The sequence below is a fragment of the Phaseolus vulgaris genome, chromosome 5 (assembly GCF_051622355.1).
Source record: "Phaseolus vulgaris cultivar YP4 chromosome 5, ASM5162235v1, whole genome shotgun sequence".
Lineage (NCBI taxonomy): Eukaryota > Viridiplantae > Streptophyta > Magnoliopsida > Fabales > Fabaceae > Phaseolus > Phaseolus vulgaris.
The window spans coordinates 25,333,576-25,477,754 of NC_143502.1; positions in this window are offsets into that span (position 1 = coordinate 25,333,576).

Sequence of the window (144,179 nt, forward strand, 5' to 3'; positions counted from 1 at the left end):
ACGCCCAGAATAAGCGTGTACCCAGTTGCTAGGGAAAGATCGTTACAGATTTACCAAGTCGAAATAGGAGAAACTTGGATCACACCCTACCAACGTTATTTGGCTGATGGGATACTCCCGCTAGAGCCTACAGAGGCTAGAAAAATAAAGAAAAATTCGAGCAAGTACACCTCGATCGATGGAAGTTATTCAAGCATGGCCCTATCCTGGTGTGCGTAAGTGGTGAGCAGTGCACGTGCATTATGGCAGAAGTGCATGAGGGGATATGCGGTAGCCACATCGACGGCCGATCTCTCTCGTCGAAGGCCATTCGTGCAGGATATTACTGGCCAACCATGAGGGAAGACTGCACGGGTATGCACAGCGGTGCAAGCAGTGCCAACAACACACTGACTGGCACAAAGCGCCTCCAGAAGAGCTGAGGTTGATCTATAGCCCATGGCCATTTCATACTTGAGGGATCGAAATTCTGGGACCTTTTCCTTTAGTAGTGCGGCAGATGAAGTACCTTGTGGTTGCCATAGAATACTTCACAAAGTGGATAGAGGCTGAGCGAGTAGCACAGATCACAACCCACAAGATCCACCACTTTGTGTGGAAAAACATAGTGTGCCGCTTTGGAATCCCAAAGAGGTTGGTGTCTGACAATGGTACCCAGTTTGCAAGCCAACAATTGGGCAATTTATGTACAGAGCTGGGAATAAAGCAGGTGTTTGCATCGGTTGAACAGCCCCAGACGAACGGGTAGGTCGAGTCTGCCAACCGAGTTCTGCTCAGAGGTCTGAAGAGAAGGCTAGACAAAGCCAAAGGGACCTGGGCAGAAGAAGTTCCTAGAATTGTGTGGGCTTACCACACTACTCTCCAGTCCACAACCACAGAAACACCCTTCAACTTGGTGTACGGTTCAGACGCAATGATTCCAATAGAAATCCAGGAGAACTCGCCACGTTTTCAGAACTTTGTGGTCGAAGAGTCCAATTAAGAGACAAAGGTGAACCTGGACCTACCGGACGAAGTAAGAGAGGAAGCAAGGATTATGGCTGAAGCCCTGAAGAGGAGGGTGGAGTACAAGTACAACTCCAAGCTGAGACCTCAACAGTTTCAGGTCGCCGACCTGGTGATGCGAAAGGCCCATATGTACCAGCTAGAAAACAAGTTGTCCCCAAAGTGGACTGGTCCTTTCAGAGTGATAGAGGCCCTTGGGAATGAAGCATACAAGCTCGAGACATTAGAAGGTGGTGCGATCCCTCGTACTTGGAACGTGACCAACCTTATGTTTTATTTCAGTTAAAATGTTTTGCATTGTACACAGTTTAAGGGGATACTTTTTTTTCCCTTATAAGGGTTTTTTAACGAGGTCACCCAATAAAATTTCAGTTATTCAGTTAAGAAATATGTTGTGCAGTGCAGTTAATGAACCTCTCCCTTGAAGTGATACACCAAGATCGGAGGTAGTATGATTCCTCTGTGAGCCTTGCTCTTGCGTGAGTTCACCAAGGCTGAGAATAGTATGGTTCAACCGTTAAAGACCTGTCCCTTGACTTTTTAAAGCAAGGTTGCGGTCAGTTATTTAGACCTGTCCCTTGACTTTTTATAGCAAGGTAGCGGTCTGTTATTAAGGACTTGTCCCTTAACTTCGTACAACAAGGATGAGGTCAGTAAGAACCGTTCACTTGGATTAGAAACACCAAGGTTGGGAATAGTATGGTTCCTCAGTGAGCCTCCCTCTTACGTGGGAACACCAAGGTCGAACAACATGGTTCAACAGGTACATCCTCCCTGGCCCATGGGTGAGGACAAGGTTAGTTAAGAACCGTTCACTTGGGTTAGAAACATCAAGACTGGGAATAGTATGGTTCCTCAGTGAGCCTCCCCTTGCGTGGGAACGCCAAGGTCGAACAGTATGGTTGAACAGATGAATTCGCTCTTGCCCTCACGAAGCAAGGTCGAGAACGGTACGGTTCACTTGTGTTACTAACAAAGCACGCCCGACAACCTAAAGAGGGTAGAGGCGAGATCAACAAGGTGACCTCTCCCTTACCTTACAAGACGAAGATCCAAAACAACAAGAGAAGTTTTCCTTATCCTCGTACAACAAAGATTAAGCCCGTCAAGGGTTTGCGTGCATGTCAACAGAACCTTGAAAGGCTGAAAGAGGTTAAGGTAGATGAAGTTAAGCGTGCTACCTAAGAGGCGAACCTATGTCGAAGACGCTGTTATTCGAAGTTAATGCAAGTAAAAGCAGCTAAATGATCAAGACAAAGAGATCAAAGAAATGACGGATGTTCATATATATATATATACAAGGTACGACTCATCAAGAAGATTAAAATTACAAAGATGGCTACTCTCTAGGCACAAGATGCCCATCAACGACCCATTTCGACTCTGTGAAAGGGGAAAGATCCACCTCAGGATGCACGCAGGAAAACTAAGCCTTGCCATCTTGGAATCCCTCGCCATAAGCATCAGTGGCGGCGTTGTTGGGTTCCTCTTCCGTCTTCTTGAAGAGCTTGACCTTCTCAGCAAGCTCCCCCTCCACTTGGCCCAATTGAACCTCACGCTGAGTGGCCCTCTCCTCCAGCTTGGCCATTTTTGCATGCATATCCTTGGCCTTCTCCTTCAGGTCGACGACCTCATTGCGGAGAGGTAAGATCTTTGCCTCAAGTTGAAGGGCCTCTTGAGACTTCTAAAAAAGAAGCCTCTTGACCTCTTTCTCGAATTGGCCGAGGCTCGCCAGCTCCTGATAAATGGTCGTTTCACGCTTGGAGAAGGCCTTGGCTTGGAGAGTTAACTCTTCCCTCAGCTTTGCTATCTCAGCCTACGAGTCTTGCGTGACTTGCGCCTTACTCAGAGCGAGGCTGGATGCGATAAGGAAGTCCCCAAGGCTTTGGGCCACGCGGTCTTGAAAGAAGTTCCCTTCGAGGCTCTCCACCACCTCTTTATCTTGAAAGCGTCTAAGGGCTTGTTGGAGGATGGCGGGAAGCTCAGCAGCGGGAGGTGCCTCACGATCTTTAGGAGTGCTATCCCCCCGCCTTCATGCACAACAAGGTCGCGAGGGGAATAAGCACTTGGAGAGTTGTCGCGGAAGGATGGCGCATGGCCATCGGAAGCAGAGTGTGCTAACGCCGCGACGTCGCCCAACCTTTGCCTTCTGAAGACATGGCCACCACCACCCCTTTTAGCCTATTGCCATCAGGGGCTGGTTCAGATGTGTTTGGGGCAAAGGTGGCAGGAGGAGGAAGATTTGTAGGGGTTGAAGTGCTCACACCGGCAGCAGTAGCCCTGCGCTTGGCGAGCAGATCAGCCAACTTCTTCTTTTTTCTCCACGTTAAAAGTTGGCACACTTCTCGCTCTTGAGGAGGAAGGTCCTCAAGGCACCTAGGCTTATGAAGATTGGACTCCTCCGCCCAATAGAGGGGAGACCTTGAAGAAGTACTTTTTGAAACCTTTGTAGGATTGCTTGAATAAAATCAAGAACACTCTCCCCGCAACCCCATTGAAACTGACCCACAACTTCTGGTCCAGGCTCTTTGCCTCGAAAAACAAGAGAAACACGTCCACTGATGGCGTATGGCCAAGGTAGTAGCAAAGGATCGCGAAAGCCTTCACGAACGCCCAACTGTTAGGGTGCAGTTGAGCGGGGGCGACATTCACCTAAGTAAGAAGGGCTCGCTCGAATGGGGTGAAGGGTAATCGTAGTCTGAGTCTTCGAAAAACCGTGGAGTAGATGAAACAGAAGGGACCCTCCGGGTCTGAAGACTCATTAGAACACACCGGTTTACCCTAAACCCTAAACCCTACAGGGCACCATCCTCACGAATTTGTTGTGATCTTTGCCAAAGACACGCGATTTATGGCAGGTATGTTTCTTCCTATAAGTAGCTATACTTGCAAAGGAAGTAAAGTTGGAGGTCTCCTTTAAAAGGGCGTCAGGTGCCCAATGATATAGGGACTTATAATTAGAGGCAGAAGGAGGTGGGTTCGGTGTCGAGGGTGGAGCAGGGGTTGGAGATGAAGTTGAGTTAGAATTTGAAGTGGAAGTCGGAGAGGGTTTCCGTTGAGTCATCTTAAATAAGAAAGCTAAACAAGAGAAGAAAAAAATGAAACTTTAGGGGAAGAAGATGGCGTGACTCGACAAAACCAGAAGAACAGAAACTCAAAGCACAGGAAACGTAAATTGCAAAAACCCTAAATTGCAGAAACATAAACAATCCCAGAACAGTTATAACATGTTATGAGCAGCGTAATCATAAAACAAGGGCAATCAATGAGTAAAGATCATACCTTTGAAAGATTTAGGTTCGAAGTTCTGAGTTTTGGGAAGAAGAAGAGAGAGCGTTTTGAAAAAATGCTTGAGAAATGTTTTGCTAAGTGAAAGTAATGAAGCAGTGAGGAGAGCGTAAGGGTTTAAGGGTTTGAACAATATACGAAGGAGCGCAAGCGGCAACAAGAGATAGTCATTGATCTTGCCACGTGTATGTTGATCTAGAAATTCTGGTGAGACGTCACTTCGATGTACTGTTCATGTTTCGTCACCCAAGGCAGGGCGATCACCTAGTCTCTTCCCTGAAACAAGTTACAGCTCGAGACTGGGGGGCTTGTGTCTCGACCAGTCCTCGGTCATCAACCCCACCTCAGACATCGCACACCGGTGCCTGATAGTGGAAGTGGGCCACGTAAGGTGAGCCCCAGATGCACCTATCAGGGGATTGGTCAGTCTTCGGACATCGGTACCAGAGACCTCGACGTCAGAAGGAGAGATTGGACCTCGCCAACAGAGGGAGAGATCGGACATCGATGGCCTAAACATTTATATTGGGCCACATATGGTGGGTCCCAAAATTACAGCGTTACGAGTTGAAAATGTCAGATAAGGGAAAAGCCTAAGTCACGAGGGATCCATGCACGTGGTGTGAATAGTGCATTCAGGCGCGGCACGAGTAAATAATCCTTGGAGGCGCTAAGGCCCATTAGGGTTAGGGTTTCCAGGGGAAGCTACATGCATGGCACGTGAATACTTAGGGCACCCGCAGAACAGATGGCGCCAGAGATTAGGTGCACAAGTTGGTACCCAGGCGGCCACTCTGTTAGTCGTTGCACTCTAGTTAAGGGAAGTTCCATGTGCCAGATTACGCTGATATTATGTAATAGCGACGCAGGGACATTCTCCAAGGAACCCTAGACACGGGTAAGGAAACAAAGGTAAACCCTAGTTTCAACCTATATAAAGCGTGTTAAGAACCCTAACAAGGTACACAGTTTCTAAGACTGAAACTACTTAATACACTTTTTGTTTCTTTGCCCTTATACTGACTTGAGCCTCAGAGTGCAAACGGCCATCAAGGCGCCCTTTGTCTTTGCAGGTGAGAGATTCTTTGATCAAGGAAGTACGATTCTCAGGCGGAGATAGGAGGGTCGAAGGCTGCCATTCAAGTCAACCGGCGAAGTGAGTCAATCGACAAGAACATAAGGAATTGATGATGAACACGGAAATTAAGAACAACAGAAAAATTAAAATGAAGAGAAGGCACACTTAGCTCTTGAAGAACCATGGCTCATGATACCAAATGATGGATTTGTGCCTTCATGGCTGAATTCTTTGATTGAATTTTGGAGAGGATTGGCTTGAAGCTTCAATGGAGAAGGCGTGCAAGGAGGCTCACATGAAACTTGGGGTTTCCTTGGAGGTGCATGCTAAGTATGGAGAGCGATAGGTGAGGCCTAATCACTTGACCTAGGTGGAGAGTTGGAGACTAAAGTGTCTATCCTAAAGAGGCAAGACAAGAGTGAGAATTGGCTCAATATTTTGGAAGCAATTTTACTCATTCATTAATCTTGAAAATACATGAACCAAGCACCTCCTTATATAGGATTAGAGGGCTGGATTTGAACAAGGAAAATGGTGGGAATTTTGAATGCAAATGGTTTGAATTTTGGAGCCTTTTTGGTGCTCACATGGGAAGTGTGACTAGGTGTGATCCATGTGCTCCAAATAGGTCTAAATGACCGACCATGGTTAAATTAGGTGTTTCTAGAAACCCTAATTTAACCTAGGTTGGTTTTTAGATGCCTAAATTCAACCTAATTACAATTAGAAAAAATATTACAAGTAAAATTCCTATTCTACTTTTGACAAGTAAATAAATTCTACTCTACACTAGATTTATGGCATCTTTGAACATTGTACCGTCCCATACCCGGGCGTTGACGAAGTCAAGGTCAAAGTCAGCGTCAAGGTCAAAGTCAGCGTTGTTCCGTCCGGTTGACCGGGACGTCTTCGTGCGCGACCTCAACCGTCAACTAGGGACTCCTTCCCACTGATTGCCCGTGGATTCCTGCAAAAAAGAGGACAAAGAGGCGCCCTAGCGGCCGTTTGCACTCCGACGCTCAAGTCAGCCAGCAAGAAACACCAAAATTGTTCACCTCCGTCTCTGAGCACCGCGTATGGCACTCTGAAGGTGGTAAGAAATAACTGTGTACTGTGTATCTGTGTTCTCTCTCTCAGGCAAAAATATTCCCCAGTCCCTTGTTCGTAACTAATGAAGCACGAGCAAGCAACTAGAGAGCTCTGGTAAATTTGCAGAAAGTTCGAACCCTCTTTCCAACATTCTCTGCGCTATTTAAACTACCCAAGCATTTAAAGCGCCTTAAAGCGCCTTTAATTACAAACGTAACGCACTCAATCAGCGTATTTAATTTAGAAAACGTAGCGCATTTAAGACGTTGAAACGCTTGGGAGCCATTATAGTACCTGAATGCTCGAAAAAGGGAAACTGTATTGAATGACTTTAATTACCTGGCACCTGACTAAAGGGTGTTTCCATTCTGACATGGCTGTTTGTACATGTGGAGGGACTCACGACGCCGTGACCCCATCTGGGGGCGTTTCTGCCCATCTGGGGACGTTTCTACGCGTGAGTCCTCCTGCTTGGGAGTGCTATTGCGCTAGGGGTGACTTTTTGGGCGCCAACTCATGCCCCCAATTATCTAGTCACTTACTTTGAGAGCGTATCTGCCTTCCTCTCGTACCCTGCACCCGGTTGCCCTGGGCGTGACCTTCCTCTTGAGTCGTATCTGTCCCACAGGCGTCTCTGGGGTGGCAGGAGCACTTCACGAGTCAAGCTGCCCTGCACTGGTACTATTACTATGGCCTTGAAGCCACCTTTTCCTTCTCTTTACTACTGCCCCGGGTTATCGGGACCTGAGGCCTTCCCACGGCGTCGCTCCCTCCATGGTCTTTCCTACCCATGGGTATCGGGGAACACTGTTTGATCTGGCGACGCCCTGGTTGGGCGATGCCTTTACCTAGGCGACGCCTTGCCTTGGCGACGCTTCCTCTTGGCGTCTCTCCACCTAGGCGACGCCTTTCGTTGACTTTGACTCTCCAGCCGTTGACTTTGACTTTGACTTAGTCAACGCCCCGGATACGGGACGGTACAAGCGTCGAGGTCAAAGTCAACGTAAGGCGTCGCCCAGGTGGGGTGACGCCAAGCGCAGGCGTCGCCAAGAGGAAGCGTCACCAAGAGGAAGCATAGCAAGATAAGGTGTCGCCTAGCAGGGTGTCGCCAAGGTGGAATGACACAAAAGCAAGGTGACCACAACGCCACTCCCCGACACCCATGGGTAGGAAAGACCATGGAGGGGGCGACGCCGTGGGAAGGCCTCAGACCCCTGATAACCAGGGAATAGTGATAAAGAGAAGGAAAAGGTGGCTTCGAGGCCATAGTAATAGCACCAGTGTAGGGCAGCCTGACTCGTGAAGTACCCCTGCCGCCCCAGAGACGCCTTTGGGACAGATACGACTCAAGGGGAGGGTCACGCCCAGGGTAGCCAGGCGCAGGGTACGAGAGCAAGGCAGATACGCTCTCAAAGTGAGTGACTAGATGATTGGGGGCATGAGTTGGCACCCAAAAAAGTCACCCCTTGCGCAGTAGCACTCCCAAGCAGGAGGACCCACACGTAGAAACGTCCCCAGATGGGCAGAAACGTCCCCAGATGGGGTCATGGCGCTGTGAGGCCCTCCACGTGTACGACAGCCAGGTCAGAATAGAAACACCATCTAGTCAGGTACCAGGTAATTAAAGTCATTTGATACAGTTTTCCGTTTCTAGCGTTTAAGGTACTATAAATGCTCCCGAACGTTTCGAACGTCTTAAATGCGCTGAGCGTTGTTATAATTAAATGCGCTTTAAGGCGCTTTGAATGTGTGAAGAGCTTAAATAGCACTTTGAATGTTGGGAACGGGGTTCGAACTTTTGGCAAATTTCCCAGAAACTCTCTAGTTGCTTGCTCGAGCCTTGAGGTTACGCACAAGGGACTAGGGAGAGATTTTTGCTAGAAGGAGAAATATACACTAGACACAGTTTCCTTTTTACCACCTTCAGAGTGCCATTCGCGGTGCTCCGATACGGAGGTGCATAGTTTTTGGTGTTTCTTGCTTGCTGACTTGAGCGTTGGAGTGCAAACGGCCGTTAGGGCGCCCTTTTGTCCTTCTTTGCAGGAATTCACAGGCAACCAGTGGGAAGGAGTCCCTAGCTGAAGGTTGAGGTCGCGCACGAAGACGTCCCAGGTCAACCGGACGGAACATTTGGCGCCAACCGTGGGGCAGATATAAAACATCAGTCCCATCACAAGTTTGAGGAGATTTTTCGAGTTACAATAACGTTGGAAGAGGTTTGAGAAAACAGTGACGAATGGCCATCACGAGACGAGGTACTGCACGCGCTACGAGTGAGGAGATGTCCATGCAGCGAGTCATGGAGATAATGCGCGGGCTGCAAGACGACATGGCAGAATCGAAGTTCGAACAGGAGCGCATGCAGGTGGATCTCAAAGCCTCGCATGCGAGGAACGAAGAGCTTCGTCGTGTGAATGAAGAGCTGTGCCAGGGTTTGAGGAACAACCCGGGGCAACGCGAACCAGATGAGATGGAACATCTCACCCCGCCGAGGGAGTTTTCCACTCCCTTCTCGCAGGAAATCTTCGACGCAGCGATCCCCAACACGTTCGCGGGGCCTAAGGCGATTTTCACCGGAATGGAGGATCCTGAGGCGCACCTCACTGCATTCCACACGCAGATGGTGTTAGTAGGAGGTTTAGACGCTGCAAGATGCAAGTTCTTCATGAGCACTTTAACTGGGATGGCGATGGATTTGTTTATTAGCCTTCCTAACGCATATCACCTCCTTCCAGTAGTTGTCACAACTGTTCAGAGAGCAATACCTGGCGAACAGGGCCCCGCCGCCAGTTTCCTATGACATATTTGACTTGAAGCAATACCAAGGGGAGAGTTTGAAGGAATACATCAACTGCTTTGGGGCCCAAGTGGTGAAAACCGGTACCTCGGAAGAGCCCATGATTGTGTATGCCTTCAGAAAGGGCGTGAGTCCCGACCCCTTTTGCGAGTCTATTATACGCAATCGCCCAAGGACTTTCGCCGAAATACAGCGTCTTGCCCTCACGCCCAAGGGTATAGACGCGGAGTCAGCCCGTCAGGGTCAACGAGACCACGATGGGAAGAAAAAAACCAGAGGGGAGACGCCTCTACGAGACCAGAAAACCCCAGCCCCGGCCCCGGGGCCCAGTAGGAGGCGATCGTCCTGTCAGGGAGAGGGCTAGACCGGCGAGGTACAACTTCGCGGTGGAGTTGAAGGACCTGATAGTCGTGCCTAATATAGCCGAGAGGTTGAGGCGACCGCCGAAGATTGACAAGGTATTGGGGCCACGAAAGGACTCTTGGTGTGAGTTCCACGAAGCTTTTGGTCACCACATCGACAACTGCCTGTCGTTGGGGTATCAGCTAGACGAGCTTGTGAGAAGCGGTTTTCTGAAGGATTATGTTGCAGAACCCGCCGAGACACCCACCCTGCCGGCGCCCACAGAAGAATAGGCGCACGAGATGCCCGTGCTCGGCGAGGTCCATACCATCGCCGGAGGTTTTTCTCGTGGCGGACCCACCGCCTCCCAGCGGAAGAAATACGTGAGGGGGGTCAACTCAATTGAAGAGAGAATCTCGGGTGAGCCATAAGAGTCGGACCTTGTGTTCACGAGAAGGGATCTCCGAGACGTTGTACCCCACGACAACGACCCCGTAGTCATCTCAGTCGTCATAGCGGGCCGTAAGGTACACAGGGTCCTTGTCGACCAAGGGAGCTCCGCAGACGTCATGTTTTTGTCGACGTTCAACAAGCTGCGTTTGTCCCCTGACCTTCTGAGGCCCTACACAGGCTGTCTATATGGGTTCGCAGACAACCAAGTGGAAGTCTGAGGCTACTTGGAGCTGAGGACGACATTCACAGATGGAGAAGCCTCACGCACCGAAAGCATACGATACTTGGTCGTAAACGCCAATTCCTCCTACAACATCTTGTTGGGGAGACCGGCGTTGAATAGGCTCAACGCGGTATCCTCCACGCGTCATATGAAGATGAAGCTGCCGGATCTCAGCGGCAAGGTAATAGTTATCAAGTCGGATCAGGAGGAAGCGCGGAAGTGTTATGAAAACAGCCTAAAATCGAGAAAAAGCGTGTTCATGGTGTTTGAGAGTCCGCCAAGTGTCGACGTGACAATGATAGAGGCGACGCCCTCCGGGTCAACGCCTGTTGAGGTCACGCCCGAAGCAGACACACCCATGGAGGAGGGTCCCGACCGCACGGTGCCAACGGAAGAGGCGACGCCCATTCAAGATAACAGTAGGGACCAACAAGCGACTAACGTGGTGGATAGGAACGTTGGCGGCAAGATGTTTAAACTAGGGCGTCTACTGAGCCAAGAAGAGCAGGAGGCGGTGGCAGAGGTGATCTCACGCCATTTAGACGCCTTTGCGTGGTCTGCCTCGGACATGCCCGGCATCGACCCTGACTTCTTATGTCATCACCTCAACATGGACACCACGGTTCGCCCCGTGCGCCAAAGGAGGAGAAAATTCAATGAAGAGAGGCAGCTGGTGGTACGCGAAGAAATGCAGAAGCTGCTGAGGGCTGGCCACATCAGGGAAATCCAATACCCCGAGTGGCTAGCCAACGTCGTCCTGGTAAAGAAGGCGAATGGGAAGTGGAGGATTTGCGTGGACTTCACTGACCTAAACAAGGCGTGCCCGAAGGACTCGTACCCACTGCCCAGCATTGACGCGTTGGTAGATAGCGCCTCCGGCTGCAAGGTGCTAAGTTTCCTGGATGCGTTCTCGGGGTACAACCAGATTAAAACGCACCCGAGAGATGAAAGCAAAAACGCATTCATGACGGAAACTAGCAGTTACTGTTACAAGGTGATGCCTTTCGTCTTGAAGAATGCGGGTGCCACCTACCAAAGGCTGATGGACAAGGTCCTGGCCCCCATGCTAGGGAGGAATGTGTATGCCTACGTAGATGACATGGTGGTGGCGTCGCAGGATAGGGCACAACACACGGCAGACCTGGAGGAGTTGTTCGTCACAATATCCAAGTACCGCCTCAAGTTAAACCCTAAAAAGTGTGTTTTCGGGGTAGAGGCCGGTAAGTTCTTGGGTTTTATGCTCACAGAGAGGGGGATAGAAGCGAACCCCAACAAATGCGCAGCGATTATCGCCATGCAAAGCCTGACATCGGTAAAGGAAGTGCAACAGCTGACAGGGCGGATGGCGGCACTCTCAAGGTTCGTTTCCGTCGGGGGAGAGAAGAGGCAACCAATTTTCCAGTGCCTCAAGAGAAACAGTCGCTTTGCATGGACTGACGAATGCAAAGCGGCTTTCATTAAGTTAAAGGAGTACCTGGCGACGCCATCGGTCCTCTGCAAACCGGTAGCAGGAGTGCCCCTCCGGCTATATTTTACGGTGACGGAGCGGGCTATCAGCTCTGTGTTAGTCCAGGAGCAGGACCAGAGTCAAAAGTGTTGAAGATGGTTGCTGCTCCTTCAAAGATTGTGTTTGATGAAGACTTCTATGTACATTACATTTGTATTTTGCTTTGCTTTAAGCATGTCTTAGGTAGTGCTTAGAGGTTGTCTAAGAGTAGGGCTTTTTGCTGAGTAACTCACCTCATAACCACTGGCCATGTGATAAGAACAAGCATAAGTTTTCTTAAACTGTTTTTCACATGTTTTACACAAAAACACGTTTACTGCATAAAAATAAATCTGTTCTTTTCTAAATAAGCAGATTCATTTTTTTCACTGATGCCTTGGCTAAGTCTTATAAAAATTAGATTTTGTGCATCAGGCATTTTGACTAAGTCTTATTCTTTTCAAAACGACTGAGTTTCAAATGGTTAAACTTTCTCTGTTTTCGTTTTGAAAAATAAATCTGTTCATCTGTAAATGAATAGATTCTTTTTGCCTCTGGTGCCATGTCAAGCTTAAACGTTTTTCAGTTTTATCTTAGCACCAGAATGGTTGACTAACTCTCCTCACTTAACAAATTCTCTAACTGCTTTTGAAAATAAATCTGTTCATTTTATTTTCAATCTGTTCATTTTATAACAGCTTTAACTGTTTTTCAAAAATCTGTTATAAGTTGGCTTTCTATAAAATGCAAACTTGTTTCTGAGATTAACATCAATTCATACATTTGCAAAAACAAGTTTTGACAGCAGAGAGTTAAGTGTTTACAAAGGATTAGCATTTGTTCTTCAAAGATTTCAAAAATCACAAAGTGCTTGTTCTTGCTTTGGTTCCAAAAGCTTGGTGTGAGGTGCAGCTACTGTTCTAGCAATCTTGCCTACTGGTTTAAGGCAGATCTTTGTATCCTCAATCAGGTGTAGTCGTTTCACTTCTCATTTCTTGTAATAGTTTGGTTGAACACTCTTCTTGATAGGTTTTCTTGGAGAGTGTGTGTGTGGGAGCTGAAATAGGTTTTTTCAGCAAGAGTACCTAAGTTCTTGTAGGTTTCAAGAACAGTGGGAATTGTACTTGATTGTACTGTGTTTTAGTGATTTCCACTTGGTTTTGGTGAAGACTGGATGTAGCTCAGTTGAGTGAACCAGTATAACTGCTTGTGTTCATTCTCTCTCACTCTCTGCAATTTCGTTTCTGCATAATTGTTAAAACAACAAAGAAATAAATCTGTTCAATTGAAAATAAATCTGTTCTTTCTGGGCACTGTGCATACTGTTCTTAATTTCTGAAAAAGTTGTTTGAATCTGATAAGAACATATAAAATCTGCTAAAAGCCACTGGAACAGATTGACTGTGATAGGTTGGTCAAGAAATTGTCAAAGCTATTAATTGAACCTTAAACAATTGCTTAAAGTTGAAGCTTGTTGTTCTGTGATTCATTGTTCTTAATTTCTGGAAAATTGTCTGGTTTCAATAAGAACACTGATAATCTGTTAAAGGCTAATAAAACAGGTTGTGTGTGATAGGTTGTCTCACTAATTGTCAAGCCCTTAACTGAACCTAAATAACACGAATTGGAATTAAGGTTTGTTTTTTGTGTTACACTGTTTTTCAATCTGATATCTGTGTGTGTGCATCTGGAAATTCTATCTGCATAATCTTGTGATTAACCTTGCTGAAATAAAAGCTTTTCAAACAAAAACAGTGCTGAAATAAATCTGTTCATTTTCACATAAATCGATTTATTTTCTGTAACTGTTTTAAACACTGTTTCTGCGAGAAAGTTTTAAAAGGTCAATTCACCCCCCCTCTTGAACTTTGGCACTATTAAACCCAACAATTGGTATCAAGAGCTAGGACTTGTATGTTAATCAAGTTTGTTTGTAATAATGTGTGAGTTTAATGTGCTTTTTGCTGAGGGTTCTGCTGTTAATAGACCACCTATGTTCAATGGAATGAATTATGCATTTTGGAAAGTTAGAATGAGAATTTTCATGGAATCCATTGATGCATTAATTTGGGAAGCTGTGGTCAATGGACCTTATGTGCCAATGCAGGTTGTCAAGGATGAACAAGTGGTAAAGCCAAGATCAGAATGGAATGAGACCGAAAGGAGGAAGGCTCAACATGATCTTGTGGCCAAGAACATCATAACCTCTGCATTGACAATGGATGAGTTCTTCCGGATATCTCAATGTAAGTCAGCTAAGGAGATGTGGGAAGTCTTAGAAGTGACTCATGAGGGTACTGAAGATGTGAAGAGGTCAAGGAAACATGCTCTCATCCAAGAATATGAGTTGTTCAGAATGCAACCCGAGGAGAGCATTGCTGATGTGCAGAAAAGATTCACCCATATTGTGAATCACCTCACTGGTTTGGGAAAAGAATTTGACAGAGAGGAACTCAACATAAAGATATTGAAGTGCCTCGATAGAAGCTGGCAACCAAAGGTGACAGCTATCTCTGAAAGTCGTGATCTGTCAAAGTTGGGAACTGCTGCACTGTTTGGAAAGCTGATGGAGCATGAGCTAGAGCTTAAAAGACTCAAAGAGCAGGAAACAACAGAGAGAAAACCCAAAGGTCTTGCACTGAAAGCAACTGAATTGGATGAGATCAAGGAGGAAAAAGAAGATGCTGAAGATGATGACACAATCAGCCTTCTTACAAAAAGATTCAGCAAATTCCTGAGGAAGAAAAGCAAAAATAGGAACCAGCAGAAAAGAAGGTATCCTAAACCCAATGATTCAAATTCCTCTAAATATACTTGCTTTGGATGTGGCAAAACAGGGCATATCAAAACAGATTGTCCAGACAATCAAACAAGGGACAAATCTGCCAGCAAGAAATTTGAAAGGAACAAAGGAAGAAGAGCCTACATCTCATGGGAGGAAAATGAAGCATCCTCAACCAGCAGTTCTTCAACAGAAGATGAGGAGAACAATTTGTGCTTCATGATGAAGGATGAGGAGTCAAGCTCTGAATCAGTAAGTAATTTTTCTGCTGATTCTGATAACTATGATGATTTGCTTGCTGCCTTCAAGGAAACACATGATGAAGCCAATAGGCTAGCTGTAATATGTAATAAGCTGCAAAAGGTAAATAATGTGTTGGCACCTAAAGTAAAAACACTTGAGGAAGAATTGCATAAGGCCAAAACAGATTTGGTAAGCCTTGAACTGACTTGCTTGCATGCCTCTATTAAAAACTGTGAAAACTGCAAAAGATTGGAAAAACAAGTGGAATATTTGCTGAAAACCCTTTCCAATTTCACCAAGGGAAGAGAAAACCTTGAGTCTCTCCTTGGATCACAAAATGCTGTTTTCAATAAGAATGGACTTGGTTATACCCCTGGAAATGTAACCAATGTCAAAAAGCTTTCAAGTTTTTTTTGTTCCAGCAAAATCAGTTTTTTCAGCTTTTAACAGTGGCAAAAAGGCATCTCATGTAACCTGTTTTTACTGCATGAAATCTGGTCATACATCTAGGTCTTGCATTGCTAGAAAGCATCTTGTTCCTAAGAACTTAGCAAAATGGCTACCAAAGAGAAGGTTTTAATCTGTGCTGGACCCTATACTGAAAAGGGTACCATTTGTATATTTTTTATTCTGTTTTGCAGATTGGCAGCAAGAAAAACCAGTGGTACTTGGACAGTGGCTGTTCCAAGCATATGACTGGAGATCTTAAAAAGTTCACCAGTTTAAAGCTCAAAGCAGAAGGACATGTAACCTATGGTGATAATAACCGAGGGAGGATTTTGGGCAGAGGAACTGTTGGAACAGGGAACTCAACAACCATTGAGAATGTGCTGTATGTAGAAGGACTTAAGCATAGTCTTCTCAGCATAAGTCAGCTTTGTGACAATGGATACAAAGTGAATTTTGAGTCAAAAGGCTGCAGAATATCAAGTAATTCATCTAGTAAGGTACTGTTTACTGGTAAGAGAGTGAATAACATATATCTGCTGAATATCATGGAAACTAAGTCCTCAAATGAGTGTTTGCTATCCAGAAGTGATGAGTCTTGGTTGTGGCACAGGAGGTTGGCTCACATACACACAAATCACTTGAATAAATTGAAATCTAAAGATTTAGTTTCTGGTTTACCTAACATTAAATTTCAGGACAACAGGCTTTGTGATGCTTGTGTGAAAGGTAAACAAATCAAATCCTCTTTCAAGTTAAAGGATATTGTCTCTACAAAAAATCCATTAGATGTGTTACATATGGACTTATTTGGTCCATCTAGAGTTGCTAGCTTGGCTGGAAATTTGTATGCTTTAGTTGTTGTGGATGATTACTCTAGATTTACATGGACTTTATTTCTTGCACATAAACATGATGCTTACACTGCCTTTAAGAAATTAGCAAAAATTCTGCAAAATGAAAATGGTTGCTGCATAAAATCAGTTCGAAGTGATCATGGGGGAGAGTTTCAAAATGCTAAGTTTGAGAGGTTCTGTGAGAAGCATGGGATAGCACACACCTTTTCAGCCCCTAGGACACCCCAACAAAATGGTGTAGTTGAAAGGAAAAATAGATCACTAGAAGAACTAGCTAGAACTATGTTAAATGAATCTAAGCTTCCTAAGTATTTTTGAGCTGATGCAGTTTATACTGCAGCTTATGTGTTAAATAGGACCTTAATAAGACCAATTCTTAAGAAAACCCCATATGAACTGTATAAGGGCAGAAAACCTAGTGTAAGCCACCTTAGAGTATTTGGGTGTAAATGCTTTGTATTGAATAATGGCAAAGAAAATCTTGGTAAGTTTGATGCTAAATCTGATGAAGGTGTGCACATTGGTTATGCTTTGAATGGTCATGCATATAGAGTCTTCAATAAAAGGTTGCTTATAGTAGAAGAATCAATGCATGTTGTTTTTGATGAAACTGATCATAGCCTATCTAAAACTGCTGATGACCCTGACAGTAATGAATTTAAATCTGTTTTAAATCAAAATGAATCGATTCATTTTGATACTGCTGATACACATGCTATACAAGAATCTACTGCAGCTGCAGGTTTGCCAAAAGAGTGGAAAACCCCAAGAGACTTAACCCTTGATAATGTCATTGGGAACATTGAGAAAGGAGTGTCAACTAGAAAATCCTTGAACAATTTCTGTGAAGCAATGGCTTTTGTATCTCAAGTTGAACCCAAGAATCTGAACGAAGCTCTCAAGGACAGCAACTGGATTTTAGCTATGCAAGAGTAACTGAATCAATTTGCTCTTAATGAGGTTTGGACTCTTATTCCTAGAATACCTGAGATGAATGTTATTGGAACAAAATGGGTATTTAGAAACAAGATGGATGAGCATGGAGTGATCACCAGAAACAAGGCTAGGCTTGTAGCTAAAGGGTACAATCAAGAAGAAGGAATAGACTATGATGAGACCTATGCACCAGTGGCTCGGTTAGAAGCTGTTAGACTGTTGCTTGCCTTCTCCTGCATCAAAGGGTTCAAGCTATTTCAAATGGATGTGAAAAGTGCCTTTCTAAATGGCTATATAAATGAAGAGGTATTAGTTTCACAACCACCAGGTTTTGAAGATCATCAACATCCAGAATATGTGTTCAAACTCCAAAAGGCTCTCTATGGACTCAAGCAAGCTCCTAGGCAATGGTATGAGAGGCTAAGTGATTTCCTCACCTCACAAGGATATGACAGAGGCACATCAGATCAGACCTTGTTCATTAAGAAGAAAGGAGATGACTCAATTCTAGTCCATGTATATGTGGATGACATCATTTTTGGATCAAATAATGGAGAATTGTGTGAAGACTTCGTGAAAGTCATGAAGAGTGAGTTTGAAATGTCAATGAAGGGTGAGTTGAACTATTTTCTAGGCTTGCAGGTCAAACAACTCAAGGATGGCATTTTCCTAAGTCAAGCTAAGTATTGCAAGGATCTGCTGAAGAAATTTGAAATGGACAAGTGTAAACCAATCAGCACACCCTTCTCAACAAGCTGTCATTTGGATCATGATGAAGCTGGAATTTCTGTTGATGAAACCAAATACAGAGGACTCATAGGATCACTACTGTATCTCACTGCCAGCAGGCCAGATATAATGTTTGCAGTGTGCATGTGTGCAAGGTTTCAATCTGCTCCTAAAGAATCACACTACAATGCTATCAAAAGGATTTTGAAGTATTTGCAAGGAACTAAAGAAGTTGGCTTGTGGTATCTAGGTAATATTTCATTAAGCTTAACTGGTTATTCTGATTCAGATTTTGCAGGTTGCAAAATTGACAGGAAGAGCACAAGTGGAACCTGTCATTTGCTTGGATCAAGCTTGATCTCATGGCAATGCAAAAAGCAGGCTTGTGTAGCTCTTTCCACTGCTGAAGCAGAATACATTGCAGCAGGGAGTTGTTGTGCTCAAACTATATGGCTAAGACAACAATTGAATGATTTTGGTATCTTACTTAACCATATACCTCTGCTGTGTGATAATACAAGTGCAATCAACTTAACCAAAAATCCTGTCATGCATTCAAGAACCAAACACATTGAAATTAGGCATCATTTTCTAAGGGAACACATATCTAATGGAACATGTGATATTAAGTTCATTGGTACTGATTTACAGCTTGCTGATTTGTTCACAAAACCATTAGCCAAAGATAGGTTTAATTTTCTGCTTAATGAATTGGGTATTATAAATGTCAATTGTGCCTAGCAGTGAAAAATTAAATATGTTTATTCGTAATTGAATGTGTTTATTTTCTGCACTGATATGCATTGATGACTAGGAAAGAGAAATTTTGATCTTTGACTGCTTGACTGACCTAGTAGGCATTAACCTCTGTACCTTTGACGGTTTTGGTCATGGTTATGTAACCGATTTGATGGTTTGGGTGCTCAATAAAGGCATGAGTATATGCATCGTGACCCTAAATATTTGTTGCACATTTTCAAAGATTCTCTGCACAAATTCAGAGCATAAAATCTTCATGCATATCCACTCATAACTGCCATATCAACACATTCATTTCTATATAAATCTGTGTGAATACTTGCTACCCACATTGGCTATTCGTTTTCTGTTCTCACCATTTGAAACCAAGAAAAGAATTCAGGTTCAACCATGGCTTCTTCTTCCAAGAAACAGAAAAATAAGGGGAAGCAAACCACCTTTCAAGGTGTGTTAGAAGGATGGTTCGCTGGAAATGAAGAAGGCATCAATGCCTACATTCATGAGACAAGCATGAACCAGATCAACATACCCAAAGTGCTGGATTTCAACTGGCTGAAATCTGAAAAACTGGTAGAAACAAGGGCTGTGTTGAAGCACCAGAAACTGAAAAAGATGTTGGAATTAACGGGTAATGTATATCCTGACTTGGTTAAGGTGTTTTACACTAACCTCACATTGGATGGAAAGAATGTTGTCTCTTATGTGAAAGGGACCAAGATGAAGATCACAAGTGAGGTGTGGAATTCTGTGGCTGGAATAAAATATGCTGGATTGAAAGTAGGAAAGGGAAACACCAGTGGAATCCAAGAATTCAACAAGCTGCAATATTATAAGAGTTGCATGAGGAATCCTACAGAGAGTATAAACAGGTTCCATGCAGGGCATTTGAACCTCACTCCACGCCTAGTTGCATACATCATAGCATGGCAACTGATTCCTAGAGGGACAAACCATGCTGTCTTACATGAAGAGGATCTCATTCTCCTATATTGCATCATGAACCAGATTAAGGTAAACTGGGTGTTCATTGTCAATGAACACATGCTCAAGTCAAAAAGGTTGGTTGATTACAGATTTCCCTATGCTATTCTTGTTTCCAAATTAATTGACTACTTTGGTGTTGATGTTACAAATGAGAGAAACGACCCTATCAAAGTTGTAAGTGAGATTGATAATTCAACTCTCACCAAAATGGGTTTTCACAAAATTGAGGACAAGTGGGTGGTTCTCAAGGAAAAGGACCCTCAAGCAGAACATGAGGATGAGGATGAAGCTGTTCCTATGGATGATGACTCACCTGCTACCCAATCTGAACATGAAGAAGTTGCTGCAAATGCCATTGTTGCCTATCAAGCTCCAGAATACCGAGGAGAACCAATGTCTATGTTTGAGAGGCAAGTGCTGTATCGTCTTGATGTAATGTCAGCAGAACAAAGGGCATACTTTGAGACTACTCATGCAAGGTTTCAACACCTTGATGATCAGATTGAAGGGGTTCAGGCACAGCTTGCAGAGCTTTACTACAAGGATCAGTAGTTTTCGATTTTTAATGCTTTCTTTATCAGTTTTCAAGTTTCTGTAATGCTGAACAATTTGGTTTTCATTTTCTGGACTATTATGATTATGGTTTCTGCTTTATATCCCTTTATTCCCTATTCTTATATGCTGTTTGATGAATCCAAATGGGGAGAAATATGGCTCACCATGCTAGGTGAAGCTAGCTGAAACAGGGAGTTAATTCTGCACCTTAAAACCATGTCTCATGCTATGCAATACTGCTATTTTTTTTTTAAATCTGGTGCAGTGCAGGTGCTTAAAGCAACAAAGCTATAAGGTTAGCTATGGGGATTTGTCTCCATCAAACAGGGGGAGATTGTTGAAGATGGTTGCTGCTCCTTCAAAGATTGTGTTTGATGAAGACTTCTATGTACATTACATTTGTATTTTGCTTTGCTTTAAGTATGTCTTAGGTAGTGCGTAGAGGTTGTCTAAGAGTAGGGCTTTTTGCTGAGTAACTCACCTCATAACCACTGGCCATGTGCTAAGAACAAGCATAAGTTTTCTTAAACTGTTTTTCACATGTTTTACACAAAAACACATTTACTGCATAAAAATAAATCTGTTCTTTTCTAAATAAACAGATTCATTTTTTTCACTGATGCCTTGGCTAAGTCTTATAAAAATTAGATTTTGTGCATCAAGCATTTTGACTAAGTCTTCTTCTTTTCAAAACGACTGAGTTTCAAATGGTTAAACTTTCTCTGTTTTCGTTTTGAAAAATAAATCTGTTCATCTGTAAATGAATAGATTCTTTTTGCCTCTGGTGCCATGTCAAGCTTAAACGTTTTTCAGTTTTATCTTAGCACCAGAATGGTTGACTAAGTCTCCTCACTTAACAAATTCTCTAACTGCTTTTGAAAATAAATCTGTTCATTTTATTTTCAATCTGTTCATTTTATAACAGCTTTAACTGTTTTTCAAAAATCTGTTATAAGTTGGTTTTCTATAAAATGCAAACTTGTTTCTGAGATTAACATCAATTCATACATTTGCAAAAACAAGTTGATCCTGCCTGTTAACCAGAATGCTGGAAACTGCCTCGTCAAAGGATCGACGAGTGCACCGCTTCAAACCTCCGTCCTTCTTTGAGATCCACCTCAAGAACCTGCAAAAGAACAGAGCGGCGCCGCTGCGGCCGATCGCACTCCAACGCCCAAGTCAGTGACTGAACCACCAAATACTAAGAGCAAGAACACTCAAGAAATCTCAAGGAACCATGTAATGTTCTCTCTCACAGTAAGCTCTAGAACTCGCGAGCGTAAAGAGTGTAATCTGAACGTGCGTACCTCAGAAAGTTCGTTGAGAACTCTTATATACCTGGTAACTTTCTCTCTTTTGGCAGTTACAGACCTGGACACGTGGCTTGCATCCAGTCGTACACGTGCCATCATCTGGAGCCTCCTTGACTTGGGCGCTGCTTTTGAATCATGGTACTGCCCAGTGCATAGCTAACTTGGGAGCGCGATCTCTACTGGAATTGGCGAATTAGGGTGCTCTCGTACACCTTCCCTGTGGTCTCGCCGGCCGCCTTCATAATCTGCATCACCTTCATATTCGGCGATGTGCTTGCTCTGGCGATCTCCAATCACTTGGTCGCCTGAGTTTATAATCTGGCGACTTCATCTTCAACTGGGCAATCGCCTGGTATGCTGGAGATCGGAGCACGCCAACTTAATAACTGGCGATTACACGAACCCCCCGACTTCCTTCACTTCTGCGAATCTGGCGCCTTGTCAACACGCCTACACTGTAGCTTGGTGCCACGTCATCACTTCCGACTACCAGGACGGTACACAAGCCCCCCAGTCTTAAGCGAAGACTTGTCCAGCGAAAAGACTGAAAGAGTCATGTTAACACCGATCTACGTGGACTGACGCGGAATTCCAAGCTGTTCTACTCTCTGCTTCTCTGACGCTCCACCAAACCCCTCACCCATCGCTCGACACGTGGCTTCATCAACGGTTACCTTCAGTCACCGTTTGCGCTTCCCAAACCCGCTTCGAAAAACCCTTAAACCCATTTTTCGCTCCACTGTTCCATCACTTTCCTTTGTATTCTCAAACGCTCTAACTTTCTTCTGCAAAAAAGCTCTCAGCGTTCTTCAACATTCTGAATCACCAGCATCCTTCATCGTCTTCCTGATCATCAAAAGGTACCTCCTTTCCTTCTTCTGCTGGTTTTTCCTGCATTTTAACCGATTCGCATCATCCTGTAACTGTCTGGTGCATACGTTGTGGGTTGTTTTTCCATTTCTCCTTTCTCATAACTTAGGGCTTCGTCAATCGTTGCAACGAACCTTCGTTTGTTCGTTTTTCACCCTTCTCCCATGATCGAGTCAGCCCCTGCGAACCCTGATCATTTTTCCTTTTCTTCTTCCTTTGCAGCTTCGACAATGACTCGCTCAAAGATCACCCCGAGTCCTCCTCCTTCATCGCGAAACCCCTCTTCTCAAGCATTCAACCAACCGCGAGCACGCGGTGCTTCGTCTTCCCAGGCTGAGAGGCCTGCACCTTCCCGCCCCATCCCGGCCCAGGTTACTCCGCCTGTCACCGGAGGAGCCCCCATTCCCCCACCAGACTTCAAAAACCTGTATCCCTGGGCCAACTCGACCCTCTTGAGGGAAACGTCCTCTGTGAACACTGCTGGGGCAGTTTTGCGGTTGACTAAGGGGGATGAACCTCATCAATCATTCCACAAGGAGCACGATGAGAAGATGACAGTGCTACCTTGCCCCTCCGATTTGCCAGTTTGCGCCGACGACAAGGCGAGCAACGATGGGCCCTTCTGCTTTGTCTACACAACTCTATTCAAGAAGGTGAAACTCAGGTTTCCCTTTACTCGCTTTGAGAGGGAGCTTCTCACGGAGCTCAACATCGCCACCGCCCAGCTTCATCCCAACAGCTGGGCGTTTGTGCGAGCGTTCCAAGTGATGTGCGACCATCTGGGGTTGCCAGCATCTGTAGATGTATTTTTATTTCTCTTCGAAGCCAAGCACCCGGGAGACCACCTATGGGTAAGCTTGAATGGGATTGCTGGGAGATCAATCCTCTCCATCTTCCAGCAATCCTATAAAGACTGGAAGGGCAAATTTGTCCAGATACGCCCCAACGAGAAAGACGCGTCGCTGCTCGACGGTTTCCCCCTGTACTGGGTAAACAAGGGGAACAAAGAGTCCAAGAGCTGCTTCAGGAGACCCAGAAGTCCTGATAGCATGGGTGCGTTGGACAGAGATCTCTGCCTCTTTTGGAAGAGTGTGGCGGATGCCAACATCACCTTCCTCACCACCACCCTGATCTGCTTCGAATTCTTCGAGGACCAGCTCGAAATTCGAATAGGTTAGAACATTTAAGCCTTTGTTTTGACACCACTTCTGTTAACTGTTTCTGGGCGTCTTGTGCGTTACGCGCAAGACTTTGGTTTTATTTTTCTGCACTCTTTATCTGCTTTGCTGTTGCATACTGCCTTATGCATTGATTTTCTCTCTGAACTAACTCATGCATTTTTGCTATATGCAGATAATATGTTGGGCCAGGGCAAACTCGCTGAATTGAGGGCGCTCGCCCGAACCCACGGGTTGGCAACGGGCTCTCAAACAGTGCCAAACTCGGTGGTGGAGATCGCCGCCGCACAGGGTCGATCGCCACCTAAGGGCCCAGCTCCCTCCGATGTCCAACCCGCCGCCCAACGCAAAAAACTTGTCCTCAAAAGGCCCAAGAGGAAAGCTCCCCAAGTAGTCCACGAGGAGGAGGAAGAGGATGACGAGGTCACCAAAGATGGCCTTGTTACGAAGAGGAAGAGGGTGGCACCTTCTTCACCACCTGCCCCACCCCCTCTTCCAACCTCAACACCTCCATCCACGCCTGCTCCACCTCCAACTCTGCCATCTCCACCAGCTCCTGCCTCACCAGTCCAAGCAATCCCACTTGCAACTGCGCCACCTGCGGGTGAGGCTCCCGAGCCAAATTTCATGGAGGACCCCCCGAGCGCCTCCACGCCATATGTATCAGCTGGAGGGGGTCCTCCTTCAAATGCCTCAGCCGCAGATGTTGCTCCAATCGAGGATGAGGTTGCCCATACCTCTCCGATTCTGATCACCGAATCCCCGACGTCGCCACCACGAGCAGAAGCGCCTACTGAAGAACCAACTAAAGAAGGTGGCGACGAAAACCAACAACAGGCCCACCCAGCGCCTCTACAAGCAGCGAACCTCCCTCTTGAGGTCACGAGGATGTGGGAGCCTTTATCTGCCAAGCTGAAGACGATAGCAGAAGACATCCCTGCCATCATAACCAGAGCTGTGGAGAGCTCCACTAGGAAGCTCCAGGACGACCTCTTCAACCTTAGAACTGAGAATAACACCATGAGGGTTGAGGTGGAGAAGTTGTCCTTCAATCTGACACTCGCGGAGATTGAACACTCCCGAGTAGAAGACGCAATGAGCACCGAGCTCAGGATGGCGCGCAAGGAGGCCACTGAACTCCCCCATAAGGTGCAACAACTGGCTCAAGAAAAGATCGAACTAGAGAGCAAGATTGTGCCTTATCGCGTCAGGGTGGCTGACCTGGAGGCTCTCATAAAAACTGACGCCGCCAAGGTGAAGAAACTGGAGCAAAGGTCAGCCGACCGGGAGATCTTCCTTGGCAAGGTAGAGAAGGCGAGGGATGACGCCATGGCTGAGCTCGACGAAGCCAACAAAGAAAAAGGGGAGCTTGCTGCTGAACTGGGCAAGGTGCAAGCAGAATCCAAGAAGGTTACTGAAGACCTTCTCCAGGCTCAAGAAATCAACGAAAAACTCAAGAAGCAAGTTGAAGAGCTGGAGCAGCAGAATAAGGGGCTGAAAGAACAAACTGAAGAACTCAAGACTCAGATTGAAGAGCTTAAGAAGCAAATTGAAGATCTTAATCTGAGTTCTGCCCAAATTCTCGCTGCTGGATTCGAGGCTGCACGAGAGCAGTTCGCCTGCTTGTTCCCCGATCTGGATCTCAGCATGGTGTCTCTTAATAATGAGGTGGTGGATGGAAAAGTGGTTCCCGCCGAAGACTGATTAACTTACTCCATCCGCTGCCTTTATACTTTCCTTTTGTGTATAACTTGTAATAAACTTTATATCTTCCCGCACATATGTTCTGAACTGATATTTACTTTTAATGACAAAAGTCTGTGTATTTCCTCTTATGACTTCTTCAACTGCTTTAACTTTCCTTGCACAGTTTGCTTCAAGAAATTAACTTAGCGATTTTGTAAGCGCGAGCATATACTTAACTGCTTAGAACCACTTCGACTTCAAACAACAATCACTTTAATAACTCGTAATCTTAAGGCAATCAACCTTAGCGTAAAATTACTCTTCAAGCAACGAACTTTAACTCAACTACTGGCTCAAAACATTGCTTCACCCGATCTGCTTCACCAAAACGGGTCTTTAACTCTCTCGCCACCGTTTGAACCTTTCCTGGTCGCCAAAGACTCTTGGCGATATCAGCTTCTTTCCGGCTTCACACCTTGGCTATTGTTCTTTTATCTGGGGGTAAAGGCGCCTTTCGGATCCTCCTCTACCTTCCTGAACTTCAGAACAAAAGACCGGGTGGCTAGGCGCTCTCTTCGAACCTACCTTAGCCACCTTCCAAACTTCGTCCACCCTTAGCACCATACCTGAACTCGTTCGAGACGAGAAGGATTTTATCTTGCCTGAACTCGCTCATAGGCGAGAAGGTCTTTTAACTCGCCTGAACTCGCTCATAGGCAAGAAGGTCTTTTACTTGCCTCTACATTGCCCCAGGGGTTACATCTTCTCGCCCCCAGAAACACTGAGGACTTTTCACTGGTGCCTCTACATTGCTCCAGGGGTTACATCTTCTCGCCCCCAGAAACACTGAGGACTTTTCGCTCTTCCTCGCCTGCGCTCGCTCGACGGCGAGGAGGTCTTTATCTTGCCTCGGAACGCGCGAGGGCGTTGAGGTCTTTTAACTGGTGCCTCCGATCGCCGAAAAACGATGAGGACTTAAGACTTTTAACTGATGCCTCCGATCGCCGAAAAACGATGAGGACTTAAAACTTTTAACTGATGCCTCCAATCGCCGAAAAACGATGAGGACTTAAAACTTTTTAGAAAGCATGCAATATATCTTTATCTTGCCTTAAGTCACATATAAGTGACAAGGTCTTTCTTCAAAACTTTTTGAAAACAACAGGCACGCAATCTAAAACAACTTGTACTTTGAAAACTTCTCTTTATTGGGTGGCCTCATTAAAAACCCTCCTTAGGGAAAAAAGAGTGCCCCCTTCAAACTGTTTTAACAGAGACATTGTAATGTAACTTTGTGTTTATCTTTACTTACAAAGTTCTCAACTGTAATACAACTTCAGGTGCGTGGCGTTCCAGGTGCGAGGAATCGCCCCTCCTTCCATTGTCTCCAAGCGGTAGGCGCCATTCCCGAGCGCCTCGGTTATTCTGAATGGTCCAGTCCATTTGGGCGACAGTTTATTCTCCATCTCGTACTGGTGGGCTTTCCTCATCACCAGGTCGCCTTCTCTAAACTGTCTCGGCATCACCTTCGAGTTATATCTTCGTTCAATCCTTCTCTTCACCGCTTCAGCCTTCAATCTCGCCTCTTCCCTGACCTCATCCAGTAGATCCAGGTTCAGCCTTCTCTCCTCATTCGAGTCTTCCTCTACGAAGTTCTGGAATCTCGACGAGCTTTCCTGGATCTCTACTGGAATCATGGCATCACACCCATAGACCAAGTTGAACGGGGTCTCATGGGTTCCTGACTGCTCGGTGGTGTGGTACGCCCAGACTATACGGGGTACCTCCTCAGCCCAGCTTCCTTTGGCTTTCTCTAGCCTTCTCTTCAAACCTCTCAGCAACACCCGATTAGCTGACTCCACCTGCCCATTTGTCTGAGGGTGCTCGACGGATGCAAACACTTGTTGAATTCCCACCCCTTCGCAAAGCTTCTTCAACAGGTGGCTTGCAAACTGAGTCCCATTGTCCGATACGAGACGCTTAGGCACCCCAAACCGGCACACAATGTTCTTCCACACGAAACCTTCGATCTTGTGTGCGGTGATCTGGGCCACTGGTTCTGCTTCGATCCACTTGGTGAAATACTCGATCGCCACCACCAAGTACTTCATCTGCCTGATCGCCAGCGGGAATGGTCCCAGGATGTCGATTACCCAAGTATGAAACGGCCAAGGGCTGTAGATCGACTTCAACTCCTCGGGAGGCGCCTTGTGCCAATCGGCGTGCTGTTGGCATTGTTTGCAACACTGGGCATACTTCTTGCAGTCTTCTCTCATCGATGGCCAGTAGTAACCTGCACGGAGAGTCCTCGCGGCCAGAGCTCGACCCCCGACGTGGCTTCCGCAAATACCTTCGTGGAGCTCTGCCATGATTCTCGTGCACTTCTCGCCATGTACGCATTCCAGGAGTGGGTGAGTGAACCCAAACCTGTACAGATCGCCATCAATCAATGTGTATTTGCTAGAACTTTTCTTTACCTTCCTAGCCTCTGTCGGATCCAGTGGGAGAAGGCCATCTGCCAGGCATCGCTTGTACTGTGTTATCCAGGTGTCTGGCTCATGGATAGCGCAAACCTGCGTCATGTTCACCTTCTTTCCTCGACATGCTCTAATTCTCGGCGATCTCAAAGTTTCTTGCGTCAGCGACTTATGAGTTCTCGCTGCCTTCTCCGTCGACTTGCTTATCTGAAGAACCAGGTGATCTGCCACGAATGCTCTTGGCGTCCTCAGAATTTCTTGAATCACCGTCCTCTGCCTACCCCCCTTGCCTGAACTGGCGAGCTTAGCTAGCAAGTCAGCTCGGGCATTCTGTTCTATGGGTACGTGCACTACTTCGAAGGAGGCAAAGGAACTTTTCAATTCCTGCACATACTCTAGGTAAGCCGCCATTTGTGGATCTTTAGCCTGGAACTCGCCCGTTACTTGCCCTGTGACTAGCAGCGAGTCACTCTTAGCCATTAGCACCCTGGCTCCCATCTCTTTGGCCAGCAAAATCCCGGCGATCAGCGCCTCATACTCTGCTTGATTGTTACTGGCTTTGAAGGCAAATCTCAAAGATTGTTCGATCAGCACGCCGTTGGGTCCTTCCAAAATGACTCCAGCACCGCTACCCTGCTGGTTCGACGATCCATCCACCGAGAGTACCCAACGGAAATCGTCCCCTTCCACTCGTGCTGCCTTAGATGAGAGATCGACCACGAAATCTGCAAAGATTTGCCCCTTGATCGGGCCTCGGGGCTCATATTTAATATCAAACTCTGACAATTCTACTGCCCACTTCACCATCCTTCCCGCAACGTCAGGCTTCTTCAAGACCTTCTGGATGGGCAGGTCTGTCATCACCAGGATGGTGAAGCTATGAAAATAGTGGCGCAATCTCCTCGCCGATAATACCACAGCTAGCGCAGCCTTTTCCAGGGCCTGATATCTCGTTTCGGGGCCCTGCAACACCTTACTAACAAAATAAATAGGCTTCTGAGCCTGATCTTGATCCTGGGCAAGCACCGCACTCACCGCCCTCTCAGTCATAGCAAAATACAACCTGAGAGGGGTTCCCACCAGCGGTTTGCAGAAAACCGGCGGGCTCGCCAGATATTCCTTTAGCTTGACGAAGGCTTCCTCGCACTCCTTCGTCCAAACAAACTTGTTATTGCGTCTCAAACATTGAAAATAGGGATGGCCCTTTTCTCCGCTAGCTGACACGAAGCGAGACAAGGCTGCCATCCGACCGGTTAGCTGTTGAACTTCCTTCACCGTAGCTGGGCTCCTCATCGCCAAGATGGCGGCACACTTATCAGGGTTTGCCTCTATGCCTCTCTCAGTCAAGAGGAAACCCAAAAACTTTCCAGCCTCCACGCCGAAAATGCATTTCTCTGGATTAAGCTTTAATCTGAACTTGGCGATCGTCGTGAACAATTCTTCCAAGTCTGCAACGTGCTTGCTTTTTTCCGGCGAGGTCACGACCATGTCATCGACGTACGCTTGCACGTTCCTTCCCAGCATCGGTGCAAGTACTCGATCCATCAGCCTCTGGTACGTGGCCCCCGCGTTCTTCAGTCCAAACGACATCACCTTATAGCAATAGCACGATCTCTCCGTCATGAAGGTTGTCTTCTCTTCATCCATGGGATGCATCTTGATCTGATTATATCCCGAGAAGGCATCCAGGAAGCTCAACAACTTACACCCTGCAGCACTATCTACCAGGGCGTCTATGCTTGGTAAAGGATACGAATCCTTTGGGCAAGCTTTGTTCAGGTCAGTGAAATCGACGCACATGCGCCATTTCCCGTTACTCTTCTTCACCAGCACGACATTTTCCAGCCATTCAGGGTACTGGACTTCCCTGATGTGGCCTGCAGCGAGGAGTTTCTGGGTTTCGTCCCTGATCGCCTGCCTCCTCTCCTCGTTGAACTTTCTTCTTCTTTGTCGTACTGGTCTCACCAAACTGTCCATCGCCAGATGATGGCACAAGAAGTCGGGATCGATCCCGGGCATGTCCGAAGCGGACCATGTAAACGCGTCCAGATGCCGCTCAATCACCTTGGCGATCTGGTCCTGGAGCTCAACCTCCAGGGATCTTCCCAGCTTGAAGATCTTTCCCCCGATTTCTCTCTCGAGCCACTGCTCGACGGGTTTTGGTCTGGTTTCTCTGGCGATCACCGCCCTGGCGATTCCCAGTTCTCTCGCTTCCTCAGGGTGATTCCTTGCCTCTTCCTCCTCTAGACCGGCACTCCCCTCCCCCAGCTCAACGTCCACCATCTCCACGTCCCTTCCGGCGGTCTCTTCCGTTACCGTCGATCTGGGCTTCACACCAGGAGGCGGGGTGGTCGTTACATAACTCACCGATCTCTTGTTTTTCAGGCTATTCTCATAGCACTTCTTTGCTTCCTTCTGATCGGACTTGATGGTGATAACCACCCCCTCCATGGACGGCAACTTCACCTTCATGTGCCGGGTCGACGGTATGGCACCTATCCTGTTGAGCGTGGGCCTTCCCAACAGGATGTTGTATGCTGAAGGAGCGTTTACAACGAGGTATCTGATTTTCTCCGTTCTTGAACCCGCCACGTCTGTAAACGTTGTCCTCAACTCTATGTACCCCCTGACCTCCACCTGGTCACCAGCGAACCCATACAAACACCCTCCATAGGGCCTCAGCTGGTCAAGGGGCAGCTCTAGCTGCGTGAAAGTCGGCCAAAACATCACATCTGCCGAGCTTCCTTGGTCCACCAGCACCCTGTGGACCTTTCTTCCCGCTGTTATCAACAAAATTACTATGGGATCGTTGTCATGAGGCACAACATCCCGGAGATCTTGCTTGGTGAATGTAATATCCACTTCCGGCGAGTGGTCTTCAAACATATCCACCGTCATCACAGACCTTGCGTACCTCTTCCTCTGTGATGCGGTGCATCCACCTCCTGAGAAACCCCCTGCAATGGTGTGGATTTCTCCATGCGTAGGCATCTCGTGCTGCTGAGCTTCAGCACCTGCTGGTTGGGAGCTCGACGCACCCCCCGTCCTTCTGTCCAGCAAATAGTCATTTAGGAACCCGCTCTTTACCAGATCGTCAAGCTGGTATCCTAATGCTAAGCACGAGTCCACTGTGTGGCCAAAGCCCTGGTGAAACTCACACCAGGCGTCTGGCTTTGGTCCCAGCACCCTGTCGCCCACCTTTTCTGGCGCCTTCAACCTAGCGGATATATTGGGAATAGCGATCAGATCCGCCAATCCCATGACAAACTTGTGCTTAGGCGGGCGATTGTATTCCCGGCGCGCTGGTTGCTGGCGTCCTTCGCCCTTGCCCTTGTTCTGCCTTGGATCATAGGGATGGCGAATCCTCTGATCCCTCCTGGCCGCCGCTGTCTCCAGCACTCTCTGTGGCTGGATCCTGGTCTGGGCGCGTGGCCTAGTGGGGGCCACGCTTCCTCTGTGATTCATTGTTCATTCTCTCTCACTCTCTGCAATTTCGTTTCTGCATAATTGTTAAAACAGCAAAGAAATAAATCTGTTCAATTGAAAATAAATTTGTTCTTTCTGGGCACTGTGCATACTGTTCTTAATTTCTGAAAAAGTTGTTTGAATCTGATAAGAACATATAAAATCTGCTAAAAGCCACTGGAACAGATTGACTGTGATAAGTTGCTCAAGAAATTGTCAAAGCTATTAATTGAACCTTAAACAATTGCTTAAAGTTGAAGCTTGCTGTTCTGTGATTCATTGTTCTTAATTTCTGGAAAATTGTCTGGTTTCAATAAGAACACTGATAATCTGTTAAAGGCTAATAAAACAGGTTGTGTGTGATAGGTTGTCTCACTAATTGTCAAGCCCTTAACTGAACCTAAATCACACGAATTGGAATTAAGGTTTGTTTTTTTGTGTTACACTGTTTTTCAATCTGATATCTGTGTGTGTGCATCTGAAAATTCTATCTGCATAATCTTGTGATTAACCTTGCTGAATTAAAAGCTTTTCAAACAAAAACAGTGCTGAAATAAATCTGTTCATTTTCACATAAATCGATTTATTTTCTGTAAAACTGTGTTAAACACTGTTTCTGCGAGAAAGTTTTAAAAGGTCAATTCACCCCCCCTCTTGAACTTTGGCATTATTAAACCCAACAAAAAGCCCATTTACTTTGTAAGCAAGGCCCTACAAGTCGCGGAGACGAGGTACCAGGCGTTGGAGAAGGCAGCGCTGGCGGTGGTGTTTTCCGCCAGGAGGCTTCGTCATTACTTCCACAACTTCACGGTGGTAGTGATGACGAACCTCCCTATACAGAAGGTACTGCAGAAGCCCGATGTAGCTAGAAGGATGGTGCGCTGGGCGGTGGAGCTTTCAGAATTTGACATCAAGTATGAGCCCAGAGGGTCCATCAAAGGGCAAGTATATGCAGATTTCGTGGCAGAACTCTCGCCCGGAGGCGAACAGGAGGTGGAGGCAGGCTCACAATGGTCACTCTCAGTGGATGGCTCTTCCAACCAGCAAGGAAGTGGTGCGGGAATAGTCTTGGACGGACCAGACGGTGTACTGATCGAGTAGGCCCTGCGCTTCACTTTCAAAGCCAGTAATAATCAGGCTGAGTATGAAGCCCTGATTGCAGGAATGCTTTTAGCCAAAGAAATGGGCGCGCGGAACCTATTAGTGAAGAGTGACTCCCAACTGGTTACGGGGCAAGTGTTGGGTGAGTTCCAGGCGAAAGACCCGCAGATGGCGGCATATTTAAGGTACGTCGAATTGCTAAAGGGAGCCTTTAGTGCTCTTGAGTTGGTGCATGTCCCAAGGGAGCAGAATGCCAAAGCTGACCTGCTCGCCAAGTTGGCCAGCTCAGGCAAGGGGGGCAGGCAGAGAACTATAATCCAAGAGACGCTTAAGGCTCCAAGGAAATTCATAGAGGATAATAGGGTGGATGTCCTCCATATAAGCACCGCGAGAGGAAGGCCAAGGAGTCATCATTCCTTGACTCAGGATACGTTGAAGGCGCCTCACATTAGCATATACACGGACACGCCCGACGGAGGGAGGCGGGTGCAGATACATGTTTTAGCCGAAGGAGACACCTGGATGAGGCCATACAGGCGGTACCTAGCGGATGGGGTTCTCCCAGTGGAGCCTGAAGAAGGTAAGAAGGTTAAGAGAAATGCTGCAAGGTACACCCTGGTAGACGGAGTGTTATTCAGGCACGATTTCACTCACACTATCTTAACATGTGTAAGCGGTGACGAGTGTATCAGAATAATGACGGAGCTCCACGAAGGCATTTGTGGGAGCCATGTAGGCAGAAGGTCCTTAGCTGCTAAGGTAGTGCGTGCAGGTTTTTATTGGCCAACAGTAAAGGAAGATTGCGTGCGACACGCCCAGCGTTGTAAGCAATGCCAAAAAAACGCAGACTAGCACAAGGCACCGCTAGAGGAGCTGCGATCCATATACAGCCCATGGCCTTTCCATACCTGGGGGATCGACATCCTAGGCCCGTTTCCGCTGGCGATAAGGCAGATGAAGTACTTGATCGTCGCCATCAAGTACTTCACCAAGTGGATAGAGGCGGAGCCCGTGGCCCAGATCACTGCGCACAAAGTCCAACACTTGTGTGCCGTTTCGGCGTACCTAGGCGGCTGATATCCGATAACGGAACCCAGTTCGCCAGTCAGCAGTTGAGAAACCTGTGTGCTGAGGTAGGCATCAAGCAGGTGTTTGCATCAGTTGAACACCCCCAGACTAATGGGCAGGTAGAGTCAGCAAACAGAGTTTTGCTGAGGGGGCTAAAGAGAAGGCTAGAAAAGGCCAAAGGAGCGTGGGCGAAGGAAGTGCCAAGGATCGTGTGGGCATACCACACCACGCCCCAATCTTCCACCATGGAGACGCCTTTCAGCTTAGTGTATGGGTCGGACGCGATGATCCCAGTTGAGATTGACGAAAGCTCACCACGTTTCCAAAATTTCGTGGCGGAAGAATCCAACGAAGAAAGGAGGGTGAACCTGGACCTACTGGACGAAGCCAGGGAGGAGGCCAGAATAAAGGCCGAAGCAGTAAAGAGAAGGGTAGAGCGACAGTATAGCTCTAAGGTAAAGCCACGACAGTTTCAGATTGGCGACCTAGTTATGAGGAAGGCTCATCCATACGAGCTGGAGAATAAGCTGTCTCCCAAGTGGACCGGACCCTTCAGAATTACCGAAGCTAAGGGCAACGTTTTGTACAACCTAGAGACATTGGAGGGGGTTCCCATCCCACGCAGTTGGAATGCAGCCAACTTAAAATTTTATTTTAGTTGACTTATGTAAGCAGCCATGTAACAATTTAGTTGAAGGGGACACTCTTTTTCCCTCTCGGGGTATTTTAACTAGGTCACCCAAATAAAAAAGGAAAAGAAGTTTGAGGAAAAACCTTTGTCTTGGTTTCAGTCTTTATCTTTTTCCCTTTCGAAGTGACGACAGGCATCGCCAAGCGTACGCGTCGCCAAGAAAGAAGGCGTCGCCAAGAGAAAGCGTCGCCAAGAAGCGCAGAGCGCCACCAAGAGAAGTGACAAAGGAAAAACGCGCAGTGCATGAAGCGTGTGCGAATGTAAAACAGTGTTAAAGAAATCAAGCATGGCACAGTGGAGTCAAATTTACATGTATGCTCGAAAGGAACGGGAGCAAGGTGAATAGGGCAGACATTACAGGTCTAGTGCTCATACAGAAAAAAGAAAAAAAAATACAAACGAACCACTCTTCAGTGGCCTTCAGACCTTGGCAGGGAGGACGACGCTTCAGTCTCAGCCCTCAACGCCTGGGTGAGCCGTGACCTCCGCTGGGGGTTTATCTTTGAACCTGCACCAAGGGAAACAAGAGCAGTAAGGGCACCATGAGTTAGACGACGTAGAGATCTAATGAAGGTAAAAAGCAGAAGTTTCTGAGATAGCCACTCGTACATATGTACTTCTTTAGGGTTCCGACGTTGAACTCCAAACTGATCAGGGTGGCGGAGTCAAAACCCCCCGCCTCAGCCAGAATCCGACACGCAACCTGGTCGTTCGGGCTTAGTTTCTTGAAGGGTTTGGACTTGAGGGCTCGTGCCTCCCTCACCCAGTACAGCGGGAACCCATCCAGGGCGGAAGGCACGATATCAGAACAACAGATCTTGAAAAACCTACCCTTCCACCCCGTGAAAGAGCTTTGGAAGGGAGTTAGGAGAACCCTACCAGGAACGTTGCTGAGGGTCACCCAGAGGTTGTTCCTTTGACGTTTCACCTCGAAAAAGTGAAGAAAGATATCAACCGAGGGCGCACACCCCAGGAACCCGAACAGTACGTCAAAGGCCTTAACAAAAGCCCAGCTGTTGGGGTACAGTTGGGCTGGCGCAGCGTTGATCTCCGTCAGAAGTTCCCTCTCGAACCTGGAGAAGGGCAGACGTACGCCAACGCTCTGGAACACCACCTGGTAGAAGGAAAAGAAAGGAATCCCGTCGTTGGCGCGTTCGTCCCCACACACCGGCTCCCCCAGGGTGCAAGGGAGCACGGTGATGTCATCGTCATGCCTCCTCGCGAAGGCACGGTGATTATAAGAGCACGACTCTCCTTTGTGTTTCCTTATGGCCAGGGTGGAAAGAAGGCACGAGCACTCGTCCAGAAGCTCGCTTGAAGCCTAGGGATACAGATCTTTATGGTTAACCCTGGGAGAAGGAATGTGCGCAGACATGACGGAACAGTGTCGGAAAGAGAGTTGGAGGGTCGAAAGACGATGGTTCGCTGGAGAGGCGGGGTAATACGTCGGTTAGAGAAGACACCAGAGTGACTCTTTGAGAGGAGGAAGATGGTGTAAGTATGTTGCGAAAGCACAGAGATGATGAAGGCAGTTTCAAGATTTTGAAGAATTAAATATTACGGTTAGAGCGCCAAACGACGCGAATGGGTAAACCATACAACTAAGCCACGTGGCAGAGAATGAGAGGATGGCCCTGGCACCACTGGTTAACACTCAGAAAACGTCGTATCGACTGAATGATCAGGGGTACGACACGTCGTCGAGAATGGGTCAGAGACTCAGGAGGTGTCAGAACCTAGTCAAGTGGGGGAACGTCCCATCAGCCATACGAAAAACGCCACGTGGACGGCACGGGCGAGACCTAGGGTCCCTCACCACCCCGGGTGACGACCTGAACCAAAGTCAGAGCCGACGTCGAAGTAAAGTCGACGGTTTAGTCGCCCCGAACGTCGCCAGTGGAAGGTGCAGAAGGCGTTGCCACCATGAGACATCGAGAGCGTCGCCAATACAAGAGGGCGTCGCCGAGAGAGGTGGCGTCGCCAAGAGAGAGGTGGCGTCGCCAAGAGAGAGGGCGTCACCAAGAGAAAGCGTAGCCAAAGTAGATGGTATTACCATTGTGAAATGCTTAAAGGCGTCGTCAATACAAGTATCAGCAGCTTCACCTCCCCGATACCCACAGGTAGGAAAGACTGTGGAGGGAGATGAAATCGAAGGAGTCAAAGCTAATCACTAGCGGCGTCACCTCCCCAATACCCGCAGGTAGGAAAGACTGCGGAGGGAGGCGAGATCGCCAAAGGCTGAGTGAATTGCTGGCAGGGTCGTTCCCCGATACCCATGGGGAGGAAGGACCGTGGAGGGAACGACCCCTGGAGGGCTTCGAGCTTTCCCAGTGACTGGCGCTTTTAGACACCCTGAGGACGATACGGCGCTACGGTAGCAGGCCTCTCCTCAGGCGTGGGCGCCGGGCACCGAGAATCAGGGGACAGGTCGCTTAGGTGTTTGAGGCACCCCATGGACGATACGGCGCCGTTAGGCAAGCCTCTCCGTGGGCGAGGGTATTGATGTGTGGCCTTATCCAGAACGTTTGAGGCCTGGAGTATGTCTCAACTCTGGCGTTACGGCAACGGCAAAGCCACGGACGCCTTCACGAGGCAAAGGCCTCGTAGATACGTAGGCGGAACAAGCTATGAAGGAACGCGATGGGGGGCAAAGCAATCGGAGCACGTGGAAACGAGAAAGGAAGGTAAAATCATACAAACAGGATTTGATAACGCAAAGGCCCGAATTTGTCATGCAAAATCCAAAGTTCCGACAAAAGTGCAAAGGAGTTACAAGTTTATCACAGAGTGGCAAAAATAACTATAAAGCTCGAAAGGTAAAGGTGGCGGGTGAGAGACGGCGATTCAGTCATCCAAGTCAAAGGGCACGACCTTCCCGTCGACGACATGGTGTGTGGGGTCGCAGTTTGAAATATTGATGCCAGGGTTCTCGCAGGACGCCTGAGTCAGAGCCTCTTGGAAGCCCTCTTCTAACGCGCCCGCCATCTCCCCAGTCAGTCCTTGGACCTCCCCTTCTAGTTCCACAACCCTAGAGTCCTTGGATGTCAACTGTTTCTCCAGGAATTCCTTCTCCACGCGGAGCTTGTTAGCCTCGGCTTGGAGAAGGCTCAAGGCTTCGACCTTCGCAGCCAAGGCGTCCTCTCTCTCGCTTAACTTCTGCCTCCAAGCAGCGTCCAGATCTTCAAACTTTTTCCGCTGTACTTCAGAGGCAAGAGCCGCCACTTGGAGGCCAAGGCCTTGGATTTGGTAGGAAGTGAGTTGGGCCAGCTGATCGACATGCGCCTGTTCAAGTTCGCGCGCGTACGCCTCGGCCCCCTCCCTGCCCTCGTGGGCCAGTTTTAGCAAGGTTTGGGAAGCTTCCTCCTTGAGCCCCCAGTTTTGTTTCTCCTCCTTCAACGCTCCCACTTCTTGTCTCAGTTTGCGGAGAGCCTCCCTCCCCTTGATAGCGCTTCGAGCCTGGGTGCGCCACTTGAGTGCCACCGCCAGGAATGCCCCCATATAATAAGGCATGCCTCCCACCTTGTGAGGATCAGTTGGCGACATTCCTTCAGTGAAACCCTACGTCAACTCCCTATGGATGGGGCGAGGAATTCGGGGCTTTCGAGAAGTCGAAGCTGGAACTGATGCAGGAGGGGCAGAGCCAGAGGCCTCAGCTGCGTCACGAAGCGGTAACGGCGAGGGCGGGGGAACTGAATCAATCCTTTCCTCTCGTTCCTCGTGGGCTGGTGGAGGTGGAGGTGATGTGGCACTTGGAGGATTGTCCCTGAGAGAACTCCCACCATCGGGAGACGCGACTGTCAAGACAGGGACGCCCGTAGCCCTATGTGAGTTTTAGGTGATCAAGTGGTTAGAGACCGCCGAAAGGGGCAGATCGCCAAAAGATCAGGAAGGTTTGCTTAAGGCTTTTAAGGGGTACAAGTACGAAGGACGAGGTTATCAGATGATCATTCCCTAGCCAGAGGTCGAGGCAAGGGAACGATTCCCCAGAACATGCACGATGTGCAAGTGAAGCAGATTGTGATAGCGGCAGGCGAGACCACAGAGAAGGTGTGCATGGTGACACCCCGTACTCGCCGCTTAAGGGGTCGCTGATGGCAAATTTCATGAAGGTCTTCTTGAATCATGTCAGAAAATGGTGCGGAAGCTCTGAAGGTGTGTGTGCAAGATCCTCCTAAGAGTGATGTTGATCTTGAAGGTGCATGATAGGTATGAACATAGGGAGGTTCGGCCAGCCCAAAGAAAAGGTGAAGGAGTGAAGTTTAGAGCCCAGAGTTCTAGGGAGAAGCAAAGCTTGTCACAAAATGGCAGCATAACTTTAATCACAATAAACTTGAAAATACAAGGTGTAGGCTCCTCCTTTTATAGGCTAAGGAGGACCATAATGCAACCCTAATGCTAGCCAAATGAAATGTAAATGTGAAGCACATGGGTGCACATGGCACATGGGTGCACAAATGAGCACATGGGGAGGGGTGTATCTAGTTTTTATGCTCACCCCCTCCATGGGCTTTCTAGACCGGCCTTGGTAAATTTAGAGGTTTTTTTAGAAACTCTTAGTTTACCTAGGTTGGTGTTTTAGGTGCCAAAATTAATTCTAAGAAAATTACAAATAAAGTTCCTATGCTAATTTTGACAAGAAATTAAAGTCTACTCTACACTAGAGTTTATGGCATTTGAACATGTAAAAGAACGTCTTCTTGGATCCTCTTGGCCATAACTCTATGGTTGGCCCAAATCTACCCTTTGGTGGGCTTGCATGTGGGCTTGTGCTTGGGCCTCTTCCATCATCCCCTCCCTCTTGAAAAGGATTTTTCCTCAAATCCATTGCTTCTTCTTCTTCATGGCTAGGGAAATGGATGTGGCTGGATGGTGTCCATCATCTCCTTCTCCTTGAGAAGATCTATCCTCAGATCTAGAGATTTGATCTCGGATAGCAGCCTCTTGCTTCTTCAACTATGCTTGCCCTCCCTGATCAAACGTCCACCTAGGGGAATTATCAAATAAAGCAAATGAGTTAGTTGAAGCAGTTATATACAAATCAATTTTATGAAGTTGCCATTTTTGTTTTTCTTTTGTTTTTGGCAACTTTTTACAATATTTCTCTTTTGATGGTTGCATGTGTTCTCTAATCCTCTCATGCTTTGTAAAATTTTCAATAGTGGTTACTTGTTCCTTAGGCATAATTCCTTTAGGAAGTGGTAACAACGCAAAAATTGTCTTTGTAGATGCCTATAGATGACTTGACCTTCACTTGGTGATATCTTGGCATGTATGTAAAATAATCTACTATATTTTTATCTATGCAAGCCTTTTTTAAGGATTCTTCTTTTTTTTCTATGCTTGCAAGTGTTCCTTTACAAAAGGTAAGGCTAGGTTGTTCAACAAGAGGTATATTTTCAAATGTATTTTCAACTTTTTTCTTCTTGTTGAATGACCTTGTGGGAAGGAACACTCTTCTCCCACGCCTTTTGTTTCCCAAGGGTTTTCTCTTGCTTTTCTATTTTTACATTTTCTTCACTCTCACTAGCTTCTTTTTCTTGGCTACTATTCTCATCTTTGTCCCTTAAGATCATAGATCTTTCATTGAAACATTGAGATGCTAATTTATCATTGCCAAGGTATTCTAAACATGGAATTTCTCTAGCTTGAGTGTGAGAGATATGCTTGGTTAGGTTTTCTTGTCTCTCTTTCCTAGCACTCCTAGGAAATTGTTGATCATATTCATTTTTCCTAAGACTTTCTTCCCCAAGATAATCATGATGTTTAGAGCTAGATGCATGAGAATGTAATTTTTTTGAAAATTGAGACTTCTCATTCTTTGCTTTAGTCAATACATTAAGTTTAGTCTCACTCTCCAATTGTCTATATGCAATTGATTGCTCAGTTTGTGAAACTTCTTTCAAAAGAGTTTTTAAAGATTTTAATTCACTTCCAATAGACTTTGTAGAATGAGAAGAAGAAGACATGACTAAAACTTTGTGTATACAAGTATTTTACCTTGAGAAAATTTAGGGAAGTCAAAGAAGGTAGTCTTTCAGGTAAGGGAGGTGAGTCACAGTGGACTACTTATGTACCAAGCCTTGCCTTAGCCAAAGACTATCCCTTAATGCTTCACACAAAACTTTCTCTTAGTAAATCACTTAAAACACAATTAAGTTGGAGAAATCAAAATTTTGATGCAAGAAAGCAATGCAACTAGCTAATTAACCAAGCAAGACATATTAACAAAGCTTATACAAGGCAACACAAATGAAAAGCGTAGCTAATTAAGCAAGGAAAGCAATTAAAGACAATTAACAATTTGCTAATTAAAAATTCTATACTAGTCGGCCCTAGATGAGGCTTCTTGGACACTTTGAGCCCTTGAAGACACACTCACTGTCTAAATCGTAATTAAGAGGTAATTAACACAAATTAAGTTGCAAGGAAATTAAGAAAACTCCCTTTGTTGATCCTCTTTTTGCTAAATGCACTTCCTTGTTGTCTTTGCTTGTTGGCCCTCCAAGTGTTTGTAGTGTTTTTCAAGAAAGCTTGTTTCGGCCTTGGCTTTGTTTCCCCTGAGAATGAAGGTTTTAATTCTCCAATTCCAGCACCTATCAAAAGACTAGACCTTACCCAAGTCAAGTTTCCATTCAATTAAGCACCAAAGGAGAAATAAATTCCAACACCAAATTAGAGGTCAAAGAACAAAAGCAAGAATCAATTTAATTGAATAAAACAGTACCACCAAAAGGAGTTAGATTATGACAGGTCCAAGAAATATTAAGCAAGCAAATAAAAGGTACCAAAATAAAGGTAGGCACACAAAAGAATCCTAAGAATGGCACTAGAATTAGATGACCAAATAAAAAACAGCACCACTGGAAAATGTTGTGGGCCAGAAACGTGTTTTTCCCCAATTTATGTTGAGCTGTGTTTTTAAGATATGATTCTTGTTGGGTCTATTAGTGTCTAAGTTCAAGAGGGGAGGGGTGAATTGAGCTTATAAAATTTTCGCAAGAACACACAATTTACAGTATATCAGAGACAAAAAGAACAGATTGTTTTTACATGAAACAGATTGATTCTTCAGAGCATTCTAGCACAATTTGAATTTGTTCAATATGAAATTATGATCAACAGAGGATTATAGCAGAGACAGATCAGCTGAAAATTATGAGGATGAAGGATACAACTATGCTTAGAAATCAAACAAATTTACTCAACACAAGGTTTTAATGAGAATGATTCTTCCTCAGATTTTAATGATTAGACTTTTTGTTCACAGATCACTTAAGCCATCAAATGCAACTGCCTTGTTTGTGATTAGAAAGCTTTAACAAATCAGGAAGAACAGTTCTTATTTAAACCCAGAATTAACAGATTCAATTTCAAAATAACAGATTTAGTTCTTGACAGAATTAAGCAAAACCAGAAATGAGTGCAGGGATGAGAAGACAAGGCACACAAGTTTTTATACTAGTTCACTCACACAGAGCTACATCCAGTCTCACCTTACCCCAAGGTGGAATTCACTAAAAACAGTACCAATTACTTACAAACACAGCAGTTCTTGAACACTACAAGAACAACACACACAATGCTGAAAAACCCTATTTCAGCATACCTTGCACTCCAAGAAACCCTATCAAGGAGTGACTAACACTTACACCTTTACAAAACAGAATAAAGGAAAGATTACACCTGAAAAGAAGATGCAAGAACTCAAAACCAGTAGTTCACTTTGCTGCAGAACTGCACCAGCACCTTCACCAAGATCAAAGGTTTCCTAGAACAAGAACATTTGAAAATCTCTTTGGAAAACCTTTTAAAAATCTTTCAATCCTTCTTCTCACATGGAAAATGTTTGATCTCTGTCAAAACCGTAATTGCTCAGCACACCCTCATGTGAGAGAGACTTTTCTTTATATAGAAAACAGTTTCTAACTTGGCGCGGGAGTCATCCTGGAAGGACCAAATGGGGTACTGATCGAGCAGTCCCTCCGCTTTGCCTTCAAAGCTAGCAACAATCAGGCGGAGTATGAGGCCCTGATCGCAGGAATGTTGCTAGCAAGAGAAATGGGAGCAAGAAATCTGCTGGCCAAGAGCGATTTGTTACTGGTCACCGGGCAGGTTACGGGGGAGTTCCAAGCAAAGGATCCCCAGATGGCAGCCTACCTGGAGTATGTGCAGCTCCTGAAGACGTCCTTCGCCGAGTTTGAGTTAGTAACGTGCCAAGAGAGCAGAATGCCCGAGCAGACCTGCTTGCCAAGCTGGCTTGCTCAGGCAAGGGGGGGAAGCAGAGGACTGTCATTCAGGAGACCCTGAAGGTGCCGCGCGCGTTCGTATCAGACAACCAGGTGCTTCATGTATACAAGTCAATGGAGCGTCTAACGATCGGTCATCGGTCGTTGACCCAAGAAACGCTAAGAGCACCGAGGGTGAGATCGTGACCCTCAAAGACCGATGAGCTGATGGAGGTCCGTGCGGAGAAGGAACCCGACACCTGGATGACGCCATACCAGCTATACTTAGAAGATGGTGTACTCCCGCTCGATCTGGCAGAGGCAAAAAGAATAAAGAGGGGTTCAAGTAAGTTTACTCTTATAGATGGAAGCCTATTTAGATTTGGATTTTCTCACCCTGTGCAGATCTGTGTAAACGGCGAGCAATGCACCAGGCTCATGTCTGAGTTGCACGAGGGGGTGTGCGGAAGCCACGTAGGTGGTCGCGCTTTGGCAAGTAGAGTACTCCGCGCGGGGTACTACTGGCCAAAGCTGAAGGAAGATTGCATAAGGTTTGCTCAGCGATGCAAACAGTGTCAACTGCATGCAGACTGGCACAAGGCACCCCCCGAGGAGTTGAGGTCCATCCATAGCCCGTGGCCATTCCATACATGGGGGATTGACATCTTAGGACCCTTTCCCTGGCGACAAGGCAGATGAAGTTCCTCATCGTGGCCATCGAGTATTTCACCAAGTGGGTGGAGGCAGAGCCAGTCGCACACATCACCGCACAGAAAGTTGAACACTTCGTCTGGAAGAACATTGTCTGCCGCTTCGGAATACCCAAGAGGCTGGTTTCCGACAATGGCACCTAGTTCACAAGTCATCAGCTGAGGAAGATGTGTGAAGAGTTAAAGATACAACAGGTCTTCGCATCAGTGGAGCACCCACAAACCAATGGGCAGGTGGAGTCAGCAAACCGAGTGCTGCTCAGGGGGCTGAAGCGAAGACTAGACAAGGCCAAAGAAGGCTGGGCAGAGGAGGTCCCCAGAATCGTATGGTCTTATCACACCACCCCACAGTCCAGCACCCATGAGACACCCTTCAGCCTTGTCTATGGGACAGACGCCATGATTCCTGTGGAAATACAGGAGAGCTCCCCCAGATTCTTGAACTTCGTTGCTGAAGAGTCCAATGAAGATCGTAAGGTGAATCTGGATCTGCTAGACGAAGTGCGGGAAGAGGCCAGAGTCAGTGCTGAAGCTGTGAAGAGAAGAGTAGAGCGGAGGCACAACTCTAAAGTGAGGCCTAGGCGCTTCCAGGAAGGTGATCTGGTGATGAGAAAGGCGCATCAGAATGACATGCAGAACAAGTTATCCCCAAAATGGACAGGCCCGTACAGAGTGGTGGAGACATTAGAGAACGGAGCCTATCGCCTAGAGACTTTGGAAGGAGGAGCAATCCCCAGAACGTGGAACGCCACCCATTTAAAATTTTATTTCAGTTAAAGTTGTACAGTAATGGCGTTCTCGCGCTAAAAGACACATGCTTTGTATGTGGTGGAAACAGTTGAACAGACAAGGGGGCACTCTTTTCCCTAAAGAGGGTTTTTAACGAGGCCACCCAATTAAAGAAAAATTTCCAGCATATCAAGTGTGCTCAAGTATTAAAGTTAAAATCCTCCTTGCCCCAGGTGCAAGTGCAGGTGATTGGTTAGGCCCTACTTACCCTAGGCGCAAGTACTGGCACCGATCTAAGTCTTCCTCACCCCAGGTGTGAGCGCAAGCAGTTAAAGGTTTGAAAAGCCAGGGGTGCTAGTAAGACCAAGGGAGGGAAAGGAAAGGTTTTGACAAAACGTCCTTACCCACTTGGCATACACCAATATTGGCCCAGTAAGACTCTTAGTCCGAAACCCTTCTCACCCCAGGAGTGAGGCAGGGAATGAGCGACTCAACCCGCCAAAGGGTGATGACCTTGGGGAAAGTAAGAGGGGTTAGCGAGAAACACTTTTCTTTCCCCAAGACGAGGCATCACCTTGAGCGATCGATGTCAAAGTCCTCCATGCACTAAGCGCTAGAGCGACAGAGAAAGCTAAGTAAAGACTAAAGAACGATCACTGATGGGTCGTCAGTAATTGGCTAGTGGTGCAAAGCAGCGCACGAGGACTGTTAAACACCAAGCTGAGGGAATAGCCAGTCGTGATCAAGTAGAAGCGAAAGAATAAGAGAAGCAGATCGCGCTAAGCCTAAGCTGGTTAACACTTAGTCGTGCGCAAAGTGAAAGACGAAGCTCAAGATCGCGCTAAGCCTAAGCTGGTTAACACTTAGTCGTGCGCAAAGTGAAAGACGAAGCTCAAGATCGCGCTAAGCCTAAGCTGGTTAACACTTAGTCGTGTGCGAAAGGAAAGGTAAAGCCCAAGATCGCGCTGAACCTAAGCTAGCTAACAGTTAGTCGCGCACATAAAGATAAGTGAAGTTCAAAGAAAATACAAGGGCAGAAACTGATGCAAGAAAAGAAGCATTGAGATATTACATTCATACCCAAGTCTTATACAATTCCAAAGTGCAAAGAAAAACTGTGCAGAAGCTAAATTTACAGAGAAAAGAAGGGTTTAAGGGGCAGGGGGAATGAGCTTTCCATCCACCACTTCATGGTAGATGCTGAACTGCGAGAGGTCCAGGTCTGGGAGAACGCATTTGATTTGCTCGAGTGGTAGCTCGAATCCGTCTGTAAGGGCATCAGCACCCACATTCATCAAATCAGCCTTCTCCACCTCCAGTTCTTGCTTTGAAGCCTCCGCAGCATCTCTCTCAGTGGTGACGGCAGCAAGGGAGGAGGCAGCTTCAGACAATTTGCCCACCACCTCCTCAAGTCTTTTCTCCCCAGCAGCTGCCTCTTTGGCGGACTCGAGCTCCCCCAGTAGCTGAGTGTTCTGTTGGCGCAGGGAGGAAGTCTCGGCCTTAAGCTCCACCACCTCGCAGTCCAAAGAGCTCACCATCTGCCCCATCAAGATCTCCGTCTTGATGGTCTCTTGGACCTGCGCTAGGTATTCCCTCCTAGCCTTCTCCACCATGCCTCGCATCAGTTCAACGGACCCTTGAGCGGCTTCGAAGTCACTTCGCAGCGACTCCTTGTCGTGCTCAAGCTCCTTCACCCTCTTCTCCAGGGCTATTTGTTTGCGATGCTGGGTGGAGAATTCTAGAGAGAGCACCACCTGCCTTGCCAGGTGCATGTCAACCTCATCACCATTCCACTCGACGAGCTCCCGGTTACTTATGAGCTGTCGAACCAGGGTGATGACCCTGCTGAAATTCTCGTGGGTGGCCCCAGAAGCGCTTGGGCGCGAGCTAGACCCACCACATTCAGCAGCGGTGTTAGGGATTGGCAGCAGTGGTGGTGGTGCACCCCCAGCTTGGGCAGAAGCGCCCCCAGCAGGATGAGCGGATGGACCAGGTGATTGGCCTGCTGGGGGGGAAGATGGCAGTTTGGTAGATGGAGGCAGCTGCTGGCCTGGAGAAGGAAGGTTGATGGGCTCTGAGGCAGTTTGAGCGCAGGGAGGAGGGGAAGACCCTTACTCTACTTCCACCACCTCAATCTCTCCAGGCTGGAAAGATGAGGCCCCCTCAACTGCTGCTCTCTTCCTCTGGCGGTGCACAAGAGGAGAGCCTGAGCTCTCCTCTTCAGTTGAAGCAGCAGCAGCAGCAGCAGTTGAAGTGGAAGCCTTCACCAGCCTTTTCCTTTTCTTCCCTTGCTCGGGGCCTTCAGCTGGCGCGACCGAGAGTGGAGGGGCTGCAATGGGCTCAGTTGTAGAAGAAGAGGAGCCAGTGCCCTTGGCTCCCCTACGTTTGGCAAGCTCCAGCAAGGCCAGCTTCCTGTCTTTCCCCGTCATTGAGTCTGCATAGACGAGAAAGGGAGGGGTTAGTTGACCAAGGTATGCAAGTAAGGTAAAAAACACATAAAACATGCATGAAAAGGTGCAGGCATCCTAAGAGAGGTGAAAGAAGAAGAGCTACCTATATATTTTTTCAGAGCCACCACATCAAACTCATGTTTGATGAGGAGTGCAGAGTTGTACTTGGCCCCCAGGAACAGCCCACATAGCTCGCGCTCGTAGGGGGCCATGGTTTCGAGATCCCGGGGTTTCTTGAACTCAACTCCAGGAACCCAGTAGAGGGGGTATCCCTCGAGCAGACTTGGACTTTGAGGGGTAGCAGATATCATGTAGAATCTGCCCTTCCAATCTTTGAAGGATTGCTGGTACAGGCCCAGGAGCACCCGTCCAGCAACCCCGTTCAGGCTGACCCAGGACCTGTCCCCAGGGTTCTTCGCTTCGAAGAAGTAGAGGAACACGTCCACAGAGGCGTTGAGCCCGAAATAGCTGTAGAGGATTTGAAATGCCCGGATGAAGGCCCAGGCATTTGGATGGAGTTGGCAGGGCGCGACGTTTAGCTCCATCATCAGCTCCTTTTCGAAGAAGGTGAAAGGGAGACGCAGCTTCAACCTCTTGAAGATAGCGGAGTAGACAAAGACGAAGGGCACCCCATTGGTGGCCCTGTCATCCGCGCAGATAGGCATCCCTCGAGGAGGGATGCGAATTTGAATGTTGAAGTCATTCTCCCTGTCGACGGAGCAGGAGGGCTCATCAGGATTGCGACTTAGCAGGGACTTGAGATGGCCCTCAGGCAGTAGAGTGGAGGTTTCAGCGAGCAATGCCAGGGGAGCCCATTCGTAGACCCTGGCATTGTCGTGGTAGGAGGTAGCCACAGGCGGTGGTGGAGCTGGCGCACTCGCGGAAGGCTGTGCACCAGAAGAAGAGGCAATGATGCGCGCAGTTTGTTTCAAGCGAGCCATCGTGAGATAGCTGCAAATGGAGGAAAAACGAAAAGGTCAGAATGAATGGGGGAAGAAGGAATGATGAATGTTTCGGTGAAAACAGAAAAGGGAAAGGAGAAGGAGATGCCCAGATGAAAAGAAGAAGAAGAAGAAGCAGAAGCCAGAGTAAGAGCATGAAAAAACCCGAGCGCGGGTTCGAGAGAGGGAAATAGGGGAGATGAATGCATGATAACTAAAATGATAAATGCAATCGGTAAAGATGACCGAAAGGGGGCCAGGAAGAAGAAAAACCATACCTTTGGATGATCGCAAGAGATTGGGAAGCAGAGAATTTGAAGAAAGATGGGTGCGCAGAGGAGAAGTTCGCAGAGAGTCTGGGAGTCGAATGAAGAAGATGAAGGAACAGTGAAAGGGCGCGCCAATTTGAATAAGAGAAGCGCTAGCGATGCACAACGCTGGCCGTTGATGGGGCCACGTGTCGCGAGATTAAGAGAGGGAGTCCAAACGTTAAAGAAGCAGACGTGAGGTGGCACGTGAGGCGGCCCCACTTGCCACGTGGACTGAGGGCACGACCACTTAGTCTCTTCGCTGAGAACGAGTTCTCGACTCGAGACTGGGGGGCTTGTGATCCGATCGGTCATCGGTAGTCGGTGACGTCAGCATCAGAGAACCACGTGGACCACTCGCAGGGTGACACGTGGACCAGGTGGCAAAGAGGTCAGGGGGACGATCGCCAAGAAAGGTGATCGGTGGTCAGTAACCAAGTGACCACCAACAGATCAGGCGGCAGAGAGGTCGGGGGGCAGATCATCCAGAACGGTGATCGGTGGTCAGTAGCCAAGTGGCCACCAACAGACCAGTTCTCAGACTAACGCCTGGAGGCAGAACGCGAGAAACAGATAAACACTGATCAGTCATCGGGGTAGTGTCATCGGGGTCTCGTGTTACACGCAGTTAAACTGGGAATGAGGTTCCCAGCGAGAGCGTTACGCATGGATCTCGCATGAGCACACCTCAGGGAATCATGCACGAGAGTGGCCTGAGGGAACTAGTAAACCAGTCAGTGGTTGATGGTTCCCTCAACCCATTACGTGCATGGCATCGTGAAGGGTAAGTTGTATACGCAGGGAGCAACGTTTGGTGAGTGTGCCTAGACCAGCCACACCCGACGTTCTCCCGAGAGTATGCGATCTGCCCAGATAAGAGAAACATCCTAAGTTACTCCGCAAGGGCGTAACTTAGGCACACAAAGAGAAGCGCTAGAGCCCTTCCAGTAAGTGACACGTGTGTGGTTAGATGTGAGTTGCAGGCCTCCACGTGTCATCATCTGAGAGGGGTGCGGTCCAGACAAAAGAGCACTCCGTACCACTAAAGGTACAGACAGGCGCAGCCAAGCGCAGAGATGCGCAGACATGCACAGACTCTCACGCTCCCCACTGCTGATTCTGAAGGTACGCTTTCTCTGAAAAGCATAACAGGGTTCTGACACATGCCAGAAAAGCATAATAGAATTCTGTTATGCCCAGAAGCAGGGAAAGAGAGATAAAAGAGAGAATCAGGGGAGAGTGAGGGAAAGAAGAAAAAAACAGAGTGCAAGAGTTCTCACACACACGCTACTAGTTTTCTAGTCTTTGGTGGTTCTGTGGACTAACTTGATCGTCGGAGTGCAAACGGCCGCTAAAGGCGCCGTCTGTGTGTTTTGCAGGTCACGTTTGGAGAAGCAAGAGAAGGTTCTGAGGGTGATTCTGCAGAAGACGCAGTCGTGTAGACAGGGCAGAGAGTGCTACGAAGCGATTCCTCCACGTTCGAGTTGCCGGCAGGATCATACAGCAAAAGGCAATCATACACAATTACAAGCCTAATTACAAATGGATCTAAAAACCTATTACAATCTTCAAAGCACTTAAGCCATTTTCTTCATTAAACCCACATCAAGCCTTGGTAGGGAAGAAGCTTCCTCCAGCTTCAAGAGCAGAACAAACAAATTTAGAATTGATGTACCTGCAGATTTAACATTTGAATCATATCAGCAACCTCTGTGAATATCAACTGTAGAACCTGTATTAGACTATTCTTCTCCCCCTTTGGATTCATCAAACAGAATGGGAGCACAAGATATCAAAGAAATCATAGCCATACATAACAGTTCAAATAAAACCAACATAAAGGTCCATTACAAACCACAAATCAACTAAAAACTAGTACAAAATAAAAACAATACAGATTAATCCCAAATTGTTCAACAACATATAAAAGATAAAGACTTAGAAATAGGATCACTTGTTGTTGTAATACAGCTCAGCTAGCTGCACTTGAACTCCTTCAAGTTGGTCATCCAAGTGTTGAAACCTGGCGTAAGTCATCTCATAGTGTGCCTTCTGCTCATCTGTGAGTGTGTCCAGCCTGCTTAGCACCTGTCTTTCAAACATAGACAGAGGTTCACCTCTGTACTCAGGTGCCTCATATGCAACCATTGCATTCTGACTCGTAGCAGCAACATCTTCATGTTCAGCAGAATGTACTGGTGATTCATCCATGTGTTGCACACCATCAGCATTTGCTTCTCCTTCATTTCCTTGAGGAGCAGCTTCTTGCTCAGCCCTCTGTCCAGTATTTCTTCTGAAAACCCAGCCATCTTCTTCCTTATAGAATCCCATTTTCATGAGTGTGGAGTTATCTATTTCACTTGCAGCTTTAATAGAGTCATTCCTTTCATCGGTAGTGTCCACTTTAAAATGATCAATTAGTTTTGACACAAATATTGCATAGGGAAGACGATAATCAGGAAGCCTTACAGATTTCATCATATGTTCAACCATAGTACTTACCCAATTTACCTTAAGCTGGTTCATGATGCAGTACAATAGTATCAAATCTTCCTCATGAAGTACAACATGATTACTTCCTCTAGGGGTGAGTTGCCAAGCAATTATATGAGCTAAGAGTCTAGGAATTAGAGTTAGACTACCTGCGTGATACCTAGCTACTGGTTCAGTAGGATTCCTTACACAACTTCTATAAAATTGCAACTTGTTGAACCCTTGAATTCCAGCAGTGTTCCCTTTGCTTACTTTCAGCCCTGAATATTTGATTCCACCCACACTGCTCCAGATTTCCCTAGTGATCTTCAGCTTTACTCCTTTCACATGGGAAACCAGATTTTTACCATCTTGTTCAAGGTTGCAGTAAAACACCTTCACAAGATCTGGATAAACATTTCCATTCATTTCCAGAAATCCTTTCAGCGTTTGATGCTTGAGCAAGTCTTTGGCCTCTATCAGATTCTCCTCTCTCAGCCATGAGAACTCAAGCAGCTTGGGTACATTGATTTGCTTTTTGCCAGTCTCATGTATGAACCTTGTCATTGCCTCTGAATCTCCAGCAAACCAGTTTTCCAGGATGCCTTGGCTGCTTTGAGATTGCTCCTTGGATTTCTTCTTTCTATGTGAAGAGGATGCCATGCTTAATTTGTTTTTCCCTGCATCAGTTTATTAACATGCAATTCTAGAAAAAAAACATTACAGATTATCACTCAAAACAGAAGCAAAAACCTGTGGTGAAGCAATGTGCACCTGGACAGCTTATAGTACAAGTGAGAAGGTGTGAGAGAAAAGCTAAATTGTGCTAGGTTTATATAGGATTATTAAACCAAATTTGAAAAACACAGATTTTAACTCAGGGCAATTTGATCAGATTTTGGAAATTATGAATTTTGAAGAAAAATCAAATCCCTCAGATATGCTACAGATTTTATTCCAATGGTGCAGCAGGTTCAGGTGTGGATTCACGTAAGAATATCTTGGAACCTGATTTTGGCACATCAAATCTGTTGCATCTACACAAAATCCAATTAGTTAGGATACCCACACATTAATTTGCATAGACCTGCTGGTCAATAACCGTAAAAGCAGTCAACAATAAAGTGGGAGAGAGAAAAGTAAATCTTTCTCTTTCCTAGTCACAACTGAAATTTCTGAAACAGGGAACAGAACATGTTAAAACATAAAACAACATATTGAAATTTTCACTGCAGAGGACAATTTAAGCTAATAATACCCAATTCATTTAGAAGAAAGTAAAACCTGTCTTTAGCAAGTGGTTTAGTGAATAGATCAGCTAGTTGAAATTCAGTACCAATGAATTGTATATCTCATGTTCCATTAGCTATATGTTCTCTTAGAAAGTGATGTCTAATTTCAATATGTTTAGTCCTTGAGTGCATGACAGGATTCTTAGACAGATTTATGGCACTAGTATTATCACAATTTATAGGGATCTTGTTTAACAAAATTCCAAAATCACTTAGCTGCTGCCTTAGCCATAAGGTTTGAGCACAACAACTTCCAGCAGCTATGTATTCTGCCTCTGCTGTAGAGAGAGCAACACAAACTTGCTTCTTGCAATGCCAAGATATTAGACTTGATCCCAGCATATGACAAGTCCCACTTGTGCTCTTCCTATCAACCTTGCAACCTGCAAAGTCAGAATCTGAAAAACCATTCAAATTTAAAGATACCTTGTTAGGATACCATAATCCAACATCCTTAGATCCTTGCAAATATTTCAGAATTCTCTTTGCTGCATTGTAGTGTGATTCCTTTGGATCAGATTGATATCTAGCACATAAACATACAGCAAACATAATGTCAGGCCTGCTGGCAGTTAGGTATAATAAGGAACCAATTAAACCCCTATACTTCATTTGATCCACTAATTTTCCTGCAGAATCTTTATCCAGCTGACAGCTTGTTGAAATAGGAGTGCTGATTGCTTTGCATTGATCCATATCAAACTTCTTAAGCAGTTCCTTGCAGTATTTTTCTTGGCTTATGAAAATTCCATCCTTGAGTTGCTTAACTTGTAGTCCAAGGAAGAAATTCATTTCCCCTAACATTGACATCTCAAACTCACTTTTCATGGTTTTCACAAAGTCTTCACACATCTCTTCATTTGTGGATCCAAAGATAATATCATCTACATAGACTTGCACAAGTATGATATCTTCTCTTTTCTTCTTTAGAACGAGAGTTTTATCAGAATTGCCACGACTATAACCTTGAGAGAGCAGAAATTCACTTAGCCTTTCATACCATTGCCTAGGTGCTTGCTTCAATACATATAAGGCTTTCTTAAGCATATACACATGTTCTGGATTTTTGTGATCTTCAAAGCCTGGAGGCTGAGATACAAACACCTCTTCATTGATGTAGCCATTTAGAAATGCACTCTTAACATCCATTTGAAATAGCTTGAAACCTTGTATGCTGGAAAATGCTAGAAGTAGTCTGACAGCTTCAAGACGTGCTACTGGAGCATAGGTTTCACCAAAATCAATACCTTCTTCTTGGTTATACCCTTTAGCAACAAGTCTTGCTTTATTTCTAGTGATAGCTCCATGTTCATCCATCTTGTTCCTGTACACCCACTTGGTTCCTATGATGTTCATCTCATGCTTTCTTGGAACCAAAGTCCACACTTCATTGTATTCAAACTGATTCAGCTCTTCCTGCATTGCTGTTATCCAATTGCTATCTTGCAGTGCTTCTTCCAGGCTTTTAGACTCAATCTGTGACACAAAAGCCACTGTTCTACATAAATTGTTGAGTGAATTCCTTGTTGAGACTCCTTTCTCAATTTTACCAATTACATTGTCAAGAGTGAGATCCCTTGGAGTCTTCCATTCTTTAGGTAGTCCTGCATTCACAGTAGATTCTTTGATAGAATCTGAATTAGTTGTATCAAGCTCACTAGATTGATTCTGTTGCACAATGGTTCTTAAATCATCCATACCAGGTTCGTCCAAAACAGATTTGGGCACAGAAAAATTTGTTTCATCAAATACAACATGTATAGATTCTTCAACTGCAAGCAATCTTTTGTTATACACTCTATAAGCATGACCATTTATAGCATATCCAATATGTATTCCTTCATCTGATTTAGGATCAAATTTCCCCAGATTATCCTTACCATTATTTAAGACAAAGCATTTGCAGCCAAACACCCTAAGATGACTAATGCTAGGCTTCCTACCTTTATACAATTCATAGGGAGTTTTCTTAAGAATTGGTCTAATCAATGTTCTGTTAAGCACATAAGAAGCAGTGTATACAGCATCAGCCCAAAAATATTTAGGTAAACCAGATTCATTTAGCATAGTCCTAGCTAACTCTTCTAGTGATCTATTCTTTCTTTCAACAACACCATTTTGTTGGGGTGTCCTAGGAGCAGAATAACTATGTATGATCCCATGTTTTTCACAATATTTATCAAACTTTGCATTTTGAAATTCTCCCCCATGATCACTACGAATCTGTTTTATCCTATTTTCATTTTCATTATGCAGAACCTTAGCTAGTTTCTTAAAGGCTTTATATGCATCATTTTTAGAAGCAAGAAACAAAGTCCATGTATATCTTGAAAAGTCATCAACAATCACCAAAGCATAGTAATTTCCAGCTAAGCTAGCAGTCCTAGATGGTCCAAACAAGTCCATATGCAGAACATCCAAAGCTTTATTTGAAGAAACCATATCTTTTGATTTAAAGGTAGTTCTAATCTGTTTTCCCTTTACACAAGCATCACACAATCTGTTATTTTGAAATTTTATATTTGGTAAACCAGAAACAAGTTCCTTAGATTTTAGCTTATTCAAGTGATTTGTGTGAATGTGAGCTAGTCTCCTATGCCACAGCCATGACTCATCATTTTTAGATAACAAACACTCATTTTCAGAACAACTCTTTATAGTGTCTAGGAGATAGATGTTGTTTACCCTTTTTCCAGTGAACAGCACCTTACCAGAATTTTCATTTGAAATTGTACAAGTGTTGGCTTCGAAATTGACCTTGTATCCCTTGTCACACAGCTGGATAATGCTTAGAAGACTATGTTTTAGCCCTTCAACATATAGGACATTCTCAATAGTAGTTGAGTCTTTAGTACCAACATCTCCTCTTCTAAGAATTTTTCCTCTATTATTATCTCCATATGTGACATGCCCTTCAGCTTTGAGTTTCAAATTTATGAACTGAGTCACATCACCAGTCATGTGTTTTGAGCAGCCACTGTCAAGGTACCACTGGTTTCTCCTGCTGTTTTTCTGCAACAAAACAGATTTAGCACTTATGGTACCCCTTTAGTCTAGGGTCCAGCATGATTAATACCTTTCCTTAGGAAGCCATTTGGCCAATCCTTTAGGAACAAGGTACCTCCTAGCTTTACAAGTTTTAGATACATGACCAGACTTCATACAATAAAAACATGTTGCAATATGCATTGTTTTTGAATAACTAAAAGAGGAAAAACCTGTTTTGGAAGGAACAAAGAAACTGGACAGCTTTTTCACATTACCTTTCATTCCAGGATTATATCCTAGACCATTTTTATTGAAAACAGAATTCTGTGAACCTAATAAGGTTTCAAGATTTTCTCTTCCTTTAGTGAAATTTGAAAGTGTCTTTAACAAATATTCAACCTGTTTTTTCAGCTTTTTACAATTATCACAAGTTTTAATTGATGCATGCAAACATGTCAATTCAAGACTAATCAATTCAGTTTTAGCTTTGTGCAGTTCTTCTTCAAGAGCTTTGACCTTAGGTTCAAGTACCCTATTTACTCTATTCAATCTGTTGCACATTATAGCCAACCTGTTTGCTTCATCATGCGTTTCCTTAAAAGCTATTAACAGCTGATCATAGTTTTCAGAATCAGTGGAGAAATTACTTACTGAGTCAGAGTTGGATCCCTCATCATTCACCATGAAGCAAAGATTTGCTTCTTCACTTTCAGTTGAGGAATTACTGGATGAGGATACATCATTTTCTTCCCATGAAATATATGCTCTTCTACCTTTGCCTTTTTCACTCCTCTTGTTTGCAGATTTTTCTTTATTTTGATTGTTTGGACAATCAGCTTTTATATGACCTGGTTTACCACATCCAAAGCACGTGTAATTGGAAGAATTTGAATCATTAGGTTGTTTGGAATACCTCTTTCTTTGTTGAGTTCTGTCACGGTTTTTCTTTCTAAGAAACCTGCTGAATTTTCTGGTGAGCAGACTCACGTTCTCATCATGATCAGAATCACCTTCTTCCTCACTTGTATCATGTTCCATGGTAGTTTTCAGAGCAATTCCTTTGGCCTTCTTCTCCCCTGTTTCTTGTTCTTTCAATCTTTTCATCTCAATTTCATGCTCTATCAGCTTTCCAAAAAGTGCAGCAGTGGACATCTTGGATAAATCTCTGGATTCTGAGATTGCTGTTACCTTAGGCTGCCAGCTCCTATCAAGACATTTTAATACCTTAATGTTAAGCTCTTCCTTGTCAAAGACTTTACCAAGGCCAGTGAGGTGATTTACAATGTGTGTAAATCGTTTCTGCACATCTGCAATACTTTCTTCAGATTGCATTCTGAACAGCTTGTACTCCTGAATTAGTGAGTGCTTCCTTGCCCGTTTCACATCATCAGTCCCTTCATGAGTCACCTCTAGTACATCCCACATCTCCTTTGCTGAGTTACATTGAGAGACTCTAAAGAAATCATCCATATTCAGTGCAGATGTGATGATATTCTTGGCCAAGGAGTCATATTGGGCCTTCTTCTTCTCGGTTTCACTCCATTCAGACCAAGGCTTCTCTATTGTTTCATCTTTGACAACCTGCATAGGTATGAAAGGTCCACTGACCACTGCATCCCAGATTCCCATGTCAATAGACTCCATAAAGATCTTCATCCTGATTTTCCAGAAAGAATAGTTAACACCACCAAACATAGGAGGTCTATTAATAGACGCACCTTCAGCAAAAGGCATTTTAAACTCAGACATCATGCATACACTTGAGCAAAATACAAGCCCTAGCTCTGATACCAATTGTTGGGACTATTAGTGTCTAAGTTCAAGAGGGAGGGGTGAATTGAGCTTATAAAATTTTCGCAAGAACACAATTTACAGTATATCAGAGACAAAAAGAACAAATTGTTTTTACATGAAACAGATTGATTCTTCAGAGCATTCTAGCACAATTTGAATTTGTTCAATATGAAATTGTGATCAACAAAGGATTATAGCAGAGACAGATCAGCTGAAAATTATAAGGATGAAGGATACAACTATGCTTAGAAATCAAACAAATTTACTCAACACAAGGTTTTAATGAGAATGATTCTTCCTCAGATTTTAATGATTAGATTATTTGTTCACAGATCACTTAAGCCATCAAATGCAACTGCCTTGTTTGTGATTAGAAAGCTTTAACAAATCAGGAAGAACAGTTCTTAATTAAACCCAAAATTAACAGATTCAATTTCAAAAGAACAAATTTAGTTCTTGACAGAATTAAGCAAAACCAAAAATGAGTGCAGGGATGAGAAGACAAGGCACACAAGTTTTTATATTGGTTCACTCATACAGAGCTACATCCAGTCTCACCTTACCCCAACGTGGAATTCACTAAAAACAGTACCAATTACTTACAAACACAGCAGTTCTTGAACACTACAAGAACAACACACACAATGCTGAAAAACCCTATTTCAGCATACCTTGCACTCCAAGAAACCCTATCAAGGAGTGACTAACACTTACACCTTTACAAAACAGAATAAAGGAAAGATTACACCTGAAAAGAAGATGCAAGAACTCAAAACCAGTAGTTCACTTTGCTGCAGAACTGCACCAGCACCTTCACCAAGATCAAAGGTTTCCTAGAACAAGCACATTTAAAAATCTCTTTGGAAAACCCTTCAAAAATCTTTCAATCCTTCTTCTCACATGGAAAATGTTTGATCTCTGTCAAAACCGTAATTGCTCAGCACACCCTCATGTGAGAGAGACTTTTCTTTATATAGAAAACAGTTTCTAACTTCTTTTCAAAAAACAGTTGAAAAGCAGTTATGAAAACAACATATTCATTTTTGAACTTAACAGATTTATTTTGTGAAAACCTTCAACTCAGCTAACTGAAATAACTGTCTGAGTTGTACCTTTGGTGCCCTAACTAACTTGTGAAAAACCTTTTAACTGACCAGAAGGGCAAACCGATTCTTTCACAGTGAAACAGATTAAATGAGAGCAAATAGGCCAGCTCAGCTTTAACTGAAATAACGACCTAAGCTTTGCCTGTGGTCCCCTAACAAAATTTTAGAAAAGCCTTTTAACAGAGAAGAAATAAACAGATTCTTTCTCCATAAAACAGATTTATTTGTGTACTGATTTAAAACTTTTAAAACCATTTTAAAAAGCTTTTCAAAAACCATTTAACCACATCATGTGCTTGATCTAGACTTGGTTAGGCATCTAGGATAGGTTATACAGCAAAAGGCAATCATACACAATTACAAGCCTAATTACAAATGAATCTAAAAACCTATTACAATCTTCAAAGCACTCAAGCCATTTTCTTCATCAAACACACATCAAGCCTTCATAGGGAAGAAGCTTCCTCCAGCTTCAACAATTCTGAAATTTGATATGCAAGATATTCAAGATCTTAGCTAAAATCTGGCTTTGGAATCACTCAAAACGCATGCACCAATTTGTTTTAATAAATTTTTCAATTTTGGTGTTCAGTTACGCCAGCTGTAGCGCCTCAGATTTGCACACTGATTTTAAAAGATTTATTATTTTTTTTCTGTTGATTCTTTTGGACTTATTCTTTTTTTGTCCTTTCTATAACACTTCAAACTTGCATATTCCAGAGAATCAAAATTGTCCTATGAGTGAAAATATTTTTCTGGAACAAAACAGCCAGCACAGAAAATGTGAAACAGGGGATTCTGGAATCTGGAAACAAAAACAGCAAGATACCAACATTTAAACACAATGGAATTTGTGAAATAGAATTTGTGTAGGATCTAAACACAAATAGGAACTCAAACTAAAATTAAAAAGGCACCAAAAGATCAAAGAACAGCAGATTCAAAGCAATTAAAGATACCCAAAATCAAGAAACAATCAAGCCAAATAAAGGACTGCTAAGAATTGTTGACATTGTGGATGAACATGACTTGACAAAACATATATGGATTCAGAAATTAAAGACTCAAAAGCATAATATGAACCAAAAATTAAAAGTGCAATAAAGACTCAAAAACCTAAAAGAAAACAGCAACTCAAAGGTGTATGGAATCCTATCACAATTTGCACAAGAAATTGTTCAAGATCAATTGAACAAAACTGCTTCGGTTGGATCTTCCAAATAGCACACCAAAACAAATAAAAATGCAAAAAACAGCAAGACAATTATGCAAATAAGATGAACAACATGAAATAAAGAAGAACTAGAAATGAAAAGATCAAAAGCAACTCATCTTGAAGAACCCAAGCTCATGATACCAAATGATGGCATTTTCATGAAGGTCTTCTTGAATCATGTAAGAAAATGGTGTGGAAGCTATGAAGGTGTGTGTGCAAGATCCTCCTAAGAGTGATGTTGATCTTGAAGGTGCATGATAGGTATGAACATAGGGAGGTTCGGCCAGCCCAAGGAAAGGTGAAGGATGTGAATTTTAGAGCCTAGAGTTCTAGGGAGAAGCAAAGCTTGGCACAAAATGGCAGCATAACTTTACTCACAATAAACTTGAAAATACAAGGTGTAGGCTCCTCCTTTTATAGGCTAAGGTGATGGAGATCAAGCTCAAGAGGACATGGAGGCCAATCAACAAGATCAAGAAGAGGTAGAGGCACAAATGGAGGACGCCCATGGAGGTCAAAGCCCACCTCAAAGGATTACAAGAAGCATGTTCAAAGCTTTAGGAGCTAGGGGACATTTATTTTCTCTTTTTGTAATTTCTTTAGTTGAAGGTGCTTAGAGGGAAACATTAGAAACCTCTTTTGTTATAGCATCTTTTAGGCTTTAGTTAGGAGCTTTAGGAGGGGGGGGGGGCATTAGTAGATAGGTGTAGAAGTAGAATAAGAGGTGCCAAAGTGAAGGAAGAAGTCACACCTTCCTCATGCATAGGTTTAGGCGCCGGTTTTGAAGAAGTTTAGGAGGTGTACCGTCCTGGTAGTCGGAAGTGATGACGTGGCACCAAGCTACAGTGTAGGCGTGTTGACAAGGCGCCAGATTCGCAGAAGTGAAGGAAGTCGGGGGGTTCGTGTAATCACCAGTTATTAAGTTGGCGTGCTCCGATCTCCAGCACACCAGGCGATCGCCCAGTTGAAGATAAAGTCGCCAGATGGTAAACTCAGGCGACCAAGTGATTGGAGATCGCCAGAGCAAGCACATCGCCGAAGATGAAGGTGATGCAGATTGTGAAGGCGGCCGGCGAGACCACAGGGAAGGTGTACGAGAGCACCCTAACTCGCCAATTCCAGTAGAGATCGCGCTCCCAGGTTAGCTATGCACTGGGCAGTACCGTGCATAAGTAACTTAGCCAAAAAGAGAGTCAGGAGCAGCGCCCAAGTCAAGGAGGCTCCAGATGATGGCACGTGTATGACTGGATGCGAGCCACGTGTCCAGGTCTGTAACTGCCAGGAGAGAGAAAGTGACCAGGTATATAAGAGTTCTCAACGAACTTTCTGAGGTACGCACGTTCAGAATATACTTTTTACGCTTGCGAGTTCTTAAGCATACTATGAGAGAGGACATTGCACGGTTCCTTGAGATTTCTTGAGTGTTCTTGCTCTTAGTATTTGGTGGTTCGGTCACTAACTTTGGCGTTGGAGTGCGATCGGCCGCAGCGGCGCCGCTCTGTTCTTTTGCAGGTTCTTGAGGTGGATCTTGAAGAAGGACGGAGGTTTGAAGCGGTGCACACGTCGATCCTTTGACGAGGCAGGTTCCAACGTTCTGGTCAACAGGCTGGATCATGAGGCCCCACCGTGGGGCCGTGTAAAACCTGTTCCCATCCACAGCGTGAGTTCTTGGAGGTTTTCGTGATTTTCTGTGTGGTTGTGTGCTGGTGCAACCGTAGTTTGCTGTTCGCTTGAGATTTGTTCGGTGTTTTCGCGTTTTTCGCCATTCGTTTGGGTTTTTTTTCGGTGAAGTGAGGTTTCCTGCTGTTTACGCGTGATTTGTTCGGTGGAGTTTGAGTTCCTTCGCTCGTTTGGTTATCCGTGGGAGAAGCGGTGGTTTCTGGTGGAGTTGCAGGTTTCTTTGGAGGTTCGCGGTGTTCTTGAGTTTCTTGCAGAGTTTCGCGCAGTTTTTTTCGATGAATCGCTGAAACGATCGTAGTTGAAGTAAGTGTTGTTCGCTGCATTCTGTGATTCGCTAAGTTTCATGAGAAAAATGAGAAGCAATTGTTCAAGTCCGGTTGCGCCCGTCGCTGCTGAAGGCGCTGCCACCATGACCATGGCACAGATGGCAGAGATGATGCGTTCGTTGCAGGCAACTGTGGAAGCCTCGCGCATAGAACAGGCGAGAATGCATGAGGACCTGGTCGCCTCTCGTGCCAGGAATGATGAGCTTAGCAACGTGACTGAGGAGCTGCGTCAGGCCCTTCAGGAGCAGCAAGGGCGTTCTACTACTGAAGAGGTTGCGCCGTCGTCGCCACCTCGTGTTTTTCCTATGCCTTTTGTTCAGGCGATCACTGACACGCCTATTCCTACGAGTGTGGTACCTGTCGAGGCTGTTTTCACCGGCGTGGAGGATCCTGAAGCTCATCTCACCACGTTCCATACGCAGATGATGCTGTCAGGGGGATCGGATGCCGTGTATTGCAAGATGTTCGTGAGCACGCTCCAGGGAATGGCGCTGGAATGGTTTGTGAGCCTGCCTAACGGTCACATAACCAGTTTTCAACCGTTCTCGAAGATTTTCGTCGAGCAGTACATTGTGAATAAGGCGCCGCCCAGGGTGTCTTATGATTTGTTTGATATAAGGCAATATCAGGGAGAGTCCCTCAGGGACTACCTAAATCGCTTTGGGGCGCAGATGGTCAGATCGCCGGCCAAGGATGAAGAAATGCTGGTCTATGCATTCAAGAAGGGCATGTTGCCGGGACCATTCTGCGAGGCGTTGATCAGGGCACACCCCGCCACGTTTGCTGAGGTTAGGCGACTTGCGGTGGCCCACATCGCCGACGAGAGCGAAGTCGCCGAGAAGAGAGGAAGCGTGGCTCCCGCTAGGCCACGCGCCCAGACCAGGATCCAGCCACAGAGGGTGCTGGAGACAGCGGCGGCCAAGAGGGATCAGAGGACTCGCCATCCTTATGATCCAAGGAAGAACAAGGGTAGGGGCCAAGGACGCCAGCAACCAGCACGCCAGGATTACAATCGCCCGCCTAAGCACAAGTTTGTCATGGGATTGGCGGATCTGATCGCCATTCCCAACATATCCGCTAGGTTGAAGGCGCCAGAAAAGGTGGGCGACAAGGTGCTGGGGCCAAAGCCAGATGCCTGGTGTGAGTTTCACCAGGGCTTTGGCCATACAGTGGACTCGTGCTTAGCATTAGGATACCAGCTCGACGATCTGGTAAAGAGCGGGTTCCTAAATGACTATTTGCTGGATAGAAGGACGGGGGGCGCGTCGAGCTCCCAACCAGCAGGTGCTGAAGCTCAGCAGCACGAGATGCCTACGCATGGAGAAATCCACACCATTGCAGGGGGTTTCTCAGGAGGTGGATGCACCGCGTCACAGAGGAAGAAGTACGGGAGGTCTGTGATGACGGTGGACATGTTTGAAGACCACTCGCCAGAAGTGGATATTACATTCACCAAGCAAGATCTCAGGGATGTTGTGCCTCGTGACAACGATCCCATAGTAATTTCGTTGATAACAACGGGAAGAAAGGTCCACAGGGTACTGGTGGACCAAGGAAGCTCGGCAGACGTGATGTTCTGGCCGACTTTCACGCAGTTGGAGCTGCCCCTTGACCAGCTGAGGCCCTATGGAGGGTGTTTGTATGGGTTCGCTGGTGACCAAGTGGAGGTCAGGGGGTACATAGAGTTGAGGACAACGTTTACAGACGTGGCGGGTTCGAGAATGGAGAAAATCAAATACCTCGTTGTGAACGCTCCTTCAGTATACAACATCCTGTTGGGAAGACCCACGCTCAACAGGATAGGTGCCATATCGTCGACCCGGCACGTGAAGGTGAAGTTGTCGTCCATGGAGGGGGTGGTTATCACCATCGAATCCGATCAGAAGGAAGCAAAGAAGTGCTATGAGAATAGCCTGAAAAACAAGAGATCGGTGAGTTATGTAACGACCACCCCGCCTCCTGGTGTGAAGCCCAGATCGACGGTAACAGAAGAGATCGCCGGAAGGGACGTGGAGATGGTGGACGCTGAGCTGGGGGAGGGGAACGCTGGTCTGGAGGAGGAAGAGGCGAGGAATCGCCCTGAGGAAGCGAGAGAGCTGGGAATCGCCAGGGCGGTGATCGCCAGAGAAACCAGACCAAAACCCGTCGAGCAGTGGCTCGAGAGAGAAATCGGGGGAAAGATCTTCAAGCTGGGAAGATCCTTGGAGGTTGAGCTCCAGGACCAGATCGCCAAGGTGATTGAGCGGCATCTGGACGCGTTTGCATGGTCCGCTTCGGACATGCCCGGGATCGACCCCGACTTCTTGTGCCATCATCTGGCGATGGACGACTTGGTAAGACCAGTGCGACAAAGAAGAAGAAAGTTCAACGAAGAGAGGAGGCAGGCGATCAGGGACGAAACACAGAAACTCCTCGCTGCAGGCCACATCAGGGAAGTCCAGTACCCTGAATGGCTGGCCAATGTTGTGCTGGTGAAGAAGAGTAACGGGAAATGGCGCATGTGCGTCGATTTCACTGACCTGAATAAGGCTTGCCCAAAGGATTCATATCCTTTACCGACCATAGACGCCCTGGTAGATAGTGCTGCAGGGTGTAAGTTGCTGAGTTTCCTAGATGCCTTCTCGGGGTATAATCAGATCAAGATGCATCCCATGGATGAAGAAAAGACAGCCTTCATGACGGAGAGATTGTGCTATTGCTATAAGGTGATGTCGTTTGGGCTGAAGAACGCGGGGGCCACGTACCAGAGGCTGATGGATCGAGTACTTGCACCGATGCTGGGAAGGAACGTGCAAGCGTACGTCGATGACATGGTCGTAACCTCGCCGAAAAAAAGCAAGCACGTTGCAGACTTGGAAGAATTGTTCACGACGATCACCAAGTTCAGACTAAAGCTTAATCCAGAGAAATGCATTTTCGGCGTGGAGGCTGGAAAGTTTTTGGGTTTCCTCTTAACTGAAAGAGGCATAGAGGCCAACCCTGATAAGTGTGCCGCCATCTTGGCGATGAGGAGCCCAGCTACGGTGAAGGAAGTTCAACAGCTAACAGGTCGGATGGCAGCCCTGTCTCGCTTCGTGTCAGCTAGCGGAGAAAAGGGCCTTCCCTATTTTCAGTGCTTGAGGCGCAATAACAAGTTTGCTTGGACGAAGGAGTGCGAGGAAGCCTTTGTCAAGCTGAAGGAATATCTGGCGAGCCCGCCGGTCTTGTGCAAACCACTGGTGGGAACCCCTCTCAGGTTGTATTTTGCTGTAATTGAGAGGGCGGTGAGTGCGGTGCTCGCCCAGGATCAAGATCAGGCCCAGAAGCCTATTTATTTTGTGAGTAAGGTGTTGCAGGGCCCCGAAACGAGATATCAGGCCCTGGAAAAGGCTGCGCTGGCTGTGGTATTTTCGGCGAGGAGGTTGTGCCACTATTTCCATAGCTTCACCATACTGGTGATGACTGACCTGCCCATCCAGAAGGTCTTGAAGAAGCCTGACGATGCAGGAAGGATGGTGAAGTGGGCAGTAGAATTGTCAGAGTTTGATATTAAGTATGAGCCCCGAGGCCCGATCAAGGGACAAATCTTTGCAGATTTTGTGGTCGAGCTCTCGTCTGAGGCGACACGAGTTGAAGGGGACGACTTCCGTTGGGTACTCTCGGTGGATGGATCGTCGAACCAGCAGGGTAGCGGTGTTGGTGTCATTCTGGAAGGACCCAACGGCGTGCTGATCGAACAATCTTTGAGATTTGCTTTCAAAGCCAACAACAATCAAGCGGAATATGAGGCGCTGATCGCTGGGATTTTGCTGGCCAAAGAGATGGGAGCCAGGGTGCTAATGGCTAAGAGTGACTCGCTGCTAGTCACAGGGCAAGTAACAGGCGAGTTCCAGGCTAAAGATCCACAAATGGCGGCCTATTTGGAGTATGTGCAGGAATTGAAGAGTTCCTTTGCCTCCTTTGAAGTGGTGCATGTGCCCAGAGAGCAGAATGCCCGAGCTGACTTGCTAGCTAAGCTCGCCAGTTCAGGCAAGGGGGGTAGGCAGAGGACGGTGATTCAAGAAACTCTGAAGACGCCGAGAGCATTTGTAGCAGATCACCTGGTCCTTCAGATAAGCAAGTCGACGGAGAAAGCAGCGAGAAGTCATAAGTCCTGATGGCATTTCATGTGTTCTTCTTGAATCAAAGTAGTAAAAAAGATGCGGAAGCAATGGGTGAGTGAAACAAAGCCCTCCTAGGAGTTGTGTTGGCTTTGAAGGTGCATGATGAGTATGGGTTTGAGAGGTTAGGCCAGCTCAAAGGAGAAAGGTGAAGGAATGAAGTTTATAGCCTAGATTTCTAGGAGAAGTATAGCTAGTGCACAAAATGGGCAGCATAACAATACTCAATTAAACTTGTCAAATACAATGAGATAGCCTCCCTATTTATAGGCTATGTGGACGTAAATGTTAAGCCACCTTTCTAAAGAAAATAAAACCAAAAATTAAATCTAAATCTAAGGTGCAATGACCGGCCATACATTACCCTAGATTCTAGAAGGTTTCCATCAAAAATGCTTCCTACACTATCCTATCTACTAAGTACCCCCATAGCACTTAAAACACTTGACATCTCTAGCTCGGATGGGTGGGGTTGAGGTTTCTTTGGTGAAGGGCTTGGTAGGCTCTTTTGGTTTTTCCTTGGATGTACTACCCTCCCTTCTAAACTCTTTCTTGGGATAAAAGCTAGAATAGGGGCTCACCTTTTGACTTGAGGTTTTGCGCAAGTTTTGTTGCTCAACTTTAATGCAAAGTTGAACCAAATCATTCAAGTCTTGATAAGGTAAGAGCTCTACTCTATCTCTTATCTCAAGTGATAGGCCACTAAGGAACCTAGCAATGGTGGTTTCCTCTTCCTCTCTAATAGAGGCTCTCATCATATAGAGCTCCATCTTTTGTCTATACTCCTCTACGCTCATATTTCTTTGTTGGAGTCTTTGGAGCTTGTCCATCAACTCCCTATGGTAGTAAGAGGGTATATGTCGACGTCTTAGGGCTCCCGTAAGGTCATTCCAATATGTAATGGAAGGTTCTCTATGAAGACGTCTATCTCTTTCGAGAGAGGTCCACCAATACATGGCATTTCCTTGGAAACTAAGGGTGGCTAAGGGTACTTTTCGTTCCTCACTTACCCTATGGCAAGCAAAAAGTTGCTCTACCTTCATCTCCCAATCTAGATATACTTCTACATTTTCCTTCCCATGGAAATGAGGTAGGTCTACTCTTGTTTCCCTTGGCACCTCTTGCTCCCTTTGCCTAGTTCTTCTAGGGGGTGGTTGGTAATAATCATTGATTCTACGGCTTCCCTCCCCTAGAGACTCAATACTTTGAGAATGTGATGCATGAGTTTTTTTTGATTTTTGTGATTTTTGGGACTTCTCTTCTTGAGCTTTAGCCAACTCATTGATTTTGTTCTCATTCTCCAATTGTCTAAAAGATATCAATTGTACCGCTTGGGATACTTCTTTTAAAAGAGTTTTCAAAGATTTTACTTCACTTTCTATAGACTTTGGAGAGTGAGAGGAAGAAGACATGGCTAAAACTTTGTGTATATAGGTGTTTTACTTGGAGAAAGTTTAGGAAAGTTAGAGAAGGGAGTTTTCCAGGTAAGGGAGGTGAGTCACAATGGACTACTTAAGTACCAAGCCTTTTCCTTGCCAAAAACTTTTCCTCCAATGACTTCACACAAAATTTTCTCTTAGTAGAACACTTAGAACACAAGAAGTTGAGAAATCAAAAAGCAAGAAACTATGTAAGCTAGATATGCAGCAAAACTAGTCGGTATAGCACAAAGTTAAACAAAACTAAGCATGCAAAACGTTTCTACCGAAACAAAGAAAACAAGTTCAAACAAGCAACAAATTACTAAGCAAAATTACTATGCTATTCGGCCCTAGGTGAGGCTTCTTGGACACTTTGAGCCCTTGAAGACACACTCACCGTCTAAAACGTAATTTAAAAGAGGTAATTAACAATAAACCAAGTTGTAAAGGAGATAAGAAAACCCCCTTTGTTGTTCCTCTTTTTGGTTAGTGCACTTTCTTTGTTGTCTTGATTGTTGATCTTCTAGGTGTTTGTAGTGTTTGTTTTCAAGATGCTTGTTTCGCCTTAGCTTGACTCCTCCTTAGAAAGTAGGCTTTAATTCTCCAATTTCCAGCACCTATTCACAAGGGCTTAACCTTAAACCAAGTCAAATTCCATGCACATAAGCACCAAGAGAGAATTAAATTCCAGCACCCAAATTGAGAGGTCAAGAAACAAAAGCAAGAAACAAATTTAATTGAAAGAAAACAGTACCACCAAAAGGATTTATAATATGACAACTTAGAAAGAGATTCAAGAAATTAAAGCAAACAATTAAAGGTACTCAATAAAAGTTGGCACACAAAAGGAATTCCTAAAGAAAAGCACTAGATTAGATGACCAAATAAAAAAAACAGCACCACTGGAAAATGTTGTGGGCCAGAAAACAGTTTTGTTCCCCGATTTATGCTGAGCTTTAATTGTAAGATTTGTTTCTGAAATTTGGATGCAATAAAATTCAGGATCTTATCTAAATTTTGGCTTTGGAATCACCTAAAACGCATGCACCATTTTTTTTTAATAATTTTTGCAAATTTGGTGTGCAGTTAGGCCAGCTGTAACGCTCAAGATTCGCACTCTGATTTTGTGAGATTTATCATTTTTTTTCTGTTGCTCCTTTTGACCTCATTCTTTTTATGTCTTTTCTATAACACCTTAAACTTTCATTTTCCAGAAATTCAGAATTTTCCTATGGGTGGAAAAAATTTTGTAAACAAAACAGCCCAGAACAGAGAGGTGTTACAGGGGAAATCTGGAAAACTGGAAGAAAACAGCAAGATAACCAAAATTAACACAATGGAAATGTGAGAATGGAAATTGTGTATGAACTAAGACACAATTATGAACTCAAACTAAAAATAAAAAGCACCAAAGGATCAAAATAACAGCAGATTAAAGCAATATAAAGAGACCCAAAACAAGAAACAATCAAACCAAAAAAATAGGACTACTAAGAATTGATGACAATATGGATGAACATGACTTGACAAAACATGTATAGATTCAGAAAATTAAAGACTCAAAGCATAATATGAAGCAAAATAATGAAAGCAATAAAGACTCAAAGCCTAAAACAAAATAGCAACACAAAGGTGTATGGAATCCTATCACAAATTGCACAAGAACTTGTTCAAGATCAAATGAACAAGAGTGCTTGGGTTGGATCTTCCACAAAACACACCAAGAACAAATTAAAATGTAAAAACAGCAAGACAAGTAAGGAATTGAAATGACAAAGATGAAAATAAAGAAGAACTGAAATTAAAAAGACAAGCTACTCATCTTGAAGAACCAATAGCTCATGATACCAAATGATGGCATTTCATGTGTTCTTCTTGAATCAAAGTAGTAAAAAAGATGCGGAAGCAATGGGTGAGTGAAACAAAGCCCTCCTAGGAGTTGTGTTGGCTTTGAAGGTGCATGATGAGTATGGGTTTGAGAGGTTAGGCCAGCTCAAAGGAGAAAGGTGAAGGAATGAAGTTTATAGCCTAGATTTCTAGGAGAAGTATAGCTAGTGCACAAAATGGGCAGCATAACAATACTCAATTAAACTTGTCAAATACAATGAGATAGCCTCCCTATTTATAGGCTATGTGGACGTAAATGTTAAGCCACCTTTCTAAAGAAAATAAAACCAAAAATTAAATCTAAATCTAAGGTGCAATGACCGGCCATACATTACCCTAGATTCTAGAAGGTTTCCATCAAAAATGCTTCCTACACTATCCTATCTACTAAGTACCCCCAATGGGCCTTTATGCAAACATATACAAAGCCTTCTCTCTTCCATCCGTGGCCTCATTTGCTTGTGTTTGAATATGTTTGGCCATTGATCTTGTAAGGGGTCCTAGACGGTTTAGCTCCATGGATAGCCTCCCTCCTTCACGGTCTAGACGCTCACCTTCACGTCCTAGACACTTACTTTCTCGTCCTAGACGCTCTCCTTGGTCTTGGTCTTGGTCTAGACGCTCTCCTTGGCTTGTACCTTGGCTTCCTTGGGTAGGTGTGCTTGGCCCTCCTCCATCAAGTCCCTGACGCAAGAGACTTTGAGATCGCCGAGAATTAGGGCATGTCGAGGAGAGAAGGTGAACATGACGCAGGTCTGCGCTATCCATGAGCCAGACACCTGGATAACACAGTACAAGCGGTGCCTGGCAGATGGCCTTCTCCCACTGGATCCGACAGAGGCTAGAAAGGTAAAGAAAAATTCTAGCAAGTACACATTGATTGATGGCGATCTGTACAGGTTTGGGTTCACTCACCCACTCCTGGAATGCGTACATGGCGAGAAGTGCACAAGAATCATGGCAGAGCTCCACGAAGGTATATGCGGAAGCCACGTCGGGGGTCGAGCTCTGGCCGCAAGGACTCTCCGTGCAGGTTACTACTGGCCATCGATGAGAGAAGACTGCAAGAAGTATGCCCAATGTTGCAAACAATGCCAACAGCACGCCGATTGGCACAAGGCGCCTCCCGAGGAGTTCAAGTCGATCTACAGCCCTTAGCCGTTTCATACTTGGGGAATCGACATCCTGGGACCATTCCCGCTGGCGATCAGGCAGATGAAGTACTTGGTGGTGGCGATTGAGTATTTCACCAAGTGGATCGAAGCAGAGCCAGTGGCCCAGATCACCGCACACAAGATCGAAGGTTTCGTGTGGAAGAATATTGTGTGCCGGTTTGGAGTGCCCAAGCGCCTGGTGTCCGACAATGGGACTCAGTTTGCAAGCCACTTGTTGAAGAAGCTGTGCGAAGGGGTGGGAAGAGCACCCTCAGACGAATGGCCAGGTAGAGTCAGCTAATCGGGTGTTGCTGAGAGGTTTGAAGAGAAGGCTAGAGAAAGCCAAGGGAAGCTGGGCTGAGGAAGTACCCCGTATAGTCTGGGCGTACCACACCACCGAGCAGTCAGGAACCCATGAGACCCCGTTCAGCTTGGTCTATGGGTGTGATGCAATGATTCCAGTAGAGATCCAGGAGAGCTCGCCGAGATTCCAGAACTTTGTAGAGGAAGACTCGAATGAAGAGAGAAGGCTGAACCTGGATCTACTGGATGAGGTCAGGGAAGAGGCGAGATTGAAGGCTGAAGCGGTGAAGAGAAGGATTGAACGAAGATACAACTCGAAGGTGATGCCAAGACAGTTTAGAGAAGGTGACCTGGTGATGAGGAAAGCCCACCAGTACGAGATGGAGAATAAACTGTCGCCCAAGTGGACGGGGCCGTTCAGAATAACCGAGGCGCTCGGGAACGGCGCCTACCGCTTAGAGACATTGGAAGGAGGGGCGATTCCTCGCACTTGGAAGGCCACGCACCTGAAGTTGTATTACAGTTAAGAAGCCTTGTAAGTAAAGACGAACACGAAGTTATATTACAATGTCTCTTTTAAAACAGTTTGAAGGGGGCACTCTTTTTTCCCTAAGGAGGGTTTTTAATGAGGCCACCCAATAAAGAGAAGTTTTCGAAGTACAAGTTGTTTTAGATTGCGTGCCTGTTGTTTTCAGAAAGTTTTGAAGCAAGACCTTGTCACTTGTATGTGGCTTAAGGCAAGTTAAAGATATATTGTACGCTTTCTAAAAAGTTTTAAGTCCTCATTGTCTTTCGGCGATCGGAGGCACCAGTTAAAGTATTAAGTCCTCATCGTCTTTCGGCGATCGGAGGCACCAGTTAAAGTATTAAGTCCTCATCGTCTTTCGGCGATCGGAGGCACCAGTTAAAGTTTTAAGTCCTCATCGTCTTTCGGCGATTGGAGGCATAAGTTAAAGTTAAAGTCCTCATCGTCTTTCGGCGATCGGAGGCACCAGCTAAAAGACCTCAACTCCCTCGCGCGTCCTGAGGCGAGTTAAAGACCTCCTCGCCGTCGAGCGAGTGCAGGCGAGGAAGAGCGAAAAGTCCTCAGTGTTTCTGGGGGCGAGGAGATGTAACCCCTGGGGCAATGTAGAGGCACCAGTGAAAAGTCCTCAGTGTTTCTGGGGGCGAGAAGATGTAACCCCCGGGGCAATGTAGAGGCAAGTAAAAGACCTTCTCGCCTATGAGCGAGTTCAGGCAAGTAAAAGACCTTCTCGCCTATGAGCGAGTTCAGGCAAGGTAAAGTCCTTCTCGTCTCGAACGAGTTCAGGCATGGTGTTAAGGGTGGACGAAGTTGGGAAGGTGGCTAAGGTAGGTTCGAAGAGAACGCCTAGCCACCCGGTCTTTTGTTCTGAAGTTCAGGAAGGTAGAGAAGGATCCGAAAGGCGCCTCTACCCCCAGATAAAAGAACAATGGCCAAGGCATGAAGCCAGGAAGAAGCTGATATTGCCAAGAGTCTTTGGCGACCAGGAGAAATTCAAACAGTGGCGAGAAAGTTAAAAACCCGTTTTGATGAAGCAGATCGGGTGAAGAAATGTTTTAAAGCCAGGGGTTGAGTTAAAGTTCGTTGCTTGAAGAGTGATTTTGCGCTAAGGTTAATTACCTTAAGATTACAAGTTGTTAATGTGATTATTGTTTGAAGTTGAAATAATTCGAAACAGTTAAGTACGAGATCGTGCCTACGAAATTACTAAGTTATTCCTCTGAAGTAAATTGCGCAAGGGAAGTCGAAGCAGGCAAAGAAGTTACAGGAAGAAATACAAAGGCAATTTCATTAAAGTAAATGACAGTTCAAGGCACATGTACAGGAAAATATGAAGTTTATTACAATTGCATACAAAGAAAAAGCATAAAAGTGGTGGATGAGGGGAAATTGATCAGTCTTCGACGGGAACCACTTTCCCATCCACCACCTCGTTGTTTAGGGACACCATGCTGAGATCCAGGTCGGGGAACAAGCATGCGAACTGTTCCCGTGCAGCCGCGAATCCAGCAGCCAGAATTTGGGCAAAACTCATATTAAGTGCTTCAATTTGTTTCTGGAGTTCTTCAGTTTGTTCCTTCAGCCCCTTATTCTGCTGCTCCAACTCTTCGACTTGCTTCTTGAGTTTTTCGTTGATCTCTTGAGCCTGGAGAAGGTCTTCAGTAACCTTCTTGGATTCCGCTTACACTTGGCCCAATTCAGCAGCGATCTTCCCTTTCTCTTTGTTGGCCTCGGCAAGCTCAGCCATGGCGTCATCCCTCGCCTTCTCCACCTTACCAAGGAAGATCTCCCGATCAGCGGACCTCTGCTCCAGTTTCTTCACCTTGGCGGCGTCAGTTTTTATCAAGGCTTCTAGGTCAGCCACCTTAACGCGATAAGGCACAATCTTGCTCTCTAGTTCGATTTTTTCTTGAGCCAGTTGCTGCACCTTATGGCGGAGTTCAGTGGCCTCCTTGCGCGCCAACCGGAGCTCGGTGCTCATTGCATCTTCTACTCGGGAGTGTTCAATCTCCGCGAGTGTCAGATTGAAGGACAACTTCTCCACCTCAACCCTCATGGTGCTGTTCTCAGTTCTAAGGTTGAAGAGGTTGTCCTGGAGCTTCCTGGTGGAGCTCTCCACAGCTCTGGTTATGATGGTTGGGATGTCTTCTGCTATCGTCTTCAGCTTGGCAGATAAAGGCTCCCACATCCTCGTGACCTCGAGAGGGAGGTTTGCTGCTTGTAGAGGTGCTGAGTGGGCCTGTTGTTGGTTTTCGTCGCCACCTTCTTTGGTTGGTTCTTCAGTAGGCGCTTCTGGGCGTGGTGGTGACGTCGGGGATTCGGTAATCAGAATTGGAGAGGCATGGGCAACCTCATCCCCGATTAGAGCAACATCTGCAGCTGAGGCATTTGAAGGAGGACCCCCTCCAACTATTGCACAAGGTGTGGAGGCGCTCGAGGGGTCCTCCATGAAGTTTGGCCCGGGGGCCTCAACCGCGGGTGGCGCGGATGCCAATGGAATGGCTTGGACTGGGGAAGCAGGAGCTTGTAGGGGTGGCGATGATGGAGGTGGAGCAGGCGTAGATGGCGGCGTTGATGTGGGAAGAGGGGGTGGTGCAGGTGGTGAAGAAGGTGCCACCCTCTTCCTCTTCGTGACAAGGCCATCTTCAGTGGCCTCGTCGTCCTCCTCTTCCTCCTCGTGGATCACCTGGGGGGCTTTCCTCTTGGGTCTTTTTAGGACAAATTTCTTGCGTTGAGCGGCGGGTTGGGCATCGGAAGGAGCTGGGCCCTTGGGTGGCGATTGGCCCTGTGCGGCGGCGATCTCCACCACAGAATTTGGCACTGTTTGGGAACCCGTTGCCAACCCGTGGATTCGGGCGAGCGTCCTTAATTCAGCAAGCTTGCCCTGGCCCAACATGTTATCTACATAGAGCCAAAATGCATGGGTTAGCTAAGAGAGAAGATAAATGCATAAGACAGTATGCAACAAAGCAGACAAATAGTGCAGAAAAATAAAACCAAAGTCTTGCGCACAACGCACAAGACGCCCAGAAACAGTTAACAGAAGCAGTGTTAGAAGAAGAACTTGAATGTTCTAACCTATTCGAATTTCGAGCTGGTCCTCGAAGAACTCGAAGCATATGAGTGTGGTGGTGAGAAAGGTGATGTTGGCATCCGCCACACTCTTCCAAAAGAAGCAGAGATCTCTGTCCAATGCGCCCATGCTATCAGGACTTCTGGGTCTCCTGAAGCAGCTTTTGGACTCTTTGTTCCCCTTGTTTACCCAATACAGGGGGAAACCGTCGAGCAGCAACGCGTCTTTCTCGTTGGGGCGTATCTGGACAAATTTGCCCTTCCAGTCTTTATAGGATTGCTGGAAGATGGAGAGGATTGATCTCCCAGCAATCCCATTCAAGCTTACCCAAAGGCGGTCTCCCGGGTGCTTGGCTTCGAAGAGAAATAAAAATACATCTACAGATGCTGGCAACCCCAGATGGTCGCACATCACTTGGAACGCTCGCACGAACGCCCAGCTGTTGGGATGAAGTTGGGCGGCGGCGATGTTGAGCTCCGTGAGAAGCTCCCTCTCAAAGCGGGTGAAGGGAAACCTGAGTTTCACCTTCTTGAATAGGGTTGTGTAGACGAAACAGAAGGCTCCACCGGTGTTTGCCTTGTCGTCAGCACAAACTGGCAAGCCAGGGGGGCAAGGTAGCACTGTCATCTTCTCGTCGTGCTCCTTATGGAATGATTGGTGAGGCTCATCCCCCTTCGTCAGTCGCAGAACTGCCCCCGCAGTGTTCACAGAAGAGGTTTCCCCCAACAGGGTCAAGTTGGCCCAGGGGTATAGTTTTTTGAAGTCTGATGGGGGAACAAAGGCTCCTCCGGTGACAGGCGGAGTAGCCTAGGCCAGGTTGGGGCGGGAAGGTGCAGGCCTCTCAGCCTGAGAAGATGAAGCGCCACGTACTCGCGGTGGGTCGTGTGCTTATGAAGAGGGGTTTCGTGATGAAGGAGGAGGATTGGGGGTGATCTTTGAGCGAGTCATTGTTGCAGCTGCAAAGGAAGAAGAAAAGGAAAAATGATCAGGGGTCACAGAGGCTGACTCGATCATGGAAGAAAGGTGAAAAACGAACGAACGTAGGTTCGTTGTGACGATGACAGAGCCCTAAGTTACGAAGAAGGAGAAATCACAAAAACAACCCACAACGTATGCACCAGACAGTTACAGGATGATGCGAATCGGTTAAAATGCAGGAAAAACCAGCAGAAGAAGGAAAGGAGGTACCTTTTGATGATCAGGAAGACGATGAAGGATGCTGATGATTCAGAATGTTGAAGAACGCTGAGAGCTTTTTTGCAGAGGGAAGTTAGAGCGTTTGCGAACACGAAGAAAAGTGATGGAACAGTGGAGTGAAAATGGGTTTAAGGGTTTTTCGAAATGGGTTTGGGAAGCGCAAACGGTAACTGAAGGTAACCGTTGATGAAGCCACGTGTCAAGCGATGAGTGAGGGGTTTGGTGGAGCGTCAGAGAAGCAGAAAGTACAACCGCTTGGAATTCTGCGTCAGTGCCACGTAGGTCGGTGTTGACGTAACTCTTTCAGTCTTTTCGCTGGACAAGTCTTCGCTTAAGACTGGGGGGCTTGTGTACCGTCCTGGTAGTCGGAAGTGATGACGTGGCACCAAGCTACAGTGTAGGCGTGTTGACAAGGTGCCAGATTCGCAGAAGTGAAGGAAGTCGGGGGGTTCGTGTAATCGCCAGTTATTAAGTTGGCGTGCTCCGATCTCCAGCACACCAGGCGATCGCCCAGTTGAAGATAAAGTCGCCAGATGGTAAACTCAGGCGACCAAGTGATTGGAGATCGCCAGAGCAAGCACATCGCCGAAGATGAAGGTGATGCAGATTGTGAAGGCGGCCGGCGAGACCACAGGGAAGGTGCACGAGAGCACCCTAACTCGCCAATTCCAGTAGAGATCGCGCTCCCAGGTTAGCTATGCACTGGGCAGTACCGTGCATAAGTAACTTAGCCAAAAAGAGAGTCAGGAGCAGCGCCCAAGTCAAGGAGGCTCCAGATGATGGCACGTGTACGACTGGATGCGAGCCACGTGTCCAGGTCTGTAACTGCCAGGAGAGAAAAAGTGACCAGGTATATAAGAGTTCTCAACGAACTTTCTGAGGTACACACGTTCAGAATATACTTTTTACGCTTGCGAGTTCTTGAGCATACTGTGAGAGAGGACATTGCACGGTTCCTTGAGATTTCTTGAGTGTTCTTGCTCTTAGTATTTGGTGGTTCGATCACTGACTTGGGCGTTGGAGTACGATCGGCCGCAGCGGCGCCGCTCTGTTCTTTTGCAGGTTCTTGAGATGGATCTTGAAGAAGGACGGAGGTTTGAAGCGGTGCACACGTCGATCCTTTGACGAGGCAGGTTCCAACGTTTTGGTCAACAGGCTGGATCAGGAGGGAATTTTGAATTCTCTTAGCTTTGATTTTCAGCACCTTAGGCTATAAATAGAGGTGCTCTCCTTGTATTTTTCAGATTTGAATTTATGTAAAGAAACTATAATCAAAATTGGAGTGAGCATTGGAGAGCTTTTGAGCCTTCTTCTCTAGTCTTATCTTGAAGGATCATGGTTTCCTCAAGTGGCGGCTTGCACACTCATCTAGGAGCATCCATACTTCTAGTGGCGTGATCATCCAACCATTCTTCCAACTTCATGAGCATTCTCTTCTCCTTCCTTTCTTCTCTTGTTAATTTCCTTGTCTTAGCTTGTTTTCTAGTTCTTTTGGTTCGGCAATTTCAGCTTGTTTTGTGTAGCTATGGTTCATTTGTGTTCTTGGCTGTTTTTCATCTTTTCTTCTTCAATTCCAGCAATTTGATTCGGTTCCTTACTGTTTTGTGTTGTTAATTAGTGTTTTTGCCTTTCCTCCATCTCTTTTGGTTCAATTTGACAATATGTGGAACATCCAAATGAGTTTGGGATTTGGTACTAGTTTTTGGTGAGTTCTTGTCTTAGAACAATGATCCAACTCTAAGAAAAGTGCCTCAATAATGTCCAGCTCAAGGTGATTCCTAAGAATGTCAAGAATCATTCTCTATATGGCTAGTGGAATCACATCATGTGGTATCATGAGTCTTAGGTTCTTCTTGTTTAATTGTTGAGTTGTGTGCACTTCATTTCAAGAGCTCTTTAATTTTCTTGCAATTTAAGTTTCTGTTTTAGGTATTAATTGAGTTTTCTTGCTGTTTTTCTTTTGTTACACCAAGTGCTTGTGAAAAGGTTTATAGCACTCATTATTCATATGAGTATGGTTGCTCTTTTGGAATGGCATTATCCTTCCTAGAGTTTACCTTAAGCTTCCTTTCACTTATTGTTATTTTTGTCATATGTCTTTTAATTTTGTAATCATGTCAAGTTTTGTCTTAGTCATGTTATTCCATAATTGTCATTACTTCTAGTAGTACTTTTATTGTTTTTGATTGTTTCTTACTTTAGTGTCATATAATTTTCTGAATTGATATTGATCCTTTGTGAATTTTCTTTTTAGAATTGAGTTCATACTTGTATTCTAGACCTATACAAGTTCCAATACATCATTTTCCATTATGTCTTTGCTAGTTCATAATTCTGTTTTTTATTCCTATTAGGATTCCTCTGTTTCTGAAAAAGAGTGCTTACTGTTTATCCTTATAGCAATTGATTTACTCACTGGAAAATTATGAAATTCTGGATTTGTGATATTCAAAGTGTTAGAAAATATTAAAAAAAAGAATCATTCAAAAATTGAAAGTACACAAAAAATGATAAATAAAATAAAAAAAAGTGTACAATTCTGCCGAAAAGAATACGGTAATCTGGCAGCGATTTTAAAAATTTTATCTCAATTAATTGGCTTACGGTTTTTAATTGATTCCAGTGCCATTATTGAGTTAACATCTTGAAGTTTCTGTGGTTTAAATTTCATAATCCAGTTCGCTTTACATCATTCCAGTTAAATCAGTGAATATCAAGCACAGTTTGCATTTTTTTAAATTTTTTTTTTCCAGTAGCTAATTTTTTTTTGTTTTCTTCATCTACTCTAGTGCTTTTCCTTAAGTATTCTTTTGTGTGCCTACTTTCTCATTGAGTTCTTTATTTTCTTGATTGTCTTTCATTCTTACTCTTTGAGTTTGTCTTACATATTGATCCTGCCGACAACTCGAGCGCGGAGGAATCGCTTCGTAGCTCTCTCTGCCTCGTCTACGCGACTGTGCTATCTGCAAAATCACTCTCAGAACCTTCTCTAGAATCTCCAAACGCGACCTGCAAAACACACAGACGGTGCCTCTAGCGGCCGTTTGCACTCCGACGATCAAGTTAGATCAAAGAACCACCAATGAGAAAAACTAGTAGTGTATGTAAACTCTTGTTCTCTCTTTCCTTCTTTTTACTCTCACCCTGATTCAGTTTTATGCCACCTCCTGCATCTGGGCCTAACAGAATTCTGTTATGCTTTCTGGCATGTGTCAGAACCCTGTTATGCTTTTCTGTGACAACGTACCTCCAGAATCAGTAGAGTGTGAGTGTCTGTGCGTGTCCGCGCGTCTCTGCGCTTGTCTGTACCTTTAGTGGTACGGAGTACAGCTTTATCTGGGCCGCGCCCCTTTCAGATGGTGACACGTGGAGGTATGCAACTCACATCTAACCATTCACGTGTCACTACTTGAAGGGCTCTAGCGCTTCTCTTTGTGCGTCTAAGTTATTCCCTTGCGGAGTAACTTAGGATATTTCTTCCACCTGGGTAAATCGCATACTCTCAGGAGAACGCCGGGTGTGGCTGGTTTAGGCACACTCACCAAGCGTCGCTCTCTGCGTAACGGCTTACCCTTCACGGTACCGCGCACGTAATGGGTTGAGGGAATCACCAATCACTGACTGGTTTACTAGTTCCCTCAGGCCACTCTCGTGCACGATTCCCTGAGATGTGCTCATGCGAGGTCCATGCGTAACGCTCTCGCTGGGAACCTCAGTCCCAGTTTAACTGCGTGTAACACGAAACCCCGATGACCATGCGCCCGATGATGGATCGGTGCCCTGTTGCTTCTCGCGTTCTGCCCCCAGGCGTTCATCTGGGAACTGGTCTGTTGGTGGCCACTTGGTTACTGACCACCGATCATCGTTCTGGGTGGTCTGTCCCCTGACTTCACTGCCGCCTGATCTGCCGGTGGTCATTTGGTTAGTGACAACCGATCACGTTCACCCCGATCTATCTGTCACCTGGTCCGCGTGTCACCCCGCGAGTGGTCCACGTGGTTCTCTGCTACTGACGTCATCGACTACCGATGACCGATCGAATCATAAGCCCCCCAGTCTCGAGCCGTGAACTCGTTCTCGGCGAAGAGACTAAGTGGTCGTGCCCTCAGTCCACGAGGCAAGTGGGACCGCATCACGTGCCACCTCACGTGCTGCTTCTTTAACGTTAGGACTTCCTTCCTTAATCTCGCGACACGTGGCCCCATCGACGGCCAGCGTGGTGTGTCGCTAGCGCTTCTCTTATTCAAATAGGCGCGCGCCTTCACTGTTCCTTCATCTTCTTCAATCAACTCTTAGACTTCCTGCGAACTCTCTCTCTGCGCACCCATCTTTCTTCAAGTTTTCTGCTTCGAAACCTCTCGCGATCACCCAAAGGTATGGCTTTTCTTCTTCCTGGGTCTATCTAGGTTATTTTTACCGATTGCATTTATCTTTCTCGTTATCATGCATCCATCTTCTCTGTTTTCCCTCTCTCGACCTGCGCTAGGGTTTTTCGCGTTCTTGCTCTGATTTCTGCTTCTCCTTCTTCCTCTTTTCACCTGGGCATTTCTTTCTCCTTCCCCTTCTCTGTTTTCACCGAACCATTCATCATTCCCTCTTCTTCCATTCATTCTGACTTTTCGTTTTTCCTCCATTGCAGCTATCTCGCGATGGCTCGCTTGAAACAAACCGCTCGCATTATTGCCTCGTCTTCTGGTGCACAGCCTTCCGCAAGTGCGCCAGCTCCACCACCACCCGTTGCAACCTCCTAGCATGACAACGCCAGGGTCTACAACTGGGCCCCCCTGGCGTTGCTTGCAGAAACCTCCACCCTACTGCCCCAGGGCCACCTCACATCCCTGCTGAGCAACAACCCCTATGAGCCTTCCTGCGCCATCGACAGGGAAAACGATTTCAACATCCAAATCCGCATTCCTCCTCGAGGGATTCCCATCTGAGCGGACGATAGGGCCACCAATGGGGTGCCCTTCGTCTTCATCTACTCCGCCATCTTCAAAAGGTTGAAACTACGCCTGCCATTCACCTTTTTCGAGAAGGAGCTGATGATGGAGTTGAACGTCGCGCCCTGCCAACTCCATCCAAATGCCTGGGCTTTCATCCGGGCATTTGAAATTCTCTGCAACTACTTCGGGCATAACGCCTCCGTGGATGTGTTCCTCTATTTCTTCGAACCCTGGGGACAGGTCCTGGGTTAGTCTGAACGGGGTTGCTGGACGGGTGCTCTTGGACCTGTATAAGCAATCCTTCAAAGATTGGAAGGACAGGTTCTACATGATATCTGCCACCCCACAAAGTCCAACGTTGCTCGAGGGGTACCCCCTCTACTGGGTTCCTGCGGTTGAGTTCAAGAAACCCCGGGACCTCGAAGCCATGGCCCCCTACGAGCGCGAGCTATGTGGGCTGTTCCTGGGGGCCAAGTACAACTCTGCTCGCCTCATCAAAGATGAGTTCGATGTGTTGGCCCTGAAAAAGTACATAGGTAGCTCTTCTTCTTCCACCCCTTAGGATACTTGCACATTCTCATGCATGCTTGCATACATTTTGACTTACTTGCGTAACTAGGCCATCTAATTCTTCCTTTTCCCATCGATGCAGATTCAATGTCAGGGAAGGACAGGAGAAAAGCTTTGCTGGAGCTTGCCAAACTCCGGGGGGCCAAAGGGACTGGCTCCTCTTCTTCCACCACCGAGCCTATTGCAGCCCCTCCTCTCTCGGTCGCGCCAGCTGAAGGCCCCGAGCAAGGAAGGAAGAGAAGGAAGCTGGTGAAGGCCTTTCCTTCATCTGCTGCTGCTACTGCCGCTGCTCCCTCAACAGAAGAGGAGAGTTCTGGCTCTCCTCTTATACATCGCAAGAGGAAACTGCCAGCGGTTGAGGGGGCCTCAGCTCTTCAACCTGGGGAGATCGAGGTGGTGGAGGTAGAGGAAGGTTCAACCCCTCCTCCCTCTACTCAACCTGCCCCAGAGCCCACGTGCCTTCCCTCTCCCTGCCAACAGCCATCTCCATCTTCTCAACCATCATCTCCCCCCCCAGCAGGCCAATCTCTTGGTCCATCTGCTCCTCCTGCTTGGGGCGCTTCTGCTCATCCGGAGGGTCTCCCACCACCACTGCCAACCTCCACTGTGGTGGGTCTAGCTCGCGACCAAGCGTCTCTACGGCTAGCCACGAGAACTTCAGCCGGGTCATCACCTTGGTTCGACAGCTCATCAGCAACCGAGAGCTCGTCGAATGGAACGGAGATGAGGTGGACATGCACCTGGCTAGGCAGATGGTGCTCTCTTTGGAGTTTTCCACCTAGCACCGCAAGCAAATAGCCTTGGAGAAGAGGGTAAAGGAGCTTGAGCATGACAAGGAGTCACTGCGAAGTGACTTCGAAGCTGCCCAAGGGTCCGTAGATCTGATGTGGGGCATGGTGGAAAGAGCTAGGAGGGAGTACCTAGCGCAGGTCCAAGAGACCATCAAGACTGAGATCTTGATGGGGAAAACCGTCAACTCTCTGGACTGCGAGGTGGTGCAGCTGCGGGCCGAGACCTCCTCCCTACGCCAACTGAACTCTCAATTAGTGGGGGAGCTCGAGTCCACCAAGGAAGCGGCCGCTGCTGGGGAGAAGAAGCTTGAGGAGGTGGTGGGCAAACTGTCTGAAGCTAAGGGCCAATTTGAAGAAGCTGCCTCTTCCCTTGCTGCCCTCACCACCGAGAAAAATGTTGCGGAGGCCTCAAAGCAGAAACTGGAGGCGGAGAAAGCCGATCTGATGAACGTGGGTGCTGACGCCCTTACTGACGGATTTGAGCTGGCACTCGAGCAGATCCGATGCGTTCTCCCAGACTTGGACCTCTCGCAATTCAGCATTTATCATGAAGTGGTAGATGGAAAACTCACCCCTCCTCCTTGAGCTCTTCTCTTTTTTGTAAATTTATACTTCTGCACAACTTTTTAGTACTTGGAATTTGTATAAGACTTGGTGTGAATACATACTCGTTTCAGCTATAAGCTTCTTCTCTTGTATTTTTCTTGAGCTTCACCTTTCTTTATGCACACGACTAACTGTTAGCTAGCTTAGGTTTAGCGCGATCTTGTACTCTTCGATCTTGGCCTCTACTTTGATCGCGACTAACGACTTCCTTAGCTTTGTCTTTAACAGCCCTTGTGCGCTGCTTTGTACCACTAACCAATCACTGACGACTTATCAGTGATCGTTCTTCGATCTTCACTTAGCTTTTCTGTCGCTCTAGCGCTAAGTGCATAGAGGACTTTGACATCGATCGCTCGAGGTGATGCCTCGTTTTGGGGAAAGAAAAGTGTTTCTCGCTAACCCCTCTTTCCTTCCCCAAGGTCATCACCCTTCGGCGGATTGGGTCGTTCATTCCCTGCCTCACTCCTGGGGTGAGAAGGGTTTCGAACTAAGAGCCTTACTGGGCCAATATTGGTGTATGCCAAGTGGGTAAGGACATTTGTCAAAATCTTTCCTTTCCCTCTCTTGGTCTTACTAGCACCCCTGGCTTTTCAAACCCTAGTCGCCTGCACTCACACCTGGGGTGAGGAAGACTTAGATCAGTGCCAGTACTCGCGCCTAGGGTGAGTAAGGCCTAACCGATCACCTGCACTTGCGCCTGGGGCAAGGAGGATTTTAACTTTAATACTTGCGCATACTTGATATGCTGGAAATTTTTCATTGGGTGGCCTCGTCAAAAACCCTCCTTAGGGAAAAGAGTGCCCCCTTGTCTGTTCAACTATTCCCACTATATACAAAGCATGTGTCTTTAGCGCGAGAACGCAACTACTTTACAGCTTAACTGATGTAAAATTTTAAGTGGGTGGCGTTCCACGTTCTGTGGATTGCTCCTCCCTCCAGAGTTTCTAGCCGGTAAGCTCCGTTCTCCAACGTCTCAACCACTCTGTACGGGCCTGTCCACTTTGGAGACAACTTGTTCTCCATCTCATTCTGATGCGCCTTTCTCATCACCAGATCACCTTCCTGGAAGCGCCTGAGCCTCACCTTAGAATTGTGCCTCCGTTCTACTCTTCTCTTTACGGCTTCAGCACTGACTCTGGCTTCTTCTCGCACTTCGTCCAGTAGGTCGAGATTCACCTTTCGCTCTTCATTGGACTCTTCAGCAATGAAATTCAAGAATCTGGGGGAGCTCTCCTGTATCTCCACGGGAAACATGGCGTCTGTCCCGTAGACAAGGCTGAAGGGTGTCTCATGGGTGCTGGACTGTGGGGTGGTATGATAAGACCATACGATTCTGGGGACCTCCTCTGCCCAGCCTCCTTTAGCCTTGTCTTGTCTTCGCTTCAGCCCCCTGAGCAGTACTCGGTTGGCCGACTCCACCTGCCCATTGGTTTGCAGGTGTTCCACTGAAGCGAAAACCTGCTGTATCTTTAACTCCTCACACATCTTCCTCAGCTGATGACTCGTGAACTGGGTGCCATTGTCGGAGATCAACCTCTTGGGTATTCCGAAGCGACAAACGATGTTCTTCCAGACGAAGTGCTCGACTTTCTGTGCGGTGATGTCTGCGACTGGTTCTGCCTCCACCCACTTGGTGAAGTACTCGATGGCCACGATGAGAAACTTCATTTGCCTTATCGCCAGGGGAAAAGGTCCTAGGATGTCGATCCCCCATGTGTGGAATGGCCACGGGCTATGGATGGACCTCAACTCCTCAGGAGGTGCCTTGTGCCAGTCCGCGAGAAGTTGACACTGTTTGCAACGCTGAGCAAACCTCACGCAGTCTTCCTTCAGCTTTGGCCAGTAGTACCCCGCGCGGAGTATCCTGTTTGCCAAAGCGCGACCACCTACATGGCTTCCGCACACCCCCTCGTGCAGCTCAGACATGAGTCTGGTGCATTGCTCGCCGTGCACGCAGATCTGCACAGGGTGAGAAAATCCGAATCTAAAGAGGTTTCCATCAATTAGAGTAAACTTACTTGAGCTCCTCTTTATCCTTTTTGCCTCTGCCACGTCAAGTGGGAGTACACCATCTTCTAAGTACAACTGGTATGGTGTTATCCAGGTGTTGGGTTCCTTCACCGCGCGGACCTCCATCGACTCATCGATCTTCGACGGTCGCGCTCTCACCCTCGGTGCTTTCAACGTTTCTTGAGTTAACGACCGATGACCGATCGTCAGACGCTCCATTGATTTGTACACATGAAGTACCTGGTTGTCTGACACGAACGCTCGCGGTACCTTCAAGGTCTCCTGAATGACGGTCCTCTGCTTCCCCCCCTTGCCTGAGCTGGCCAGCTTGGCGAGCAGGTCTGCTCTGGCATTTTGCTCTCTTGGCACATGCACGAATTCAAACTCGGTGAAGGACGTCTTCAGGAGCTGTACATATTCCAGGTAGGCTGCCATCTGGGGATCCTTTGCCTGGAACTCCCCTGTAACCTGCCCTGTGACTAGCAAAGAGTCGCTTTTAGCCAGCAGGTTCCTTGCTCCCATTTCTCTTGCTAGCAACATTCCTGCGATCAGGGCTTCATACTCCGCCTGATTGTTGCTAGCCTTGAAGGCAAAGCGGAGGGACTGCTCGATCAGTACCCCGTTTGGACCTTCCAAAATGACTCCAGCGCCGCTCCCCTGTTGATTAGAGGAGCCGTCCACCGATAACACCCATCGGAAATCTAAACCTTCTGCAGGTGTCGCGATCGACGACAGCTCGACCACAAAGTCCGCGAACACCTGCCCCTTGATCGGTCCTCGGGGCTCGTACTGAATGTCAAATTCTGACAATTCCACCGCCCACTTGACCATCCTTCCTGCTACGTCAGGTTTCTTCAGCATGTTTTGGATGCGCAGATCTGTCATTACCACCACTGTGAAGCTGTGGAAGTAATGCCTGAGTCTCCTTGCTGAAAATACCACCGCCAGGGCAGCCTTCTCGAGGGCCTGGTACCTTGTTTCAGGGCCTTGCAGCACCTTACTCACGAAGTACACAGGCCTCTGGGACTGATCTTGCTCTTGCACCAGGACTGAGCTGACTGCTCTCTCCGAAACAGCGAAGTATAGGCGAAGAGGGATGCCTACCTGAGGTTTACACAAGACTGGTGGGCTCGCCAGATACTCCTTCAGTTTGATGAAGGCCTCCTCGCACTCCTGTGTCCAAAGGAATCTGCTGTTGCGTTTAAGACACTGGAAGTACAGATGACCTTTCTCCCCTCTAGCGGACATAAACCGGGATAAGGCTGCCAAGCGACCGGTGAGCTGCTACACCTCCTTCACCGTCGTCGGGATCCTCATTGCCGCGATTGCTGCGCACTTCTCTGGGTTAGCTTCGATTCCCTGCTCTGTTAAGAGGAAACCCAAGAACTTGCCAGCCTCCACGCCAAAACTACACTTCTCAGGGTTGAGCTTCAGCCTGTACTTGGCGATGGTGGTGAATAGTTCCTCCAGATCAGCTGCATGACCACCATATCATCTACATATGCATGTACGTTCCTTCCCAGCATGGGCGAGAGCACCCTATCCATGAGTCGCTGGTAGGTAGCCCCCGCGTTCTTTAATCCGAACGGCATGACCCTGTAGCAATAGCAAGACCGTTCCGTCATGAACGCGGTCTTGCACTCATCCATGGGGTGCATCCTGATCTGGTTATACCCTGAGAAAGCATCCAAGAAGCTGAGTAGCTTCCCCCTCGATGCGCTATCAACTAGGGCGTCTATACTGGGTAAGGGGTAAGAATCTTTGGGGCATGCCTTGTTGAGGTCAGTGAAGTCCACGCATATTCTCCACTTGCCGCTTGCCTTCTGAACCAGTACCACGTTCGCTAGCCACTTGGGGTACTGGATCTCTCTGATGTGCCCTGCAGCAAGGAGCTTCTGTGCTTCGTCGTGGATCACCTTCCTCCTTTCCTCGTTGAATTTCCTTCGCCTTTGTCGCACAGGTCGAACCTTAGGATCCATCGACAGACAATGGCAAAGGAAATCGGGGTCGATTCCTGGCATGTCGGACGCTGACCAGGCAAAGGCACCCATGTGCTTCTCGATAACACCAACAATCAGCTTTCGCTCTTCTTCAACGAGGGATCCCCCCAATTTGAACTTTTTCCCCCTGACGTCCACTTCGACCCATCCTTCAGCTGGGTGGGGCCTTCTCTCACTGGCGATGACCGCCCTCGCGATCCCTGACTCGTGAGGAGCGATCGCGCCTTCCTCTTCTTCTTCAACCTGAGCTACCTAGGAGCCCCCCACCGTAGCGTTCTCCATCCTCTGAGCACCCTGTGTTTCCCTAACCACCGATCGCTCTTCGCGCACACCTGGTGGTGGTGTCGTGGTGACGTGACATACGCTTCTCTTCTGCTTTAGGCTGTTCTCATAACAGCGTCTAGCCTCAGCCTGATCCGACTTGATGGTTATTACAGTCCCCTCAATCGACGGCAGCTTCAGCTTCATGTGCCTCGTTGATGGTATTGCGCCCAACCTATTGAGGGTTCGCCTCCCCAACAAAATGTTGTACGCAGAAGGGGCGTTCACCACCAAGTACTTTATCCTTTCGGTGCGGGCTGTCGTTCCATCAGTGAATGTTGTCCTCAGCTCAATGTACCCCCGCACCTCTACCTGATCCCCTGCAAAGCCGTAGAGACACCCGGTATACGGCCTTAGTTGATCAGGGGACAACTGCAACTTGTTAAACGACGTCCAGAACATGACGTCTGCCGAGCTTCCTTGATCTACGAGCACTCTGTGCACTCGTCTTCCTGCCGTGATGAGGGAAATGACCACAGGGTCGTTATCGTGTGGGACAACGTCCCGTAGGTCAGCTTTCCTGAAGACAATATCTACCTCAGGGTAATGGCTCTCGTCTACCGAGTCTACCGCCATAACCGATCGAGTGTACCTCCTTCTCTGTGACGCGGTGCATCCCCCGCCAGAGAAGCCTCCCGCGATTGTTTGCACTTCCCCGTGCACAGGGACTTCATGTTGTTGTTCTCCAGCCTGGGATCCCGACCCGCGATCACCCTGCGGCTCACGCATGTAATCTGCCAGGAATCCAGACTTCACCAACTCTGCCAGTTGGTGTCCCAACGCCAAACAGGAGTGGAGTGTGTGGCCAAAGGCCTGGTGAAACTCACACCACTCATTCTTCTTCCTACCAAGTACCTTATCTGCCTTCTCCGTTACGCGTAGTCTCGCTGCTACAGCAGGAAGGACGATGAGATCCACCAATCCCACCATGAAATTGTATCTTGGGGGTGCATTATTCTCCCTTGTACGCCCCCTGCCCTGGTCCTTGCCTGGTGGATAGGGACGAGGTTTTCCCTGCACCTTCTTCCCTTCCTTGGCCTCATGCACCCTTGCTTGCTGTTGCGGCTTCCCCTGCCCTCCACGCGGTCTTGGTGGTGCAACATTTCCTCTTTTCTCAGAAACCTCTGTTTCTGCCACTATGTGCGCCACCGCGCGTCGTCGGATCTCTGCAAAGGTGCTGGGATGGCTCCTGATGAGGGACTCACTGAAGGGACCAGGCAGCACTCCCTTCTTAAATGCGTGCACCAGCATATCCTCATCCTTGCTGGGCAGTCTAACCACTTGTGCTCCAAAGCGGTTGAGGTAGTCCTTCAGCGACTCGCCTTGGTACTGTCGTACATCGAAAAAATCGTATGACACTACTGCGGGCGCTTTGTTAACGATGTACTGCTCAGTGAAAAGCTTTGAAAACCGAGGGAAGGACGTGATATGTCCTTTTGGTAGGCTCACGAACCACTCCATGGCGATTCCGCTTAGTGTGCTCATGAACATTTTGCAGTACACAACGTCTGAGTCCCCAGACAACATCATCTGGGTGTGGAACGCCGTCAGATGCGCCTCCGGATCTTCTACCCCCGTGAATGATGCCTTCACTCCCACCAGGTTGGGAGGCACCATGGTTCCCATGACTTCAGGGGAGAATGGCATGGGGAACGCTCTTGGAGGCGACGGTGGCCTCGACACCCTTTCTTCAACCGCGCGTTCCTTCTGTGCCTGCAACGTCCTCCTTAGCTCTTCATTGACGCGAATCAGCTCGTCGTTCCTACTCTGCGACGCAGCCAACTCCGTCTGTATCCTCTCTTGCTCAACTCTCAATGCCGCGGCGTTGTCCTGCAGCGTACGCACCATCTCCAGGACCTGCGCCATTGTCATAGCTCCTTCGTCAACAGATGGCGCAGGTGATGGTTTTCTGTTTCTTGGCATCTTTCCCTAGCAAAGAGCTTGGCAAAACTTCGGTAAGCTTCAAAAACTGTGGTGTAAATGGGACCACGATTCACTCGGGCCCCACGGTGGGCGCCAAATGATCCTGCCGACAACTCGAGCGCAGAGGAATCGCTTCGTAGCTCTCTCTGCCTCGTCTACGCGACTGTGCTATCTGCAAAATCACTCTCAAAACCTTCTCTAGGATCTCCAAACACGACCTGCAAAACACACAGACGGCGCCTCTAGCGGCCGTTTGCACTCCGACGATCAAGTTAGATCACAGAACCACCAATGAGAAAAACTAGTAGTGTATGTAAACTTTTGTTCTCTCTTTCCTTCTTTTTACTCTCACCCTGATTCTGTTTTATGCCTCCGCCTGCATCTAGGCCTAATAGAATTCTGTTATGCTTTCTGGCATGTGTCAGAATCCTGTTATGCTTTTCTGCGACAACGTACCTCCAGAATCAGTAGAGTGTGAGTGTCTGTGCGTGTCCGCGCGTCTCTGCGCTTGTCTGTACCTTTAGTGGTACGGAGTACAGCTTTATCTGGGCCGCGCCCCTCTCAGATGGTGACACGTGGAGGTATGCAACTCACATCTAACCATTCACGTGTCACTACTTGAAGGGCTCTAGCGCTTCTCTTTGTGTGTCTAAGTTATTCCCTTGCGGAGTAACTTAGGATATTTCTTCCACCTGGGTAAATCGCATACTCTCAGGAGAACGCCGGGTGTGGCTGGTCTAGGCACACTCACCAAGCGTCGCTCTCTGCGTAACGGCTTACCCTTCACGGTACCGCGCACGTAATGGGTTGAGGGAATCACCAATCACTGACTGGTTTACTAGTTCCCTCAGGCCACTCTCGTGCACGATTCCCTGAGATGTGCTCATGCGAGGTCCATGCGTAACGCTCTTGCTGGGAACCTCAGTCCCAGTTTAACTGCATGTAACACGAAACCCCGATGACCATGCGCCCGATGATGGATCGGTGCCCTGTTGCTTCTCGCGTTCTGCCCCCAGGCGTTCATCTGGGAACTGGTCTGTTGGTGGCCACTTGGTTACTGACCACCGATCATCGTTCTGGGTGGTCTGTCCCCTGACTTCGCTGCCGCCTGATCTGTCGGTGGTCATTTGGTTAGTGATAACCGATCACGTTCACCCCGATCTATCTGTCACCTGGTCCGCGTGTCACCCCGCGAGTGGTCCACATGGTTCTCTGTTGCTGACGTCATCGACTACCGATGACCGATCGGATCACATATAGTTTTCCTTTAGCAATTACCTTTCCTTGCTTATACCTTTTCTTGTTGACGTCATGCTAATTTTTGTTGCTTAACTTGTTTGCTGTTTTTGTGTGTTTGCTGTTTTTTTTTATTTCCAAAATGGCTGGATTGTCAAGTGATGCATCATACAAGCATAATTCTCCATCCAAAGCTTCAATCCTTGGTGAATTATATGAAGCTCAAAGAACCATTAGACGGTTGGAGGAGAAATTGCAAAAGATGGAGGTGCAACAAGCTAGACCATCTCCTTCAATTCATGATGAGCATCATAGACCTTCCACAAGAGCTTCTTCAAATGATTTTGGCCGTGAAGATGAGCATAGGAGAAGGAGACCTCCACCCCAAGTCCATGGACAAAGACATCATCACCAAGGGGAAATAACTCACTACGGCAATGGCTTCTATCATGATGCAAAGTCAAGGCTTCCTTCGGTCAAGCTACCTTGTTTTAATGGCTCTAGTGATCCTAATGTATATTTAGATTGGGAGGCTAAGTGTGAACAAATATTTGAGATCCATGAGATCCAAGATGAGCATAAGCTTAAGCTAGCCACCCTAGAGTTTAGTGATTATGCCATGAAATGGTGGCATGGAATTGTAAAGGACATTATCTATCACAAGGGTCCTCCCGTGGACTCTTGGAACTCTTTAAAGGATCATATGTGCGCTAGGTTGGTGCCCCCACATTTTAGGAAAGACCTCATGTTGAGACTCCAACGGTTTCAACAAGGCACGCTAAATGTGGATGAATATTATAAGGAGCTTGAAACGCTTGTGCTTAAAATTGTACCGTCCCATACCCGGGCGTTGACTAAGTCAAGGTCAAAGTCAGCGTCGAGGTCAAAGTCAACGTAAGGCGTCGCCCAGGTGGGGTGACGCCAAGCGCAGGCGTCGCCAAGAGGAAGCATCACCAAGAGGAAGCATCGCCAAGATAAGGCGTCGCCTAGCAGGGCGTCGCCAAGATAAGGCGTCGCCTAGCAGGGCGTCACCAAGATAAGGCGTCGCCTAGCAGGGTGTCGCCAAGGTGGAATGACACAAAAGCAAGGTGACCACAGCGCTGCTCCCCGACACCCATGGGTAAGAAAGACCATGGAGGGGGCGACGCCGTGGGAAGGCCTCAGACCCCTGATAACCAGGGAACAGTGATAAAGAGAAGAGAAAGGTGGCTTCAAGGCCACAGAAATAGCGCCAGTATAGAGCAACCTGACTCGTGAAGTGCCCCTGCCATCCAGAAATGCCCTTGGGATAGATACGACCCAGGAGAGGGGTCATGCCCGGGGGCAGCCAGGCACAGGGCACGAGAGGAAGGTAGATACGCTCTCACAGTGAGTGACTAGAGGCTTGGGGGCATGAGTTGGCACCCTAAAAGTCACCCCTTGCGCAGTTGCACTCCCAGGTAGGAGGGCTCACGCGAGGAAACACCCTCAGATAGGGTAACGGTGCTGTGGGGTCCTCCACGTGTACAGCAGCCAAGTCAGAATGGTAACGCCACGTTGTCAAGTACAAGGTAATTAAGGTTATTTAATACAGTTTTCCGTTTCGAGCGTTTAAGGTACTATAAATGCTCCCGAACGTTTCGAACGTCTTAAATGCGCTGAGCGTTTTTATAATTAAATGCGCTTTAAGGCGCTTTGAATTACCTTGTACCTGACAACGTGGCGTTTCCATTCTGACTTGGCTGCTGTACACGTGGAGGACCTCACAGCATCGTTACCCTATCTGAGGGTGTTTCCTCGCGTGAGCCCTCCTACCTGGGAGTGCAACTGCGCAAGGGGTGACTTTTAGGGTGCAAACTCATGCCCCCAAGCCTCTAGTCACTCACTGTGAGAGCGTATCTACCTTCCTCTCGTGCCCTGTGCCTGGCTGCCCCCGGGCATGACCCCTCTCCTGGGTCGTATCTATCCCAAGGGCATTTCTGGATGGCTGGGGCACTTCACGAGTCAGGTTGCTCTATACTGGCGCTATTTCTGTGGCCTTGAAGCCACCTTTCTCTTCTCTTTATCACTGTTCCCTGGTTACCAGGGGTCTGAGGCCTTCCCACGGCGTCGCCCCCTCCATGGTCGTTCCTACCCATGGGTGTCGGGGAGCAGCGCTGTGGTCACCTTGCTTTTGTGTCATTCCACCTTGGCGACACCCTGCTAGGCGACGCCTTATCTTGGCGATGCTTCCTCTTGGTGATGCTTCCTCTTGGCGACGCCTGCGCTTGGCGTCACCCCACCTGGGCGACGCCTTACGTTGACTTTGACCTCGACGCTGACTTTGACCTTAACTTAGTCAACGCCCGGGTATGGGACGGTACACAAGCCCCCTAGTCTTAAGCTGATGACTTGTCTTCAGTGAAAAGACTAAGGCCTCGCCCACGCCATCCACGTGGCACCCGGTGATGTGTCATTCTTGCTGACGTGGCAACCTTGAAAACATTGAAACCGTTGGAGTCTCAACATGAGGTCTTTCCTAAAATGTGGGGGTACAAATCTAGCGCGCATGTGATCCTTTAAAGAGTTCCAAGAGACCACGGGAGGACCCTTGTGATAGATAATGTCCTTTACAACACCATGCCACCATTTCATGGCATAATCACTAAACTCTAAGGTGGCTAGCTTAAGCTTATGCTCATCTTGGATCTCATGGATCTCAAATATTTGTTCACACTTAGCCTCCCAATCTAAATATACATTAGGATCACTAGAGCCATTAAAACAAGGAAGCTTGACCGAAGGTAGCCTAGACTTTGCATCTTGGTAGAAGCCATTTCCATAGTGATGTCTCTCCCTTTGGTTGTGATGTCTATGTCAATGAAATTAGGGTGGAGTTCTCCTTCTCCTATGGTCTTCTTCACGGCCAAAATCATTTGAAGAAGCTCTTGTTGAAGGTCTATGTGAATGATGCCCATCATGGATAGAAGGAGATGGCCTAGCTTGTTGCACCTCCATCTTTTGCAATTTCTCTTCCAAACGCCTAATGGTTCGTTGTGCTTCATGTAATTCACCAAGGATTGAAGCTTTGGAAGGAGAATGCTGCTTGTAGGATGCATCACTTGAAAATCCAGCCATTTGTAATTAAAAACAGCAAACACACAAAAACAGCAAACAAGTCAAGAAACAAAATTAGCAAAAACAGGTGTGTTTGGCAATGCAATTGCCGAAGTGAATTTGGCCAGAAAAAATAGGTCACTCTCAAAGAAATAATGTCCTTGCACCAATCTGATCTTGAGGTCTTGGAATCCTCAAATGAAAGATGTCAAGGCAAGGCACACCAATCTCAAAGCCAACCACAACAAAACCAATGAAACAATAAAGACAAACAAGAAAAAGTATAAGCAAAGAAAGGCTAGAACAAAAGGAATACTAGATATTTGACAAACTTCAAAGATTAATGAACAAAAGACAAGCAAGAAAATTAAAGAACTCAATGAGAAAGTAGGCACACCAAAGAATAACTAAAGAAAAGCACTAGAGTAGATGAAGAAAACAAAAATTAGCTACTGGAAAAAATATTTTTTTTGCAAACTGTGCTTGATGTTCACTGATTTAACTGGAATGATATAGGGCGAACTGGATTATGAAATTTTAAACACACAAACTTCAAGATCTTACCTCAAAAATGGCACTGGAATCACTTCAAAAAAGTAAGCCAATTAATTGAGATAAAGTTTTCAAAATCGCTGCCAGATTACTGTATTTTTTTAGGCAGAATTGTACACTTTTTGTATTTTATTTATCATTTTTTGTGTACTTTGAATTTTTGAGTACTTATTTTTTCTAATCTTTTATAGCACTTTGAATATCACAAATCCAGAACTACAGAATTTTCCAGTGAGTAAATCAATTGCAATAAGGAAAAACAGTAAACACGTTTTTAGAAAACAGAGGAAGCCTAATAGGAATGAAAAACAGAATTATGAACTAGCAAAGACATAATGGAAAGTGATGTATAGGAACTTGTATAGGTCTAAAATACAAGCATGAACTCAAACTAAAACAGAAAATGCACAAAGGATCAAGTATCAAACTCAGAAAATTATATGACACTAAAGCAAGAAAAAATAAAACAATAAAAGTACTACAAGAAGTGATGACAATTATGGAAAAACAAGACTAAGACAAAACTTGTATGGATTCAAAAAAGGAAAATACTCAAACATATGATAGGCAAAAGAATTAAAACAGCAAGTAAACTCAAATAAGCCTAAACCAAAACCTTAAATTGCAAGAAATTAAAGAGCTCTTGAAATTAAAGTGCTACACAACTCAAAATTTAAACAAGAACACACCTAAACGATTGATACCACATGATGTGATTCTACTAGCACAACTAGAATGATTCTTGACATTCTTAGGAATCATCTTGAGTTGGTTATGAGATAGGCACTTTATCATAGAATTGGATCAAGGTTCTATGAACAAGAACTCACCAAAACTAGTGCCAAAACACAAACTCATATGGAAGTTCCACATATTGTCAAATTGAACCGATTGAATTGAAAGAAAAATGCAAAGGCACCGATTAAACAACACAAAAACTAAATTGCACCGAACAAAAGACTTGAATTGAAGAAGAAAGGATGAAGAACAGTCAAGAAACAAAAGCACTGAAGCAAAACTAACACAAGCTGAAAAAATACCAAACAGAAATTCAAAGAATGCAAGCTAAGACATGAACAAGTAAAGAGAAGGAAGGAAGGAAGGAGAAGAGAAAGCTCATGAAGATGGAAGAATGGTTGGATGATCACGCCACTAGGAGGATGGAGACTCCAAGATAAGTGTGCAAGCCGCCACTTGAGGTAACCATGGAACCATCAAGATAAGACTAGTGAAGAAGGCACAAAGCTCTCCAATGCTCTCTCAAAAATTGAGTATAGTTTCTCTAATTAAAATTCAAATCTGCAATGTACAAGGGCAGCACCTTAATTTATAGCCTAGAGGTGCTGAAATGCAAGCTAAAAGAATTCAAAATTCCCTCCTAAATTCAAATGCAACCGGCGCCAACTAAGGTCATGGAGAAGGTGTGACCCTCTTTCTCACTTTGGCACCTCCCTAGTTACTCCTACACCTATCTACTAATGCACCCCCCCTAATACACCTAACTAAGGACATAAAGATGCTTTAACAAAAGAGGTTTCTAATGTTTCCCTCCTAAGCACCTTCACACAAAGAAATTACAAAAAGAGAAAATAAACGTCCCTTAGCTCCTAAAGCTTTTGTTCCGTCCGGTTGACCGGGACGTCTTCGTGCACGACCTCAACCGTCAGCTGGGGTCTCCTTCCCGCTGGTTGCCCGCGGATTCCTGCAAAAAAAAGGGACAAAGAGGCGCCCTACCGACCGTGTGCACTCCGACGCTCAACTCAGCCAGCAAGAAACACCAAAAAACTGACCACCCACGTATCTGAGCACCGCGTGTGGCACTCTGAAGGTGGTAAAAGAACTGTGTATATGTGTGTGTGTTGTCTTCTTCAGGCAAAAATATTCTCCAGTCACTTGTACGTAATCTTAAAGCACGGGCAAGCAACCAGAGAGTTTCTCGTAAATTTGCCAAAGGTTCGAACCCTTTTTCCGACATTCTCAGCGCTATTTAAACTGCCCCAGCATTTAAAGCGCCTTAAAGCGCTTTTAATCTCAAACGTAACGCACTCATTAAAGCGCTTAATTACGAAACGTAGCGCATTTAAGACGTTGAAACGCTCGGGAGCCCTAATAGTACCTGAATGCTCGAAAGGGAAACTGTATTGAATATCTTTAATTACCTGGCACCTGACTAGAGGGTGTTTCTATCCTGGCATGGCTGTCGTACACGTGGAGGGCCTCACGACGCCATGACCCCATCTGGGGGCGTTTCTGCCCACCTGGGGACGTCTCTACGTGTGAGCCCTCCTGCTTGGGAGTGCTACTGCGCTAGGGGTGGCTTTTTGGGTGCCAACTCATGCCCCGAAGTATCTAGCCACTTACTCTGAGAGCGTATCTGCCTTCCTCTCACACCCTGCACCCGGTTATCCTGGGCGTGACCTTCCTCTTAGGTCGTATCTGTCCCGAAGGCGTCTCTGGGGCAACAGGGGTACTTCGCGAGTCAGGCTGCCCTTCACTGGTACTATCACTATGGCCTTGAAGCCACCTTTTCCTTCTCTTTATCACTTTCCCGAGATATCGGGACCTGAGGCTTTCCCACGACGTCGCTCCCTCCATGGTCTTTCCTACCCATGGGTATCGGGGAACCACACCGTGGTTGCCTTGCTTTTACACTGTTTGATCTGGCGACGCCCTGGTTGGGCGACGCCTGGCCTTGGCGACGCCTTGCCTTGGCGACGCCTTGTCTCTATCTTGGCGACGCTTCCTCTTGGCGTCTCTACACCTGGGCGACACCTTGAGTTGACTTTGACTTTCCAGTCGTTGACTTTGACTTAGTCAACGCCCTGATACGGGACGGTACACAAGCCCCCCAGTCTTAAGCCGAAGACTTGTCTTCAGCGCAAAGACTAAAGCCTTGCCCCCGCCATCCACGTGCCTTCCTGATGACGTGTCATTCTCTGCTGACTCAGCAATTTTTCGAATTACTGACTCGACATTTTCTGAACCACAGGGGTATTCTTAATGACCGATTGGACATTCCCTGAAATGGGGATGATTACACCTTTTGGGCTACCCTTGATCGCGCGCCATGTGGCCCATCGCGTGGCCCCCCTTTAGAGACCTTTGCGCTTCCCCTGGGCAATCGACCCTCTGACGCGTGGCCCGATCCTGCGGCCCTTACTTAGCGCCTCTTGGGTTACGGAATGTAACGTTTAAGTTACTCCAAACCCCGCACTCACCCTACTGTTACATTCATTCACTCTGCTACTTCGCACTGTTCATCGCCTCCAAAACCTTTTTTCTCTGCGACTGCGATTCTCCCCTTCCTGCGCTCTCCTACTGCCTCCATTTCAACAGCAAAGGTATGGTTTCGAGCACTCACAACTCTTTACTTCCGTCGCATTATAGGAAACTGCCTAGGATTGTTGTTACTCTCGTATTTCTCTGGATATTGTTTGTATGCTTCGTTGTTCCTCTTGCTTCCCTTCGTTCTCTTGTGGGTAGGGCGCTCCTAGGGTTCTTCCATTTTCCCCTTTTCTTCTGCCCAAACCCCTTTTCTCTGAACCCTTTCTTTCTCTTTTGATCTTCAGCATTGGCGTTGATGGCGAAAACCAAGACCACCGCGCCTCCCCCACTCCCCAAGTCTTATTACAAGGGCGAATATGACTGGGCCCCCGATGAACTTCTGGACGAATGTTCCCTCCTGAACTCCGTTGAGGACGTGGAGGCCCACAGGGGGGACCCTGCTCTCTATAACTTCAATGCTTTCCACAAAAGTCATGACTCCCAAGTCCTGGTAAGCCGAGTGCGACCTGGGATGCCAGAACGAAGCCTATCAAACTTCTCTGAGACAAATACAAGAGTCTAAATCGGAAACAGAGAGGCAACTGGAGGAGGCATTGGAGCTCCAGGCAGGCTTCTACACCCGGGAAGTTGCTCTTCAAGTGCAGGTAGCGGGTCTTCAGGAAGTGGTCAAAGCGGATGCAGAAACTCACAAGGACCTGAAGGACCGTTGCTGTGAACAGGCTGCCAAGGTGGAGCGGATGGAGGAGGAGATGGCCACCCAGGCCAAGGCTATGGACCTTCTCCGAGTTGACTACGACAAACTGCAGGTCGAGGTTAGCCGGCTTCGTGTGGAGAAAGAGGCTCTGGAGAAGCAGGTGGCCTCTGGAGACGCCGCCATTGAGGAACTGGAGAAGGAGAAAAAGTCCCTTATCCAGGAGATGGCGGGCACCTTCGAGGAGGGGTTCCAAGAGGCCCTGTCCCAGGCGTCCTGCGAGAACCCTGGCGTCAACCTTTCGAACTGCGACCCCACACACCACATAGTCGACGGGAAGGTCGTGCCCATGGATTTGAACGACTGAACTGCTGCCCCTCATCCGCCACCTTCCTCTTCAAGCTTAACTCTTCATTCTTTACCTTCGCTTTTTGATTTTATTTGCCAAAACTTGTAATTCTTTGAACTATCCGCACTCTTGTTACTGATTTGGGACGTTCGCATGGTTGTCTTTATTTCTTTGTCACATACGATTCTGCCTATGCGATCTCGTTCTCATCTTTTCCCTTCATACGCTTCAATTATTTTATCTGTGTTCTGCCCATTTCTCACACTTCGTTGGGCGGTTTGGTATGATTGGGTAAGGTCGCCCGCCAACCCTTACGCCCATGGAGAGGCTCACTAAGTGGCGCCGTATCGTCCACGGGACGTCTCTGATACCGAAAGGCTCTTTCTTTGATCTTTTAACGCTCGGCGCCCACGCCTAAGGAGAGGCCTGCTAAAGCAGCACCGTATCGTCCCCGGGTGTCTAAAACGCTGAGTGCTGTGGGGTTTTTGTTCCCTCCATGGTCTTTCCTGCCCATAGGTATCGGGGAACACCCTGCCAGTGACTCGCTGGCGCTCGGCGGTCTCGCCTCCCTCCACAGTCTTTCCTACCTGTGGGTATCGGGGAGGCGACGCCTGTGACTAACTTTGCTTTTCTTTGCTTTCGTCTCCCTCCACAGTTTTTCCTACCTGTGGGTATCGGGGAGGCGACGCCTGTCGGTAGTTGGGTTGGCGACGCCCGCGACATCTCGCGCTGTCGTCGCCCTTTCGTCCTTCCTGGCGACGCCTCGGGCGTTACCTTTACCTCGACATTGACCTTAACTCTTGCCTTGGTCAACGCCTGATAACAGCGAAGAGCCCAAGGCTTTGTCTGTGCCATCCACGTGGCGCTCCTTGTATAGCTGATGGGACCTTCTGTCATTCGACTTGATCCACGTGGCGCTGCTTACATGGTTGGTGGGGTATCTAGTCATTTCATTTTCTGACTCCTGCTGTACCGCTGGCTCATTTTCGACGGCGCATCGTACCACTGGATATTCTGCGGATACGACGTTTTCGGATTTAAACCAGTGGTGCCAGCGTCATCCTTTCATCTTCTGCCACGTGTATTAATCGCACGGTGCATCCGTTCGCGTCGTTTGGCGCTCTAACCGCTTTATTTAACTCTTCAAACTCTGGAACTATCTTCACCATTTTCTCACTCTTCATAACCTACTTGCGTTCTTTCTTCTTGCACCCTTTCTTCTTTGTCGAAGGGCTGTTCTAACCTTCGCTCCCCTCGCTCAACCCTTGCATTTCTAGCCATCCTGATCTTGCTAAAGAATGTCTTCTCACGATGCTTCCCCCAGGGTCCGTCCCAAAGACTTGTACCCTTGAGCCTCGAGTGAACTTCTTGATGAGTGTTCATGCTTGCTCTCCACCAGGGCCGTACGGGAACACAAAGGGGAGTTGTGTTCTTACGACCACCGGGCCTTCGCGAGGAGGCGCGATGACGACATCGCTGTGCTCCCTTGCACTCTGGGGGAGCCAGTGTGTGGAGACGAACGGGCCAACAACGGGGTCCCTTTCTTTTACTTTTACCAGGTGGTGTTCAAGACCATCGGGGTGCGCTTACCCTTCTCCTGGTTCGAGAAGGAACTACTGACGGAGATCAACGTGGCTCCAGCCCAGTTATACCCCAACAGCTGGGCCTTTGTCAAGGCCTTCGATGTCCTCTTTGGGTTTCTGGGTTGTGCACCCTCAGTTGACCTCTTTCTTCACTTTTTTGAGGTGAACAGACAGAGACACAACCTCTGGGTAACTCTCAGCAATGTACCCGGAAGAGTTCTCTTCACGCCCTTCCAGAGCTCGTTCACCGGGTGGAAAGGCCAGTTCTTCAAGATCTGTCGTACTGACCTTGTTCCCGACGCTCTGGATGGGTTTTCGCTGTACTGGGTGAGAGAGGAAAAGGCCCTCAAAGCCAAACCCCTCAAGAATCTGGCTCCAAGTGATCAAATAGCTTGCCGGATTCTTGCTGAGGCGGGAGGTTTTGACTCTGCTACGGTGATCAGCTTGGAGTCCAACGCTAGGACTCTTGAGAAGTACATAAGTAAGAACCACTCCTTAGGCGACTTCGGCCTTCGTTCCTTTCTAACTGTGCCTGTCTTCCTTCACGGTGTCGCTAATACATCTGTTCCCTTTGTGCAGGTTCGAAAATAGGCCAAAAAAAGAGGACACGACTTACTCGAGCGCTGCGGGCTGGGAAAGGGGCTTCGCCTTCCTCCAGTGACGACTCTGATGAGCGCTGAGAAGTGGCTTGTTTGTGTTTTTGCCTTTTGTACTGAACATTGCTTGTAACAACAACTTTTCAATATCATAATTCTTTACAACGCCACTTTACTTTGCATATGCTTCATATACCGCGCGACTTCCTTTCGTCTCGTTCTGCCAACGATGCATGCTTTTACTTGGGCGACGCCTTCTTTCTGGGCGACGCCAAGGCCTAGGCGACGCCCTCTTCCTTGGCGACACCATGGCCTAGGCGGCGCATCACATTACTTCTAGCAAGGAAAGATAAAGGCCGAAAACCAAGGCACTTCTTTTTCTCAACTGGTTTTTCCATTTATTAGGGTGACCTCATTAAAAAACCCCGAAAGGGAAAAAGAGCGTCCCCTTCAACTAAATTGTTACATGCTGCTTACATAAATCAACTGAAATAAAATTTTAAGTTGGCTGCATTCCAACTGCGCGGGATAGGGCCTCCATCTAAAGTCTCCAGGTTGTACGAACCGTTGCCCTTAGCCTCAGTAACTCTGAAGGGCCCGGTCCACTTGGGAGACAGCTTATTCTCCAACTCGTATGGGTGAGCTTTCCTCATCACTAGGTCGCCCACCTGAAACTGTCGCGGCTTTACTTTAGAGCTATATTGCCGCTCCACTCTTCTCTTCATCGCTTCAGCTTTTATTCTAGCTTCTTCCCTGGCCTCTTCTAGCAGATCCAGGTTTACCCGCCTCTCCTCACTAGATTCCTCCACCACAAAGCTTTGAAAACGTGGTGAGCTTTCGTGTATTTCTACTGGAATCATCGCGTCCGACCCGTACACCAAACTGAAAGGCGTCTCCATAGTAGAGGATTGGGGCGTGGTGTGGTATGCCCATATAATCCTTGGCACCTCTTCCGCCCACGCCCCTTTGGCTTTCTCTAACCTTCTTTTTAACCCCCTAGAAGGACTCTGTTTGCTGACTCTACTTGCCCATTGGTCTGGGGGTGCTCAACCGACGCGAACACTTGCTTGATTCCGACTTCAGCGCACAGATTTCTCAACTGCTGACTGGCGAACTGGGTTCCGTTGTCAGATATCAGGCGCCTGGGTACGCCAAAGCGACACACGATGTTTCTCCACACAAAATGCTGTACCTTATGCGCAGTGATTTGTGCCACGGGCTCTACCTCTATCCACTTAGTGAAGTATTCGATGGCGACGACCAGATACTTCATCTGCCTGATTGCTAGTGGGAAAGGGCCCAGGATGTCAATTCCCCATGTGTGGAAAGGCCACGGGCTGTATATGGACTGCAACTCTTCTGGTGGCGCCTTGTGCCAGTCGGCGTGCTTTTGACATTGCTTACACCGCTGGGCGTGCCGTGCGCAGTCCTCTTTCACTGTGGGCCAGAAGAAACCTGCGCGTATTACCTTGGAGGCCAAGGACCTTCCTCCTACATGGCTTCAGCAGATGCCTTCATCTAGCTCCGCCATTATCCTGGTGCACTCATTGCCACTGACGCATGTTAGGATAGGGTGAGTGAAACCGTGTCTGAACAGCACCCCATCCACCAAGGTATATCTTGCGGCATTTCTTTTGATCTTCTTACCCTCTTCAGGGTCCACTGGAAGAGCCCCATTCGCCAGGTATCGTTTATAGGGCGTCATCCAGGTGTCTCCCTTGGACAAGACACAGACCTGCATCCGCTCTTCCTCAGACACACCCGCGTATATACTGATGCGGGGCGCCCTCTGCGTATCTTGGGTCAAAGAGGAGTGACTCCTCGGCCTTCCTCTTGATGCATAAATCTGGAGGACATCTACCCTGTTGTCTTCCACGAATCGACGCGGAGCTTTGAGGGTCTCCTGGATCACTGTCCTCTGTCTACCCCCCTTGCTTGAGCTGGCCAGCTTTGCGAGCAGGTCAGCTCTGGCATTCTGCTCCCTCGGGACGTGCATCAACTCAAGAGCGTTGAATGCCACTCTCAACAACTGGACGTATTTTAGATACGCCGCCATCTGTGGGTCCTTCGCCTGGAACTCACCCGACACCTGCCCCGTAATCAACTGGGAGTCGCTCTTCACTAGGAGATTCTGTGCGCCCATCTCCTTGGCCAAGAACATTCCTGCAATCAGGGCTTCATATTCTGCTTGATTGTTACTTGCCTTGAAGGCAAAACGCAAGGCCTGCTCGATCAGTATGCCGTCGGGTCCTTCCAGCACTATTCCCGCACCACTCCCTTGTTGGTTTGAGGAGCCATCAACCGAGAGCAGCCACTGTGAACTCGCTTCCGCCTCTTGCTCACCTCCGGGCGAAAGTTCTGCTACAAAATCCGCGTACACCTGCCCTTTGATGGATCCTCTAGGCTCGTACTGTATGTCGAATTCTGACAGTTCCACTGCCCAGCGTACCATCCTTCCTGCCACATCGGGTTTCTGCAGCACTTTCTGTATGGGGAGATTGGTCATCACTACCACCGTAAAACTGTGGAAGTAATGACGGAGCCTCCTAGCCGAGAACACTACCGCCAGCGCCGCCTTCTCCAGTGCTTGGTACCTTGTCTCAGCTCCCTGTAAGGCCTTGCTTACAAAGTAGATGGGTTTCTGACTCTGGTCCTGCTCTTGGACCAACACAGAACTGATGGCCCGCTCCGTTACAGTAAAATACAACCGGAGGGGCACGCCCGTTACCGGCTTGCAGAGAACCGGTGGCGTCGCCAGGTACTCCTTCAGCTTAATGAAAGCCGCTTCGCACTCATCAGTCCAGGCAAAGCGACTGTTTCTCTTGAGGCACTGGAAGTACGGGTGCCCCTTTTCTCCTCCGGCGGAAACAAACCTCGAGAGCGCCGCCATCCGCCCTGTCAACTGTTGAACCTCCTTTACCGATGTCGGACTCCGCATGGCGATAATAGCCGCACATTTGTCGGGGTTCGCCTCTATCCCCCTCTCGGTGAGCAGAAAACCCAAGAATTTACCGGCCTCTACCCCGAAAACACACTTCTCGGGGTTCAACTTGAGGCGGTATTTGGATATTGTGTTGAACAACTCCTCCAAGTCTACCATGTGCTGCACCCTGTTCTGCGACGCCACCACCATGTCGTCTACATAAGCGTATACGTTCCTCCCAAGCATTGGCGCCAGGACCTTGTCAATTAACCTCTGGTACGTGGCGCCCGCATTTTTGAGCCCGAAAGGCATCACCTTATAGCAATAACTGCATGTTTCAGTCATGAACGCAGTCTTGCTCTCGTCTCTGGGGTGCATCTTGATTTGGTTATACCCTGAGAAGGCGTCCAGGAAGCTTAACACCTTGCTGCCAGACGCGCTGTCCATTAGGGCGTCGATGCTGGGCAACGGATAGGAATCCTTTGGGCACGCCTTGTTCAGGTCCGTGAAGTCAACGCACATTCTCCACTTTCCGCTCGCCTTTTTCACCAAGACAACGTTGGCGAGCCACTCAGGGTACTGAATCTCCCTAATGTGGCCAGCACTCAGCAGCTTCTGCGTTTCGTCTTTCACCACCTGTTGTCGCTCCTCATTGAACTTCCTCCTTCTCTGACGCACGGGGCGGACCGTGGCGTCCATGCTGAGGTGGTGACACAGGAAATCGGGGTCGATGCCCGGCATATCCGAGGCGGACCATGCGAAGGCGTCCAGGTGGCGTGAAATCACTTCTGCCACCCCTTCCTGTTCTTCTGGACTTAGCGAGCTTCCTAACTTGAAAGCTTTGCCGCCAATCTCCCTTTCTAGGGTGTTAGCTGCAGGTTGCTCCCTATTATCATCTTCGGCGGGCGCCGCTTCTTCTACGGGCGCCGCTTCTTCGGGGGGCACCGCCTCTTCCACGGGCGCCTCCTCCATTGGCACATCTGCTTCAGGCATCGCCCTTTCTGCTATGGCCTCTTCAAGCGTCAGCCCAGCGGGCGTCGCCTCAATCATCGTTGCGTCCGCGCTCGGCGGACATTCGTACACCATGAAAACGCCTCTCTTCGTCTTCAGGCTGTTTTCGTAGCATTTCCTCGCCTCCTCCTGGTCTGATCTGATGACTATCACCCGGCCGCTGAGGTCTGGTAGCTTCATCTTCATGTGACAGGTGGAGGACACTGCGCTTAACCGGTTTAACGCCGGCCTGCCCAGCAAAATATTGTAGGCAGAATTAGCGTTCACGACGAGGTACCGGATACTCTCGGTGCGGGAGGCCTCTCCGTCTGTGAACGTAGTCCTCAACTCCAGGTACCCCCGGACTTCTACCTGGTTATCCCCGAACCCATACAAACATCCCGTATAGGGACTCAGCAGATCGGGGGACAACCGTAATTTGTTGAAGGTCGACAGAAACATGACGCCTGCCGAACTTCCTTGATCCACAAGCACTCTGTGAACCTTCCTTCCGGCCGTGACAACAGAGATGACAACGGGATCGTTGTCGTGGGGTACCCATCTCAAAGGTCTCGTCGTGTGAACACGATATCTGACTCCCATGGCTCCCCTGAGAGCCTCTCTTCAACTGAATTTACCCCCCTCGTGTATTTCTTCCGCTGGGAGGCGGTGGGCCCTCCGCCAGAGAAACCCCCAGCAATGGTATGGACCTCGCCAAGCACTGGCATCTCGTGCGCTGGCTCATCTGCCGGCGACGGCAAGGTGGCGGTCGTTGGGGAATCTGCGACATAATCTTTCAAAAACCCAGTCCTCACCAGCTCATCTAGCTGGTAGCCCAACGACAGGCAATTATCAATTTGGTGCCCGAAAGCCTCGTGAAATTCGCAACAAGAGTCTTTGCGGGGCCCTAACACCTTGTCGGTCTTCGCCGGTCGCCTCAGCCTCTCGGCTATGTTGGGTACAGCGATCAAATCCTTCAACTCAACTACGAAGTTATACCTCGCCGGTCTTGCTCTTTCTCTGGCGGGGCGTTCGCCTCCTGCGGGGCCCCGGGGCTGGGGCTTTCTGGCTTCGTAGGGGCGTCTCGCCTCTGGCTTCTTTCTCCCCGTCGTGGTCTCATTGACTCTGACGGGTTGAACTCGCGCCGGTCCCCTCGGGCGTGAGGGCACGGCGCTGGTGCGCTTCACACATACCTCCCCTTCCGAAGCAATGTGCTCTACCGCCCTACGCCGTAATTCAGCGAAAGTCCTAGGGCGATTGCGGATAATAGATTCTCCAAAGGGGTCGGGGCATACGCCTTTCACAAATGCGTACACGATCATAGGCTCCTCTGTTGTACCAACCTTCACGACCTGGGCCCCGAAGCGATTGATATACTCCTTCAGGGTCTCCCCCTGATATTGCTTCACATCAAACACGTCGTAGGAGACCGGCGGCGGGGCCTTGTTGGCTAAGTATTGTTCTCTGAATAACCGCGACAACTGGCGGAAAGATGTGATATGGCCCTCGGGGAGGCTAATGAACCAGTCCATAGCCATCCCGGTCAGGGTGCTCATGAAGAGCTTGCACTTGGCAGCATCAGAACCGCCTATCAGGACCATCTGTGTGTGAAATGCAGCCAGGTGCGTCTCTGGGTCCTCCATCCCGGTGAAGATCACCTTGGGTCCCGCGTCTAGGATCTCCTGTGAGAAAGGAGTGGAAAACTCCCTTGGTGGGGAATGGTTCTCCGTCTCGTCATGCCCAGGCCGCCTCCTATCGTTTCTCAGGCCCTGGCGCAACTCCTCATTCACACGGTGGAGCTCTTCGTTCCGCTCATGCGAGGCGTCAAGGTCTGCCTGCATGCGCTCCTGCTCCATTTTTGAATCCGCCATGTCCTGTTGCAGCCCCCTCATTATTTCCAGGACCTGCTGCATGGATAGGTCTGCTGGGGCTGCGCGCGCTGTTCTTCGTCTGGTGGGGGCCATTGTCACTCCAACCTCCTTCAACGTTACTGTAACTTGGTAAATTTTTCTCGAACTTGTGATGGGACTGATGTTTTATATCGGGCCCCACGGTGGGCGCCAAATGTTCCGTCCGGTTGACCGGGACGTCTTCGTGCACGACCTTAACCGTCAGCTGGGGTCTCCTTCCCGCTGGTTGCCCGCGGATTCCTGCAAAAAAAAGGGACAAAGAGGCGCCCTACCGGCCGTGTGCACTCCGACGCTCAAGTCAGCCAGCAAGAAACACCAAAAAACTGACCACCCACGTATCTGAGCACCGCGTGTGTGGCACTCTGAAGGTGGTAAAAGAACTGTGTATATGTGTGTGTGTTGTCTCCTTCAGGCAAAAATATTCTCCAGTCACTTGTACGTAATCTTAAAGCACGGGCAAGCAACCAGAGAGTTTCTCGTAAATTTGCCAAAGGTTCGAACCCTTTTTCCGACATTCTCAGCGATATTTAAACTGCCCCAGCATTTAAAGCGCCTTAAAGCGCTTTTAATCTCAAACGTAACGCACTCATTAAAGCGCTTAATTACGAAACGTAGCGCATTTAAGACGTTGAAACGCTCGGGAGCCCTAATAGTACCTGAATGCTCGAAAGGGAAACTGTATTGAATATCTTTAATTACCTGGCACCTGACTAGAGGGTGTTTCTATCCTGGCATGGCTGTCGTACACGTGGAGGGCCTCACGACGCCATGACCCCATCTGGGGGCGTTTCTGCCCACCTGGGGACGTCTCTACGTGTGAGCCCTCCTGCTTGGGAGTGCTACTGCGCTAGGGGTGGCTTTTTGGGTGCCAACTCATGCCCCCAAGTATCTAGCCACTTACTCTGAGAGCGTATCTGCCTTCCTCTCACACCCTGCACCCGGTTATCCTGGGCGTGACCTTCCTCTTGCGTCGTATCTGTCCCGAAGGCGTCTCTGGGGCAACAGGGGTACTTCGCGAGTCAGGCTGCCCTTCACTGGTACTATCACTATGGCCTTGAAGCCACCTTTTCCTTCTCTTTATCACTTTCCCGAGATATCGGGACCTGAGGCTTTCCCACGACGTCGCTCCCTCCATGGTCTTTCCTACCCATGGGTATCGGGGAACCACACCGTGGTTGCCTTGCTTTTACACTGTTTGATCTGGCGACGCCCTGGTTGGGCGACGCCTCCACCCAGGCGACGCCTGGCCTTGGCGACGCCTTGCCTTGGCGACGCCTTGTCTCTATCTTGGCGACGCTTCCTCTTGACGTCTCTACACCTGGGCGACACCTTGAGTTGACTTTGACTTTCCAGTCGTTGACTTTGACTTAGTCAACGCCCTGATACGGGACGGTACAGCTTTGAACATGTTTCTTGTAAGCCTTTGAGGTGGGCTTTGACCTCCATGGGCGTCCTCCACTTGAGCCTCAACCTCTTCTTGCTCTAGATGATTGGCCTCCATGTCCTCTTGAGCTTGATCTCTATCAGTAGTGGAGCTGGAGTTATTTTGGAGGGGCCCAACAGTGTGTTGATAGAACAATCTCTGAGGTTTGCCTTCAAAGCCAACAATAATCAAGCGGAGTATGAGGCTTTGATCGCCGGAATTTTGTTGGCAAAGGAAATGGGAGCAAAAGTGCTGGTGGCCAAGAGTGATTCCTTGTTGGTCACTGGGCAGGTAACTAGCGAGTTTCAGGCCAAAGATCCGCAAATGGCGACTTACCTGGAGTATGTGCTAGAGTTAAAGGGGTCTTTTGTTTTGTTTGAAGTGGTACACGTGCCAAGGGAGCAGAATGCCCGAGCTGACTTGCTAACCAAGCTCGCCAGTTCGGACAAGGGGTGCAGGCAGAGGACCGTCATACAAGAAACTTTGAAGACACCTCGGGCATTTGTGGCAGATCACCAAGTTCTTCAAATTTGCACGCCGATTGGCACAAGGCGCCTCCAGAAGAGCTAAAGTCAATTTACAGCCCCTGGCCGTTCCATACGTGGGGAATTGATATTCTGGGACCCTTTCCATTGGCGATCAGGAAAATGAAGTACTTGGTTGTGGCGATCGAGTACTTCACGAAGTGGATTGAAGCAGAACCAGTAGCCCAGATCACCGCGCACAAGATTCAAAGTTTCGTGTGGAAGAATATTGTGTGTCGGTTTGGCGTGCCTAAGCGTTTAGTATCAGATAATGGGACTCAATTTGCAAGTCACCTGTTGAAGAAGCTGTGCGGGGATGTTGGAATACAGCAGGTGTTTGCTTCTGTGGAGCACCCACAAATGAATGGGCAAGTGGAGTCAGCCAATCGGGTTTTGTTGAGAGACTTGAAAAGGAGGTTGGAGAAGGCCAAGGGGTCTTCGGCTGAAGAAGTTCCCCGTATAGTGTGGGCATATCATACCACTGAGCAAATAGGAACCCATGAAACCCCGTTTAGTTTGGTGTATGGGTGTGATGCAATGATTCAAGTTGAAATCCAGGAAAGCTCATCGAGATTCCAGAACTTTGTGGCGGAAGACTCAAATGAAGAAAGGAGAATGAATTTGGATTTGCTGGATGAAGTCAGGGAGGAAGCACGGGTGAAGGCTGAAGCAATGAAGAGAAGAGTTGAACGCAAGTACAATTCTAGAATAAAACCAAGGCAATTCAGAGATGGCGATCTGGTGATGAGGAAGGCCAACCAGTATGAGATGGAGAACAAATTGTCGCCTAAGTGGACAAGACCGTTTAGAATAACCGAAGCACTCGGAAACGGCGCCTACCGCTTGGAGATGTTGGAAGGAGGGGCGATTCCTCGTACTTGGAACGCCACCCATCTCAAGTTTTATTACAGTTAAAGTATTGTAAGTAGTGATTAACTTGAACAGTTTAAAGCAGTTTCAGTTAATACAGTTTTTCAAGGGGGCACTCTTTTTTCCCTAAGGAGGGTTTTTAACGAGGCGACCCAATAAAGAAGGTTTCGAAGTTTATCAAAGTTTCCAAGTTCATTAAGTTTGCATGCTTATCATTTTTAAGTTTTCGTAAAAGAGACCTTGTCGCCCTTGCGTGATTTAAGGCAACGGTAAACTCAGATCGCATGCATTCAGTACAAAGTTTTAAAGTATAAAGTTTTAAGTCCTCATCGCCATCTGGCGATCGGAGGCACCGGTGTAAGGTTTTAAGTCCTTGTCGCCCTCGTGCGATCGAAGGCATCAGAACAAAGTGAAAAGACCTCCTCGCCGTGATCGAGTGTAGGCGAGAAGAGATTAAAAGGACCTCCTCACCTCGAGCGGATGCAGGCTAGAATAGATTGCAAGACCTCTTGGCGTAAGCAAATTGAGGCAAGTTTGAAAGTCCTTAGTGCATCCAAGGGAGGAGGAGATGTAACCCCTGGGCAAGTTGAGGCACCAGGAAAAGTCCTTCTCACCCTCGAGTGAGTTCAGGCAAGATAAAGCTGAAAAGTCAGGGGTGTTAATGATCTTAAGTATGGGAAAGGAAGGTTGATGGAAAACGCCTTTTCCCTTAAGTGAAACATCAATATTGACCTAGTAAGACCAGTTAAAACTTCCACGCTTGCGGGCATTGTGAAGATATAAAACCCTTCTCGTCTTGAACGAGTTCAGGAACGGTGTGAAGGGTGGAAGAAGTTAAAGGATGGCTGGGGAAGGTTCTTAGAGGACACCTCACCACCCAGGTCATTGTTCTAAAACTCAGAGAGGTAGAGAAGGATCTGAAAGGCGGCTCTACCCTCGGATGAGGCAACAATGATCAAGTTATCTCAGGTTAAAGACTCAGGAAAGGTAGAGGGAGATCCGTAAAGGGTACCTCTCCTTCCCAGATGAGTGAAGGAAAGTAAAGGTTGAAAGCTCTGGGAGGTAGAGGGAGATCCAAAAGGCAGTGATGTGAATGCAACTACAAGAATACATGATTCTTTGACATTCTTAGGAGCAACTTGAGTTGGTCATGAAATGGCACTTTACTTAGAATTGGATCAATGTTCTAATTCAAGAACTCCCCAAGACTTTGCACCAAACCAAACCTCATATGGAAGTCCATATATTGTTAAATGGAATCAAACAACAAGGAAAGAAGAACAACAATTAAACACTGAACAGAATTGAAGGTAAAGCTACTGCACCGAACAGGAAATTGAAAACAAAGCTGGAAAACACAAATTTAAACGGTGAAAACGATGAAGAACACTAAAACAAACAAAATTACCGATTGAAATTGAAGAACAAGATGAAGGAAGATGACTTATGTCATTGAAGCAAGGATTGGGAATGGACACGCCACTTGGATGATGAATGTTCCAAGATAAGTGCAGATTTGCCGCCACTTGAATGCTCCCAATGCATCACAAGATAAGACAAGGAAAAGGAGAACTAGTCTCACAATCACTCACAAATGGAGCATAGTAACTTTACTCTATTTTTCCAATCTGAATTGTGAAGGACCTAAGCCCTCCTTTTATAGGAGCAAGGGCTGGTCATTTACATAGCTTATTCCCTAAGCTACCCAAAAAGCTCCTAAGATCACACCCCCTCACTAAGCTCACTCCCCAAGCTTCTAGAATTTTCTAAACTAAAGCCTAAAGATGCTTTTACAAAAGAGGTGTCTCATGTTTCCCTCTAAGCACCTTTCTACACATTATTCTATATTATTTACAATTTAAAAGAAACTATCAAGAGAGATATTTAATTGAAGCCCATTCTTGAAAGCTTGTAGACTTCTTTAGGCTTGATCCTCTCTTTATTTTATGTCTTCTTTTAATTTTGAGAAGACTAGAAGGAAGAACTTCAAATGTGAAGGTGAATGACCTCTTCCTTCATTAATAAAAGCCTCCTTTATTTGATTCTCATCATACTCCTCGAGTTGGAGAGAATTCGTCCAGGAATTCTGAATCCCTGCATAGAACAAAGTCAGTTTATTGTGACAAGTAAAAGAGGAAGAAAAAGGCAAACATGACTTAGCTTTTGTAAACAATGGGATTGCAGAAAAGGAGGTTCTAGAAATTGACCAAGTTGGAAAAATTTGTTTGGGAATGATGATATCTTTTGGAAAAAGGCCGCTTAAATGGTGACAACCATTAGGAGGTATGAAAAAATCATTCCTAACATTTTTTAACCAAGATGGTGGTGAAGTAAGAACCTTTGGTAATGACAAAGATAAGGAAGGAAAACACCTTGGATGTGGAAGGATAAGACCCATGTCAATTTGGCCTTCTTTGTCTTTTTCATTTTCACGTGTGGTAGGTGGGTGAATTAGGTCTTGTTTTACCTTGTTTATCATTAAGGTTTGCTTTTGTGGACAATGAAGAGTTATGTGCCCAAAACCTAAACATTTAAAACATTTGGTTTGTAAAGTTTTGGTGGATGACTTAGGGGTAGAAGGATTTTGGGTAGAAACTTTTTGGGAAGAAGTGGTTTCTTTGCAAAAATTTGAAGGAGAATTTTGAGTAGAAACTTTGGTTGCATCCTTCCTAGAAGAGTTGTAGAAACTATCATCATGAGTATTTTTTAAGGTTGTTTTCAAAAGGTGTGATTCTACCTTGATGACTAAGTGAAACACTTTCTTTAAAGAAGTATACTCATGTAGTTTTACCAAATCTTTAATTTCTCTTCTTAAACCACTTACAAACCATTTTATCTTTGATTCGTCATTAACATGCAAATTCATTTTAATCAAAGATGTTTTAAATTCTTGAAAATATTCATCTACCATCCTATGTCCTTGATGAAGCCTTTGGAACTTCAACAAGTGTTCCTTCCTATAAGGAGGAACAAACCTCGTGCGCATACACTCTTTCAAATCATTCCAAGAAACCACGGGAGGTCTCTTGTGATATCCAATGTCCATTACAATGCTATGCCACCATTTCTTGGCAAAATCTAAAAATTCTAAAGAGGCTATTTTCACCTTTTGGTCTTCATAGACCCCATAGGCTTTGAAAATTTGTTCACATTTAGCCTCCCAATCTAAATATACATTAGGATCACTATTACCACTAAAGCTAGGTACTTTAACACTTTGAACATAAGGCAATATCACATGTTGGCTTCTATCATCACGTTTGTGTATTTTCCATTCTTTCTTTTTTTCAAAACTCCCATAGGTGTTGAAACTCTTTAAAACAAGCCCATGATGATGTTGGCCGTGAGCATTGGAAAAATCTTTGGAAGAATGCCTAGGAGAATGATGTCTTTCATGATTGGAATGTGAAGATCTTTCGTACTTCAATTCAAGTTTTGACAATCTTTTCTCCATGCGTTGTACTTCCAAAATTCGAAGCCTTTCCTCCATTTGGCTCAACACCTCAAGATATTGTGCATTTGATTGTTTAACATGTTTTAAATCTTCAATGAGAGCTGCCTTTTGAGGTGAGCAAGGTTTACAAGATTTGCTGCTAGAAAAAGTATCCATGATAATAAAAGCACAAAAAAAACAGAAACAAACAATTAAAGAAACTTGTTAGCAAAATAGAGTAAGATGTAGGTTGATGGAAAAAGGCCAAAAGAATGTGCTCAAACCACTCCAAGAAAATAATTTTCTGTCCTTTACCAAACCTCTCTTGTGGATTGGATGAGCTTCAAGTGAAATATGCCAAAGCAAACCACACTTAATCAAGGAACAATATCACCACAACAACTAGAGAAACAAAGAAGACAATCAAGAAAAAGTATAAGCAAGAAAAGGCTAGAACAAAAGGAATACTTAGATGTATGACAAACTCAAAGATTAATGAACAAAAGACAAGCAAGAAAATAAGGAACTCAATGAGAAAAGTAGGCACTCAAAAGAAGCCTAGAGAAAACTACTAGAGTAGATTTAAGAAATAAAAAAAACAGAACTACAAGAAAAATGTTCTATGCAAACTGTGCTATGTTTACAGTTTTAACTGTAATGATTGGAAGCGAACTGGAAAGTGAAAATTTAACCACAGAAACTTCAATGTCTCAACTCAATAATGGCACTGGAATGAGTTAAAAACAGTAAGCCAATTGAGAGAAATAAATTTTTCAAAATCGCTGCCCAATTACCGTATTTTTCTTGGCAGAATTGTACACTTTCCGTATTTTATTTATCATTTTTTGTGTACTTGGAATTTTTGAGTACTTCTTTTTGCTATGCTTTTGTAACACTTTGAAGACTTTAAATATAAATTTTCACAAATTTCCAGTGAGCCAATTGATTTCAGTAAATTGAAAACAGTAGCACGTTTGTAAGAAAACAGAGTATCCTATTTAGGAATGAAAAACAGTATGATGAACCAGCAAAGACATAATGGAATTTGTGTAAAGGAACTTGTATAGAATGAAAATACAAGCATGAACTCAAATCTAAAAATGAAAATGCACAAAGGATCAAGCAATAAACTCAAAAAAACAGAAAGTAAACCAAAGCAAGAAACAATCAAAGCAATAAAAGTACTACAAGAAGTAATGACAATTATGGAATAACATGACTAAGACAAAACTTGACATGATTACAAAATTAAAAGACATATCACAAGATATAACAACAAGTGAAAGGAAGCTTAAGGTCAGCTCTAGGAAGGAGAGTGCCATTCCAAAAGAGCAGCCATACTCATATGATCAATGAGTGCCATAATCCTTTTCACAAACACATGGTGTAACAAAAGAAAAAACAGCAAGAAAACTCAAAATAAATCCTAAAACAGGATGGTAAACAACTTGAATTAAAGAGCTCTTGAAAGTAAAGTGCAATACAACTCAAAATTTAAGCAAGAAACAAGCCTAGACTCTAGATACCACATGATGTGAATGCAACTACAAGAATACATGATTCTTTGACATTCTTAGGAACAACTTGAGTTGGTCATGAAATGGCACTTTACTTAGAATTGGATCAATGTTCTAATTCAAGAACTCACCAAGACTTTGCACCAAACCAAAGCTCATATGGAATATATATATTGTCATTATGGAATCAAAAAACAAGGAAAGAAGAACAACAATTAAACACCGAACAAAATTGATGTGATTCCACTAGCACAATTAGAATGATTCTTGACATTCTTAGGAATCATCTTGAGTTGGTTAAGAGCTAGGCACTTTATCATAGAAATGGATCAAGGTTCTATGAACAAGAACTCACCAAAACTAGTGCCAAAACACAAACTCATATAGAAGATCCAATTATTGTCAAATTGAACCAACAAAAAGAGGTAAAACTAAAAAGCACTGAATAGAATTGAATAAGAACACATTTGAACCGAACAAAATGAAGTAAAAGGCAACCAAACTATAAAGGAAAGCTGGAAAATGAAAGGTACCGAACCAAAACACAAGAGAAACAAGAACAGCTGCTGGAGAAACCAAAGAACCGAACCAAAAACTCAAGAAAACAAGATAACATGAACAATTGAAAGAGAAGAAAGGAAGGAGAAGAGAGTGCTCATGAAGATGGAAGACTGGTTGGATGATCACGCCACTAGAAGGATGGATGCTCCTAGATGAGTGTGCTGGCGCCACTTGAGGAAACCAAGGATCCTTCAAGATGAGACTAGAGAAGAAGGCTCAAAAGCTCAACAATGATCACTCAAAATTTGAGTATAGTTTCTGTACCGTCCCGTATCCGGGCATTGACTAAGTCAAGGTCAAAGTCAACGACTGAAGAGTCAAAGTCAGCGCAAGGCGTCGCCTAGGTGGAGAAACGCCAAGTGCCAGCATCGCCAAGAGGAAGCGTCGCCAGGACAAGGCGTCGCCTAGGTGATGGCGTCGCCCAACCGGGGCGTCGCCAGATCAAACAATGCTAAAGCGAGGCAATCACGGTGTGGTTCCCCGATATCCATGGGTAGGAAAGACCATGGAGGGAGAGACGCCGTGGGGAGGCCTCAGGTCCCGATAACCCGGGGCAGTGATAAAGAGAAGGAAAAGGTGGCTTTAAGGCCATAGTAATAGTACCAGTGTAGGGCAGCCTGACTCGTGAAGTGCTCCTGCCGCCCCAGAGACGCCTCTGGGACAGATACGACTCAAGAGGAAGGCAGATACGCTCTCAAAGTAAGTGACTAGATAATTGGGGGCATGAGTTGGCACCCAAAAAGTCACCCCTAGCGCAGTAGCACTCCCAGGCAGGAGGACTCACACGTAGAAACGTCCCCAGATGGGCAGAAACGCCCCCAGATTGGGCATGGCGTCGTGAGGACCTCCACGTGTACGACAGCCATGCCAGAATAGAAACACCCTTTAGTCAGGTGCCAGGTAATTAAAGTCCTTCAATACAGTTTCCCTTTCGAGCATTCAGGTGTTATAATGGCTCCCAAGCGTTTCAACGTCTTAAATGCGCTACGTTTTCTAATTAAATACGCTGATTGAGTGCGTTACATTTGTAATTAAAGGCGCTTTAAGGCGCTTTAAATGCTTGGGTAGTTTAAATAGCGCGGAGAATGTTGGAAACAGGGTTCGAACTTTCGGCAAATTTACCAGAACTCTCTAGTTGCTTGCTCGTGCTTCAAGGTTACGAACAAGGGACTGGAGAATATTTTTGCTTGAGAGAGAGAACACATACATACAATACACAGTTATTTCTTACCACCTTCAGAGTGCCATACGCGGTGCTCAGAGACGGAGGTGAACAGTTTTGGTGTTTCTTGCTGGCTGACTTGAGCGTCGGAGTGCAAACGGCCGCTAGGGCGCCTCTTTGTCCTCTTTTTTGCAGGAATCCACAGGTAATCAGTGGGAAGGAGTCCCTAGCTGACGGTTGAGGTCACACACGAAGACGTCCCGGTCAACCGGACGGAACATTTGGCGCCCACCGTGGGGCCCGATATAAAACATCGGTCCCATCACAAGTTCGAAGAAATCTACTAAGTCGCAGTAACTTTGGAGGAGGTTGGAGTGACGATGGCTCCCACCAGACGAAGTACAGCACGCGCAGCCCCAGCAGAATTATCCATGCAACAGGTCCTGGAGATAATGAGGGGGCTGCAGCAGGACATGGTGGAGTCGAAGATGGAACAGGAACGCATGCAGGCAGATCTCGATGCCACGCATGAGCGAAATGAAGAGCTCCACCGTGTAAATGAGGAGTTGCGCCAGAGCCTGAGAAATGATCGGAGGCGGCCTGGACCTGACGAGATGGAGAACCATTCCACACAAAGGGAGTTTTCCACCCCTTTTTCGTAGGAGATCCTGGATGCGGTAATCCCGAACACGTTCGCGGGGCCTAAGGCGATCTTCACCGGGATGGAGGACCCAGAGACGCACCTTGCTCCATTCCACACACAGATGGTCCTGGTAGGCGGTTCTGACGCTGCCAAGTGCAAGCTCTTTATGAGCACCCTGACCGGGATGGCTATGGAATGGTTCATCAGCCTTCCAGATGGTGATATCACATCTTTCCGCCAATTGTCACGATTGTTCAGGGAACAATACTTAGCAAACAAGGCCCCGCCGCCGGTCTCTTACGATCTGTTTGATGTGAAGCAGTATCAGGGGGAGACCCTGAAGGAGTATATCAATCGCTTCGGGGCCCAGGTCGTGAAGGTTGGTACGACAAAGGAGCCTATGATCGTGTACGTATTTGTGAAAGGCGTATGCCCCGGTCCTTTTGGAGAATCCATCATACGCAACCGCCCTAGGACTTTCGTTGAACTACGGCGTAGGGCGGTAGAACATATTGCTTCTTAAGGGGAGGTGTGTGTGAAGCGCACCAGCGTCGCGCCCTCACGCTCGAGGGGATCGGCGCCAGTTCAACCCGTCAGGGTCAATGAGACCACGACGGGAAGAAAGAAGCCAGAGGCGAGACGCCCCTACGAGGCCAGAAAGCCCCAGCCCCGGGGTCCAGCAGGAGGCGATCGCCCCGCCAGAGAAAGAGCGAGACCGGCGAGGTACAACTTCGTGGTTGAGTTAAAGGATTTGATCGTCGTGCCTAACGTAGCTGAGAGGCTGAGGCGACCGGCGAAGACCGACAAGGTGTTGGGGCCTCGTAAAGACTCCTGGTGCGAATTCCACGAGGCTTTCGGGCACCACATTGGTAATTGCCTGTCGTTGGGCTACCAGCTGGATGAGCTGGTGAGGACTGGGTTTTTGAAGGACTATGTCGCAGATCCCACAACGACCGCCACCTTGCCGCCGCCAGCGGAAGAACCAGCACACGAGATGCTTGTGCTTGGTGAGGTCCACACCATTGCTGGAGGTTTTTCCAGCGGGAGACCCACCGCCTCCCAGCGGAAGAAGTACGCGAGGGGGGTAAATTCAATCGAAGAGAGGCTCTCGGGGGAGCCGTGGGAGTCGGATATCGTGTTCACGAGGAGAGACCTCCGGGATGTGGTACCCCACGACAACGACCCCGTTGTCATCTCAGTCGTCACAGCCGGAAGGAAGGTGCACAGAGTGCTTGTCGACCAAGGAAGTTCGGCAGACGTCATGTTTCTGTCGACCTTTAACAAGTTACGGCTGTCCCCCGATCTGTTGAGTCCCTATACGGGGTGCCTGTATGGGTTCGGGGATAACCAGGTGGAAGTCCGGGGGTACCTGGAGTTGAGGACTACGTTCACAGACGGAGAGGCCTCCCGTACCGAAAGCATCCGGTACCTGGTCGTGAACGCCAACTCCGCCTACAATATTTTGCTGGGCAGACCGGCGTTAAACCGTCTGAACGCGGTATCCTCCACACGCCACATGAAGATGAAGCTGCCGGACCTCAATGGCCAGGTGATAGTCATCAGGTCAGACCAGGAGGAGGCAAGGAAATGCTATGAAAATAGCCTGAAAACGAAGAGAGGCGTGTTCATGGTGTATGAACGTCCGCCGAGCGCGGACACGACGATGATTGAGGCGATGCCCGAAGCAGATGTGCCTATGGAGGAAGGCCCTGACGACGCGGCGCTCGTGGAAGAGGCGGCGCCCGTCGAAGATGATAGCAGGGAGCAGCCCGCGGCTAACGCCGTAGAAAGGGAGATTGGCGGCAAGACTTTCAAGTTAGGAAGTTCGCTGAGCCCAGAAGAACAGGAGGGGGTGGCAGAAGTGATTTCGCGCCACCTAGATGCCTTCGCATGGTCCGCCTCGGATATGCCAGGCATCAACCCCGATTTCCTATGTCACCACCTCAGCATGGACGCCACGGTCCGCCCCGTGCGTCAGAGGAGGAGAAAATTCAACGAGGAACGACAACAGGTGGTGAAAGACGAAACGCAGAAGCTGCTGAGTGCCGGCCACATCAGGGAGATTCAAAACCCTGAGTGGCTCGCCAGCGTCGTCTTGGTGAAAAAGGCGAACGAAAAGTGGAGGATGTGTGTTGACTTCACGGACCTGAACAAGGCATGCCCAAAGGACTCGTATCCGCTGCCTAGCATCGACGCCTTGGTAGACAGTGCGTCCGGCAGCAAGGTGCTGAGTTTCCTGGACGCCTTTTCAGGGTACAACCAAATCAAGATGCACGCAAGAGATGAGAGCACGACTGCATTCATGATTGAGACATGCAGTTACTGCTATAAGGTGATGCCCTTCGGGCTGAAAAATGCGGGCGCCACGTACCAAAGGTTAATGGACAAGGTTCTGGCGCCAATGCTCGGGAGGAATGTGTATGCCTATGTAGACGACATGGTGGTGGCATCGCAGAATAGGGCACAACACATGGCGAACCTGGAGGAGTTGTTCGCCACAATATCCAAGTACCGCCTCAAGTTAAACCCTGAGAAGTGTGTTTTCGGGGTAGAGGCCGGTAAGTTCTTGGGTTTTATGCTCACAGAGAGGGGGATAGAGGCGAACCCCGACAAATGCGCGGCGATTATCGCCATGCGGAGCCCGACGTCGATAAAGGAGGTGCAACAGCTGACAGGGCGGATGGCGGCGCTCTCTAGGTTTGTTTCCGCCGGAGGAGAGAAGGGGCACCCGTATTTCCAGTGCCTCAAGAGAAACAGTCGCTTTGCATGGACTGATGAATGCGAAGCGGCTTTCATTAAGCTGAAGGAGTACCTGGCGTACCTAGGTGGCTGATATCCGACAACGGAACCCAATTCGCCAGTCAACAGTTGAGAAACCTATGTGCTGAGGTAGGCATTAAACAGGTGTTTGCATCAGTTGAGCACCTCAGACTAATGGGCAGGTAGAATCGGCAAACATAGTTCTGCTGAGGGGGTTAAAAAGAAGGTTAGAGAAAGCCAAAGGGGCGTGGGCGGAAGAGGTACCAAGGATCGTATAGACATATCACACCACGCCCCAATCCTCTACTATGGAGACGCCTTTCAGTTTGGTTTACGGGTCGGACGCGATGATCCCGGTAGAAATACATGAGAGCTCGCCACGTTTTCAAAACTTCGTGGCGGAGGAATCCAATGAAGAGAGGCGGGTAAACCTGGATCTGCTAGACGAGGCCAGGGAAGAAGCTAGAATAAAAGCTGAGGCGACGAAGAGAAGAGTAGAGCGGCAATATAGCTCCAAGGTAAAGCCGCGACAGTTTCAGGTCGGCGACCTAGTGATGAGGAAAGCTCACCCATACGAGTTGGAGAATAAGCTGTCTCCCAAATGGACCGGACCCTTCAGAGTTACTGAGTCTAAGGGCAACGGTTCGTACAACCTAGAGACTTTAGATGGAGGTCCTATTCCGCGCAGTTGGAATGCAGCCAACTTAAAATTTTATTTCAGTTGACTTATGTAAGCAGTTATGTAACAATTTAGTTGAAGGGGACGCTCTTTTTCCCTCTCGGGGGTTTTTTAATGAGGTCACCCTAATAAAAAGTAAAACCAATTTGAGAAAAAGAAGTGCCTTGGTTTTTAGCCCGTATCTTTCTCCGTTTGAAGTAAGGTAAGGCGTCGCCAAGAAAGAAGGCGTCGCCAAGAAAGAAGGCGTCGCCAAGGAAGAAGGCGTTGCCCAGAAAGAAGGCGTCGCCAAGAAAGAAGGCGTCGCCCAGAAAGAAGGCGTCGCCAAGAAAGAAGGCGTCGCCTGGATGGAGGCGGGCGCCGTTGATGAACAAGGCGAAGGAAAGCGCACAATATGCGAAATATATGCAGAGTAAAGTGACGTTGCAAAAATCAATTGATATAGAAAAGGTTGGTGTTACAAGCAATGTCCAATACAATCGAAGTAGCCCAAATGGGGCGAATATTACAACTCATGCAAGTCACAAAAGAGCCACTTTTCAGTGGTCATCAGAATCAGCACTAGAGGAAGGCGAAGCCCCTTTCCCAACCTGCAGAGCTCGAGTAAGTCGTGTCCTCCTTTCTTGGTTTATTTTCGAACCTGCACCAAGGGAGATAAATGTGTCAGAGATACCATGAGGCAAAACACGCACGAACAGAAAACAACAAAGGCCGGAGTTTCTAGGGCAGCGACTCTTACCTATGTACTTTTCGAGAGTCCCAGCGTTGAACTCCAGGCTGATCAAAGTGGCAGAGTCAAAACCTCCCGCCTCAGCAAGAATCTGGCAAGCTATTTGATCACTTGGAGCCAGCTTCTTGAAGGGTTTGGTTTTGAGGGCCCTCGTCTCTCTCACCCAGTACAGCGGAAACCCATCCAGAGCGTCGGGAACAAGGTCAGTACGGCAGATCTTGAAGAACCGGCCTTTCCACCCGGAGAACGAGCTTTGGAAGGGTGTGAAGAGAACTCTCCCAGGTACATTACTGAGAGTTACCCAGAGGTTGTGTCTCTGCCTCTTCACCTCAAAGAAGTGAAGAAAGAGGTCAACCGAGGGTGCACAACCCAGAAACCCGAAGAGAATGTCGAAGGCTTTGACAAAGGCCCAGCTGTTGGGGTATAACTGGGCCGGAGCAACGTTGATCTCCGACAGCAGTTCCTTCTCGAACCAGGAGAAGGGTAGGCGCACTCCGATGGTCTTGAACACCACTTGGTAAAAGTAAAAGAAAGGGACCCCTTCGTTGGCCCGTTCGTCTCCACATACTGGCTCCCCTAGTGTGCAAGGGAGCACAACGATGTCGTCGTCATGCCTCCTCGCGAAGGCCCGGTGGTCATAAGAACACGAATCCCCTTTGTGCTCCCTTATGGCCCTGGTAGCGAGTAAGCATGAGCACTCATCAAGGAGTTCACTCGAGGCCCAAGGGTATAAGTCCTTGGGACTGACCCTGGACGAAGCAGCATGAGAAGACATTCTTTAACAAGATCAGGGATTGTCAAGGGTGTAGGGACTGCCGGAAATGCAAGAGTCGAGCGAGGGGAGCAAATGCTGGAACAACCCTTCGTGAGAAAAGAAAGGATGCAAGAAGGAAGGGTGCAAGAAGAGAGAACGTAAGTAGGTTATGAAGAGTGGGAAAATGATGAGGATAGTTTCAGAGTTTGAAGAGTTAAATAAAGCGGTTAGAGCGCCAAACGACGCGAATGGATGCACCGCACGATTGATCCACGTGGCATAAAATGAAAAGATGCTCTGGCATCCCTGGTTAAGCTCAGAACACATCGTATCAATGGAATACCTGATGGTACGATGCGCCGTCGAAAGGGGATCAGGGGCACAGTAGGAGTCAAGATCAAATCGAATGACTGGATGTCCCATCAGCCATACAGAAAGCGCCACGTAGAGCAGGTTGAATGACTGAACGTCTCATCAGCTATACAGGGAGCGCCTCGTGGAAGATACGGGAAGGGCCTTCAGCTCTTCGCTGCCCCCAGGCATCGACCAAGCCCAAGGTCAAAGTCAATGTCAAGTTGGGGACGACGCCCAAGGCGACACTAACATGAGACGCCTGAGGCGTCGCCTGGAGTCATAAAAGACGACGCCAGCATGAGACGTCGCGGGTGTCGCCAACCCAAATATCAGCAGGTTCGCCTCCCCGATACCCACAGGTAGGAAAAACTGTGGAGGGAGACGAGATTGAAGGGGGCAGAGTTAGTTGCTGGCGTCATCTCCCCGATACCCACAGGTAGGAAAGACTATGGAGGGAGATAAGACCGCCAAACGCCAGCGAATTGCTGGCAGGGTGTTCCCCGATACCTATGGGAGGGAAAGACCATAGAGGGAACGACTCCCCCCCAAAGCACTCGACGTTTTAGACACCCGGGGACGATACGGCGCTGCTGTAGCAGGCCTCTCCTTAGGCGTGGGCGCCGAGGGCTAAGGATCAAGGAGAGAACCGTTTCGGTGTTAGAGACACCCCGTGGACGATACGGCGTCACTAGGTGAGCCTCTCCATGGGCGTGAGGGTTGGCACGCGACCTTTCCCGGACATACAAGGCTGCCCAACGAAGCGAAAGAAGCGAGTATAATACAAACAAAACAACCGAAGCACGCGAAGGTAAAGAGCGATGATAAGATCACATAAGCAGAATTTTATATCGCGAAGGCACAAAAGCAGTCATACGAACACCCAAATTTGTAGCAAGAGTATGAATGGTTCAAAGAATTACAAGTTTAACAGAGAAAGGCAAAAGTAAAGGTAAAGTATAAAGGAATTAAGCTTGAAGGTGAAGGTGGCAGGCGAGAGACAGCGGTTCAGTCATCCAAGTCCATGGGCACGACCTTCCCGTCGACGACATGGTGTATGGGGTCGCAGTTCGAAATGTTGATGCCAGGGTTCTCGCAGGACGCCTGGGTCAGAGCCTCTTGGAACCCCTCCTCGAAGGTACCCGCCATCTCCTGGATAAGGGACTTCTTGTCTTTCTCTAGCTCCTCAATGGCGGCATCCCCAGAGGTCACCTACTTCTCCAGAGCCTCTTTCTCCATGCGAAGCCGACTGACCTCGACCTATAGTTTGTCGTAGTCATCCCGGAGAAGGTCCATAGCTTTGGCCTGGGTGGCCATTTCCCCCTCCATCCGCTCCGTTTTGTCAGCCTGCTCACGGCAACGGTCCTTCAGGTCCTTTTGAATTTCTGCATCAGCTTTGATCAATTCCTGAAGGCCCGTTACCTGGACTTGGAGGGCGACTTCACGAGTATAAAAGCCAGCCTGGAGCTCCAATGCCTCTGCCAGTTGCCTCTCAGTTTCTGCTTTGGACTCTTGCGCTTGCTTCAGAGAGGTTTGGTAGGTTTCGTTCTGGCGCCCCAGGGTCCTCATTTCCTCCTCCAAGGTAGTCGCCTTTATTTCCAAGGCCTGGAGAGTTTGAGCTTGCATGAACGCGTTTCTGGCCTGGGCGCGCCATTCAAGGGCCACTGCCATGAAGGCCCCCAAGTAGAAGGGCATGCCTTCCTTCCTATCAGTGCCCTCTGGCAGAGTCCCGCCACTGAAGCCCCTCATTAGATGCATAATCGGAGGAGGGATGGCGATGAAATCAGGGGCGGCAGCGACGGAAGCAGGGGAAGCAATGGCTTCTGCCGGCGGCGGAGGCGGGGCAGATTCGGCGCCTTCGCCCCCTTCCTCTTGGAGTGTCATGGGAGGGAGTCAGGTCGCGCTTGGGGGGTTTTCCATGAAGGGGTTCCCTCCCTGGGGCGACGCCTCTACCAAAAGAGGAACCCGCGCAGATTTTCTTCTTCTGAAGGGTGCCACGCCTTCTGAGTCCTCATCATCTGATAGAATCTCCAAAACCCGTTTCCCTTTGTCAAGGGGGGTTGGAGCCGGTGACGAGGCCGCGGCTAGGGGAACAGCGGCAATGGGTAGAGGAGAGCGGGGAGTCTGAAGTGCTGCGAGGCTGTGTGGAGATGACGGAGGTGAACTAAGGGGAGCCTCGGCGGTGATCGGAGGAGGCGGTGACACAGTCGGTGGGGGAACCGGATCGGCAGCAGGGGTGGAGGAGGCGCCCGCCTTGGCGGCACGTGCCTCCTTCATTGCTTTCGCCAACATCATTCTCTTAGAAGCGCCCATCACCGATCCTACATCAAGACAGACCAAACAGCAAGAATTAGGACCAAAGCAGCTATGCAAAATTACAACACACATGAAGGCGTGAAATGCAAGTAACATGGCACAATATAAAACGAGCATAATAGTCTGGGGGAACAAACGTCCGATTGCAGGCTGTTCACAACAAGAAAGATGAGGGGAGAGCCCCCTTACCAAAGTAGGTGGTCAGGGCGTGAGCATTGTACTCGCTAGCGACCAGCTTCAAGGTATCAAAAACGATCCCCAACCCGGCCAAGGCTTTGCTTACCTCCCTATCGGCGGGAGATAGCTCTTCCAGGGTTTTAGCCCTGAGCAGTTTAGGGCGCTCCGTCCAGTAAAGGGGGAAGCCATCCAAAGCTGTGGGATCGTGCTTGGCGCTGCACACCCTGAAGAACTTCCCTTTCCAGTTTTTGTAAGAATTTTGGAAGAGGGAGAGGAGGATCCTGCCCGCGATCCCGGAAAAGCTTACCCAGAAGCTCTTCCCCTGCTTCTTCACCTCAAAGAAATGCAGGAAGACATCTACAGAAGGGGGAATACCCAGGTGTCCACAAAGAATTTGAAAACCCCTCACGAATGCCCAACTGTTGGGATGGAGCTGGGCGGGGGCAGTATTGATTTCAGTGAGGAGTTCCCGTTCAAAGGGGGTGAACGGGAGACGCACTCCTACGTGTTTGAACACGGTCTGGTACATGAAGAAGAAGGGTTTCCCCTTTCTAGGTTTGTCGTCCAAACAAACAGGTTCCCTAGGCCTGCCGGGACGGACGGATATGTGGGCGTCGTGTGTGCGGCAGAAGGTGTTAAAGTTGTACAAATGGGGATCCCCACGGTGAGCTTCCAGGTCCTGGAAGGAAGTCAGGCTGGTGCATTCGCTCAGGAGCTCGTCGGGGGCCCAGGGGTAGAAGGCTTTGTAGTTGGACTTGGGGGTCGTGGGGAAGGAATCAGGCTCCGCGTTCGCGCGCGTCATGGTGTAAACAAATAGCTGGAGAAAGAAGAGAAGAAAAAGGGTTTAGCAAGTGTAGCCATGGCAGGAAGGGGAGAGAGCCCCAGGAAACATCACCCACGCGAGAAAACCCAGAGGAGGAAGAAGAAGTGGAGAAACGCAGTAATGCATGAATAACAACAGTCCCAGGCAGTTCAATAAATCATATAATGCGACGAAAGGGAAGAGTCGTGAGTACTCGAAATCGTACCTTTGCTATTGGAGTGGAGGCGGTAGAAGAGCGCAGGAAGGAGAGAATCGCAATTGTAGAGAAAAAGGGTTTGAAGGCGATGAACAGTGCGGAGATGCAAAGAGAATGAATGTAACAGTAGGGTGAGCGCGGGGTTTGGAGTAACTTAAACGTTACATTTCGCAACTCAAGAGGCGCTAACTGAGGGCCGTGAGATCGTACCACGTGTCAAAGGATCAATCGCCTCAGGGAAGCGCAAGGGTCTCTAGAGGTTGGCCGTGAGATGGGCCACGTGGCGCGCGATCAAGGGTAGCCCCAAAAGGTGTTATTATCATCATTTCAGAGGAGGTCCAATCAGTCAGTAAGAGCGCTCCTAAGGTTCAGAGAGCGTCACGTCAACAATTCGAGACTTGTTGAGTCAGCAGGGAATGAGACGTCATCAGGATGGCACGTGGACGGCGTGGGCGAGGCTTTAGTCTTTACGCTGAAGACAAGTCTTTAGCTTAAGACTGGGGGGCTTGTGTACCGTCCCGTATCCGGGCGTTGACTAAGTCAAGGTCAAAGTCAACGACTGAAGAGTCAAAGTCAACGCAAGGCGTCGCCTAGGTGGAGAAACGCCAAGTGCCAACATCGCCAAGAGGAAGCGTCGCCAGGACAAGGCGTCGCCTAGGTGATGGCGTCACCCAACCAGGGCGTCGCCAGATCAAACAGTGCTAAAGCGAGGCAATCACGGTGTAGTTCCTTGATACCCATGGTAGGAAAGACCATGGAGGGAGCGACGCCGTGGGGAGGCCTCAGGTCCCGATAACCCGGGGCAGTGATAAAGAGAAGGAAAAGGTGGCTTCAAGGCCATAGTAATAGTACCAGTGTAGGGCAGCCTGACTCGTGAAGTGCTCCTGCCGCCCCAGAGACGCCTGTGGGACAGATACGACTCAAGAGGAAGGTCACGCCCAGGGCAGCCGGGTGCAGGGTACAAGAGGAAGGCAGATACGCTCTCAAAGTAAGTGACTAGATAATTGGGGGCATGAGTTGGCACCCAAAAAGCCACCCCTAGCGCAGTAGCACTCCCAGGCAGGAGGACTCACACGTAGAAACGTCCCCAGATGGGCAGAAACGCCCCCAGATGGGGTCATGGCGTCGTGAGGACCTCCACGTGTACGACAGCCATGCCAGAATAGAAACACCCTTTAGTCAGGTGCCAGGTAATTAAAGTCCTTCAATACAGTTTCCCTTTCGAGCATTCAGGTGTTATAATGGCTCCCAAGCGTTTCAACGTCTTAAATGCGCTACGTTTTCTAATTAAATACGCTGATTGAGTGCGTTACATTTGTAATTAAAGGCGCTTTAAGGCGCTTTAAATGCTTGGGTAGTTTAAATAGCGCGGAGAATGTTGGAAACAGGGTTCGAACTTTCGGCAAATTTACCAGAACTCTCTAGTTGCTTGCTCGTGCTTCAAGGTTACGAACAAGGGACTGGAGAATATTTTTGCTTGAGAGAGAGAACACATACATACAATACACAGTTATTTCTTACCACCTTCAGAGTGCCATACGCGGTGCTCAGAGACGGAGGTGAACAGTTTTGGTGTTTCTTGCTGGCTGACTTGAGCGTCGGAGTGCAAACGGCCGCTAGGGCGCCTCTTTGTCCTCTTTTTTGCAGGAATCCACAGGTAATCAGTGGGAAGGAGTCCCTAGCTGACGGTTGAGGTCGCGCACGAAGACGTCCCGGTCAACCGGACGAAACAGTTTCTTTTCTCTAAATTTCAAATCTGAATTGTACAAGCTAAGGACCTTTATTTATAGCCTAGAGGTGTTGAAAAATAGGTGGGAAAATTCAAATAAACTCATTTGAAATTCCCACCAAAAACAAGTCACATGGGAGGTGTGACCTTTTTCTACTATGACACCTCCTAAAAACTACACCTACACCACTCTCCTAAGTCATCAAGAATTGAAGGTAAAGCTACTGCACCGAACAGAAAATTGAAAACAAAGCTGGAAAACACAAATTTAAACGGTGAAAACGATGAAGAACACTAAAACAAACAAAATTACCGATTGAAATTGAAGAACAAGATGACGGAAGATGACTTATATGATTGAAGCAAGGATTGGGAATGGACACGCCACTTGGATGATGAATGTTCCAAGATAAGTGCAGATTTGCCGCCACTTGAATGCTCCCAATGCCTCACAAGATAAGACAAGGAAAAGGAGAACTAGTCTCACAATCACTCACAAATGGAGCATAGTAACTTTACTATATTTTTCCAATCTAAATTGTGAAGGACCTAAGCCCTCCTTTTATACGAGTAAGGGCTGGTCTTTCACTCTCTGGGTGGCCCAAATCTACCCTTTGGTGGGCTTGCATGTGGGCTTGTGTTTGGGCCTCTTCCATTATCCCCTCCCTCTTGAAAAGGATTTGTCCTCAAATCCATTGCTTCTTCTTCTTCATGGCTAGGGGAATGGATGTGGCTGGATGGTGTCCATCATCTCCTTCTCGTTGAGAAGATCTATCCTCAAATCTAGAGATTTGATCTCGGATAGCAGCCTCTTGCTTCTTCAACTATGCTTGCCCTCCCGGATCAAACGTCCACCTAGGGGAATTATCTAATAAAGCAAATGAGTTAGTTGAAGCAGTTATATACAAATCAATTTTATGAAGTTGCCATTTTTGTTTTTCTTTTGTTTTTGGCAACTTTTTACAATATTTCTCTTTTGATGGTTGCATGTGTTCTCTAATCCTCTCATGCTTTGTAAAATTTTCAATAGTGGTTACTTGTTCCTTAGGCATAATTCCTTTAGGAAGTGGTAACAACGCAAAAAGAGAAAGAGGACTATGTTCACATACAACTTCAAATGTAGAAATATTAGTAGTCTTGTGGACTACTCTATTGTATGCATGCTCAATAGAAAAAGGATACTCATCCCAAGAATTGTGGTTGGCTTTCATGATTTCTCTAGGCATAGTAACAAGAGCTATGTTTTCAATTTTATTTTGACCATTCTTTTGAGGATGATATGAATTTGAAAAGGACAACTTAGTTGCAAGTTTTTCCAAGAGAATCCTCAAATGATGGTTTTCAAATTATGGAGCTCTATCCAACACTAAGTTTGAAGAGAAATCATGAAGACTTGTCACTTCTTTAAGGAAGAGTTTATCCATGTCTATGACAATGGAATCAAAACCTTTTGTTGTCCTAGGAAGATCTAATATGAAATTTAGGCTTATGTCTTCCCAAGGATCATTTGCAAAAGGTGAAGGAGTATAGAGTTCATGAGACATCGCCTTAGATGTATTTTTAAAACACGGAATGTATCTAGGGTAATGTCTTTGAACATCTTTTCTCATGGGTGACAATAATTTTCCTTTTAAAAGCTCTAGAGTTTTATCAACTCTATTTTGACCCATGAGTTCTCCTTCATGAAGAATTTCTCTTTTATGTGTGAAGGTAGTCTCGTTGATACAACCTTTGTTCATGGAAATTTCAATTCTTTGCAAAGGTTGTCTCAATAAGACATTACAAGTTTCTTTAGGCACTACTTCACATAAAAAATTGTCTTTGTAGATGCCTATAGATGACTTGACCTTCACTTGGTGATATCTTGGCATGTATGTAAAATAATCTACTATATTTTTATCTATGCAAGCCTTTTTTAAGGATTCTTCTTTTTTTTCTAGGCTTGCAAGTGTTCCTTTACAAAAGGTAAGGCTATGTTGTTCAACAAGAGGTATATTTTCAAATGTATTTTCAACTTTTCCTTCTTGTTGAATGACCTTGTGGGAAGGAACACTCTTCTCCCACGCCTTTTGTTTTCCAAGGGTTTTCTCTTGCTTTTCTATTTTTACATTTTCTTCACTCTCACTAGCTTCTTTTTCTTGGCTACTATTCTCATCTTTGTCCCTTAAGATCATAGATCTTTCATTGAAACATTGAGATGCTAATTGATCATTGCCAAGGTATTCTAAACATGGAATTTCTCTAGCTTGAGTGTGAGAGATATGCTTGGTTAGGTTTTCTTGTCTCTCTTTCCTAGCTCTCCTAGGGAATTGTTGATGATATTCATTTTTCCCAAGACTTTCATCCCCAAGATAATCATGATGTTTAGAGCTAGATGCATGAGAATGTAATTTTTTTGAAAATTGAGACTTCTCATTCTTTGCTTTAGTCAATTCATTAGTTTTGATCTCATTCTCCAATTGTTTAGATGAAATTGATTGAATATCCTTAGTAAGTTGTTTCAAAATAGATTTCAAGGATTTCAACTCACTTTTAAGAGATTTAGAGGAGCGAGAAGACATAACTAAAACTTTGTGTGTAGAAGTATTTTACCTTGAGAAAAATTTAGGGAAGTCAAAGAAGGTAGTCTTCCAGGTAAGGGAGGTGAGTCACAAAGGACTACTTAAGTACCAAGCCTTTGCCTTAGCCAAAAACTATCCCTCAATGTCTTCACACAAAACTTCCTCTTAGTAAACTACTTAGAACACAATTAAGTTGAGAAATCAAAACTTTTTTTTTTCAATGCAAGAAAACAAATGTATGCTAACTAATCAACAAAGCTAGATGGTTTGACACAAACTTAACAAAATAATCATGCAAAGCGTCACTAACTAAGCAAAAGAAAAGGCAATTACAAACAATTAAGAATTGCTAATTAAGAATTCTATACTAGTCGGCCCTAGGTGAGGCTTCTTGGACACTTTGAGCCCTTGAAGACACACTCACCGTCTACATCGTAATTAAGAGGTAATTAACACAAATTAAGTTGCAAGGAAAATAAGAAAACTCCCTTTGTTGATCCTCTTTTTGCTAAATGCACTTCCTTGTTGTCTTTGCTTGTTGGCCCTCCAAGTGTTTGTAGTGTTTTTCAAGAAAGCTTGTTTCGGCCTTGGCTTTGTTTTCCCTTAGAATGAAGGTTTTAATTCTCCAATTCAAGCACCTATCAAAAGACTAGACCTTACCCAAGTCAAGTTTCCATTCAATTAAGCACTGTACCGTCCTGGTAGTCGGAAGTGATGACGTGGCACCAAGCTACAGTGTAGGCGTGTTGACAAGGCGCCAGATTCGCAGAAGTGAAGGAAGTCGGGGGGTTCGTGTAATCGCCAGTTATTAAGTTAGCGTGCTCCGATATCCGGCACACCAGGCGATCGCCCAGTTGAAGATAAAGTCGCCAGATGGTAAACTCAGGCGACCAAGTGATTGGAGATCGCCAGAGCAAGCACATCGCCGAAGATGAAGGTGATGGAGATTATGAAGGCGGCCGGCGAGACCACAGGGGAGGTGTACGAGAGCACCCTAACTCGCCAATTCCAGTAGAGATCGCGCTCCCAAGTTAGCTATGCACTGGGCAGTACCATGCATAAATAACTTAGCCAAAAAGAGAGTCAGGAGCAGCGCCCAAGTCAAGGAGGCTCTAGATGATGGCACGTGTACGACTGGATGCGAGCCACGTGTCCAGGTCTGTAACTGCCAGGAGAGAGAAAGTGACCAGGTATATAAGAGTTCTAGAAAAAGTCCATATTTTCTTTGTGACATGTAAACACCATCTTTGAAACAAGAAAATTCAATCCCTAAAAAATATTTTAAGTCTACAATATCTTTAATGTGAAATCGTCGTAATAGACAGTCTTTAAGATGCTGCATTTCTGTTAGATCATTTCATGTTAAAAGAATATCATCCATATAAATCAAAAGGGCAGTAAATGATGAGTTATTCTATCTTGTGAATAAAGAGTAGTCTACCTTAGACTGCCGAAAATCCTGCAAATTTAATCACATGTTGAAAACCATGTTTGGGATGCCTGTTTGAGACCATAAAGGGATTTGTTGAATCGACATACAATGTTCTCCCCCTGTCGACGATGCCCGAGTGGGAAGTCCATGTAAATAATTTCGTACAATTTTCCATGTAAGAAGGCATTTTGCACATCCAGCTGGTGCACAAACCAATTTCTAGGTGCTGCAATGGTGAGAAGACACCAAAGTTATTAATTTTGCTGTTGGTGAAAAAGTTTCACAATAGTCGACACCTTCAATCTGAGTGTACCCTGATCCGGTCGGTCATCGGTAGTCGATGACGTCAGTAGCAGATAACCACGTGGACCACTCGCAGGGTGACACGTGGATCAGGTGGCAGAGAAATCATGGAGGAGATCCCCCGGTATGGAGATCGGTGGTCAGTAATCGAGTGGCCACCGACAGATCAGTTCCAAGATAAAACACCCGGGGGAGAACGCGAGAAGCAATAGAGGACCGATCAGTCATCGGGTGCATGGTCATCGGGGTTTCGTGTTACACGCAGATAAACTGGGACTGAGATTCCCAGCGAGAGCGTTACGCATGGACCTCGCATGATCATACCTCAGAGAAAGAAGAGCTCCTCGTCGGTATAGTCGTGCACGAGAGCGGCCTGAGGGAGTCAGTAAACCGGTCAGTGATTGGTTACTCTCTCAACCCATTACGTGCATGGCATCGTGAAGGGGAAATCGTGTATGCAGAGAGCAATGCTTGGTGAGTGTGCCTAGTCCAGCCACACCTGGCGTTCTCCAAGGAATGTGCGATTTCACCCAGATGGAAGAAACGCGCTAAGTTACTCCGCAAGGGAATAACTTAGGCGCATAAAGAGATACGCTAGAGCCCTTCAGGTGGTGGCACGTGAACGGTTAGATGCGAGTTGCATGCCTCCACGTGTCACTGTCTGAGAGGGGCGCGGCCCAGATAAAAGTGCACTCCGTGTCGTGAAAGGTACAGACAGAAAACTCAGACACCCACGACCCTGACTGTGGTACGTTTTCGTACAAGAGCATAACAGAATTCTGACACGCGCAGAGAACAGCGTAGCAGAATTCTATTAGGCACAGACACAGAGGGAGATAAAAAGGAATTAGAGAGAAATACACACACACGGTTTTTTACAAACATTATTTTCTAGTGATTCTGGGATCTAACTTGAGCGTCAGAGTGCAAACGGCCGCTAGAGGCGCCGTCTGTGTGTTTGCAGGTTGCGTTCGGAGTTCCAAGGAGGAGGTTCTAAGAGTGTTCTTGCAGATACCACAGTTGCCAGAGGCGGGTCAAGCAAGCGACAAGGCAATTCCTCCACGCTCGATTTGTCGGCAGGATCATTTGGCGCCCACCGTGGGGCCCGTTTGAATCGAGGTCCCATCCACACCAAAGTTTCTAGAGTTTCTCAAAGTCTTTGCTGAAAAAATGAGGACAACGCGCTCCAGTTGAGTTGCGCCATCAACCGACGAAGATGCTGTGTCCATGATGCAAGTGATGGACATGATGAGGACGCTGCAGGAGAACGTGGCTGCATCGCGTTCTGAGCAGGAAAGGATGCACGAGGCGCTGGTGGCCTCGCAAGCAAGGAACGAAGAGCTCAACAGGATCAACGAAGAGCTGCGCAAAGCCCTTCAGGAGCGGGAGGAGCGTGCGGCAGGTGACAGATCTGCACCCCCTTCTTGTATGTATACACGGAGAGAAGTGCACGAGGATTATGGCTGAGCTCCATGAGGGAATTTGCGGGAGCCACATTGGAGGTCGATCGCTGGCGACAAGGACTATCTGTGCAGGCTATTACTGGCCCACGATGAGAGAAGATTGCAAGAGATACGCCCAGCGTTGCAAGCAATGCCAGCAGCACGCCGATTGGCACAAGGCACCCCAGAAGAGCTGAAGTCGATTTACAGCCCCTGGCCGTTCCATACTTGGGGAATTGACATTCTGGGACCCTTCCCATTGGCGATCAGGCAGATGAAGTACTTGGTGGTGGTGATTGAATACTTCACCAAGTGGATCGAAGCGGAGCCAGTGGCCCAGATCACCGCACACAAGATCGAGAGATTTGTATGCAAGAACATAGTGTGCCGGTTTGGTGTGCCTAAACGCCTGGTGTCAGACAATGGGACTCAGTTTGCAAGTCACCTCTTGAAAAAGTTGTGCGAAGAGGTGGGGATTCAACAGGTGTTTGCATCCGTCGAGCACCCACAGACGAATGGCCAAGTGGAGTGATGGAGGAGGGCCAAGCACAACCTCACAAGAAAGACAAGAGCCAAGACATAAGCATCCAAAGCCAAACCAAGAGCGTCTAGGCCAATGGAGGAAGCGTCTAGGCCATGGGAGGAGCGTCTAAGCCAATGGAGGAAGCGTCTAGGCCAATGGAGGAAGCGTCTAGACCAATGTGAATCCAAGAAAGATTTGTGTAAGATACATGGACGGCCCATTAAGGGTAGCATGGTATTAATTGTGGTGTAAATAGCACACATGGTTTCATAAGGACTTAACCTAGATTTGTTAAGATTTGGTGCGTTTTCTAGAAGGAATCTTTAGGCTAGGGCCGGCCATGTGCCTTTAGTCTTTGGATGTAATTTGCATTTCATTTTAGTAGCATTAGGGTTGCATTAAGGTCCTCCTTAGCCTATAAAAGGAGGAGCCTACACCTTGTATTTTCAAGTTTAATAGAGTATTGTTATGCTGCCATTTTTGTGCACTAGCTTTACTTCTCCTAGAAATCTAGGCTATAAACTTCAATCCTTTCACCTTTCTCCCTTGAGCTGGCCGAACCACTCAAACACCATACTCATCATGCACCTACAAGGCCAACACAACTCCTAGGAGGGTCTTGATCATCTCACCCATTGCTTCCGCACCTTATTTTCTACTTTGATTCAAGAAGAACACATGAAAATGCCATCATGGAGTCTGCCAATCGGGTGTTGCTGAGAGGTTTAAAGAGAAGATTAGAGAAAGCTAAGGGATCGTGGGCTGAAGAGGTACCCCGCATAGTTTGGGCATACCATACCACTGAGCAGTTAGGAACCCACGAGAACCCTTTAGTTTGGTTTATGGATGTGATGCGATGATTCTAGTCGAAATCCAGGAAAGCTCGTCGAGATTCCAGAACTTCGTGGCGGAAGACTCGAACGAAGAAAGAAGAATGAATCTGGATTTGCTGGATGAGGTCAGGAAGGAGGCGAGAGTGAAAGCCGAAGCAGTAAAGAGAAGAGTTGAGCGAAGGTACAAGGTGATCCTGCCTGTTGACCAGAACGTTGGAACCTGCCTCGTCAAAGGATCGACGTGCGCACCGCTTCAAACCTCCGTCCTTCTTCAAGATCCACCTCAAGAACCTGCAAAAGAACAGAGCGGCGCCGCTGCGGCCGATCGCACTCCAATGCCCAAGTCAGTGACCGAACCACCAAATACTAAGAGCAAGAACACTCAAGAACTCTCAAGGAACCGTGCAATGTTCTTTCTCACAGTATGCTCAAGAACTCGCAAGCGTAAAGAGTATAATCTGAACGTGCGTACCTCAGAAGTTCGTTGAGAACTCTTATATACCTGGTCACTTTCTCTCTCCTGGCAGTTACAGACCAGGACACGTGTCTTGCATCCAGTCGTACACGTGCCATCATCTGGAGCCTCCTTGACTTGGGCACTGCTTCCAGCTCTCTTTTTGGCTAAGTTATTTATGCATGGTACTGCCTAGTGCATAGCTAACTTGGGAGCGCGATCTCTATTGGAATTGGCGAGTTAGGGTGCTCTCGTACACCTTCCCTGTGGTCTCGCCGGCCACCTTCATAATCTGCACCACCTTCATCTTCGGCGATGTGCTTGCTCTGGCGATCTCCAATCACTTGGTCGCCTGAATTTATCATCTGGCGACTTCATCTTCAACTGGGCGATCGCCTGTCCTAGTATGCTAGAGATCGGAACGCGCCAACTTAATAACTGGCGACTACACGAACCCCCCGACTTCCTTCCCTTCTGCAAATCTGGCGCCTTGTCAACACGCCTACACTGTAGCTTGATGGAGAGGGTCCCCCTTCAAATGCCTCAGCCGCAGATGTTGCTCCAATCGGGGATGAGGTTGCCCATACCTCTCCAATTCTGATCACTGAATCCCCGACGTCGCCACCGCGCCAAGAAGCACCTGTTGAACAACCAACTAAAGAAGGTGGCGGCGAGAGCCAACAACAGGCCCACCCGGTGCCTCCAACAGCAAGCCTCTCTCTCGAGGTCACAAGGATGTGGGAGCCTTTCTCTGCTAAACTGAGAATGATGGCAGAAGACTTCCCTACCATTATAACTAGAGCTGTGGAGAGCTCCACCAGGAAGCTCCAGGACGACCTCTTCAACCTTTGAACTGAGAATAGCACCATGAGGGTTGAGGTGGAGAAGTTGTCCTTCAATCTGACACTCGCGGAGATTGAACACTCCCGAGTAGAAGATGCGATGAGCACCGAGCTCCGGTTGGCGCGCAAGGAGGCCACCGATCTACGCCACAAGGTGCAGCTTCTGGCTCAAGAGAAGATTGAGCTGGAAAGCAAGATTGTGCCTTATCGCGTTAAAGTGGCTGACCTAGAAGCCTTAATAAAAACTGACACCGCCAAGGTGAAGAAACTGGAGCAGAGGTCCGCTGATCGGGAGATCTTCCTCGGAAAGGTGGAAAAGGCGAGGGACGACGCCATGGCTGAGCTTGCCGAGGCCAACAAAGAGAAGGGGAAGATCGCTGCTGAATTGGGCCAAGTGCAAGCAGAATCCAAGAAGGTTGTTGAAGACCTTCTCCAGGCTCAAGAAATCAACGAAAAACTCAAGAAGCAAGTTGAAGAGCTGGAGCAGCAGAACAAGGGGCTGAAAGAACAAACTGAAGAATTCAAGAAACAGATTGAAGAACTTAATCTGAGTTCTGCCCAAATTCTGGCTGCTGGATTCGAAGCTGCACGGGAACAATTCGCCTGCTTGTTCCCCGATCTGGATCTCAGCATGGTGTCCCTTAACAATGAGGTGGTGGATGGGAAAGTGGTTCCCGCCAAAGACTGATCAATTTCCCCTCATCCACCACCTTTATGCTTTTTCTTTGTATGCAATTGTAAAAACTCCATATTTTCCTGTATATGTGTTTTTGAACTGATACTTTATTTCAATGGCAAAGTCTGAGCATTTCCCCTTATGACTTCTTTAACTGTTCTAACCTTCCTTGCGCGATTTACTTCCAAGAAATGACTTAGCGAATTTCATAAGCGCAATCACACACTAAACTGCTTCGAGCCACTCCAACTTCAAACAATAATCACTTTAACAACTCGTAATCTTAAGGCAATGAACATTAGCGCAAAATCACTCTTCAAGCAACGAACTTTAACTCAACCACTGGCTTAAAACATGGCTTCACCCGATCTGCTTCATCAAAGCGGGTCTTTAACTTTCTCGCCACTGTTTGAACTTTTCCTGGTCGCCAAAGACTCTTGGCGATATCAGCTTCTTTCTGGCTTCATGCCTTGGCCATTGTTCTTTTATCTGGGGGTAGAGGCGCCTTTCAGATCCTTCTCTACCTTCCTGAACTTCAGCACAAGAGATCGGGTGGCTAGGCGCTCTCTTCGAACCTACCTTAGCCACCTTCCAAACTTCTTCCACCCTTTACACCATACCTGAACTCGTTCGAGACGAGAAGGATTTTATCTTGCCTGAACTCGCTCATAGGCGAGAAGGTCTTTAACTTGCCTGAACTCGCTCATAGGCAAGAAGGTCTTTAACTCGCCTGAACTCGCTCATAGGCGAGAAGGTCTTTTACTTGCCTCTACATTGCCCCGGGGGTTACATCTTCTCGCCCCCAGAAACACTGAGGACTTTTCACGAGTGCCTCTACATTGCCCCAGGGGTTACATCTTCTCGCCCCCAGAAACACTGAGGACTTTTCACGGGTGCCTCTACATTGCCCCAGGGGTTACATCTTCTCGCCCCCAGAAACACTGAGGACTTTTCACTCTTCCTCGCCTGCGCTCGCTCGACGGCGAAGAGGTCTTTAACTCGCCTCAGGACGCGCGAGGGTGTTGAGGTCTTTTAACTGGTACCTCCGATCGCCGAAAGATGATGAGGACTTTAACTTTAACCGGTGCCTCCGATCGCCGAAAGACGATGAGGACTTAAAACTTTTAACTAGTGCCTCTGATCGCCGAAAGACGATGAGGTCTTAAAACTCTTTAGAAAGCATGCAATATATCTTTAACTTGCCTTAAGTCACATATAAGTGACAAGGTCTTTCTTCAAAACTTTCTGAAAACAACAGGCACGCAATCTAAAACAACTTGTACTTTGAAAACTTCTCTTTATTGGGTGGCCTCATTAAAAACCCTCCTTAGGGAAAAAAGAGTGCCCCCTTCAAACTGTTTTAACAGAGACATTGTAATGTAACTTCGTGTTTATCTTTACTTACAAAGTTCTCAACTGTAATATAACTTGAGGTGCGTGGCGTTCCAAGTGCGAGGAATCGCCCCTCCTTCCAATGTCTCCAAGCGGTAGGCGCCGTTCCCGAGCGCCTCGGTTATTCTGAACGGTCCAGTCCACTTGGGCGACAGTTTATTCTCCATCTCGTACTGGTAGGCTTTCCTCATCACCAGGTCGCCTTCCCTAAACTGTCTCGGCATCACCTTCGAGTTATATCTTCGTTCAATCCTCCTCTTCACCGCTTCAGCCTTCAATCTCGCCTCTTCCCTGACCTCATCCAGTAGATCCAGGTTCAACCTTCTCTCTTCATTCGAGTCTTCCTCTACAAAGTTCTGGAATCTCGGCGAGCTTTCCTGAATCTCTACTGGAATCATTGCATCACACCCATAGACCAAGCTGAACGGGGTCTCATGGGTTCCTGACTGCTCGGTGGTGTGGTACGCCCAGACTATACGGGGTACCTCCTCAGCCCAGCTTCCTTTGGTTTTCTCTAGCCTTCTCTTCAAACCTCTCAGCAACACCCGATTAGCTGACTCCAGCTGGCCATTTGTCTGAGGGTGCTCGACGGATGCAAACACTTGTTGAATTCCCACCCCTTCGCAAAGCTTCTTCAACAGGTGGCTTGCAAACTGAGTCCCATTGTCCGACACCAGGCGCTTAGGCACACCAAACCGGCACACAATGCTCTTCCACACGAAACCTTCGATCTTGTGTGCGGTGATCTGGGCCACTGGTTCTGCTTCGATCCACTTGGTGAAATACTCAATCGCCACCACCAAGTACTTCATCTGCTTGATCGCCAGCGGGAATGGTCCCAGGATGTCGATTCCCCAAATATGAAACGGCCAAGGGCTGTAGATCGACTTCAACTCCTCGGGAGGCGCCTAGTGCCATTCGGCGTGCTGTTGGCATTGTTTGCAACATTGGGCATACTTCTTGCAGTCTTCTCTCATCGATGGCCAGAAGTAACCTGCGCGCAGAGTCCTTGCGGCCAGAGCTCGACCCCCGACGTGGCTTCCGCATATTCCTTCGTGGAGCTCTGCCATGATTCTCGTGCAGTTCTCGCCATGTATACATTCCAGGAGTGGGTGAGTGAACCCAAACCTGTACAGATCGCCATCAATCAATGTGTACTTGCTAGAATTTTTCTTTACCTTCCTAGCTTCTGCCGGATCCAGCGGGAGAAGGCCATCTGCCAGACACCGCTTGTACTGTGTTATCCAGGTGTCTGGCTCATGGGTAGCGCAAACCTGTGTCATGTTCACCCTCTATCCCCGACACGCTCTAATTCTCGGCGATCTCAACGTCTCTTGTGTTAAAGACTTGTGACTTCTTGCCGCTTTTTCCGTCGACCTGCTTATCTGAAGAACCAGGTGATCTGCTACAAATGCCCTCGGCGTCTTCAGAGTTTCTTGAATCACCGTCCTCTGCCTACCCCCCTTGCCTGAGCTGGCGAGCTTGGCCAGTAAGTCAGCTCGGGAATTCTGCTCTCTGGGCACATGCACCACTTCAAATGAGGCAAAGGAACTCTTCAATTCCAGCACATACTCCAAGTAAGCCGCCATTTGTGGATCTTTAGCCTGGAACTCGCCTGTTACTTGCCCTGTGACTAGCAGCGAGTCACTCTTAGCCATTAACACCCTGGCTCCCATCTCTTTGGCCAGCAAAATCCCGGCGATCAGCGCCTCATATTCTGCTTGATTGTTACTGGCTTTGAAAGCAAATCTCAGAGATTGTTCGATCAGCACGCCGTTGGGTCCTTCCAAGATGACTCCAGCACCGCTACCCTGCTGGTTTGACGATCCATCCACCGAGAGTACCCAACGGAAGTCGTCCCCTTCAACTCGTGTCGCTTCGGATGAGAGCTCGACCACGAAATCTGCAAAGATTTGCCCCTTGATCGGGCCTCGGGGCTCATACTTAATATCAAACTCTGACAATTCTACCGCCCACTTCACCATCCTTCCCGCAACGTCAGGCTTCTTCAAGACCTTCTGGATGGGTAGGTCAGTCATCACCAGTATGGTGAAGCTATGGAAATAGTGGCGCAACCTCCTCGCCGAAAATACCACAGCCAGCGCAGCCTTTTCCAGGGCCTGATATCTCGTTTCGGGGCCCTGCAACACCTTACTAACAAAATAGATAGGCTTCTGAGCCTGATCTTGATCCTGGCCGAGCACCGCGCTCACCGCCCTCTCAGTTACAGCAAAATACAACCTGAGAGGGGTTCCCAGCAGCGGCTTACACAGAACCGGCGGGCTCGCCAGATATTCCTTCAGCTTGACGAAGGCTTCCTCGCACTCCTTCGTCCAAGCAAACTTGTTATTCCTCCTTAGGCACTGAAAATAGGGATGGCCCTTTTCTCCGCTAGCTGACACGAAGCGAGACAGGGCTGCCATCCGACCTGTTAGCTGTTGAACCTCCTTCACCGTAGTTGGGCTCCTCATCGCCAAGATGGCGGCACACTTATCTGGGTTGGCTTCTATTCCTCTTTCATTCAAGAGAAATCCCAGGAATTTTCCAGCCTCCACGCCAAAGATGCATTTCTCTGCATTCAGCTTCAGTTTGAACTTGGCGATCGTCGTGAACAATTCTTCCAAGTCCGCAACGTGCTTGCTTTTCTCTGGCGAGGTCACAACCATGTCATCGACGTACGCTTGCACATTCCTTCCCAGCATCGGTGCAAGTACTCGATCCATCAACCTCTGGTACGTGGCCCCCGCGTTCTTCAGCCCAAACGGCATCACCTTGTAGCAGTAGCACGATCTCTCGGTCATGAAGGTTGTCTTCTCTTCATCCATGGGATGCATCTTGATCTGATTATACCCCGAGAAGGCATCCAGGAAGCTCAACAACTTACACCCTGCAGCACTATCCACCAGGGCGTCTATGCTTGGTAAAGGATATGAATCCTTTGGGCAAGCCTTGTTCAGATCAGTGAAATCGACGCACATGCGCCATTTCCCATTACTCTTCTTCACCAGCACGACATTTGCCAGCCATTCAGGGTACTGGACTTCCCTGATGTGGCCTGCGGCGAGGAGTTTCTGTGTTTCGTCCCTGATCGCCTGCCTCCTCTCCTCGTTGAACTTCCTTCTTCTTTGTCGCACTGGTCTCACCAAGTTGTCCATCGCCAGATGATGGCACAAGAAGTCGGGATCGATCCCGGGCATGTCCGAAGCGGATCATGCAAAGGCATCCAGATGCCGCTCAATCACCTTGGCGATCTGGTCCTGGAGCTCAACCTCCAGGGATCTTCCCATCTTGAAGATCTTTCCCCCGATTTCTCTCTCGAGCCACTTCTCGACGGGTTTTGGTCTGGTTTCTCTGGCGATTCCCAGTTCTCTCGCTTCCTCAGGGCGATTCCTTGCCTCCTCCTCCTCCAGACCAGCGTTCCCCTCCCCTGGCTCAGCATCCACCATCTCCACGTCTCTTCCGGCGGTTTCCTCTATTTCCGTCGACCTGGGCTTCACACCGGGAGGCGGGGTGGTTGTCACGTAACTCACTGATCTTTTGTTTTTCAGGCTATTCTCATAGCACTTCTTTGCTTCTTTCTGATTGGATTTGATGGTTATCACCACCCCCTCCATAGACGGCAACTTCACCTTCATGTGCCGGGTCGACGGTATGGCGCCTATCCTGTTGAGCGTGGGTCTTCCCAACAGGATGTTGTATGCTGAAGGGGCGTTTACAACGAGGTATTTGATTTTCTCTGTTCTTGAACCCGCCACGTCTGTAAACGTTGTCCTCAATTCTATGTACCCCCTGACCTCCACCTGGTCACCAGCAAAACCATACAAACACCCTCCATAGGGCCTCAGCTGGTCAAGGGACAGCTCCAACTGTGTGAAAGTCGGCCAAAACATCACGTCTGCCGAGCTTCCTTGGTCCACCAGCACCCTGTGGACCTTTCTTCCTGCTGTTATCAGCGAAATTACTATGGGATCGTTGTCATGAGGCACAACATCCTGGAGATCTTGCTTGGTGAATGTAATATCCACTTCCGACGAGTGGTCTTCAAACATATCCACCGTCATCACAGACCTCGCGTACCTCTTCCTCTGTGATGCGGTGCATCCACCTCCTGAGAAACCCCCTGCAATGGTGTGGATTTCTCCGTGCGTAGGCATCTCGTGCTGCTGAGCCTCAGCACCTGCTGGTTGGGAGCTCGACGCGCCCCCCGTCCTTCTATCCAGCAAGTAGTCGTTTAGGAACCCGCTCTTAACCAGATCGTCGAGCTGGTATCCTAATGGTAAGCACGAGTCCACTGTATGGCCAAAGCCCTGGTGGAACTCACACCAGGCGTCTGGCTTTGGCCCCAGCACCTTGTCGCCCACCTTTTCTGGCGCCTTCAACCTAGCAGATATATTGGGGATGGCGATCAGGTCCGCCAAACCCATGACAAACTTGTGCTTAGGCGGGCGATTGTATTCCCGGCGTGCTAGTTGCTGGCGTCCTTGGCCCTTCCCTTGTTCTTGCTTGGATCATAAGGATGGCGAGTCCTCTGATCCCTTCTGGCCGCCGCTGTCTCCAGCACCCTCTGCGGCTGGATCCTGGTCTGGGCGCGTGGCCTAGTGGGAGCCACGCTTCCTCTCTTCTCGGCGACTTCACTCTCGTCGGTGATGTGGGCCACCGCAAGTCGCCTAACCTCAGCAAACGTGGCAGGGTGTGCCCTGATCAACGCCTCGCAGAATGGTCCCGGCAGCACGCCCTTCTTAAATGCATAGACTAGTATTTCTTCATCTTTGGCCGGCGATCTGACCATCTGCGCCCCAAAGCGATTTAGGTAGTCCCTGAGGGACTCTCCCTGATACTGCCTTATATCAAACAGGTCGTAAGACACCCTGGGCGGTGCCTTATTCATGATGTACTGCTCGACGAAAATCTTCGAGAACTGTTGAAAACTGGTTATGTGACCGTTAGGCAGGCTCACAAACCATTCCAGCGCCGTTCCCTGGAGCGTGCTCACGAACATATTGCAGTATACGGCGTCTGATCCCCCTGACAGCATCATCTGCGTATGGAACGTAGTGAGATGAGCTTCAGGATCCTCCACGCCGGTAAAGACAGCCTTAACAAGTACCACACTCGTAGGAATAGGCGTGTCAGTAATCGCCTGAACGAAAGGCATAGGGAAAACACGAGGCGGCGTCGACGGCGCGACCTCCCCAGCAATAGGACGCCCTTGCTGCTCCTGAAGAGCTTGACGCAGCTCCTCAGTCACCTTGCTAAGCTCATCATTCCTGGCGCGAGAGGCGACCAGGTCCTCATGCATTCTCGCCTGTTCTATGCGCGAGGCTTCCACAGTTGCCTGCAACGAACGCATCATCTCTGCCATCTGCGCCATGGTCATGGCGGCAGCGCCTTCAGCAGCGACGGGCGCAACTGGACTTGAACGATTGCTTCTCATTTTTCTCATGAAACTTGGCGAATCACAGTATGCAGCGAACAACACTTACTTCAGCTACGATCGATTCAGCGATCAATCGGAAAAAACTGCGCGAAACTCTGCAAGAAACTCAAGAACACCGCGAACCTCCAAAGAAACCTGCAACTCCACCAGAAACCACCGCTTCTCCTACGGATAACACAACGAGCCAGAGAACTCAAGCTCCACCGAACAAATCACGCGAAAACAGCAGAAAACCTCACTTCACCGGACAAAAATCCAAACGAACGGTGGAAAACGCTAAAACACCGAACAAATCTCAAACGAACAGCGAACGATGGTTGCACCAGCACACAACCACGCAGAAAACTACGAAAACCTCCAAGAACTCACGCTGTGGATGGGAACAGGTTTTACACGGCCCCACGGTGGGCGCCTGATGATCCTGCCTGTTGACCAGAACGTTGGAACCTGTCTCGTCAAAGGATCGACGTGCGCACCGCTTCAAACCTCCGTCCTTCTTCAAGATCCACCTCAAGAACCTGCGAAAAAAACAAAGCGGCGCCGCTGCGGCCGATCGCACTCCAACGCCCAAGTCAGTGACCGAACCACCAAATACTAAGAGCAAGAACACTCAAGAACTCTCAAGGAATCGTGCAATGTTCTTTATCACAGTATGCTCAAGAACTCGCAAGCGTAAAGAGTATAATCTGAACGTGCGTACCTCAGAAGTTCGTTGAGAACTCTTATATACCTGGTCACTTTCTCTCTCCTGGCAGTTACAGACCAGGACACGTGTCTTGCATCCAGTCGTACACGTGCCATCATCTGGAGGCTCCTTGACTTGGGCGTTGCTTCTAGCTCTCTTTTTGGCTAAGTTATTATGCATGGTACTGCCTAGTGCATAGCTAACTTGGGAGTGCGATCTCTACTGGAATTGGCGAGTTAGGGTGCTCTCGTACACCTTCCCTGTGGTCTCGCCAGCCGCCTTCATAATCTGCACCACCTTCATCTTCGGCGATGTGCTTGCTCTGGCGATCTCCAATCACTTGGTCGCCTGAATTTATCATCTGGCGACTTCATCTTCAACTGGGCGATCGCCTGTCCTGGTATGCTGGAGATCGGAACGCGCCAACTTAATAACTGGCGACAACACGAACCCCCCGACTTCCTTCCCTTCTGCAAATCTGGCGCCTTGTCAACACGCCTACACTGTAGCTTGATGCCACGTCATCACTTCTGACTACCAGGGCGGTACATAAGGTAACATCAAGGCAGTTTAGAAGCGGCGATCTGGTGATGAGGAAGGCCCATCAGTATGAGATGCAGAACAAGTTATCGCCCAAGTGGACGGGACCGTTCAGAATAATCGAGGCGCTCGGGAATGGCGCCTACCGCTTGGAGACGTTAGAAGGAGGGGCGATTCCTCGCACTTGGAACGCCACACATCTCAAGTCGTATTACAGTTAAAGCCTTGTAAGTAAAGACGAATATGAAGAGATTTGAATAGTTTCCGTTAAAACAATTTCAAGGGGGCACTCTTTTTTCCCTAAGGAGGTGTATCGCCCTGGTGGTCGGGAGTGATGACGTGGCATCCTGCTACAGTATAGGCGTGTTGGCAAGGCGCCAGGTTGGCAAAAGGGAAGGAAGTCGGGGGGCTCGTGTAGTCGCCAGTTGTTATATTGGCGTGTTCCGATTTCCAACTTACCAGAATCGGCGATCAGCGGGTTAAAGATGAAGTCACCAGATGTAGATTCAGGCGACCTAGTCATCGAAGATCGCCAGAGCAAGCACATCGCCAAAGATGAAGGAGAAGCAGATTATGAAGGTGGTCGGCGAGACCACAGGGAAGGTGTATGAAGGCCCCTAACTCGCCAGTTCCAGTAGAGATCGCACTCCCAAGTTAGCTATGCACTGGGCAGTACCATGCATAAGTAACTTAGGCAAAATGAGAGTAGAAGCAGCGCCAAGTCAAGGAGGCTCCAGATGATGGCACGTGTACGACTGGATGCGAGCCACGTGTCCAGGTCTGTAACTGCCAGGAGAGAGAAAACAACCAGGTATATAAGAGTTCTCAACGAACTTTCTGAGGTACGCACGTTCAGATTATACTCTTTACGCTTGCGAGTTATAGAGCTGACTGTGAGAGAGGATTTGCACGGTTCTTGTTCTCTTAGTATTTGGTGATACTGTCACTGACTTGGGCGTTGGAGTGTGATCGGCCGCAGCGGCGCCGCTCTGTTTCTTTGCAGGTTCTTGAGGTGGATCTCGAAGAGGAACGGAGGTTCGAAGCGGGGCACACGTCGATCCTTTGACGAGGCAGTTTCCAGCGTTCTGGTCAGCAGGCAGGATCAGGAGGGTTTTTAATGAGGCCACCCAATAAAGAAGAGTTTTTCAAAGTTTAAAGCTTCTATGTTTGCATGCTTATGGCTTCGAGAGTTTAGGAAAAAGGCCTTATTACTCGTATGTGATCTAGAGCAACAGTAAAATCGTATTGCATGCTCTCAGTTAAAAGTTTTTAAGTCCCCATCGTTTTTCGGCGATCGGCGGCATCAGTTAAAAGTTTTTAAGTCCCCATCATTTTTCGGCGATCGGCGGCATCAGTTAAAAGTCTTAAAGACCTCGTCGTATTTCGGCGATCGGAGGCACCAACAATGATTAAAGACCTCAACACCCTCGCGCGTCTTGAGGCGAGAAAGAGATAAAGTCCTCCTCGTCTTTCTGCGAGTGCAGACGAGAACAGATTAAAAGACCTCTCTGCACCAGCAGATAGAGGCAAGATTCAAAGTCCTCAGTGCATTCAGGGGGGTGGAGATGTACACCCTGGGCAAGTTGAGGCACCAGATAAAGTCCTTCTCACCTTAGAGTGAGTTCAGGCAAGATAAAGTCCTTCTTACCTTAGAGTGAGTTCAGGCAAGATAAAGTCCTTCTCACCTTAGAGTGAGTTCAGGCAAGATAAAGCCCTTCTCACCGAGTGAGTCCAGGCAAGATGAGCTGAAGGGTCAGGGGTATTTGTGACCTTAAATGGTGGGAGGGGAAGGAAAATGCCTTTCCCCCTTTAAGTGAAACATCAATGTTGACCCAGTAAGACCAGATCATTGTTCTGAAACTTAGGGAGGTAGAGAAGGATCCGAAAGGCGCCTCTACCCCCAGATGAGGGAACAATGATCAGGTCATGAAAAGAAGAAAGGTAACATCGCCAGAACCTTATGGCGTGAAAGTTGAGACAGTGAAGGGGTTGTGCGGCGAGTACCAGATCAGAAGAGTTCCGGGCGATGACAGAAGTAAGGGGGATTTCACTTGGCAGATCAGGTAAACTGTATTTTAATACTAGTTTGAGTCAGAACCTGCTGCCTAGTAAGTGATTTTATGTTAAGATTTGTTGCCTTAAGTTCACAAGTTTTATTGGACGTCATCGCCGAAGAGTTGATAGTTGCTCAAGTTTACTTTGAGTTAATAGTTTGTCAAGTTTG